The sequence below is a fragment of the Mustela erminea genome, chromosome 9, assembly GCF_009829155.1.
Source record: "Mustela erminea isolate mMusErm1 chromosome 9, mMusErm1.Pri, whole genome shotgun sequence".
Classification (NCBI taxonomy): domain Eukaryota; kingdom Metazoa; phylum Chordata; class Mammalia; order Carnivora; family Mustelidae; genus Mustela; species Mustela erminea.
In genome coordinates, this window is record NC_045622.1 from 54,671,392 (window position 1) to 54,794,205 (window position 122,814).

At 52.0% G+C, this 122,814-nt stretch overlaps 2 protein-coding genes across 11 annotated transcripts; one reads left to right on the forward strand and one right to left on the reverse strand.

Annotated features, from left to right (window-relative positions):
- The first annotated feature begins 5,738 nt into the window (after positions 1-5,738).
- Positions 5,739-80,761, forward strand: ARRB1 (arrestin beta 1). Of its 10 annotated transcripts, none has more exons than XM_032356414.1 (19): positions 6,333-6,436; positions 26,235-26,361; positions 29,827-30,047; positions 30,494-30,673; positions 54,266-54,296; positions 56,123-56,183; positions 59,279-59,323; positions 60,166-60,362; positions 61,616-61,675; positions 62,524-62,591; positions 64,781-64,916; positions 65,733-65,817; positions 66,257-66,329; positions 67,144-67,281; positions 68,398-68,481; positions 69,711-69,734; positions 71,976-72,046; positions 72,915-72,966; positions 74,347-80,761. In XM_032356414.1, exons 4-19 carry the CDS (start codon positions 30,603-30,605, stop codon positions 74,456-74,458), a joined length of 1,308 nt encoding a protein of 435 aa, XP_032212305.1. In that variant the 5' UTR covers positions 6,333-6,436; positions 26,235-26,361; positions 29,827-30,047; positions 30,494-30,602; the 3' UTR covers positions 74,459-80,761. The 10 variants fall into 10 exon arrangements, with proteins under 10 accessions (XP_032212298.1, XP_032212300.1, XP_032212301.1 ...); XM_032356412.1 differs by lacking the exon at positions 6,333-6,436 and adding an exon at positions 16,720-16,837; XM_032356413.1 differs by lacking the exon at positions 6,333-6,436 and adding an exon at positions 16,720-16,837 and having other exon boundaries at positions 29,827-30,010.
- Positions 80,762-89,254: 8,493 nt separating this feature from the next.
- On the reverse strand, positions 89,255-93,543 carry TPBGL (trophoblast glycoprotein like). The gene has a single exon (XM_032358262.1). The coding sequence runs from the start codon at positions 93,238-93,240 to the stop codon at positions 92,071-92,073; it is 1,170 nt and encodes a 389-aa protein (XP_032214153.1). The 5' UTR covers positions 93,241-93,543; the 3' UTR covers positions 89,255-92,070.
- Positions 93,544-122,814: the final 29,271 nt, after the last annotated feature.

The window sequence follows — 122,814 nt, forward strand, 5'->3', positions numbered from 1 at the left end:
TACCTCCCACCCCCACACATGCATCTCCTCCCCCACTATCAACATCCCCCACCAGAGTAGTACATTTGTTACAAGTAATGAGCCTACATTGACACCTTATAATCACAAGTCCACAGTTTATATTAGGATTCATTAGGAGTGTCTTACATTCTAAGAGTCTGGACAAATAAGTAATAACATGTATCCACCATTATAGTATCATACAGATTATTTCCTTTTTTTTTTTTTTTAAAGATTTTTATTTATTTGAGAGAGAGAGGGAGAGAGAGCACCAGCAGGGGGAGGGGGAGGGGCAGGAGGAGAGGGAGAAGGGAGCCTGATGAGGGGCTCCATCCCAGGACCCTGGGATCATGCATGACCTGAGCTGAAGGCAGAAGCTTAACCCACTCAGCCACCCAGGCGCCCCAGGAATATTTTCATTGCCCTAAAAATCATCTGTGCTCACCTATTCTTTCTTCCCTTCCCTCTCAATGCCTGGCAACCTCTGATCTTTTTATTGTCTCCACACTTTTGCCTTTTTCAGAAGGTCATATAGTTGGAATCATGTAGCATGTAGCCTTTTCAGATTGGCTTCTTTCACTTAGTAATATGCATTTAAGGTTTCTCCAGGCCTTTTCATGGCTTGGTAGCTCATTTGTCTTTAGCATTGAATAATATTTTATTGTACCCCAGTTTATTTATCCATCCATCCATCTACTGAAAGACATTTTGGTTGTTTCAAAATTTTGGCAATTATGAATAAAGCCACTGTAAACACCTATTCAGTTCTCACGCAGACATAAGTTTTCAGCTAATCTGGGTAAATCCCAAGAAGCCTGATTACTGGATTGTATGGTAAAGGTATGTTCGGTTTTGTAAGAAACCATCAAACTTGTCTTCCAAAGTTGCATTCCTATCAGCAATGGGTGAGAGTTCCTGTTTCCCTGCATCCTTGCCAGCATTTGACGTCTGTATTTCAAATTGTCCATCCTAAGGGGTGCCTAGGAGTATCTCATTGCTGTTTTAATTTACATTTCCCTAATGACAGAAGACATGGATCCTTTTTTCATTTGCTTATTTGTCACCCGCGTATTTGCCTTGGTGACATGTTACTTCTTTTTCTGGGGCTGAAACTACATGATTTTGTCCATGCCTCAGAGAGGACTTGAGGATAACCTATACAAAGATTTGGAGTCTTAGCCCCTCTACAGGGGGGCTCCCTCCCTCCCAGGACTTCCCCTGTCAATTTCTGGTCATTCTAGCATTCTCAAATTCCTTCTTCTGATATCTCAAACAGCTTTCATCTCCCTCAAGCTTTCTGCTTGAGTTCCAGCTTCCCTAGAGGGAAGGGCCCTCAGTAGAAGAGCATATAAAGGCAGATTTCCCCCAGTGCAGTTGGCTCCCATCTTTCAAGAGCAAAATCCCCTCCAGTTTTGGACTGTTTCTGTTTGTTCTCCAGTGCCTTCAAATTCTTGTTTTTATATTTTGTTCAAAGTTTATATTGCTATCTACAGGGGTTAGTCAGCTAGAAGATACTTCACTATTACTAGAATCCTATCTGCTGCCTCTCTTCTTTAGAAAGCTAACAATATCAGGCCAACCCAGCAAAGACCTCTCAGTTAGCAAGGGTAGCTGTCCCTTCCTGTCGTCTTCTGGCTCTGAGTGGTTACCAAAACTCATTCAGCTGCATTTCGTAGTAGAATGGGTATTTGTACTTTTTGGCAGCTCAGCCTCTAAATTCCCATCTTACGTTTGGGGAATCCTTTGCCATACAAGTCTTGGAGTAAGTCAAAGGCTGCCTCCCAGTATGGAAATCACAAATGCCAACAAGGCAGTTTCTCAGGGTCCTTGCCTGCAAACCTAGGATCACGTGACCAGGCTCAACCAACCATGGGGTATTTTGAAGAGTGGAGGGCTTTGCCTTAGGGAATGTAGAGCCGGTGAAGAATCCTTTCCTTTCCGGGGACAAAGATGTGGCAGTGGCCATACCTACTTTCTAGGGCTAGGCTTGAGGCTGGCAATAGCTGGGGGTATGAGTTGTGGTGTTCCTTCCTCAGCAGCAGCAGCTATCTGAATATCCTGCCAATAAGTTCTTCGGATATTCGAGTCAGCCAGAATTGGTTTTGTCAATTACAAATGAGAACCTTGAATCATCCACTGAGTGATAGTTAGATACCAACAATCCCACCAACAGCAATTTTGTTCAACAAGCTGGAGGTCTTGTTACACCCTGACAAATTGGGGAGCTGACCCAGCTATGAGCCTGCTTCCTCAAGATAACGGCCCCATCCTCCTTTCCAGTCCTGCTCCTCCCCTCTCTGTGCTCTGGCCGCAGATCCATCTGAATTCTTGCAAAGTGCTGTACCCTTTTCCTTCCTGCCTGGCTTTGCAGCTATTGAATGTCCTCTCCCTGGAATGTGGTTATGTCCTTTCCCTGAACTGCAAACAAGGTCCCTCCCTTCTGCATCCCCTCCCCTCCAGCCCACATCCAATCCATCCTTTACAACAGCCAGAGCCATTGTCTCAAAATACAGGTCCCAGCATGTCACCGCTCTGCTTAAAATCTTTCAAAGCTCAAAAATCTTCATTGATCTTTGGATAAAGACCAGATTCCTTAACATGACCCTCCAGGCCCAGTATGGTCTGGGTCCTGCCTATGTCTTCAGCTTTACTGGGAGACACTTAGGAGGTAGATGCCCAGGATGGCCCGATAGGGATTAAGCGAGGCAAAGGAGAAGTCAAAGATGACACCTAGATTTCTGGTTGGGGCAAAAGTAGAGAATCTCCCTAGTTTATCAATCTTTAACATCTCAAAGGCATGCATCAGTCAACCTCACATCCTTTGTTGAACAAGGAGCTAGAAACAACCCCCCTCCCTGCCCCCACTCACTCCTTTTTCAATCTGACATTCAACTACCTGACCAACTAAGCACAAACTTTAGGTTTCAACTACAGGTTTGAACTACCTTTTATTTGCTATGTCCTTGACTTAGGCACGTTCCCTCTTAGAGGTTTTGTTTTCTCATCTATAAAGCAGGAATAATGCTTCATATCTCTCTTTCTCTTTTGGTAAGAGGTTATTATTGTGAGTGGTGAACTTCAGGGCTATGACTGGCCCAGGCTGGGTCAGAGCTGGACGTGACCATCCCCTACGAACCTCAGGAGTAGAATCTATTTGCCTTTTAGAAAGACCAATCTGGTTTGCAGATGGAGGCTGAATAACAAATGGGTCAAGACCAGAAGGAGGGAGCCTCCAGGACTCTCAACCCTCAGTGCCCTTGAAGAAATGTGTGGGGGAGGTGGCCTGCATGAGGGGTGGAACAAATAGAACTGCCCCAAACCTCAGAGCAACCTTGGATCTCCTACTGTCCACAACTGGTCCCCGAGCAGGTGCTCTACCTCCAAATATACATGAACCCCTTTACTTCTCATTTCTGCTGCCACCACCATTGTCCAAACCATGATCCGCTCTCTCTTGCCTACTGTCCCTGCTTGTCTGGTCCAACACCTCTCCAGCCAATAGCCAGAGTGACCTTTCAAAATATAAGCATGTACTGTTTCTCATCTCTTGTGTCCTCCACTGACTCTCCAAACTCTTCAGCCCAACAACAAATGCTATAGGATCTGTATTCTGCTTCCCTGGCTCACCCAAACCCAGGCACCCTGACCTTATTCTTGGGCTTCAGAAGGGTCCAGCTCTGTATTTGCTCCTCCCTCTGCCTGGGCAGTTCTCCCCGCAGGCTTTCACCGCACACCACCCATCACTGGGTCCTTACCCGCAGGTTTTACCCAGAGGTCAAGAGCCCATTTCTGAGTATACTTGCCCCATCACTCTTTGCTTCTTCACTGTTTTATTTCCTTCCTAATACTTGGTATTGCTTGAAATTAGATCATTTATACTTACAGAGTTCTCCTCAACATACCACATTTACATCTTTGTTAATTTTAAGGATACTAAGAATATTTTATACTGTCTGAAGGTCCTGATAGGTAAAGCAAAAATACCTCTTAACTCCTCTTCCCCCACCCTAGATCCCTCACTGGAATGACAGCCCTGTTTGTCCTACAGATCACTGATTTGTAAGTTCCCAGAACAGCGCATGGCATATTTGACGAACAGTTTTTGAATGAAGAGTAAATCAAAGACCAGTTTCTGGCTCTTCCATATACTAGCTTCCCTTGGTGGTGCGGGTGGGGGTGGGAGGAGCTGGAGAAGGGGAGGTCAGAGGCCAAGGTCCCCGGGAAGGCTATGGATTTGGGCAAGCTACATAGCTTCTCCAAGCATCAGCTTGCTTATTTATAAAACAGGGAGAAGAGAATTTATCTCATAGAATTCTGAATATCAAGTAGTGTCAGGGACACCATTAACTCCCTCATGAAGTTTATGGGCTCATGGGGATGTACTTGACATCGTGCCTGTTAACTGCACAGCCTACCAATCTGTTCACTGTCCCCAGAGCATTAGAGCCATAGTTCCCTAAATGGGCAGGGAAGAGCTGTGTGGGGGCAAGAGTTACTTGAAACAATCTGATGCATCTTCCTGGACCATTCGTTTTCCTTGGAAGTAATGCACATTATGTCTTGTAGCAAACTAAACATAAGCATTTATTGAATCAAAGGGAGAATTAAGATGTAAAATCCAGGTGCTTTCGGCAACACCATGAGGAGAGCCATTGTAGATCATGTGGCTGGGTTAACCCCATTCTCCCAGGGGAAACTGATGCGGAGAGTGGCAGAAGCTGGTCTCTCCATCCCAGTTAGGGTCCTCTCAAGCTCACACAGTGAGCCTCCCCTCATCACACAGGACTCTGGTACACTCCTCTCAAGTCCCTGGGCTCAGCAGAAACAGCAGGTGGCTTCTCTCCTTTCCTTGAAGGAGTAAGGGTGAAGCCCAGAGGCCAAGGCCAAGATGAAAGTCCTGGGCTCTAATCCACACTCTCTTAATTCCCAACATTGCCCAGACCCTGGACCACCCTGTCTGCCTATCAGCACAGCCCTCCTTAACCACCTGCCTATCTGGACATAATTACAGTAATTTTATTGGGATATCCTTACCCAGCTATATATAACCAGCATAGGTAACTGCTTCTGAACATAATTACAGGAGATGTTTACAGACCCACAATCACATAAGAGTAAATGATAGCTTCCTTTCCTCCCATTAATATGCCAATATTAGGGAACTGTCTGGTCCAATTAGTCAAATCCCAGCAGTGAAGGGGTGGGAAGGACCTCATATTGTTCCACTACATGGACAGCAGGAAGGGGCAGCAGGGTCCCAAGCCAGGGTTTTACAGCACGCCAAGATGTCTGCAGAGGGATGGGCTAACATCTACTGGGCTCCTACCCCCTGCCAGGCACTCGGGGAGGCCAGCAAACACCTGTGAACAATTCTGCAAGCTATATTAAGTATCTCACTTTGTGTGTTTGGAGCCCTTTGGAGAGGGCTGGTGTCCAACGTCACCCGTAAAAAGCCATGAAGCTCGGTAGGGGCCTTTCCACGGTGCTACCCCACCAGGTCAGACTCCCAGGCCACAGGAGACCAGCTCTAAGCTTCTTCTTACCTCCTGTGCTCACTGCTTCCTCTTCTTAGGCAGCCACCTCCACCCGCCCCCTGCTGGTCTCCGGCCCACGCCCCCTCATGAGTTCCCCAGCGTTGATGGCTGCCTTCTCCAACCACCCCCCCCCCCCCCGCCCCTTCTTCCTGTCCCGGTAGGGTTGTTGGGTGTTATCTCTCCAGAAGGGCGAGGAGTTGGGGTGGGGGAGGGGGAGGCATGGGGCTAAGGCGGTGCCAGGCACCCGGGGTCTCCTACAGGCCCCCACCCGCCCCCTACCAGGGGCGCCGCTGGGAGGGAGCTAGGCCTTGGGGTGGGCCGACCTTGGGCTTCCACCCTCCCGCATACACAAAAGGCTGCCTCGCTAGGACCGGGAGCCCTCCTGCACACACGCACAACTGCACAAAGACGTGCATACCGTTCCACCGCACGAACACACTCCCGACTCGGCCGGAGCACACGGCCGTGCTCACGCACCGGCACACTCGCGTGCACACACGCGCACGTATAGACACCCCAGCGTGCGCCCTCACGTACACAGACACACAGCGGGGTGCATGGCGGTGTGGACCCCCAAATGCCGGCCTTGAGGCCCTGACGCGCCCGCCGCCCTGCCCTGGCGCGCACACGCAGGCACACTCGCAGGCACACGCACCCTCCCGCACTGCTCCACGCCCCTGGCCGCTGCCCCGGAGGGCGCTGTGCTGCGCGGCGGGCGGGCCCGGGGCGGGGGCGGCGGCGGCGGCGGCGGCGGCGGCGGCCGGGAGAGCGGAGGAGGCGGAGCAGGGAGCCGGGAGCCGGCTGGCCCGCGCTCCTCCTGCCGGCCGGGGATTTTCCAGCCTGGGCGCTGTCGCCTCGGACCTCCTGCGGCCGCGGCGGACCATGGGCGACAAAGGGACGCGGTGAGTGCCGGAGGCGGCCCAGCCGGGTGCCCTGGGGGCGACCTGGGCGAGGGCTCGGGCGGGGGTTCCAGTCGGTCACCCCGGGAGCGCCGACGCCTGGCTCCGCGGTACGCAGCTCTCCTGTGCCAGAGGTCTCCTCTGTGTGGTCGCTGGCGGGGCCGAGGAGACCCGGGGGTCCTGGGTGGGGGTACCTAGAGTGGGGACCTGGACGCCCCATCTGGCTCACAGCTCCTCGCCGCCACCGCCGCCGCCACACACACACACACACACACACACACAGACACACACACTCACACTCACTCGCTGCTGACACCCAGCACCTACCGGCCAGCAGACGCAGAGACGCAAGGGGGCAGGTTAACACACAATGGTACACACGCTCCTGGAGACACAGGGGCACACTCATCCCTGGGCACACTCCTGCTGGCATACACACGGACGTTCACTGCCACAAGCTTATCGTGTACAATGACACACCGTCACACACTCACTGGTACACATTCATGAACACATTCTTGCTGACAGTCATGTTGTCATACACATGTCACACTCTAACACACATCAGTTCTACCACACCTTCATGTTGGCACACTCATGGTGGCCTACACAGATACACACAGACACTGTCACTTGCACTCACTGTGACAAACACTCTGGGATATACCCTCACGCACTCATGTTGGCACCTATCTCCCCAACACCTTGTTTGTGAGACCCACCAACACTGACCCCCACAGACAGTCAGACTAAAGCCCACGCACTCTGGCGCCCCATGGTCACTAGCCAGCAGACCCTGGGGCCGCTGACCGCTGACACACTCACTCCAGTCCCTACATGGCACGAAGTGGAATGACACACATCACACAGGGTGGCAGGCCCCCACAGAGCCTGGGAAAAATGCATCCGATCCACTCTGTTTCCCTCCCTCTGACCTCCAGAGGCCTGGTGTGGCTGGCCACCATCTGAAGCTGGGGTGGGGAGAGGGGTTCCTATCTCCTTAGGAGCTTGGCATGGCTCAGAAAGGGAGAGGCTTTGCCTCTGAGATGGAAAACTGGTACAAAATGGGGGGGGGGGAGCTGGGGCAGGGCAGCCCCTGGGGATAGCCTCTGTAGACAAGACAAGCCCAGATCAGGCACTCTGGTTTGTCACCCTGGTTGTACCCCTTCCCTCTGCCTGCTCCTTTAAGTGCCACTAGACGCTTCCCTCTCTCCTCCCCCTACCACTTCTACAAGCCCTTCATTTTCATTTTTTTCTTTCTTTACCTTCTTCTATCCTTGTGCCCCACTTCTCTCTCCTCTCTTCCCTCTCTTCTTGCTGCCAATAATTATTTATTGAGTGCCTGCTGTGTACTAAGCATGGCGTGGGGATCAAAGACATGTAAGACCTATTCCTTCCCCAAAGGAGCAGCTAGACTAGGAAGACATGACCCCAGTGGTCATTACGTTTCGCGACCACGACAAAGCAAATTCACACAGCCTGCTGTCTGACACTCTTCCTCAACAGCGTTAGTGAGATCCTCTAGAGACTATTTTCTTCTCCTCAGAAGAAGAAACTGAGGCTTGAAGATAATTTAGAAACTGCTTCCCAACCGTCCCCCTGACATCTTTTTCAAGGAGGCTAATTTTCCTTTTCTGCTTTCCAGAAGAGGAACCAGAGTGTTAGAGGTTACCTGACTTTCTTAAGGTTAGGGGATATCAGAAGCTGGGCAGAGGCTGGACCCCGCTTAGTCCATTTCTCTGGGGCTTGCCCTTGGGCAGTGCCAAACCCTTCATGGGCCCTGAGGGTGCCCTGCTCTGTGTGTGGAGGCCCCGGGCTTGGAGGCGAGGCTGCAGAAGATCCTGAAGCTTCTGCATTCACCTTGATGACTAGTCCTCATTGCAGCTGGCTGGCCGGCACTGCGACCATGTCTTTGTCCTCACTAGGATGTGCGACTCTCTCTTCTGCTATGGCTAATGTCCCCCAAAGCCAAGATCCTCCTGACCATTGAGATGAGACTTTTCTCCCCGTGAGCGTTAGGAGCCTTTGCCCTTCTCATTTGTTCCTCCTGTGCTGCTCTACCATCAGGGTGACTCAGCCCCTCTTGGGCCTTGGTTTGCCTCTCTGTGACTTGAAGAGGTGGGTCATTGCTGCCCATGCTGGCATAGAGTGCCAGCAGGATGGGGACCTTGTGAGCAGCCCAGTACCTGTTGGAGACCTTGTCTTTGGGGTCAAGATCTTTCCCACGACCCCCCCCCCCCACTTGCCTCTAACTCACAGGGGGCCTTGGACATTTGTCCTTACCCTTCTGGACCTTAGTTTTCCTGTCTGTAAATTGGAGCTGTCAGTACTTAAGCATTTCAAGGCTCTGTTGTGTTTATTGAATTTGCTGAGCAGGGAAAGAGGTGCTGCCTGAAGCCTGGAGCCCAGGCTTGGCTAAAGTCCATTGGATGGATGGTGGCCCTGCTTTCCCCCCCACCCTCTCTCATAGCCCCAGGAGGCCAGGTTTCCTGAGGCATTTGGAAGAGAAGGACGAAATCAATAATGGGCTGTACCGTGCCTCACTTCGGAGGCCATGGGTTTCTTTCTCTGACCTGGAAGAGGAAACTGCAAATACCTCATACTGTAAGGCTCAGGAGTCATGGCATCCGTCTAAGCACTTGGACTCAGCCCCATGTGGAAGTGATAGTGAGAATTAGTCAGAAACTGTCACTGTCCTCTAGGAAGTCTTGGGGTCCAGGGGGAAGGCCGGGGAGACCAATGTCTGGATGGGATTAATTACGGGGCAGGTGTTATGATGACTGTTCTAGCAAGGTGCTCTGGGAGCAATCGTACACCCATTCAGCAAATGTTGACGGAGTGTCCGGGGCTGGGGCTTCTGAGAGGAAGGGTCCCACTCTGTCGCCGAAGGATTTAGAGCTGAGCAGGTGACTACACTGCAGGGTGACAGGTGCCATGGAAGGCCTAGGGAGGAGTCCCCACCCCAGTCCCAGGGGGGGACATGGTGAGGGACGCTTTCCTGGGACAGAGGTGGCTCTGGAGCCCCTGAGCTTCATCTGGAAAGACAAGGAGGCCAAGGTGGTGGCCGTGGGGATGGTGTTCCTGGCGGAGGGCGCAGAATGTGAAAAGGTCTGGGAGGCTCGAAGCACCCTGTGTGTGCGACCTGCGGGTGGGGCTGGTGATGATAGGTGAGCCTCAAGAGAAAAGCGCAGGCTAGTCAGCAACAGCCTGGAACGTCACTAAGGAGAGAGTCTGCGGTGGTTCAGGGGGGAGTGTGAGAGGAGAGACGAGAGCAGATTTCCCTTGCAGAGGGACGCCTTTGGCAGTGGCAGGGGTGCAGAGGGCAGAAGCAGGGAGACTGGGTGAGGAGGCTGAGGAGGAGCCTGGGAGAAAGCAGGGTCCAAGCTAGGCTTGGGGAGAGGATGCAAATGAGAAATATGAATGAGGAGGTGGTGTCCATTAGTCTGACTGCTCGGTGTCTGGTATGTGTCAGGAAACTGACATGCATGATCTCATTTGGTTCTCCCAGTGATCCTGTTAATGGAGGGATTGTTTCTCCCTTTTACAGCTGAAGAAACAGACTAAGAGAGATTAAGTAATTTGTCCCCTGCCATTCAGCGGAGAAGCCAGCCCGTGTGTTCACAAAGCCCTCTGCGGCACCGCGCTTCCACCCGGAGGGAGAGGGCTTAATGGCCCACACAGCCTCCCGCACCTCCCTGGCCAGTCCACTCTCTCTCGGGCTGTGCATCCCTTCTGGTTCTTGCTGTTCTTCCTAATTCAGCTGCCAACACTAACGATCAAAGTGAGATAACAGGAGGGACTTCCCGAGAGGTAACGGGAAGGAATGGAATTCTTGTTCCTACAGATGGTTATGAAGTTTTCTTTGTTGGAAGGGGAGGAAGGCGGGTGTGATAGACATGTCATCACCAGCTCTTCGAACCTTGGCTGTCATCTCTCTCTCAGCAGTCAAGCCCTCTGTGACCTGTCTTGGGTGGAATAGGGAGAAGTCTTGTGGCTTTGTCCAAGGATGCATCTGAGGTTGCTGAGAGCGGCAGTGTTGAACCTGACTTACCATCTCTGGTCCCCGGTCTAGGCTGGCTTCTGGGCTTCAGACTTGGCCACAGCTCTTTCCCTTCCAAGTTTGGGCATCCTTGCCTGAGGCTGAAGTTTTCCATTGGCATGGCTTCAGGGGGCTTGTCACACCTCGGAGCTGTGACAATGGAAAAACAACAGAGCGTCAACACCACCCAAGTGGCCCCTGGCGTCAGCCAGGCCACCCTTCACTGCTTCCGGAGTGACCATTCTGGCCATCTGTCTGTCTGAGGCCGGCAGGGAAGGGGCAGCTTGGCAGGGAGCCAGACTGGAAGTTGAGGAAGATGTAGGGAGACTTCTGTCTGCATAGATGGGTCAGGATCCTGGGGGTAGGGATGGTGGAGGGAGGTAGGGATTGGAAAGTCCCGTGTTTGGAAGTGGCAGTTGCCTCCAGGGGTGCGTGGGTCCTGTGGTGTAGGGAAGAGTTATGGTGTGTACAGAGAGGAGAGTTAGGGGCAGCTGGGGCCTTGGAGAGCTCAGGTGCCTGAGGGGGAAGAGGGGACCAGCTTGAGCTACGCACCTGGGAGTTGGCCAGAAGGCAGCGGCTGGTGACTTGGTGAGAGGGCTTTTGATGGGGTGGTGAGGGCAAAGCTGGGTCACAGGGGAGAGGGGAGGACCTGCTTTTCCCCCGTGCTTGGAGCTCAGGTAGGTCTCATGGAGGAAGGGTGTGAGGCCCTGGGCTCAGGTGGTGGGGACTGGGGGTGTGGGAACCTGGGGGGTCAGGCTCAGCTAGGGGTGGGAGGGACACGGTAGAAATGCAAGCTGGTCACAGGAGAGGGTGTCTCCTGAAAGAGGGGCCTCTGATTGTGGCCGGGGGTCTTGGGAAGCCTTTCATAAGGAAGTGCCTTCTGAGCTGGGTTCTGGAGCAAGGGGGAGGCCGAGTCGTCTAGACAGAAATTGCGGACAGCGGCTGCAGGCCCAGGAGTTTGGCTGCCGAGGGACGAGGCTGCCCTAGGAAGTAGGCCTTGGGTACTGGGTGGGTGAATTTCCTGGCAGTTTCTCACACATTTATCCATACCCCAGGTGTTTTTATTTCCCAGTTGGTGAGCTTCTTGTGGTTTGGGGGCTATTTCTGTTTTCTGTTTGCTGGTCTGTTATCCACCTCTGGGTCTGATTCATTGGAGATGCCTGGGAAGGGTAGTTGAGTGCACTGAATCCTTCCTCCCCTCTTGCCTCTGCTGTCAGCCCAGGGGCATCCTAAGGGCTAATATTAGGTCCTTCCCATTAGGGGATTCTAAGGATGAAAGCCCTGTTTCCCACATTAGACTAGGTTTGGTGGGTGGAGAGTGGGGAGTCCATTTCCTCCATCAGATTGTGAAGTCTTGAAGGAGAGGGAGGTCCCATCCCTATCAGAATGGGGTTCCTCAGAGTGAAGCTGGTTTCCCCCCCATCAGACAGGCATCCGAAAGAGGAAGGTCTGTCTGCCCCATCAGACTGAAGGCTGCTGAGGGTGGGGCATGTCTCAGTATGAGTAGGTATTATCTGGGATGGTTTCAGGCTCCCTCTCTGTCTTCTGTGTGCAGGATGGGTCCTGCCCCAGGAGTGGCTGGAGTCCTAATAGGGGGGGTGTCCAACCAACAGAGGGGGTGGGGTAGGACAGGGTGGCTGCTTTTGAGAGGGGAACAAAGGCGTCTGTTGTCCCAGCCCCAGCCCTCCCTCCCCAAGGGGCCCTGGCAGGGTCATCTCTCCGGAGACGCCTCCTCCTTCCTGGGACGGGCCCCATCTTTAGTCCACTTGAGAGGAACTGCCTGTTCCTTCCCAGGAGACCTGGTGCCAGATGAGGCTGGGCTTCGGGGACTGGACCAGACAGGTCCTGGAGTTCTGTATGGCTGAAGTCACCGCAGCCACTGAGTGGTTTTCCTCTGCCGAGGACGGGGCTGGGCCTGGCTGGGACCACAGCCGAATCCGTGGGGCCCCTTGTACTTGGAGAGGAATCCATCTATTGGTCTGAAGAGCCTGGAACAAGGGGGACACTCTGGCTAATGTCAGGCCGGCTAGAGACTTACTCCTCGCTCAAGGTCTGAGCATTCAGTGGCAACATGGCAGGCACCCACAGGTCCGGAAACGGAATGGGTATGGGCCTGGGTGAAGCCGAAGGGCCCTCCCATAGTGGTTGTGGGCCTCTGGCCCCACAGCTGGTCCTCCTGGTTCTTTTGCGGCTCTATCCTCTTGCCTTCTCCCATGCCATTAGTGGGCATGGGTGTGTTTTGACCAAGGGCAGGGGCGGGGCGGGGGGAGGAGTGGACAGCTGGGATGTACCATCACTGGAGGGTCCCAGAGGTATGCTCTAAAGCTTAATCATTACTGTGTGATCCAGGCACCACATACACCCTCTCTGGGTCTTGGTGTCCCTGTGGAAGTCAAATCCTCCATGCTGTGTAAGGAGGTAACTGTCCTTGAGATATCTCCTTTCCTGTGTTCTGCTAGTGGGCATGGGGGTGATCTTTCTTCCAGAGTGTGGCCAGAAGTGGGGGATAGGGCAAAGTTCAGGCCTCTGTCACAGACCAGTGGGACCGAGATTGCAGGGGAGCTGGGCCTGGGTGACTGTGGATTGTGCCCTCAGCCCACTCTGTGATCCGATTAGCATAGACTGATTAGTATAGTGGGTAGGCTTTACGAAGAACCAGATTTCCTGGTTTCATATGCCAGCTCTGCCACTTACCAGCTCTGTGACTTCTATTATTTAACCCTTCCTCTGCTGTAGCACTCTCATCCGGGAAGTGGGCCAGCAACTGTGCCTATACAGTAGGTTGCCTCAAGGAGTAACTAAGCTGAAATAGGTAAAGCGCAGGGACAAGTCCCTGGCCAAAGGGCGGTATTTACTTGAGGTCAGCTCCCTCAGCAGGCTGTGAGCTCCCACACAGAGTAACCATCTCTGATTCACTCCTGAGGCCTCAAAGTTCTTGGCACAAGCCTGTTTCATCATTGGCCCTTAGTACACAGGTGGTGACCTGACCCAACACAGTGCCCTTCCTGTCTGTCCTTCAAGGCCTGCATCATATATGGCCTCCTTCTTCAGGAAGCCCTCGCTGATCACCCTGATCACCAAGTACCTTGTGGGGTTTTTGTTTTGTTTCTTTTGTGTGTGTGTGTGTGTGTGTGTGTGTGTGTGTGTGTGTGTGTGTGTTTTGTTTTGTTTTGTTTTGCATTCTTTCTGTCTCTCTCTCTCTCTCAGTCTTGGCATTGATCCATTCCCCCACACCCCCAATGTGTCCTGGTTATTTACATAGTTGCAGTGTCCCCTGGGTGAGACCAAGGACACCTGTCCTGAGTCTTTTGTCCCTGTACCTGTGCAGACCTGGCATGGTGCACTGAACTACGTAAATATTTGTTCAGTGAAGGAGGCTGAATGTAGGTGTTTCACTGGGAGAAGAGATACTTGGCGGGGGAGGGGGATGGGCAGTATGGTTGGTGAGGACAATGGGATATCTTTGCGGGCTTTGAGACACCTACAATTGATTTTGTGTGTGTGTGTCACCCAAAGGGCGGAGGTCATTGGATGAGCGGCTTTACCTGGCTAGGAGCATGTGTTTTCTGATAACCAGAGCTAGCCGGCATGGGGTTTGGTGGCTCGTTCCAGCCTTCTTGCTTTTGCTTCTCCTGCTCCCCCCATTTAGGGTACCATCCTCGCTTCTTACCGCTTGTCCAAATCCTTCTCCCTAAGTAAATGTCCCAGCCGTGGAGCCATCCCTTGCTGGCCCCAAGAGTGTGGCTTCCATTCTTCATCCCCATCCTCAGACATTTCCTGAGCCTTCCTGGGTCTGGACTGTGGCGTACGTGATTGTAGAGTCTTTAGAATGGACATCTGGATCTGGCCCCAGTACACCCAGTGTGGTTTGACCTGGCCTGAGGAGGGGTCCGTGGCTTCCGATCAAGGAGCTCTTTATGCAGCTGGAGAGATCTCCCCCTTGGCTTCCCACTGGGCAAGTACTCAGGACCCACCTAATTACTGGGGACAACATTCTGGGCACTGGATCCAGCAGGCTGCGGTCGTGATCAGCTAATTAAACCACCCAAAAATTGCTCATTGGCTCTGAGGAGGGGAAGGAAGAACGTGGGGGGTGGTGGGGCTCAGAAGAATGTGAGAAGGCGAGCAAGTCTGTGAAGGAGGCTTCAGACATGGGGCCTGCAGGCAGAGCTAGGAAAAGAAAGCAGGAGGTGGGGAGAGAGAGTGGGGGAGCTGGGAGAGAGGCAGACAGACAGACGGATGAGCCAGAGTGCTATCTGGGGACAAGAGCCAAGTGAGATAAGTCAAGGAGAGGGGTGCTGACCTGGGAAACAGGGACCCCACTTCTTTGCTATCCCTCTGATACCCTGGATGAGCTGCTTTTCCTCTTTGGGCCTCAGTTTCTCTGTGTGTCAAGAAGGAAGGAGAAAGGGCTTTGGCCTACGAGGCCCTTAGTACTCTTTCCTTCTCAGTTCTACAGCTGGAAGGGGAGAGGGCAGAGACAGCAGGCTGTCAGGCTGTGCTCTGTGCTGGATAGCTTGGCCGCCAGCAGCCCTGTGTCTGGAAGGGGCAGGCAGTGGGTGGGTGTGATCCCGCCTGAGATGGAATGCCTCGAGTTGAATCAGAAGGGAAGAGTCTGGGTGGCAGGCAGCAGGCAAGACCTTGGCCTCTGTTGTGCCCTGTCCCTGTCTTCATGGCCATCCTCTGGCTCCCAAACTAGCTTCCTCAATGGGGACCAGTGTGGTGTCTGTGTGGTGTCTCCCAATAGTAGCACCCCCGGATGTATGTGGATCCCCAAAGCTAGAGCCATGAAGTCTGGAACAGGGATGGTAGAGTCCCGTAGACTTGGGCAGTTCTGCTGTCCAGCATATTGCACACCAGCTCCATGACTTCGGGGGAAGGCTCTCTGGGTGTCAGTTTGTGCGGTAGGCGTGATAACATCACCTAGTGCATATGGTTGCTGTGGCCCCGAGGGTAAGGATTTGCTGAAGCCCTCACTGTCATTCAAGAGCAGGAGTGGGTCTCAGCTCTTCTCTCTGCTTCCCTGTCTCCTGCATCCCCTCCCTCCTGCCCTGTCTGGTGCTGTGCACACAGATGAATATGCGGGGGTGGGGGTTGCACCAGGCTAGAGAAGAAGTTCAGATGGAGGCAGGAAAGGGAAGTGAGATTGCCCAGAGGCCAGGGAGGGGCAGTGCGGGGCAGCCTGAGCCCCCAGCCCTATGGCCCCTCACCTATGACAGATTGTCTAGGAGGCAGTGGGGAGAATCTGGGGGGCAAGAAGCTGGGGCAGGGGTGGACACTGTGGAGGGCCCCAGGCTTCTCTCCCGTAGCCCATACCCCCAGGTGCTGCGGTGGGGACTAGAGCCAGGTTTTCTGCCCGGGAAGCCAGCAGGCCACTGTTTCACACACTCCGATGACAACAGCCCTTCCTGGTTCCCACCCCTAGCAGGAGGGTGCCTGCTTGGAGCTGAGAGTCTTGGAGAGCAGCGCCAACCTCCGAGGTCTGCTGAGGTCTGGAGGAGAAGCAGCAAAGGAGGGAAGCAAGCCGCCTCGCCCTCCCCCAGCCTCTCCCTGCAGTGCTGGGCTGTGACATGCCAGGGCCTCTGACTCCAAGGAAGCTGGTTACATAACTCGGCCCAACTCCCTGGTTCCTTCTTCTCTTCCTCCCCAGAGGGGCCCAGGAGGAGGCCAGAACTGCTTCGCTGGGGATTTCTGGGCCTGAGATGTCAATGTGAGCAGTCCCCTGCCTGGGCTGGTGGTATGTGCTGCCCACACCATTTCCGGGGGAGAGCTGTAGCGCCGCTGAGGTTGGCTCCGGGCACTGCCCCCCTCCCACACTCCTGGGAGTAGAGCTGCAAGAGGGAGAAGCCCTCATTAGAGGAAACAGGCTGTGTCCTGAGATAATTTGCCCACGAAGTACCCCCAGCGGGGACCTGGCCTCTTTGCAGCCAGAGGAACAAATAGCCAGCATTTTTCAGTTTGTTCCACTAGATTCCACAAACATTTCTGAAGCACTCGCTGGGTGCCAGGCCCAGACCTCCATTCAACACATGTCTCCACGCTGCCTGGCTGACTTGCGGAGCAGCTCTGCTCCTGTCCCCTACCTGAAACCCTTCTCAGAGGCCTAGCCCTCGGGGTCTGGGGTAGCAGAGACCTCCATGATAGAGAACACCATGGGGGTTCCTCTGGGCTGGGCATTTACAGGCTTGGCTTATCCCTTTCTCTTCTGCCACCCCAGTCCTCCCAAGAAGGGACCTGTGAATGAACACTTCGGGGCTGGGCATCTGAAGCACGAAGAGGAGGAAACATGCAAGTCTCAGTCCTGGGGCTGCTCCTGTCTTTTGAGGGAGAGGAAATAGATCATCACAACACACTAGAAGAAGGGGGTAAGGTGGATTCGTTTATATGGGGGGGGGGGCAAAGCCCGCCAAGTGGCTCAGGGTCAGAGGCAGTTCCTTAGAAGTGGGAGACCCTGGAGCAGGCTTTGGCTGGTGGTGAGTCTGTGCCAGGCACAGTGTCAGACCCCTCAGCTGCTGTTAATTAGGGGTAGGCGGAGGCTGCAGATTGTTTTAAAAAAAAAAAAATTTTTTTTTAAAGATATTATTCATTTGAGAAAGAGACAGAGGGTACATGGGGGGTGGCACAGAGGGAGAGGGACAGAAGGCTACCCCTTGAGCTGGGAGCCCAATGAGGTTCTGGGCTTGATCCCAGGACCCCGACATCATGATCTGAGCGGAAGGTAGACGTTTAACTTACTGAGCCACCCAGGTGAGGCTGCAAAGTGTTGGGGGGCACAATATTTAGGGTGAAATTCAAGGTTCTGCCTCATGGCCTCACAGTGAATGTTGGGGCCTGGATGGAAGAAATGGGACGGATATAGGAGGAGACACCAGGTCCTGCAAACCCACTGTCGGAAATGAGGCAGTTTCGGGGGGGGGGGGTCTGTCCTGGTCTCTTCTGGTGGAGGGCCATCAGAGCAAAGACTTTCCCCGGTGGAGGAGATCTGTAGAAGGTCTGATGACTTCTAGATGAGCAATGGACATGAAATGGGAAACAATGTCTTTTGAGAAACAGTGCTAAGCTTTGGGGCTGTGGCGTGGCAGTGGAGGTGGGGGACACGTGGCTCTGAGGTCCGTCTCTGGAGGTGAGGGCCTGGGTGGCCAAGAGGAGCAGTGGGTTGGGGTTCTCACCTTCCTTCTAGCAGGATCTCCAGTATCCCTGGTAGCTTCCCGGGGTTTTTCAGCCTATGGGCATAAAGCTTCCGTTCTTTCTCTGTTGTATCTGTGCTAATGAAAGTGCCCAGCACATCAGCAGGATGATTTTATTATGGACCTTTATAGCCCCAGGGCAGTGGAAGAAACCAGGAAGCATTTTTAAAACTCAGTAAGGAGAACTTTTTCTTTGCAAGAGATTTTTTTTTTTAATATCCTAAAAATGACAAAGATGATCACATGGGATAATGGAATGGTTAATATGCTCGTATTCATTTCTCATTTAGAGGGCTGACTTTAGCAGCAAGGTCTCAGTGCGCAGACTTCAGACAATCTGATCAGCTCTGACGTTCACTTTTTTACAGTCAATTTTGCTAAAAAAAAAAAAAAAAAAGGTAAAAGTTTTTTTGGTAAGTAGAACTTTCAACCAAAGAACCGTGGCCCAGTCCCAGATCGAGTCCTGTCCCAGGCCACACACACAGCAACTTGGCTCCCTCCAGCCTCAGCTTCTGTTGGAGTGTTTGGGGGCAGGGATGTGCCAAGCTCCTGATCCTTACCTTTGGGGCACCCAGCCTCATGGTGATATATACATGTCCTTATCACCGAAGTGCTTTTCTTCTCCCTATTCTCCTGCGGCTGGCTCAGGCTAAGCACTGCTTCCGGCCTGGACTGTTACCAGAATCTTCTGGCTCCATCCTGGTCCCGCTGCTCAGTCTAGATGCCCCCCACACCGTCCTCTTATTCTGAAATTCACATCTGACTCCATTTTTCTCCTCTGTCTTAGAAACTGGCCGGTTGCTCCCCATTTCCTGTAGGACAGTCCACATTCTCCAGGGGGCATTGGAGGCCCTCCACCGTCTGTGCCAAACTTCCTTCCTGTGCTCCTTTCCCAGCTCTCCCCACCACCCGGCCCACACCCCAGCTGCGCTGATTTTTTTGGATATTCCTCTACAGTCTTCACATTTTCTCCGCACTGTGCCTTTGTTCAAGCCGGCCTCTCCGACTGGAATGCCTTCTTTCTCTGACTGGGCACAGCTCCCTTCTATTTGAAGGTTGAACTTCACCCCCGTGTGGTATAGTTGATCTGTTGTACTGAGCACCCCAGGTGTGACACCTTCCCTTGACTGGGCACCCTGCACCAAGGCCGTCAGTGCTCCTTCGCACCTCACAGTCTTGCGGGTGGGATGGCGCGTTCCGTCAGAGCTGGCTGCTGACACATCAGTTTCCTGTGCTTGCGGGCAGACCTGTGTCTGGTACCTCTTGGCCCCCCCCCAGCTCCTGATAGGGCTGGCCTGGCCCCGTGAGGTCTAGGTTTGCAGAAGTGAACTGAAGCAAGAGTACAAGCCCCACACACCCATGGGCGTGTGTGCAAACTCATACACTTCTGACACCCATGGCTGTTGTACTCACATACGTAGGGGCCAGAACTGGGTGGAGGTGTGAGTCAGGGAAGATTCCCTGGAGGAAGCGAGCCCTGAGCTGCTGACCCAAAGGAGAAGCACTCTTTCCCTCTTCTCACTTCCTTCCTGGCGCTAGCGCTTTAAGAAAACAGCTGACACTGGCTGTGGAAAGGGAAATGTCGGTATTGTGAGTTGGGGGTTGGGATCTCTGAGCCTGGAGGTGATTAAATTAGGCACGTGCCTCCCTCCCTCCCTCCCTTCCCCTCCCTCCCTTCCCTCCCCTCCCTCCCTAGTCCCTCCCTTTCCCTTCCTTCCTCCCTCCTTTCCCAGTCTCCTTTATCATCTCCCTTCCTCCTCCTCCCTTCCTCCCTCCCTCTTCCCTCCCCTCCCTGCCTCCTGCCTCCCCTCCCTCTCTCCTGCCCCCCCACCCCCCTCCTGCCCCCTCCTTTCCTCCCTCCTCCCCTCCCTGCCTCCTGCCTCCCCTCCCTCTCTCCTGCCCCCCCACCCCCCCTCCTGCCCCCTCCTTTCCTCCCTTCTCCCCTCCCTGCCTCCTGCCTCCCCTCCTTCCCTCCCCCCCACCTCCTGCCCCCTCCTTTCCTCCCCCCCACCTCTCTCTCTCCTGCCTCCCCTCCCTCTCTCCTGCCTCCCCTCCCTCTCTCCTGCCCCTCCTTCCCTCCCCCCACCTCCTGCCCCCTCCTTTCCTCCCTCCCCCCCTCCTGCCCCACCTCTCTCTCTCCTGCCTCCCCTCCCTCTCTCCTGCCCCTCCTTCCCTCCCCCCCACCTCCTGCCCCCTCCTTTCCTCCCCCCTCCCCCCGCCCCACCTCTCTCTCTCCTGCCTCCCCTCCCTCTCTCCTGCCCCTCCTTCCCTCCCCCCACCTCCTGCCCCCTCCTTTCCTCCCTCCCCCCCTCCTGCCCCACCTCTCTCTCTCCTGCCTCCCCTCCCTCTCTCCTGCCCCCCTCCTTCCCTCCCACCTCCCTCCCCTCCCTGCCTCCCTTCCACATATATTTCTGAACCTCTAGCACATGCCAAATATCTGGGGCTGATACACAAAACTAATCAGATAAAACATATCTTTATATTTTTCTGTCTTCAGAAAAATTCATGTTGGAACCTGCCCTTTCCTTTTTCTGTCTCAGGGGATCTGAGTTCAAGTGTTGGCATGTCACTGATAGCTCTGTGCCTCTGGGCCGGTGAAGTCACTTCTCTGAGCTTTAGTTTCCTGTGTATACCATGGAGATGATAATACCCTCCTCCTGAGACTCCAGTGGATCATATGTGTGAGATGCCCAGCAGGCACCTTTGATGGTAGTTCCTCACTGAGTGAGAGCCACTCTCCAGCTGGAAGCCAGATCCAGTGTGTCCTCCTTGACCAGCACAGGGCCAGGCACACAGTACAGCAGCGTGCTCAATCATTCCAGTTTTCCTGGGACTGTCTTGGTCCATCTAGCGATACTCCTTTGTCTTGGGTGACTGTGGACAGGACTACATTCTCCATAAGGGTTTGTAGAACAGACATATGAGTGGGTAAATCATAAGGGAAGGACAGAGCTGGGACTTGGGCAAGCAAAAGCAAGCACGGGGCAGCTGGCTTGTCAGGGGAGAGGTGGTCTCGTGAAGGGTCTGGGTAGTGGAGCAGGTGGAAGGTGGGGGGTGGGCTCGGGACCTTCTGCTGCTTGGCAGCATAGGGAAAGGTACAGGCCCTGAGTCTGCGAGGCTGTTGCTTTTAAGCAAGCTTCAGGCTTCCAAAGCATATGCACACGTTGTCTGATCCCCTTTTTCTAGGAAGGCCTGTAATAAGCCACTGGCTGCTCCTCTGCTTCAGAAGCTGGAGGCCTATTGTTCTTCATGGGACACACGGTGTTCCTCAGGACACATGGTGTTCCTCAGGAGCTGTGTACTCCAGACTGTGAAGAGACTATGCCGAGGTCCAGGCTGGGAGATGGGAGAGCAGAGCTCTAGCCCCATTCCCTGGTCCTGGCCCAGAGACCTAGCAAGGCCTCAGTTCCCTACCTGTTCCCTGAGGATCCAGCCCTTCCTGCCAGGGTGTCTGTGAGATATCACCTGCAAAGGTCCCTTGGCATGTCTCGCCCAGAGGAGGCATAAAATGCGTGTCCTCTGTTGTTCCTTTCTGTAAATGGGGACAATACAATCAGCTCTGCCTACCTTCCAGGGCTGATGTGTGGACCAGATGGGATGCGGGATGTGGGAACACTGGGTAAACAGTGTCATAGCCTTCAAATATTTGGGGCTGAGGTTCTTGGTGGGGCTGTTTCTGCTGGCCCAGGGGTCCAGGCACAGGTGGAGGCGACCCTGCCCACCCAGGCATGGAGGACCCTCCTGGAGGCGTGCTCCAGGATCACAGAGAAGTCCAGTGCTGCTGTCCATGGGAGCACGCACACTCCGTGGGCTGGTCCTGAGCTCAGATGAGCTCTGCTGCTTCTGAAACCGTGGCGAGAGGGAGACAGCCAGCCAGCCAGACTTGGTTCTGTGGCAGAGAGGGTTTAGTTGCAGCAGGACGCGTGACCAGAAGAAGGAATGTCCTCCGGAGCCTCCTCTGTCAGTTGGGCTGGAGGCAGGGCCTTTGTGAAGGCGGGTGGTGTTCGGATCGCCTCTGGGCCCTTCCTCCAGCCCAGGGGCGGACTCACCGTGAGGCTGGCGCAGCTTCAGCTTCAGGCCCTCTGTGCTCCAGGGCCCCTTCCAAGACCTAGCGCTGTGTCCACGGACTCAGAGGTTCTGTGAACGGTGCAAAAAGAAGATATTTTTGTACTCTTCTTTTTTCTTTTTTTAAAGAGGGCTTCCAAACTCTATGAACTCATTCAAGCCTCAATCCGCCCCTGCTCAGGCCAGGTGGTCCTTTGTGCCAGGATGTCAGCGCCATGTCCCTGCGTGTGCTCGGGGAGGTCTCACCCCACACACGCGGACCTGGTCATCAGTTACGGCCCTCCCTGCTGAGGCAGGACCCAAAAGCCATCTGGGTGAGCCACTTCCGGGCCAGGCCCAGCTGCCAAGCTCCCTGGCTGTGTAAAGGAAAGACTGGAGAAGTCCTTCGGCCCTCAGACTTACTCATCTGTAACGTGGACATCATCCCTACGTGAAAAGGCCTGGAAAGGTCTAAATAATATGCCGCAGGTGAAACCGCCTGGGACAGCCCCCGGCTTGTCGCGGGAGCTCAGTAAATGAGTGGAACCTGGATAGAGATGGGGAGGGGGTGGGGTAGGGAGATTTGGAGGCTTGGGGGAATGGGGTGGGAGGCACCCCTTCCATTGGGGTCTCTGTCAGATTCACCTATACTGTGCTGGGCCTGGTGCCAGCATTCAGACAGCTGGGGTGGGGTGCTGGTGGTCAGATGAGCTAAGAGGGGAAAAGGGTTTAATAGCTGTGGAGTACAGTTTCCTGGGAAAGGGCCATTGTAAACTGAGTGGCCCTTTGGTGGGGGAGGGCAGAGTGGAAATCTGGATCGAACTTTCCTGCTGCTGGGGGTGAGAGGTCACCAGCCTGACCTGTTTGGTTTGAGTGAAGCAGCCCAAGCAGGCAAGCCAGACCTTTCCTGCTTAGAAGGGAAACCAGGCCGGCAGGGTGCGCTGCTTCCCACGTCGTGCATGCCGGCGCTGAGCTGGGGAAAGGGGAAGGTAGCTTAATGACGGTGGTCCCGTCCCTCACAACTTCAGCGCCCCCTTCAGGGAGGGGAGGGAACGGCAGTGATGTGGGGACTGGGAGGAAGGAATAGAAACTTTGGTGTGAGGCTACCTTTCAAATCCAGCCACTATTGCTTATGTCTCTGACTTTGAAACAGTTACCTAATCTTTCTGAACCTCTGATTTCCTATCTTTAAAATGGGGGTGATAATATTCTCTCCCCACTGCCTGGGTTGTAGTAAGGCCTAAATGAGATGGTGTAGGGCTTAGCACTGGCACACATTAGGTGCTCAGTAAATACTGATTATCCCTCACTCCTCCCCCATGACCCTCATCCAGCTGTCTTGCATTCTACTCCATTATCCATATGCGTATACCCTTGGTTGGACTGGGATCCTCGAGGGCAAATGTTGTGTTGTATTCATCCATCACTACACCCCCAGCCCTGGCACAGTATCTTCTAGACACCTTGAACTGGTTGGTGAGAAGCTGCACTGGGTCAAAGAAAGGTGCGGGACGTTTAAGCCAGAAACTCACTTACTGCACACCTACTGTGCGCTCCTGCCAGAGGCCTAATGGGTGGTCTGTGCCCTGCCTGTCAGTAGTAACTTGAATGGCTACTGACTGTCAGTAGTAATTTGCTGTCACCCTCTGTACCAGCGACTTTCTTTTCTTTTCTTTTCTTCTGGTCCCAGTACCCGGCACAAGGGGTACCCATACATTTTTGGTGAATGAATGGCTGCCTTCCTCCCCTCTCTCCCCCGCCTTTCTGAAGTCAGGCTTTGTGTCCCTCCCAGCCCAGCCACTTTCCAGCTGTGGCAAGTCACCCTGCCTTGTTCAGCTTCAGCTTCCTCCTCTTTAAAACGGGGAAAATAGTGGTATCAGATGTCCAAGGGCCCAACTGTGCCAAAGAACAAGGTAAGCACCCCATAATGTCAGCTGCTGTTTTTTGCATGATCTCCAGGGGTCTTTGTCATCTGGCAGGGGGAACATTCCATTCCTGCAGACCCTCTCTGCTGGCCTCACAATGGATTTGGAGCTCAGTGCAAACTGTTTATGTTTCCCCGGCAGAGTTTATTACCCAGGCAGTCTTACTGCAATTAATTACTAGCAGAGCAAATAACTTGTCCCTGGGAGGCTGGGCTTGGCATAAACATTTACATCCAGCCAGGGGCCAGCCCAGGGGCTAGGCTTTTTCCTCCAGGCTCTGGAACAGAGGGAGATCAGAGGATCAGATTGAGAGGCGTAGGATGGGGTGGGGTGCCAAAGAGAAACAGTTTTCCTTCAATTGCTTTCCCTGGAGGACTCCTTAGCCCTTGAGGTGCTGGGCCTCTGCTTTCTCTTTTCATCTCCCTCGCTGCCCCACAAGGAGAGTCCTGTGTGCAGATGGGGAAATTGAGGCTCCGCTAAATTAAGCAGCCTGCTTAAAGCCACAGAACCTGCAGGAGGGGCAGGAGGTGAAGGTTCAAGTGGTAGCAATGTGGAAAAATAGACTGGGAAAGGGAGGCTAGAAGCTGGGAAATCATCGAGGGATTGCTTGTTGGTTCTCTTGTTCATTCGCCACATGTTTGTCCGGCCTATGTGAGGGGAGCCTGAGGAGGCGGTGCTGACTGTTAGTGACGACTGAGACTGACCAACTCCACACTGAGTTCCAGAAACTCCCTCAGGATGGTCCCATTAACAGTCAAACATGTGGCAGAGGTAGTTACTTGGAGGACAGGAAGGAGGTGGCCTCTGTGTGTCTCTAGAGCTCAGAGCCCCACTGTCTTACACAGAGAGGTGGCCTGAAGGGGAGTAGTCTTCAAAAAACAAAAAAACAGAAAAACCCAGAAGGGCCCCTGGATGGCTCAGTCAGTTAGGCATCTCCCTCTTGATTTGGGCTCAGGTCATGATCTCAGGGTCGTGAGATTGAGCCCCATGTCTGGGTCCATGGTGGCCACGGGCCTGCTTAAGATTCTTTCTCCCCACCTCCGCCGCCCGCCTTCCCGTACCTCTCTCTTTTTTTCTCCCCCTCATTATCAAAAACCCAAACACCAAACCAAACCAAAACAAAACAAAAAATACCAAAAGGAAGGGCCCTCTGAAGGCAGCTCACTCCTCTCAACCTAGAATCTAGAATTCTAGAGTCCCGCCTGAGCCCCAACTTTTGGGCAAAGAGAAGGTTCAGAGAAAGTTTAGCTCAAAGTTCCACAGCAGGAAGGCTTAGTGGACATTCCAGACAAAAGGCTTTATCTCGTGCATTTATGTCTTAGGGTTGAAATGACCGATCGTAGGGGAAACTCTCGTGGCTGTCCTGATCCCATGCCCCCTCTCCACTCCGTGGCTGTGAGTCCTGTGTTTTCTGGAGGCCCTTCCGGCTCAACATTCCTGCTCCACTTGCAGTCTTGCTGTGTAACTCTCTAGAGCCTCCTGCTGGGGCCATCTTCCCTCTATGCTGGAAGGAAAGCTAAGGCTTAGGGAGGAAAAGGAGCAGGGTCCTCCTGCCCCACTCATTCTGGATGTGGTGTGCCTGGATTCTGGAACCTCTGGGGGTGGGCAGGAGCGCATCTCTGCAGCTTCAGGTCCTGGGGCACCCTGGGGCCTCACCTAAGCCCTCCACTCTGTGTTGTCAGCACCTGGCCCAGAGCCTGGCTTGTGGTAACTGATGTCCAGGGAAGGCGTGGCTTGCAGGGTGGGTGACTGGCTGGTGGCAGACGAGGGTGGCAGGCAGGGGGCTCCACTCCGAGTCACCTCTGGACCACAGATGAATATCGGCGTTGCTTCCAGAAAGGAGACAGGACAATAGTCCTCACTCACAGGGTCACGGTGAGGATCAAAAGGCAGCCGAAAGTGGAAACAGATGGTCCAAATGTGCATCAGTGGATGGATGTCTAAACCGATTGTGGTCGGTCCAAACCATGGAGGAGTATTGAGTCATAATAAGGGATGACACAACGGTGCCTGCTGTGACAGGGATGAGCCTTGAAAACATTGCTCTAAGTGAAGGAAGCCAGTTGCCCAGGTCACACATTGTACGATTCCATTTATATGAAATGTCTAGAATAGATCCATCTGTAGCTGCCAGAGGCTGGGGGAAGGGGAGAATGGGGAGAAGAGACTTCCTATGGGTGAGGCATTTCACTGTGGAGCCATGGAAATGTTTTGGAAATGGAGGAGGTAGGTTTTTGGTTTTGTTGTTGGTGGTGTTTTTTTTTTTTTTTTTTGCACATCTTGAATGTACTAAATGCCACTAATTGTTCACTTTGAAATGCTAAGTTTTATGTTATTTGAATTTCACCTTAATACATTATTTTTTTTTAATGCCCCCTCCAAAGACACATCCGTAAGGAAAGGATGCTGGAGGTGGGACATGGGTGTTGGGGTGAGCCTCCTGGAGGAAGGTGGGGTGAGACTGAACAGCCGTGAAGTGTGCAGGTGTCAAGTGGAAGGCAGTTTGGCAGACTGGTAGGACCAAGGGTTCTAGAATAAGACTGAGGGGATTCAGAGCTCTGTGGCCTTGGGCAGGTTATTTAACCCTTCTGTTTCTGTTTTCTTAGGTGTGAGATGGGAGTAATGAAGTTTTTATTAGGGGACTCGTAATCTTTTATTATGGAAATTATAAGATGTTCCTGAGGATTAAATGCATTAATATTTGCGAAATGCTGAGAACGTGCTTGGCACAAAGTGGGTACCGCGTTGAGTGTTAGCTGCTGTTACTGTCGCTCATTCGTATTTTCATTTATTTGCTCACTTAGCACCAGGCCCAGGTTGTGCCCTGAGGGCGGGACTGGGAGAGCAGGGAGGTGGGGGTGGGAAGGGGGGGGCCGGGTCCTGTTCTCAGGGGCGCCCTCATATCTGGATGCAGAGTCAGGCCCTACTGTACCTCCTCCCCCACGCTGAGCCTGTAGATCCAGCTGTTAATGAAAATCTGCATCACCTCCCGGTTCTCGGAGCTTCCTGAGCAGGCACTGTCTCCCTTAGGACCTGGCAGTCCTCTTTCTTGGATTTTGAAAACACCTGGGTCTTGGGGGCTGGTGCCTTGGGCTTTCTGGAACATTAGTAAGTCCCTGGGCCTTGGTTTCCCTGCTTATCCTGGGAGAGGTCAGGCTGTGCTCTGGGGCTGTCAGTGTCTTTTAACCTCCAAACCTGAGCCCATGCGTGGGATGGGCCTGACATGTCACATCTGTGGAGATTTAATTTATAAAAAATGGATAGTATTTTTAGGGCTTGCGTTCTGGACAACTGAGGTAGGGGGTCAAAGAGGGAGTCAGGGGTCTCTCCTGAGCTCCCGCCTTCAAGCTTTTGCCTCCTTTTGGGCCTGGCCAGCCCCTGTCGGCCTCCCCGACTCTTCTAGCAGTCATTCAGGCTCAGAGTCTCATGGACTGAAACAGTTTGTTTCTGGCTGCCGCCCATCTCTGCTCTGTCAACCCATCCATGTCGGCACCCCTCCCACTGCCGTCCTCAGCCTGTCACTCCAGCACGGTCATATGCCCCATTCCCTCCCTGTGACATTCAGTACACACACAATCACCAGGTCCTGGTGACTCCCGTTCACCCCCAGGGGAGTCTTGCTCAGCTCCTGTACTCCCCTTCTTCCGCCTGCAGCCCTCAGCTCACCCCCAGCCACCTGCCCTCCTTCCACCTAGAGCTCTGGCTCCACCTGCTGGCTCCCCTGCCAGCTGCTTGTCATGGAGGTTGTCCCAGGGCAAAGGAGCAGAAAAGTCATTCCAGGAAGGAGCTTGCTTTCTCTCTTCTTGTAAAAACAAAGTTACGTCTTAAGTAGCTTGAGTCAGGCTTCCAGAACTCCTCCCTGGTGGTGGGAGGATGGATAAAACAGGCAGCGGCGCTGTGCTAGAGGGCCTCTGGAAGAAAGCAGAGCCAGAGTCAGGCCAGGCAGAGTTCTCTGGCTTCTCAGAAAGCCCTGATGTATTCATATCCCCTCCCCTCTCTCCCAGACACAGACAGCACACTCCTGCACATGTGGACACTGGCTCTCAAGGGTTTGGCACACTGGGTTCAGGGAAATTTTCTTGGGTAGAACACTCATTTATTCAGCCTTTCATTCATCCATGGGTCTTTGTTCAGTGCCAGGCCCTGTGCCGAATCCTGGGGATATGGAGCGGGGCCAGACCAGGTCCCCGTCTGAGGGCTGGTTCCGGAGGCTGTTGGGCACTCAGAAGCACACAGTGCGGTCTGATAAGTGCCATGCATTCGTTTGCTCATTCAACAAAGGCTTGCTAAGCACCTGCTGCGTACCAGGCCCCATTCTAGCACCGGGGCACCGGCCCAGAACAACAAAGGCAAGAACCCTTACCTTTACCAGGCTAGCCTTCTGGGACTGTGCCATCCCAGAGACACAGTGACGAGAGTTCTGAGGGCACATTTAAAAAGAACTAATATTTATCATTCAATAACTATTTTAAAAAACACAAAATCAGGGGCGCCTGGGTGGCTCAGTCATTATATGTCTGCCTTTGGCTCAGGTCATGATCCGGGGGTCCTGGGTTCGAGCCTGGCATCCTGGGATCTAGTCCCTCCCTGCTCAGCAGGAAGCCTGCTTTGCCCTCTCCCACTCCCCCTGCTTGTGTTCCTTCTCTCCCTGTGTCTCTCTCCATCTGATAAATAAATGATGAAGTAAAATTTAAAAAAAATAAAAACACAAAACCTTCAGTTTAGACAAGGAGAAGATAGCAATTGTCCATAATTTCATCGCTTTGGAAGAACATTAAAAATTTTTTTTCAGTGTTTGCCCTCTCTGCTATGCATATGTGTGTACGTGTATGTGTGCAGGTGCCTGTGTGTTCAGGCACAATGGTGCTTAAGCTGTCTGTGACATCTGGACGAGTGTCTTTTTTCCTCCAGCATTTCCCTGCCATTAACCCAGCATTAATAAATCCATATTTATTAATGACACACAGAGCTCCTCATGCAAATGCTCCTCAGTTTATCGAACTCTCCCCTTCTTTGGCATGGACATTATTTCTAGTTTTTTTGCTATTCCAAATAATGCTGAAACAATTAGTTTCGAAACCACCCAGTGACCCTCTGAGGGCAGGATCCTGGAAGTTGCAAAGGTCCCAGGTTCTGCAGCTGCCTGTCCTCCCTCTCCCCTGCAGGCCTTTCTCTCTCTGTGAAGGCTCAGTGCCTTGCCTGTGGGAGAGGAGGCGCCCGCCAGGTCAGTCTCAGTACAAGTTGTTGCATTTCTCCTTGGCTGCATAAACAATCAGCTGATAACTTAGTAGCTGGAAATAACAACGGTTCATTTTTTTTTTCTCTCCTGGTTTCTGCAGGTCAGGATGTGGGAAGGGCTCAGCTGGGCACGTCTGGCTCAGGGTCTTGCGCGGTCACAGCTGGCCCTGGGGCTGGAGCAGCTGCGTGCTTGAAGTGGGCTCTTGTTGCTATCACCGCTGGAGTCCGGCCCTGCCTCCCTTTGTCTCATGGCTCCCTCTCACATGAGGGCGGCCTCCATGTCCGTGTCTCCCCTGGACAAACCATGCCAGCTGAACACACAGGGCTGTCTGCAGGCCTGGGATTCTTGCCAGTTCTTGACGTACGTGAAGTTGCTCATTGTATCCTCACAGCAACCCAAGGAGGCAGGTGCTGTTGGGATCTTGCTTCCTGCTCAGAAAGTGCACATGTGGGATCTGAACCCAGAGCAGCCTTATTACTGAGCCTGCCTCCCTCCCCCAAACTGGTCTGCCAGGGTCTACTCCAGCCTCTCTGCCCTTCCATTCTCCGCCTAGTGGCCAAAGTGAGCACATTTAAGGGTCATTCCGTTGTTTGCATCCGTTCCTTGCTGAAACCCTGCCAATGTCTTATCAGGCTGACGATTAAAATCCTGACTGGTGACCAAGGCCACCTGGTGACTGGGTGCTGTTGGTCTTGTCCCCCGCACCGCATGCCTCTTCTCCCTCAGCACCTTCAATGAGGCTTGCCCCTGCCTCCGAGCCAATGTGTAATGGGCCACCCCTTGTCCCTTTCTGCTTTTACTGCTGCTGCTTCAGCTCCTAACTCAGACCTCCTTTCCTGAGGAAGCCTTCTCAACTTCCCAGGCTGGTCCATCACCTAACCTGGGCTCTTGGAGCCCTGTATTTGGCGGCCCTTACTGTAAGAGTCACCGTGTACTATTTTCGGATGTCTGTCTTGCAGGGCTGTGGAGCTGCACACTTGTGGGTGACGCTATTGGCATTGTGGCCTGTGCCACGGAACCCCCTGGTGTTGGGCAGTGTGGAGCCCTGCTGTCTTCTCTGCTAGAAGGGAAACGTTGGGTCCGTTGTACAAACCTGCCCTAGTCACCATTCGTCCCCGGTGGTCAGCAGTGTCTGACATGGAAGTAAATATTGGTGGAATATTATTCATAATAATAAGAGGTATATGTGTTACCAAGCATTAGGCATTATATTTGGTCAATCCTCAGAACAACCTTATAGGGTTGGCCCTCTTGTCATCGCCTCGTTTTAGATGAGGAAACAGGCTGAGGAAGGGGGAGTCACTTGACTTACGTCCTCTAGTGAGTGGAAGGTTCACCCGAGGCAGACTGGTTCACTATGATAAAAAAACAAACAAGAGAAGGATCCCTCAATTCTAGCAGCTTAGAGCTGGTCAGATGAGGGAGAGCCCAGACACACCCCATTGCAATAAAGCTTCTCACACAGTGGTGAGGACGTATGTGCGGGGAGGATTGTTTTCCTCCAGTAGGGAGAGAGGAAGGAGAGAAAGGGCCCCTGGACAGGAAGTGAATTTGCTTTGGGGCCACTCTCCCATTTGGATGCCAGACCTGGCCACATTCTCCTGACCACAGCCTCTGTCTCCCCAGCTCGCTATCCCAAAATGAAGGCCTGAGGAAAGAAGGTACCAGCCAGGACAGGGATGGGGTGGGACTCTCCTATGTGCCCAAGTCATACCAGAGGCCTCAGCTCTTACTTATGTGGAGACCTGTCCTTAACCTGGTGATTCTCCTGAGAGGAAAACAGATAGGAGAATTTCCATTATACAGGTGAGGGAATGGAATAACCCAGAAAAGTCAAGGGAATGATCTGAGTCCTAGAGCCAGGATGAGAACCCAGATCCCTGGAAGCCCCTCAGCCCCAGGACTCTCTCTGTGTTGCAAGAGAGAGTGTGTGTGGGAGTGTGTGTGTGTATGAGAGTATGAGTGTGGAGTAGGGGTGGGGGACAAAGAGGAGGACTCCCCCTTCCTCTCCCCTGGTTCCTCCTGACTCCTTATCCCAGCAGCCTGTCCCACCAGAGGAAAAGGCACCCATTAAGGCTCTATGGACTGTCCCACAGTGCTTGCCAGTCCTGTTTGTCTGGGAGTTCGGAGTTGCCTCAGTGCCTGCTCTCCATCCGTTGAATTCCTTGGCTTTCCCACCGGCCTGTGGGCTTTCTGAGGGCTAAGCCTTGACTATACCATCACGTCAATTTTGCTGCCCAGTATTTTCTGAGTTTGTGTTCAATCCTGTGTGGAGCCCAGCCCAGCCCAGAGGTTGGTTCAGGGGCTTTGGGAAAAGTCGGTCCTGAGTGGATCTTGAAGGAGCAGTAGGAGTGACCAGAGTCCTTGTCACCTTCCTCCCTGAGCCCCAGCCCCTGTGGGTACAGAGCTGGGCAGGCACTGGTGATTGATGCCCAACCCCCACCCCCCATGCCAGCTCCAGTCTCTAGCAGGGCTGCCCAGTCCCTGAAGATTCCAGAGACTCCAGCCCTGGGCGCCTGCCCAGACTCTGCCCCTCTGAGGCCCCGGCTTCTTTCCCTGTCTCCTTCCTCTCAGGTCTGTCTTCTGGAGATTCTGTTTTGGTTGGAAAGAGGAGGCGGAGGTGTTTGCGTGTCTGGCTCTTTCCTCCTTTCTCATTCCTCCTCCCTACCTCCCTCTTGCCTCTCAAGATGTTTCCTCTGCCAGTCTGGCCGCACTCCAGGCTCCCTGCTCCTCAGTAGCCGTCCTCTCCCGCCTGGGGCTTCTGCGGGCTGTGGCTTTCCCTTAATGCCTTCTGTCTCCAGACGAGGGGTCCACGGGACATATCCTTCAGGGTGGGGGCCCATTGCCTCCACCTTCCCCTCCTGTTTAAAACCCACGTCTCCTGGGAGAGGAGGCTGCAGGCCCATTTTAGCGCTGCCTCCTGCTCCAGGTGTCCCTTTTCCCCTCCAGACCTTGGTTCCCTGTGGAGCCCATGGCATAGGCAGCCCCTTGGTGTCAGGGCACATAACGTGCCTTGCGTTCATTTCATTGTAGTTTTGTGCTGCTTTGGCAAGGATCTGTGCTCCAGGCATGGGACACTGGGGAGCTGCTCCCTCCAGCTAGGCAGTGGCCTGGAGTACAGAATTTGCACTACCCACCCCCCAGCCCCAACCACCTTTTCATGTTCCTAGCTGAGGTCCCGTCATTCCCTGAGGACCCTCAAGGACCCCTTCTCCATCTGCCCCCCCTGGAGGAGGTTCACAGGGTGAAGGAGACCCATACCCGGGCCCAATGGAGCTCAGCCTGGGCTGTGTACCCTCAACACTTCGCACCGTGTCTGGAATAGGGCAGATAACTCGGTAAATATTTGTAGAATGACTTCTGGAGGAGCAGCCAGTGAACCAGAGTGTGGCACGTTAGAGGGGTGAGGACGGATAAGGTGCTGAAGGGGCACTTCCTAATAGAGGTGACATGTTTCAGAATGGGTCAGAGCTGGACAGAGAGCAGGGTAGGGAGGGCATTCCAGACAGAAGGAACAAAGGGTGTGTGATCTGGGGCTGAGAGTAGATGCGAGTAAGTGGAAAGAAGGGAGGCTGGAAAGAAGGACTGGGATGTGGGAGGAGCCTCTGTTCTGGGGATGGGTGCTCCGGCCTGTTGGAATGGTGCCAGCACTTAGCCCGCTCAGCAGGGTCCCAGGTCTCTGTGCTGTAGGCCTGGGTTTGCGGGGGCAGGCAGGTGGTGGAGGGGGAGGGCCCTCAGGGCTTTCGAGGCCTTGCTGGGGCATGGGACTTCGTGAACCCAAGGCCACTAGCTCTGTTCCCCTGGGCCGAGCAGGTCATGGGATTAGAACCTGTCAGGGCCAGCTGGATGAAGCAGGCTTGTGACAACACTTACGTTAGAACCAGGTTCAGCTGCGGTCTCCATAATTTCCTGGCTGGGACCCTGAGCAAATCACCAACTTCTGCATGAAAGATTTCCTCTTCAATAGAGGTAACACAAGCTGCCTCTCGAGACCGTGACAAAAATTAAGGTAACCTGTGTAAAGTTTTTCTTTTTCCTCCGTTTCTCTCCTTCCACTCCCACACTCCTTCTTGGCAGGGCTGGCCCTTTGCACTGGGGGCCTGGGTCCGCTGGCAAGGACGCAGGATATTCTCAGCGCTGATAGCCCATCTCTCCTTCCACAGCGTCCTGGATTCCGCATGCCTCTAAGTGTGCATTCCTCTGGGTAGCGGTTCTCAGCATCTCGGGGCCACTGTGTCTGCAGTACCTCTAAAAAGGCAACAGTTGGAAATGCATATTCCCAGGCCCACCTCTCACCCTCCCCACCGAATGTGAACTCAGAAGGTAGGGGCCAGCAAGCTGGGTTTTAACAAGTCTCCCACGTGATTCTGACCCATGCTCAGGTGCTCAGAACCTTTCCCAAAAGAGACTGATGCCCAAGGGCCTCTCAGCCAGAGGAGCCTGGGTTTGGGTCAGGAGTCAGAACATGGGAGTGCTTCCGGGTGGGTGACCTGTACGGTCACCTAGAGCCCCAAGCTCAGGAGGCCCTCTGGATTGGTTAAATGCTTTTCTGTTACTGTCTTGACATCTGAACAAGGGGCCCTGCATTTCCATTTGGCACTGGGTGCGCAGATGTCTTAGCTGGTTCTAGGAGCTGGTCCCAGCCACGGGCCAGGTTAACTGGGTGTCCTCAGGGAAGTCGCTATCTCTCTTGGTCTTACGTGCTCATCTATACAGGAGGATGAGAACCCCCACGTCCTAGTAAGTGCAGGATTCAGCATGAAGCTTGGGCTCAGCAGTCAGCCCAGTGCCGGGCCCAGGCCAGTGTAGAGTGGCCTGCCGAGGCCACGTGCCAATTCTAGGCACACCCCTGGGGAAACTAGGGCAGCACACAAACCCTGTCCTTGGCTTCATGGGGCTTTCAGTCTGGAGCAGAGAGATGGCAAGAGTTCCCACTGTGAGGGGTGCCCTGAGAATACCTGAGGGGGTGCTGACCTATTTGGGGGAGGTCACCAAAGGCTTTCTGAGGATGTACCCAATGAGCGAATATCTGAGATGGAGTGGATGTGAACTTGGCGTTGGGGGTGGACAGCCTTGTCCGGATGGAGGCAACAAAACGCCATGTGCTGTGTTCATAGTTACCAACAGCGGATCTCTGGGGAGGCCGAGGTAAGGGGAGAGGGCCTGGAGGGAGGTGATGGGCCCCAGGGGCCGCAGGCGGCTGGTCAGGAGGCTGGTGAGGAGGCTGGCTGCCTTGGGGCCAGATCATGGCTCTGGCTTCCTCCCCTGGACCCAAGGCTTTAGAATAGGAACAGCTCTTGCCCAGAGGCCTCCTGGAGCAGTAGGAATGTGGCCTTGCCAGCTCCCATGGCTGGCATGTTATTGACCCTCCGCAAACCTCAGCTTCCTCTTCATCAGAATGGACCTCCTAGTCCCCTCAGGTGGCTGTGGTGAATGAGGTGTGAGCAAAGTGACAGCCCAGAAGCCCAGCACAGTGCTGCCTGTGGGAAGCGGATTCTTCCCTCCAGGAGGGCAGTGCAGTGCCCTGATTTGGATCAGGAGCCCCTGTAGCCCAGGCTGACTCCCTTGGGGTAGTCCTTTCTTTAACGGGAAGGAAAATCAGGCTGGTAATCCCTTTCCTAGAGACGATCTGGTGGGATTAAGAACTAACCAGCTTTGGGGGCCCAGAAGCAGCGGCTTTGCAGACAGCTGAGTATCCTTCTGTCTGGGTGTCCCCCACCTCGGGGCCCAGCCCGGGGTTAAATGAAACCCACCGGCTATATCACAGAGAGGGATGAGCTCCCCCAGCCAGTGTCCTGAGTCTAGTCCCTGCTCTCTCAATGGCGAGAGTGGCTTTCACTTCACACAGGCCTCCCGGCACCAGGTCCTGTCCATGCGTTCATCAAGAAAGGCACTGTTATTTCCATTCTATCGATGAGGATCAGAATAACTCGTTCCTTGCCCAAGGTCACCCAGCTTGTGAGTGGCAGACCCAAACTCCCATAGTGACACAGTGTGGAGCCAGGGGCGAGTCCTGTCCTTCTCTGGGCCTCTGTGCCACTACGTGTGTCCTGAGGGGTGGGCCCTAAGGTTCTTAGAGACCCCATCAACCCCACTGCCCTGGGGTCTGCACTTCTGGGAGGGCCTGCTCCCCCGTGAAGATAACCCACCACACTCTGTGCCCCATCCAGGGTGCTGTTCCTTTACTATGTAGGAAATGACTGGCTCACTCGGGCCCTCTCCGCTCCAGTCTGCCAGGCCTCCTGCTGCCGAGGGCTGACCTCTGGCTTTGATCCCTCTCCCTTACCCACAAAGAGGAACGGGTGTGGCCAGGACCATGAGTGCGTGTGTACTGGGCTGATGAGGCAGGAGCCTCTCTCCTGTGGGAGAGTCCACAGAGTTGTACAGAATTTGGTGTCTTCAGGGAAGTAACCACGGTCAGTGTGGCTGGAGGGCGTGTGTATGGTGGAGGGACGGGAGTGGGTGGGTTCAGACTGTGAAAGGCTTGCAGGAAGCAGTGAAGGGGTTTGAGGCCCAGGAGAGACTCAACAGGTATGCATCAAGCCTGACAGAAAATGTCAGCAACAGCCATTGGTCATGGTTTCCTTACGTTGATGGTCACAAACACGCAGATTCCTCTTCTTACCAGCTATGAGAACTTGAGGCCACCACTAACCTCCAGGGCCTCATTTTCCCCACCAGTCCTGTGGGAAGAAGGATAAGGAGTCTTCCTTTCAGGGGTTTTATCAGGAGCAAAGAGAGATAATGGGGAGATTTCATCTAATCTTGGTTAATCCTGCAAATTCGTGGCCCACTCAGCCCAGCTGCGTAGCCAGGGCCCTTCCTCCCTGTCATAGGCCTCCTCCGCCTCACGGTTTGGGGCAGGGTAGTACTCAGTCACTGGCTCCAGGAGGCCCCAGCCATAATACAGTTCCTTGTAGGCACAGCTTTACCCTCCCCAGATCCCATCCTTCCTCTATCCTCAACCTTGACCCTGCAGTAGTAGACCCCTGCCTCCCTCTCAGACTTTCCCCTAGCCTTGAAGCCCTGGCCAAGGGGCTCCCAGCCTTCATAGCCCCTGGAGAGTCCCAGGGAGTCCTCCAGTGTGTTGTGGGAGGGAGCATGCAGGACCCAAGGAAGTGTGTTGTGGGAGGGAGCATGCAGGACCCAAGGAAGTCTCGTGCCTTCCCTGAGGCTGTGTCCCCATCTGCAAAATGGGAATGGGATGATTAGTCTCCTGTTGCTTCTATAACAAATTACCAGAGATTTAGTGGCCTAAAACAGCACATATTTCTTCTCTTACAGTTCTGGAGGTCAGAAGTTCTCAAGTAGGTTGGTAAGGTTGCGATCCTTCTGGAGGTTCGAGGGCAGAATCCGTTCCTTTGCCTTATCTAGCTTTTGCAAAGCTGCCTGCATTCTTTGGCTCCCGGTAAAGCCAGCAACATAGCATCTTCCAATTTCTCTCTCGATGCTTCCCTCTGCACAAATTTGCCTCTTCTCTCTCTGACCCTGCTGCCTCCCTCTTATAAGGAGCTTTGTGATGACACTGGGGCCATCTGGATAATGCAGGGGAGTGGCCCCATCTTGAGATCCTTAACTAAATCACACCTGCGAGGACCCTTTTACCATGTAAGCTACACTAGTCACAGTTCCAGGCATTCGGATGTGGGCATCTCAGGGGGCCATTCGTCAGCCTGCCACACATACTTTGCAGGGTGGTTGTGAGGATTAAGGAGACCAGAAATGTGAAAGCTTCCAACAATGCCTGGGACATGGCAATCAGTCTCCAGACCTGCTTCTTTGACCTCCTCTCTCTGGGCCTCTGTCTCCCCATCCATAAAAAGAGGCCCATTCCAGCCCCAGCAGTTAGATCCCACCTTCATCTAGAGCAAGTGGTAAGGACAGGCAGACTGTGCCCTTAGCCTAGCCTGGGCTTCAGCAGAAGCAGCAGAATGGAGCCCTGCCTCCAGGATGCCCCCAGTGGCCCTCAGAAAAGCCCAAAGCCTATTTTCTCCTCCTCCTCCCTCTCTGGGGCAGGCCTCTGCCGGTTCCTGGCCTTCTGTGCATTTCCCAGCATTCCCAGGGATGGCTGATGGGAAAGGCTGAGCTCACTGCTCCCTGGGGAGGGCGAGAGCTGGAGGGAGGAGAGGGAGCGGCTGGCGGCAGCTGTGGGAGCTGAGGAGAGGATAGGATATTTGCAGTATGAGAGGTCGAGGTTATCAGCGTTCGGGAGTGGGGGGTGGCGCCTCCAAACTGGGGCTCCCAGAAGCTCAGCTCTCCCTTGGCCTCCTCTGAAGGCTGCTCTGTCCCTCTGCCGGCCACCCTGCTGAGGGGCCTTGGGCTCTCTGGAGGAGAATGCACGTATGTAGGGGCTGGGAGGAGGGCATCACAGACCAGCAGGGTCGGGGAATGAGGGGCTATTGCCCAACAGGAATAAGAATACCACCCCCTTCATGGGGAGAGGCTATCTCGGCCAGCATCCCTCCTTTACTCGTACCCTCTCCCCCGGAAATTGGCCCCCATTTACCGTTGGGCTCATCATCTGTCTTCCTTGGACCTTATTTTCCTTATTTGCAGGTGCGTGAGGGGCAGTGAGAGAGGGCAGGTAAGAACACCACTATGGGATTTGAGAGAATTGAATGAGATCGTGATTTTGGAATGATCTGGAAGCATAAAGTCTGCTCTAGAAGGATATGTAATTCCACGCATACGCACATCACTTCAGTGTTCTCTCTTCACCTTGATGACCCGGCAAACTCTTAATCATTCTCCAAGTCCGATCACACATGTCGCCTGTTCTCTGTGACTTCCGAGCCACTTCCTGGAATTACTGTCACCTTCTTTACAACTCTCGCTCACAGTCCCTTTGCAGAGTTGTTTTTGGTTTGTGGCATCTACCTCCCCTATCACATGTGGGCCTTGTGTTCACCCCAGACCCCCTCTGCTTCTCAGGGTCCCCATAGTTGCAGTAGAATAGAGGCAGGATGGTGAAGGCTGGGCAAGCTGGCCTCCTGGGGTCTGGCTGGGGCAAGGTCCCCACGGGGCAGTCCGATCCTCAGAATGGAGCAGGTCCCCACAACCAGCTCCATTAGATTTACAAGCATCTGGGTTAGGCAGCCAGAGCTGGTTCTAAAGTTGCCACTCCAGATGGGTGGCTAACGAAGGAGCCCCACACTGTTCCTCCTGGCAGGCTTCTCACACTTCCCAGGACAAAGAAGGGAATCCTAAGGAGCAGGTGGAGGGTTTGGGTTGGGTATGGAGGTGTTGATTACTAAGCCCCAGGGTGTGATTCTGGGAGAGGTTTGGAGATGCCCTGAGGGCTCCTTCCTGCTTGTGGCCTCACTGAGGACAGCTACTCTCGGCTGGCCTTGCTGTGCCCACCTGATCTGTAGGCCTCTGTGTTCTTGAAAGTAATGAAAATGGATTTCTTACAAATGCTTGCTAATTCAGCCTTGTTCTCATAATAGGCCTCTGTCTCTGGCCTCCTAGGAACTCCTCATACCCATGACCTCCTCTCAGCTGCTGAGGCCCATCAAGGTAACGTGACCTGGATTGAGAGCTGGTGAGCCAGTGGAGGCCAACGTGGGCAGGAACCTGCCCAAGGCCACTCAGCGAGTTTGTTTATGGTGGTGGTGGTGGTTAGTATTTTCCCCACTTGCAGGGCTCTAGCTGAGTGCCAGGGCCTCATCTAACCCTGCAGACAGCTGAAGTCCGGGCTGATGAAGCCACCCGTCTTCTGCCTGACCTCAAGCCGCTAACCCCTTTGATGCACCTTCTCTGGACCAAGCGCAATCCCCTCCCCTGAGCAGCTCCCAGCCTGGGCGGGGTGGACATCAGTGGGTCACGCCCACCACCACGCCCACCAAGGTGCAGCAGATAGGCGCCCTCAAGGGACTAAGGGAATAATGGCTTCTCGATTTGCCTTCAAGATTAAACATGAGAAATATGCAAAGTACCTAGCATATAACAAATACATGAGAAATCTTAAACCGATTGCTATTGTGGATTTTTCTTATTTTCTAAATTTTAATAGAATTGCTCAGTGAGAAGTTTCAAAAGAAGGAGAAGTGTATAAATGTGCCTGGGTGGCTGCGTCCATTAAGCATCTGACTCCTGATTTCAGTTCAGGTCACGATCTTGTGGTTAGATCAATCCCTGCATCGGCGTCAGCTTGAAATGGTCTCTCTCTCTCTCGTTCTGCCCCTCCCCTGGCACACGGGCTCACTCTTGCTTGCTCTCTCAAAATGAATAAAATCTTTAAAAAAAAAAGAAAGGAGAACTGTATTTTGAGAGGACTGAGAAGCTTGTGCTTTACAAATCTGTAATATTCTTTGAGAAGACCTCTCACATCTTGAGAATACCACGGTATGTCCAATAATGAATGTATTTGGTTTGGAACACAGGATAAATTATATCTTTCAAAAGTATATAAGTCTTGGGGCGCTTGGGTGGCTCAGTGGGTTAAGCCGCTGCCTTCAGTTCGGGTCATGATCTCAGGGTCCTGGGATCGAGTCCCGCATCGGGCTCTCTGCTCAGCAGGGAGCCTGCTTCCCTCTCTCTCTGCCTGCCTCTCCATCTACTTGTGATTTCTCTCTGTCAAATAAATAAATAAAATATTTAAAAAAAAAAGTATATAAGTCTTTTAAAATTCAAAGCATTGTAATTATATTTTCACTTCTTAATTGATGAAGCAGATCATTTGAACTGTTTCTGTTTTTTCTCTTCTGCTCTGTGATGTTGGACAAGTTACTTAAACTATTTGTCTCTAATTTTCATCCTGTGTAGAGTGGGAATAATGAGAGTATCTACCTTACAGGGTTCTTGTGAGGTTTAAATGAGTTAATATAGTGTTTACAATAGCAGTGGGCTTGTATTAAATGCAATAAATAGAACTTATAGTAATAATAACAAAATATACCCAGGTTAAGTTACCAGATTAAGGTGGCTTTTCAGCGAATATGTATTCAGCTGACATTTGCTGGGTGCCGGCCCTGGACTTGTTTGGGCCTTGGCCTCGGGTCTTCACTGCTCTCTCCCTCTGCACAGTGGCCTGGGCCCCCTGGCTCCATTTCCACATCTTGCTCCTAACCCCCAGGGCCCCGGGTGAGGCTAAGCTCATAAAAAGTGTCAGCAAAGCACTTTGCGGATCGATGCTAACTAATAGCAGCTCCCCGAGCTGGCACATGTAGGGAAGAGGACCGTGAAGGCAGCTTGGACCAGGCTCAGGGATGGCACCTGGCCCTCGGGGAGGCCATTAATGTCCTCACAGCGGGACCTGTCCTTCCTCTCCTGTGCCTCCTGTCACTGTAGCCAGCAGTGGGTGCTGATTTGGGGGCTGGGGGAGGAACATTAGTGGCCCCAGGGGGAAGAGGTTTGCCCGCTGGCAGCAGAGGCAGGACCAGAAACCCAGGGAGCCCACGCATCTGGTGGCATCCAGGCCAGAGCTGGGTGCCCAGCTTGTCCTGGCCATCCTCCTGTCAGGGCTTTCCTCGTCACCCCCTCAAAATCGCTTGAGAAGTCAACATTCCTGGATTGGGACAGGCGGCCGCTGGCCTCCATCCAGATACATGGCTATCTTAAGTATGGCAAGGTTGCTTTGGGTCGGTTGAGGGCATGAATGGGAGGTGGCGTGAGACCCTGCACAAGGGACGATTGGGCAGAACTCCCCCTGGTTCTGCCCCCAGAGGGAAGCCCTTCTCCTCTTTGACTGAATGAAGTCTGTTTCGAGGACTGTTGTGGGGGCAAGCAGGTGGGGGGGGGTGTCCTCTGGGAGTTCCTAGTCTAATGGAGGAGGCATGGCCCCATCTTCCAGGAGAGAGACTCCTGTCTGATGGTGGGGGGGATGTGGCTTCTATTTCCTGGGGCTCCCCATTTAATGGAGGGGACGTAGCTCTCTTGTCCACCGGCAGCTTGTTGTTTAAGGAAGGAGGCATCATCTTTGTCCTGCAAGAACCTCTAATAATTGAAAGTCACAACCACTTCCCTCAGGGGAAATCTTTATTTGATAGAGGAGATCTGCCCTTTGCCCTCAAGAAGGTCTCCTGTCTGATGCGGGAGGCTCATCTTGTCACTCAGGAAGGCCCATTGATGGCCTCTGCCCTTGTCTCCCTCCTCTCCGCTTACCCGCCCTCCCCAGCATGATTTATGGGGCGCATAGATCTACAGGCAATAGCCACAGAAGGCTGTGCCATGTATGTTGGGGGGGGGTGGCTGCTATAGGGCAGGGAGGAAGGGAAGAAGAGGGACTGCAGAGGGACTTCATAGCAAGTGAGGGTGACATGGAAGGCTTCCCAGTAGAAGTGTCTTTATGGTACAGTCTGATGCACAAGAGGTGCCTGGCTGTGATGAGTATCCCCTGGGGGATAATGTGTAGAGGCTCCCCTGGGCTGAGAAGGAACACTTGAGAGGTCACTCCAGGGAGCCCCTGTTCATGCAGGCCCGACTGCTGGAGTGGACGGGCCCCAGGGAGACCCTCACCTTCTGTCTGTACACAGCTGAGTGTGGGCAGCCCAGAGACATCCGCCCTCCAAGGCCCGAGAAGCCCAGAGGAGGAGAGGAAACAGGACGCGTATCAGGAACGCCTTTTCCTTTTCTTTGTAACTAACCCCCTCACTCGGGGCTGGGGAGAGCTGAAGGGCCTGCCCTGGCCTGGCTGTTGCTGCCTCCAGCCCCCAGCTCTGGGTCCTACACACACAGCCTTACCCGCCCCCTTGGCTGCTGCTTCTGGGCTGGTCCCTCACTTCACCAAAACTCAGGACTCTCATCTGTAAAATGGGGTAAGACTTCCTATCTGCTTCACATGGAAGTTTATTTTTTTTTTCCTCTCTGTGTAGGATTTACATAACTTATTCCTTTATTCCTGAGATGGACATTGAGCACCTGGGAGCTTTGGGTTGGGCAGGGGCAAGGAACAGATGTGGACAGACAGGAAGTCCGTGTGGGACTTGTCTGAGGAGCTGGAGGACATCTGAGTGGAGATGTCACAAAGCTGGTGGGTGTGGGGTCAGAGAGGATCTGGCTGGAGATGGGGTTTGGACTCACCACCCTTGAGTGGCAGCCAAGTGGCTGGGTGGGTGGAGTCACCCAGGGAACTGCTTGTCATGCACCCTGGGAAGGAGTGGAGGTCCAGACTCCGGAGGCCACAGCCCTCAGGGCTCAGCGTACAGAGAGCTGGACACAGAGCAGGGACGGGGAACCATGCAGCCAGGGCTCCAGTGACCAAGAGGCTGGTGGGGAGGTGGTGTGTGGGGAAGGGTAGGCCACAGAGGATGAAGAAGGAGTAAAGGTAAAGGTACTGAGACACTGAAGAAGGCGGTCAGTCAGACTGGCATTCTTTCACTGTTTGCATGATTTCAGATACTGTTGGTCTCTGCCGACCAGAAGGCTCCTTATGTGTGTGTTTGTGTGGTGTGTGTACGGCCTGTGTGGGGGGATATTAGAGTGAGGTATGTGTTGCAGGCGTGAGTGGTGTGTGTGTCTGTGGAGTCCGTGTGCGTCTGAGGTGTGGCGCACATATGATGATGTGTGTGGTGTAGGTGGCAAGTGTGCACAGTGAGCGTGTGCTGTAGTGTGTGTGATACGTGGTTGCTTTCTGTATGTGTGGTGTGCGTGGTGTTTGTAGGTGTAGGTGAGGGATGTGCAGTGTTTGTGTGGTCTCTGTGGGTATGTGTGGGGTGTGTGTGTCTAAGCGTGTGTGTGTATGGTGTGCGTGGCACTTGTGTGTATGAGGGGTGTAGACTTCGTGCACATTTGGATCCTGGTTCCACACTGCAGAAAGCAGGCTGGTGCTGAGCCATTTACCTGGGCTGGAAACTGACCAGCATCTCTCAGGCTTGTGAATTCCCTTCTTTACTTAGGGTTACACCCAGTGGTGTACTGACAACAACTGGCTGTCCAGAAGACAACGGAGGTGATGTGGTGGTACTTGCCACCAAGTTCTCCCACCAAGGAGTTAGCACTACTAAAGTGATGTCATTGAACGTGGGGATGGGGAGAGATGCGCATTAGGACACCATCCGACAGCATTCCCACGGCGGCATAAGTAGCCTCAAGAGCATTGTAGGGAAATTTAGTGAAATTACAGTAATGATAAATTTGGAGTATGTATTCCCTTTGTTTTTAATACAATTTATTTAACTCTAAGTTTAGAGTAGGATTTCTCACTATCAGTACTTTGGGCTGCAGAATCTTGCTTGGCGGTGGGAACGGGGTTGACCTATGTCTTGTGCAGGCGGCATCCCTGACCTCCACCCACTGGATGCTGCTAGCACCCATCCTCCAGAATGTCTTCAGACGTTGCCAAATGTCCCCGGTGGGGGATAGGGGGGTGGCGCATTCACCCCGCCGTGGCGAGCCATGGCAATGGCTCTGTTCTTCCCATACGAGCCTCCTCCTGCCCGTCACAGGCACCTTGTCTGGCTAAATATGAGACATGGCTTTTTTCCCTTAGAATTCTTTCTCAGAGAAGAGCTGCCACCCGAGGCCATAGCTTTCAGTCTGGACAGAGCCCCTGACCACAGAAGACGTTCAGCCTCTGACCAGCCCCTGGGGAGGTCAACACAGAGTCCGAGATGCGCTCCATAGCGATCGGCTCTGCTGTTTTATGACCCACTAGAAGGAAAAAAGTATTGCTTCTGAATTACTGTCTCATTTTGATATGTTATTCTATGATCCTAAAACTTTGTATGTGCGAATTGGCAAAACAACAAAACAACCAAACCCAAACAAATGAAACTTCAAATAAAGTCTTCCTCTGGGGACATCTGACTGCCTTGTGTCTGGGGCCGCCCTGTGTGTCCCGGGCTCCCGCTGAGGCCCACGCGCCGCGTCTCCTCCTGCTGGCCAGGCTGCCCACCTCTGATTTGCCACTTGGCCCTGGTCTGTTTCTCCCCAGCTTCATGCTTGGGGGTTGGCTCTCTTTAATTCCTTTATTCATTCATACAGAATATTTATTTAGCACCAGCCATGTACCGAGGAAAGTAAATGATTGAGGGAAGAGGCTTCTGATCTCTGCAGTTTCTCAGTGTTGCATGGCTGTCTCCAAGGAGAGGTGGGATACAAGCCAGTGCGGATGCCGAGGGGACATGGGCGCTGGATGGGGGAGGGGAGGGACAGGTGCTAATGTGTGTGGGTGGCTGTTTTGTGCCTGGAACCGAGCTGAACATTATACATCCTCTCATTCCGCCCTCCCACTGTGCTTTTGAGGGAAGCTTTGTTTATTTGTGGAGCATCTGTCTTCCTGCTCCAGAGTGTAGGTACCCTGGGGACAGGGCGCAGGGGCCTAGATCTCCTGGAGGTAAGAACCGTGGCAGGCCCAGAGATTGGAAAATAAAAGGAAGAAAATAAAGGAAGGAAGGAAGATGGATAGAAAGAGGGGAGATGGGAAAGAGGCAGGAGAGAGGAGCCAGCACAGTCCCTCTGGAGATGAGAGCAGTCAGGGAAGGCTTCTCGGATGAAGTGACATCGGGAAGAAAGGATTGCAGTTGGGAGAACAGAAGGAAAGGCTAGTACAGAAAGAAGAAATAGGGCATGTCCCCAGAGATTTCTGAACTGTGAGGGTCTAAACTGGGAAGAGAACATTACAAACTATTATTTTCCATCTGAGACCAAGAGGAAGACAGACAACTAAAAAAACTTGCCTGGCCCAGCAAGGGTAACATAACTATCTCTTCCCACCCCAAGGCCTTCTCACTCAAAGGACATTTAGGCAAGAACTCTCCCCTGGGTGCTGGAGGGGGAGGGGAACAATGATAACAACAATCATCATATTACCAATCATGTTGGCTTCCTTTTATCAGTTCCCTTCTGTGTACCAAGTCCTTGTATGTGCCTTCATGCTGTGTGGTAGATAGCGCCCCATATTCCTGACAGGGGAAAGTATGCCTCAGAGAGGTGCTAAACTCACCCGAGGACACACAGGATTCCAGCCGGGTCTGCCTGCTTTTCCGCCAGCAGTCTTCCCTAAGCTGAAAGAAGCCTGGAGAGTATTCAGGTGCGGTCTGTGGGCTCTTTGGGATCCAGCTGCCAGCCCGCTTGTTGAAATTTTTATTAGCCTTTGATGTTCAGATCTCCAGTTTCTTAGGTTACCAGCAAATGCGCCACGCTTCTTTAAGAAACTCACCTCTCTCTTCAGGGCCACCTGGTGGGCCCCCTCCTTTCTGACTCTGCACCCTGTAGATCTGGCTCAAGGCCAGAAAAGGGAACCTGGGAATGCAAGCAGAAGGGGGAGGGGTTGCTGTCAGCTCAGAAGCCAATGGGAAGTCCAGAGGCTGGGAGCGTGACTTGGTCAGAGCCCCCCTCTACCACCCTTGCCCCGCAGCCCTGCCAGACACGCTGCCCTCTGGACACAGGAGCCTTGCCAGGTGTCGAGCTGCTGCGATAGGACAAGAACACCAGGAATCTGGGGCTCCCCTCCCTGTCTGGGACTCTGTGCACGTGGGCAAATCTCTCTGAGCCTATTTCCTGGCCTCCGCAGGGACCCTTCCCTCCCTTGGGTTGTGATTTCTCCATCTGTGGAATGAAGCAGGCTGTAGTGTGCTCCCTCAGGCTCCCCAGATCTGTGAAATGAGGGTGACATTTCCTGTCTTCCTGCCTTTTCCCCCTCCTGGACTGTCCTGAACTGCAGGTGCACTAATGGTAGGTAAACAGGCAGGCGATGTTCTGACACAGGGCGGGGTGTTCAATTTTGCCAGAGCGGACGAGCTTGTACATAAATAACTCTGCTACCAGGGAGCGTGTGATAAGGGCCCTAGAAACCTCTTTGCTGCCATAGCCACCTGCTCTTCATGCCTCCCTGCTCCCTGATGGCTGCTCTCACACCCAGAAAGTGGGTCAGAATGTAGGGCAGAAGGAATGCCCCCTTGTGTTGTCCCCACCCTGCCCAATTGAGTCCAGATTGCCTATCAGGCCAGGGATAGAGGAAATTTATGGGGTTGGGGGCATGTCTGTGTCCAAAATACAGTCCTGGCCCATCATTCTCCCTCCCCCAAAGGCCCAAGGCTCCCTATTGGCTTCTGGTTAGGGTTCACGTTCTTTAGCTTGGCATTCAAGGCCCTTCACACCTAGCCCAGGACCTGATGGACGGAGGTGCTCCATGACTCTGGGCTGTGAGTGGACCTTTTTCTGGTCTGTCCTCCTCCCTGGTGCTCCTCTCAGACCTGCAGGACAAACAGTAGCCACACCAGCCTGCCAACCACCTCCTGAGCATGGCGTGGACTCAGTCGCCCTCTCCAGACCTTGGCCTTCATCTCTGACTGTTCCTCAAGGTCTTCCTCATTGCCCCATCCTCCCTGGAAGCCTTTCCTGACTCGCCCGACAGAAACACACGATCCCACTTAGAAGGGAGTGTGAATGGTTAAAAGTGTGTGATCTCTGGAGCCCGACGGCCCTGGGCTCCAGCATGTAGCTACACCCCTTACTAGCTGTGTGAACTTGGGAAAATGAGACATCCTCTGTCTGTGTCTCAGTTTCTGCATCTCTGAAATGGAGATGGAGTCGTACCTCCTTATAATGTTGTTGGAGGAACACAAGAGCTGATACTTATGATGCACTTAGAGAAGTCCCTGGCACCTGGTTTCTCTCCAGGGTGAGTTTTCCGATGGTGATTGAAGACTGAGTAATATTTGAAGGTCTTCCCCCATTCACTGTATTTGTTGCATTTTTCTCCACCATGAATTTTCGGATGCTCATAAAGGAGTGAATTGTAACCAGCACTCTTCCAGTTCACTGGTAGTGAACCCACATTCGTGGGTAGTCCAGGATGAGGTTCCTGGACCTCAAGTTCTATCTGATATTGAGTAAGACAAGTTCTGTCTAAATGATTCCTTGTAAGTGGGGTTTCTCTCTGGTATAATTTTCTGATACTGATGTCATGACTTTGGATGTTATTTATTGGAGTCTTATGTTTCTCCTCTGGAAAAAATAGGAATGTTTAGATGGAATAACAAAATATATTTTTTTAAATAAAGATTTTATTTATTTAATTGACATACACAGAGAGAGGGCACAAGCAGGGGGAGCTGCAGGCAGAGGGAGAGGGAGAAGCAGGGAGCCCAATGCGGGGCTCGATCTCAGGACATGGGATCGTGACCTGAGCCGAAGGCAGACGCTTAACCGACTGAGTTACCCAGGTGCCCTGGAATGACATAGTATCTTAATGTGTGTAAAGTGTTCACCATAGCACCTGACTCCTAGGGAAAGCTTAATGCATGGTGGCCATCGTTTGTGGTTGGTTCCTCTAACTTGACTATGCCATGGTCATTAGTCAGCAGGGGCCACGAACTGCTTGCCTTAGTACCCCCAGAGCCTGGCAGTGACAGGGGCTGTGTGAAGGTGGGCAGGTGAGTGATAAACTTTATCAAAGCTGAGTAGAGGAGACCTGTTTGGGATACACCAGTTGTATTCTTGACTTAGCCTGATGGTGGCCGGGATCCTGCCCCTAGGAAGCATTTCCTAAGCTTGATTTTCATAGATCCTAACATCCAAAGAGAAGGATAGCTCCAAGAAGAAATCTCTGGAGTCTGCTAGCCAGAGAAGATCATCATCAACCCACCATCTTTTTAAACTTCATCCATCCTCACTTTTGACCATTCTCTCTTAAAGAGTTCATTCATTCATTCAACAACATTCACCCCCTTGTTATTTACTGAGCCCCTACTGTGCCCCAGGAACCATGCTATGCCCCAGGGATCGATAACACAAGTAAGATCTGTGCTCTCACTTATGTAAGTGAGGCAGAAAGTAAGTAAACAAACCACTGCCAAATGTGGGACATGCTGTGACTCCCTGCCGGGTGTGGGGCTTGGAAGAGTCAGGGAGGGCTTCCTGGAGAAAGAAATAGCTGAGCAGAAGACAGCACAGCAGTTCTCATAGCTGGCACAGCAGGCCCGGGAGGGATCTGAGCAATCACAGAGAAACAGACTCCACAGTGTAAAATCACAGAATCAGAGACTCTAACATCAAAGGATTCAGAGTAATAGGTTCCATATTTCTCTACTAACAATATTTTTTTTTCCAGGCTCTTCTTTCACCAAGACCTGAGACGTTTCTTGTTAGGGAAGCCCTGGCATCTTTACAAAGTGACTTACGCCTATTGTACAACACAGAAAAATAAGATCTATAAAGAAGTGGGTTTGTGGGTGGAGGGAGTCTCCTTCAAGCCCTGGTAATATTTGGGCATGTTTCCTTTCCTTTCACGTACTTTTTGGGGGTTTGTTTTTAGTCTTTTATTTTTTTTCAATTGATATAATTTACATGCTGTAATAATCAGAATTTTTCTGTAAAATGTAGTGGTTTTTAATATATTTGCAAGGTTGAATAACCATCACCACTGTCTAATTCCAGGACATTTTCATCTCCCCAAGGAGAAACCCCCTACCCGTTAGCAGTCACTCCTCATTGCCCATTCACGCCAGCTCCTGGTAGCTACTAACCTGCTTTCTGTCTCTATGTGCTTCCCTATTCTGGACATTTCATGTAAGTGGGATCAAACAGTAGGTGGTCTTTTGTGTCTGGCTTCTTTTCTATGACATGTTTTCAAGGTTCGTCCATGTGGTAGCAGGAATCAGTATGTCATCTCTTTTTATAACTAAATAATATTTCTTTAGATACCACATTTAAACAATACATTCATCAGTTGATGGGAATTTGTTTTTCTTTTTCACCCTTTATGACTATTATGAATAATGTGTGCTGTGGACATTTATGTACACATTTTTGGTGGGGATCTGTTTTCCATTCTCTAAGGTATGGACCTAGGGATAGAATTTCTGGGTCATACTTTCAGAGGAACAGCCAAACTGTTTTTCCAAGTGACCCCACCGCATTGCATTCCCACCAACAATGTATGAGGTGAGTTCTGATATGTATGCATCCTTGAGAACACTTGTTATTGTCTTTTTTTGGATTGTAGGTATCCTAGTGAGCATGAAGTATCTCATCATGCCTTTGATTTGAATTTCTCTGATGATTAATAATGTTGAACATCTTTTCATGTGCTTATTGGCCACTTGTGTATCTTCTTGGAGAAATATCTATTTGAATCCATCGCCCATTTTTAATTGGGTTAATTGCCTGTTTATTGTTGAATTGTAATAGGGTTTTTATATATCCTGGATACTAAACCCTTATCAGATACGTGATTTGAGAGTATTTTCTCTATTCTGTGGGTTGTCTTTTCACTTTCTTGATAGTGACCTTTGAAGCTCAAAAGTTTTTAATGCCACCCAGGCACTCCAATTTATCTCTTTAAAGTTGTCTATGCTTTTGGTATTATATGTAAGGTTACCATTGCCTGATCCAAGGTCATGTTGATTTACACTTAGGCTTTCTTCTAGGAGTTTTATAGTTATAACTCTTAGATTAAGGTCCTTGATCCATTTTGAGTTAAGTTTTCATATATGGTGTGACGTAGTAGGGAGTCTAATTTTTTGGGGGGTGGGGGCATGTGGATATCCCGTTGTCCCAACATCATTTGTTGAAAAGACTGTTTTGTGTTTCGTTCCCCCATTGACTTGCTTTGGCTCCTTTGTCAAAAATCAATTGACCATAAATATATGGGTTTATTTCTGGACTTTCAATTTTGTTCCATTGATCTTTGTGTCTATCTTTATGCCAGCCTCACACAGTCTTAATTATTGTAGCTTTGTAGTATGTTTTGAACTTGGGGGTATAAATCCTCCAAATTTATATTTTTTCAAGATTGTTTTGGCTATTCTGGACCTTTGCATTTCCATATGAATTTTAGGGCCACCTTTCTTTTTCTTTCTTTCTTTCTTTTATTTTATTTATTTATTTGAGGGAGAGAGAGTGAGTAAGCATGGACAAGCAGGGGGAGGGACAGAGGGATTAGAAGAAGCAGACTCCCCGCTGAGCAGGGAACCCACCCGCCTGAGTGGGGCTCTATCCCAGACCCCAAAACCATGACCTGAGCTGAAGGCAGACACTTAACCAACTGAGCCACCCAGGTGCCCCAGCCTGTTCATTTCTGGAAAACAACAACCACAACCACCACCACCACAACAACAACCAGCTGGGATTTTGATAGGGATTACACTAAATCTGTAGATCAATTTGGGAAGTATTGCCATCTTAACATTAAGTCTTCTCATTCTTTCTTTTGGTATTTTTGGATATAAAGTTGAGCTCATGCCAAATATGTTGTTTTGAATCCTAACTTACATTGCTTAATATTCTGTCATAGGCATTTCCTTGTGTTTAAAAGATGTAAGAATAATTTTAGTACTACGTAATATTCCATTGTTTAGCTGTACCACACAGAATCATAAACTTTTAGTTTTTGGCTAATCTGTCATGGGCCCCTCATGATGCAGGCACAAGGGGACACTGGGAGGCCAGGTGGCTCACAAAAAGCCAGCAGAATATTCAAGGTATCCCCTGCTACAGGTGGGGAATGGGGCTCACTGGAAAAGACAACGTTCTGGTTACTGGAGAGCTGACCTGTCTGCCCACCTTGGGAGCACCACCCTGAGGGAATCAAATCAGAATGTTGTTTTAAGCTACGAAGTTTGCAGTCATTTGTCACAAGCTTGGTAGGAGACAGAACGTGTAGTAGCCCTTATGTGCTTCTCCCCTGAAGTGATATGTGACACTTCTACTCCTTCCTTGTTGGCCAGAGCAAGCCACGTGGGCATGCCTAACTTCATAGGACTGGAGAAACGTGCCCAGCCTTACAGGGAAATGGCATATTGATGAATATAGTCATATCTGCTCTACCCCTGCTCTCTGTGTGTCTTGCTGATGTCTTCTATTCTAGTCCGTGGAAACAAAACAAAACAACAAAGTGCTGTTGGCAACCCCCCCCCCTTTTTAAAGATTTTATTTATTTATTTGACAGAGAGAGAGATCACAAGTAGGTAGAGAGGTAGGCAGAGAGAGAGGGGGAAGCAGGCTCCCCGCTGAGCAGAGAGCCCGACATGGGGCTCCATCCCAGGACCCTGAGATCATGACCCCAGCCGAAAGCAGAGGCCCCAACCCACTGAGCCATCCAGGCGCCCCTGGTGGCAACTCTTTTAAGTCGATTTTGTGATTCACTAATGGGCTGCGATGCCCTGATTAGTAAAACACTGCTCTATAGACCCTCCTCCGAGAACCCTCATGGAACACATGACACGCCCTCGATATAGCTGATTGGTTCAGGCAGGGGGGCACCTGACCAAAGCTGATCAATCAAATTCCTCTCCTGGGAATTTGGAATTGGGCCATTCAGCCAGTTAACAGTGTGAAGCTGAGTGAGAGGCTGAGTAGAAACAGGGTCGGAGTGAGCCGCATGCGAGCCAGAATGACGGAGGAGCAGAAAAGGCCTGAGTAAGCAGAGAGAGTTGGTCCCCAGAGACAATGGAGCAGCCGATCGGAGAACAGCACAGCCCCGAGAACATGCAGCCCCAGGGGGAGAGGCTGAGAGAGAGCTACCACCCGAGAGGCTGATGGCTTCCCCATTTGTGGCTCCAGCACTTCTGCGTCCTGCCTGCGCGTCCTTCCCGTGAGAGTTTTGTCTCCTTATTCTCCTCCCGCCTCCTTTCCTCTAGCCACCCTCGCTGGGTTTCTGTTCCTTGTCTCCAGGGAGCTTTAGTCTTCTAGAACCAACCCCTGGTGTTTCTCTTACACGGGACTCAGCTTTGACTCTTAGAATCAGGCTGGTGGGGCATGGATGGGTCTGAGGGGGTAGGGGGTGGTGGACCAAACCCAGCTAGCCCACAGTCTTGCACGTGTGTCCTTGCCCTTCACGGTGGACAGGCAGAAGCCATCTGCGTGGTGCTGCACAATCTCAGGGTCCAGGGAACTGGAACACCCGCCCCCACCCCCCACGGGGGGGGGGGGGTGGGGGGGGGTTTCCTGACAGTGTTGGGGTCAGGAAGCCAGTGGGGTTGTTTCAGGGAGGCCTTGGCTATGCAACAAAGCGGATAGGACATGGGCTCTGGAGACACACAACCAGAGTTCACCTTCCAGAGCCTCAGTTGCCTCATCTCTGAAATGGGGTTGTTGAAGGATCAGCAGTGTCCTGGGAAAATTACCGAGAGGCAGGACTAGGGCAGAATATGGACTTGGGGCATGGGAGGCTGCTGTTGTTGTTTGAGGAAGCTGTCAGAGTCCAGGCTTCCTGAGGAGGTGGCCCTGGGGGCTGATTGAGTTAGCTCAGGACGTTCCCCACCACTGGCCATGTTTCCTGCCCTCGTTGCCCTCACTCTCCTTCTCGCCCCATATGCACCTTTTTGTCCCTTTGCCCTCCCCTCCCCTCCCCAGACTCATTTCCCCTGTTTTCTGTGTTTCCCCAAAGCTGATAAAAGAAAATAAATAAATAAATAAATTTTAAAAACACCTGCTTTAGGAAAGCAGCAGAATTGGATATAAAGTACTCAGCCTCTGGAGGCAGACAGAATTGGGTCTGAACCCTGACTTAGACTCTTGGCTTGCTCTGTGTTCCTGGACAAATTGCTCCATCTCTCTGAAACTTAAGTTCATTATGTGTAAAATGGGAGTTACATTTTACAGTGTGTTAGGAGAAAGAACTAATTAGGCGCTCAACAAATGCTAGTTCTCTCTGTCTTACTGCCCTTCCTCCTTCCCCCCCTCTCTTCTCGACTATCGCTTATCCTGGCCTGGATCCCAGCCCCCACCTGTGGTAAGGATGCCCCTCGCTCCTCTCCAGGATCACCTCAGTGGCTTTCCCTGACTCGCTTAGAACTCAGGCATTTGTGTTCTCTCCTTTCAGTCAGGCCCCAGGCTCCCGAGAGGTGGGCTGAGGTTTCTGGAAGCAGCTGGGAATCCCTGTGACTTCTCTGGTCTCCTGGACACAGGTCCAGCCCGAGCTTGGGAGCTGCTGGCTCAAACTGTGTGATCTGTATTTTTTTTCTCACGTTAGTGATTATTACACCCCAGCTGACTGTGGCATTTTCACACTGCAAACACTGATAAATATTTATGAGGAGGAGAAAAGCCCAGAACTAGGCTTGGTGGAGGGGAGAGAAGTGCCAGTGCCTTCTTTGCAAGCCAAGCTCAGCCCTCTCAGTGGTCCCTTGAGCCCTAGATGTTAGGGTGGGAGTGGGGTGGTGGGGTCCAAGGAGGCAGAGCAGAGCCACCCCCCACCCCTTCAAGGAGGAGCGACTGTCCCCATGGCACTGTGGAGCTCACCCCACCTTGCCCTGGTGGCCTGCTGCACTTCCTGCTCCTGGGGGCCTGTTCCATGCTCCGGGTTTTTGGCTGGTTTGTTTCATCTCTCATTCCATCTGTTATGCTCACACCTGCAGGGCAGCTTCCCTCTCCTCTCCTCTCCCTCCGTCCCTCTTCCTCCAGTACATTCTCTGGTCTCTGCCTCCTTGCTTTTTCTTCTCTCTTCCCAACATTACTCTGAGCAATTCTGGGGCTAGATGATGGGATTAGGTGAGGGGGTCTCAGACTCCCAGACCAAGCTGGGGGAGAGGACAGGGCCTGGTGGAGACTGCAGTGTGCTCTAGAAGGCCCAGAGAGCACTTCGCAGGAGTTGGGGGCTGCGTGTCTGCCTGACTCGGTGTCCAGTGCCCTGCTCTGTGGCCAGGGGCACATCCCCTGTCTTTCCTGGGCCTCAGTCTCTCAGTTGATTCCTTCACTGATTCCTTTGGCGCCCACTCAACTAATATTTGTCAAGTGCTTGCTACCTGCCATGCATTAACACAGATCTATTAAACGCCTACTAGGGACACCATTCTAGGGACTCAGGACACATCGGTGGAGAAGAAAGTTCAGGCTGTCTGCCTCGTGGAGCTGGCATGTTAGCAGACCAGACAGGCATAAATTAGCAAGTCACTTGAGAGTAGGTTAGCAAGTGCTGAGTGCTGTGGGAAAGTAAATAGAGCCAGAGGAGGAGAGGGAGTGCAGGGCGTGGCCATGGTGAAGCCCCATCACAGAAGGCATGGGGCTGGGCCAGCAGATCTGTGATGGGGCAGGTACTGCTCGAGCAAAGGCCCTGAGGCAGGGCCAACTCACCCTGGTGAGTTGGAAGAACAGCAGGGAGGCACTGTGACTGGCAGGGTGCGAGAGAGTGGGAGCTGATGCGGACGGGTGAAGGAGGCAGAGAAGACCACTCTCACAGGGCTTTTCTTCTGCATGAGCTGGGAGGACTTTGAGCAAATGAGTGGCAAGGCCTGACATGTCTTTTGAGAGCCCCTCAGCCTGCTGTGTGAAGAGGAGGCTGAGGGGGCCACGGCAGATCCCACGAGAGCTACAATGGCCGTTAACAGAGGCTTGGGTGGGGTAGCACCGGAGATGGTAAGATCTGATGACTGCAGATGCTGTTTTGGCTCTCAAGGCTTGACAGTGACTGGAGATCACTCCAGGTGCTTGTTCTCTGTCCTGCTGAGGGATGGCGTGTGGAGATCTCCCACCCGGCAGGATGCACTAATCCTAGCTTCCTCTTTTTGTCCACAGGGTGTTCAAGAAGGCAAGCCCGAATGGAAAGGTGAGTCCACAACAACCGCACCCCAGTTCCTCCCTGGGCCCACATTCTTGTCTTCTCTTGGGCATTTCTATTGCCCATGCAGGACCCCCACACAGCCCCGTCAGTCCCTAGGAGCTGTCTGCCACAGGGGAGGGACTCTCAGGGAACTTTCTGTCTGAGGGGGGCAGTCTGACTCCTCTGGACTTCAGGGAGCCCCTACTCCAGGCTGAGGCACAGCCTCTCTTAGAGACACTTCAGTGCAAGTGTGGTCATTAGACTAAGTGCCAAGGGCCTCAGAAGCACTGGGTCCCCTGGTATGAGAGGCCACTAGAGCCTCTCCTCTGAACCATGGCTTCACCTAGTTTTCTGGAGCAGCTCCCAGGACCTGCCCTGCTTTCTCTCTTTCCACAGGCCCCAGGCTCCATCCTGCTTTCCTTTCAGTTCAGCAAATAGATATTACTGACATCATTCCCTGTCGGGTACAGGCCTGGCCAGCGGGGCCCGGGATAGGGTATACTGAGACAAATGAGGTACGGCTCAGGCCACTCCCAGCCAGATGGGGGAGGCAGACACAGACACCCATTACTTCAATGTGTGGCAGCAGGGGTGAGATCAAGGGATGCCTGGGGATGGCAGGACCCAGACTGGTCAGTCAGGGATGGCTTCTCTCCAAAGAGGCTGCGTATCCAGGCAAGGCAGGGTGAAGAAGAGCATTCTAGGCATGAACATAACTCACCGGGAGTGTGGAGGCATCAACAGCAGTTGAGTTGGAATGCCCAGAGGGAGGCTGGGGGATTGGGAGCTGAGGGGAGGCAGTTGCCGGGTACAGGAGCTTGGACTTATGGCCTGGGCTGGCAGATAGCACCGCGTTGCACCCAAGGAGATATCACGCATCCCTGTTTGCCCTTTCCTGCTGAGCCAGGATTCCATCTTAGATGCCTTCTCCGCCCAGAGTCCCTAGGCAGCCCCCCTGACCTATCAGAGCTGGCATTTGGAATGAAACCCTTTTTTCATCACCTCTGGGCACAGCAACCATTAGAGGGTTTTCAGACAGGAGTGACAGCACTGAATTTGCATTTTAGGAGAACCAGTTTGGCTAAGGAGGGGAGAAAGGCCTCCAGTCCAGAGCATGTGAGGCCTCCAGCTTCAGGCCATGGAGGGGGCTGGTGTGTCTGGTGCGTTGTCCAGGCAACGGAGGCTGTGGGGAGGAGGAGGGTTGGACTGAGACAGATGGGGGTGAGGGGGCACTCAGCACGATGCAGGGACTGTGCAGGAACACGAAGTGTCTGGCATGACACTCTGGATCCTAGCTCTGGAGGGTCTTCCCAGCAGGGCACTGGCTCCTCGTTCCTCATTTACCTCGAAAAACCAATCCTAGGATGAGTGGAGCCCGGCCAGACTGCACAGGGGCTAGGGGCAGTGAGGAGCACAGAGCTCAGGGTTGTGAGCCTTTGAGCCCACGCTGAGTTGCCCTTGCTGTCTCAGAGATGTGCCCAGCACCTCCCGGGCCGCAGACTTCTTTGCTGCTGCTGCTCGACGCTCAGCAGTCAATCTTGGTGTGAAGATCTCAGGCCTCAGTGTCCTCATCTGTAAAATGGGAACAGTAACAACTGCTTCGAAGGGGTTTAGGATAAATAGGCACTTTCAGAATTGTACAAAGGTTTGGTTTGTATTGGGGCTGGAACTCAGGTCCAAGTCCAGTGTGGACTTTAGTGTGGGCTTGGGTTGGGTTTAGTGGTTGCAGAAGCAGCTCCCAGGGTTTCCTCCCGAGCAAGGGCTGGGGGCTTTTCAGGGATGTGTCCTCCAGGTCCATAGCTGCTAATGTCCCCTGTGCCTCTCTTCCCCAGCTCACTGTCTATCTGGGAAAGCGGGACTTTGTGGACCACATTGACCTCGTGGACCCTGTGGGTGAGTGTCTGTAGGCTGTGGAGGAAGGTGGGGAAAGGTGGAGCTGACCTGGTCCCTTCTAGGGAAGGGAGTGTTAAAGCCACCTGGGAGTGGCCCTCAGGTCTCCAGACGGGCCTGGCACCAAGAACAGGAAGTGAGTGTCTTCCTGTGACCATTGGCAAGCATATACCATGTTTACTGAGCAGCTCCTTGTCCCTCAGCGAGGATTATGTGAGTGGAAAGTGCAGGTGGATTGGGGGGGGCGCCTGGAGCGTGGCCAGATGATCGTGAGGACGGTGAGCAGCCACCAGTGTGAGGCTCATTACACACAGACACTGGGGTAGCTCCATGATTATCCCTGCTTTGCTGCTGAGGAGAATGAGGCACAGAGAGGTCAAGTGACTTCCTCCAGGTCACAGAGCTAGTGGTTTGAGGAGCCTGGATTCAAACCTGGGCAGCCTGGGTCCACAGAACCTTTGTTCTTTTGCATCCTGATGGCAAAGGTGGGAAGAAAACCTTGGAGCCTATGAAATGGGGGCTGTACTCATGGGGGTCTCGGCATGCGCCAGATTGGGGCTAAAGTTACCTTTCAAAGTCTTACTCTAGCTCAAGTTTTCTCAGCCTCGGCACTCTGGACAGTTTGGGCTGGGTGATTCTTTGTCCTGTGCGTTGTAGGTTGGTTAGCAATATCCCGGGGCTCTAGCCATTAGACCTTAGGACTACCCTCTCCATCCCAGGAGGACAATCAAAAATGTTTTGGGACGTGGCCAGATCTCCTCTTAGGAGGTACAGTCAACCCTGGTTAGGATTCTAAGAACCATAGCTCTCGTTAGAAGAGCCTGACCTCACTCCCTTTTTTCCACAGCTATAGGAGGGAGGGAGGGAGGCCCAGAATTATCCCTGTTTCACATAGGGGGATGGTGAGGTCCAAAGCGGCTCTGATTTCAGAGGGACGAGACCAAACCAGAGTAAGGCCAAAGGAGGTGACCACTGGGGAGGATGGACACTGGAAACTGCCTGAGGCCAAGTCCAGGTGAAGAAACTAGATGTGTTACGTGGGGAACATTCACAGAGAATGTGGCCTCTGTTACATATCCCTGGAGTTGTCCTGGGGCCAGAGGGCAGAAGTGAGCATGCGGTTCCAGAGCCGAGGTGGGAGCAGAGAGAGCATAGCTGGCAGGTTTCGGTTCACTGGGAGGAATCCCTTTGTGACAGTGGGGGCAGGAGAACTGGGGAGTCCCTGGGGTCTCTCTGCTGAGGGGGTGTGTACAGGGCTGTGGCTCAGGGAGGTCAGCCCCCGTTAGGCCCTCCCTTCCTGGCCTGGAGTAGGATGACCCCACTTTTCCTCCCCTGTGCTGTGGGGACCCTGTCCCCTCTGCCATTTTCATCTCCTTCGTAAGCTGCCTCTTGGAGGGAGTGAGCAAGCATCCCAGTGTTTATCTATGGCTTGCTACAAAGCATAGTTTCCGGCAGGCTACCTGGGGCCAGGGCTGTCCCTACCCATTGGCCTATTAAGGACAGCAGCGGGATGGCACTGAGGCTGGGGGGCAGGGAAGGAGCAGGAGGGAACCAGCTTCTCCGGTGCACACAGGCACCCCGAGAACTATTTGGTCAGTGTTCTCAGAGCAGAGCAGCTACTTTGAGCCAGGCCCTGTGCTGGGCCCTGGGGATCCCAGAGAGCTCTGGGGCACTGTCCAGAGTTGATCAAATGATCCACAGAGAGAAAATATCAGCCATGACATTTGGCTGATTATGAATTCCCAATGCATAGCTATCCCCTAGGGTTCCCTGTTAGGCTCCGGCGCAAGTCTGAGACTCCCGTCACATGCGCCCACCCCACCCCCTGTCTTATAGACAGGATGCCGCTGGTCAGGCCTGGCCCTGCTTCCTCCAGCACCCCCAGGATCTTCTCTCTCAAGCCTCAGAGCCACACCCTTCCCTCTGTCCGCTTTGTTATGCCCCATGGTCATCTAACTGGTGACCCATACTGCCCTTTAAGACCTGGCTCCTGCTTCCCTCCTTCAGGAAGCCTTCCCTGATACCCCTGGTTGTGGGAGTGCCCTCTCCCCAGATTTTGTGCAGAGCCCCTGGTACTCGGGGACAGAGGCAGAAGGAGAGAAGATGGGCAGGTTTGGGGACAGGGTGGACAGTCCCCTGATCAGGTATCCCTTGGTCCCGCCCAGGGCTGGATAGGACCAGGAGCCCTCCAGCACTCTTTTCCAAATGTGGTACCCTGAGATTCCCTGAGAGATTGCTGTGTGGGCGGCTAGGGGGAGGGTAGTGGTGGATGAGAGCTGGGGAGAGAACATTTTGCTTATTCCATGGGTATGGCTGGGTGAGGTTCGGCCAGAGGTCACTGGGGATGTCAGGCAAGGAGGCAACCCCTGAGCCTGTGTTTCTGGTCTCCTGGGGTCCTGCGGGGAGAAGATGTCTTTTGTGTCCAGCTGGTCTTTACATGGCCTCGGTCAGGCCTGGGTACATTTTCTGGGATCGCATGAACGGGATACCGTCTCAGCCTTAGATGTATTAACTCCATCTTCACAGCAGCCCTGGGAGGTTGGTTCTATGGGATTGCAACTTCTGATTGCAAATCCCAAATCCAACAATCTCTAGAAGTCTGCACTCGTCCCTAAGTTTGACATGGGATTCATTTAGTGGCAAAACCTGACCTGAACTAACAGGAAGGTCTTTATACTTCAGCCTCTCGGTGAAAATATTCCTGTTTCCCTGCAGTGGTGTTAATGGGTTTGAGCCCAGATCCTGCAGAGGGTGTTACGGAGTATATGGACGATGTACGCTGTGGCCTTTCCACAGTTCAGAACCTCAAAATTCTAAAGTACACCTGATCATAGCAGTTTCGGGCCTGTATTGTTCTTATGAACAGGGAAGAAACAGAGCAGTCACCTGCCCTAAGTCACCTGCTGGGCCTATAAGTCCAGCCTGCAGGGAGGGGGTGGGGCACGGCAGCGCCCTCCCTTGGGTGATGGCCTCCCCATGTCTCTCCTGAGGTTTTCCGACAGAGGGATAGTTAGGTTCAGGTTTGGCTTGGTGTTTGGGGCTCAGGAATTTGAGAGGTCAAGCTGGGAGGGTGTGCTTACTCTCTGTCCTTCTTCTAGATGGCGTGGTCCTCGTGGATCCTGAGTATCTCAAGGAGAGGAGAGGTGAGGTGGTAGGCCCCACCTCCGGCCTGTGAGGGGGCATCCTATTCCCCACTGACCTCGAGCCCAGGGCCTCCCTGAGACCCTGTCCAGGCAGGACATTAACTAATTCTGCGGCCTTGACCCGCCCAGCCCCACTGGCTCTTCCCTTGGCAGCTTCAACAAACATCAGAGCAGGTGCCCTGGCCTCCTCTGGCCTGGGCAGTCCACCCTTGCCCATTTTAGAAGAACCTGGTCAGTGCCCCAAGCATGCTAACATCAATATATAGTGATTTTTGCAAGGCCAGAATGCCCAATAGGTCAAGAATAAGGGTCTCATTATAGATGAGAAAATTGAATCCCAGGGAGGTGAAGGGATTGTCCAGGGTCTGCAGGAAGACACAGGGTGGAGGTTGAGCTAGGACAAAACCCCGTGCCTCCTAGACACCACTCAGCACTTGTTTCCCCCTACCCTCCGCTCTCTCCAGCCACAACTCTTCCCCAGCCACCCCCACCCCAATCCTGCCAGCGTACTCCAGCCCTCACCAACCCTGTCAGACCATCTCCCGTGCTCCTGTGCACTCCACTGGCCAGAGTGGGTGGGGTTGGGGGGGGGAGGACAGAACCAATCCAGTAGTCAGACCTACCTCCCCGACCCCTGGGACCAGGCTTGAGTGGCTCCCCTGGGTACCTGGTTCCCCCATCCCCAGGGTAGCACAGCCTTTCCTACAGGAGCTCTGGGACAGACCTGGGAACTCCCACTGGGCCAGTCCCAGGGCTCAGCTGGTGCTCTGGAGTGCGGGGGTTGGGGGGGGGGCTTGTTTGCTGCCCTCTGGGCCCATCCTCAGCATCCCCTACTCCCACAGTCTATGTGACACTGACCTGCGCCTTTCGCTATGGCCGGGAGGACCTGGATGTCCTGGGCCTGACCTTTCGCAAGGATCTGTTTGTGGCCAACGTGCAGTCCTTCCCGCCGGCCCCTGAGGACAAGAAGGCCCTGACGCGGCTGCAGGAGCGCCTCATCAAGAAGCTGGGCGAACATGCCTATCCTTTCACCTTTGAGGTTAGGGCCGGCCGCGCCCCCCCTAGGAAGCCCTGTGGGCAGGCACATGAGGGCAGCCCTCAGTTTCTCAGTGTACATTGGGACCTGGGGCGCTGTCACTGATCCTGCCTGGTAAGTGTCTCTTCTCTGGCCACCGCCAGGGTGTGTCACCTTACCTCTGAGCTCCTCTTTGGAGCCTCCAGAGTCCAGCTCATCAGTGGGGGAGAGGCTGCGGAAAAAGAAGGGAGCCCTGTCTTGCCCCTGAGTCATTACGGGATTGCCTCCTCCTTCAGACCAGCCACACGCCTGGCTTCTCCAGCCCGGCTCATAAACGAGGCACGGCACGTAGCGAGTTCCCTGCTCTGCCCCTTTTCCGAATAGAAAGGCTCCCAGACTCTGGGTTTTAAAATTTCCTGTTTCTCAGACTCCGATTCTGTGATTCAGTGAAATCCGCCGGCTTTCTGGGAAGCTAGAGCGGGAGGGAGGATATAGTCATTCCATCCAGCGTGCATGTATTGGTTTCCTGTGGCTGCCGTAATGAGCCACCGCCAACCTGGGGGGAATGAAACATGACCGTGAAAACACGCGTGGATGAGCTTACTGTTTCAGAGGGTAGACGTCAAACACAGGTCGTGCTGGGCTAAAATCCAGGTGTCAGCCGGGCTGTATTCTTTCTGGAGGCTGTAGGTCCCGCCCTTTCCAACTTCTAGAGGCTGCTTGTGTTCCTTGGCTGGTCGTTGCCTACGCCTCTGTCTTCCAAGCCCGCAGTGGCTGGCCAGTCTATCTCTGAGCCCACACTCTGACACCGACACTTCTGTTTCTGGCTTTCCCTGCTAAGGTCCCTTGTGGTTACGTCAGGCACACCTGGATAACCCCGGATCCTTAATTTAATCCTTAACACCTGTAAAGTCCCCTTTGCCAGTCAGAGGTTCTGGGGATTAAGACGTAGGCATCATTGGCGAGGGCAGGGGGATGTAGGGGGGTGGCTCTTATTCTGTCTTTACCACAAGCTAGGGGTGACCTGTTAGACAAAGAAAAGCATTGACATCCTTGGCTTTGCCGAAGGGGCTTCTGGCCCAGTGTGGGGTGTCCTTGGGATGATCTGACAGGGGAGACATAGTCTGTCCTCTGGAGCCCCTAGTCTGATGGATGAGACATGGCCTGTTGCTAGGGGCCCCCTGGTGTGACGAACATGTATGGGGGTGGTGGGTGGGCAACATGGGGAGGTTAGGGTCAATATGACAGGAGACCTATTCTGTCTATCCTCTTAACAGATCCCTCCGAACCTCCCGTGCTCTGTGACATTGCAGCCAGGGCCTGAAGACACAGGGAAGGTGGGTCATGTCTTTGGATGCGTCTCTCTGGGCATAGGACATTTGTATCACCAGGGCCCTGGCTTGCTCTCTGAGAGGCGTGGACCCCTCTGTGTGGAAGCCTCTTTGTGTCTAGGCCACTTCAGTACCGCCTCAAATAAGCAGTCTCTTCTCATAAAAAGAGGGTGTCACTCCCCTGTCCCCCGCATTCAGTTACGTGTCGTCTCTCCTGGGCTGCTTTTTGGCTGCAGCAAAACCAATATGTTCTCTGAACTACCACCTGGCCTCACTACCTTGCATGGGGGTGCATTCGTTTTGGTTTCACAAGTGGGGAAACTGAGGTTCCAAAAGAGGTGACACCCCTTGTGTTGTAGGCCCTAGATCTAAGCCCCTGTTTCCTCATCTGAAAAATGGGCACAGTAGGATGTGCCGCCCCATGTGGTTGAGAGGGTGGAGTGAGGCCCTGAAGCGCCCGACGGTCTGCACACAGTATGTGCCTCCCCAAGCAGGGCTGTGGAGGCATCCGTTGTGATTTCCGGGTGGCTGCCTCCGTGAGGACAGCCAACCAGACCAGTCAGGTGTCTGAAGGTAGAGCCCAGTTAGGACAGTTTGGGATGTCCAGAGGTGGGGCGGGCGGGAATGGGCGGTGCTGGGAGAGCTCTGTGGATAGGTCAAGTGGGGGAGACAGCCACCCCCAGAGGAAGCACAGTGCTGGGGCTGACCCCGGGTCCTGAGTCAGGCTGTGCACCAGGCTGTGGGGTTGGGTGTTCCTATCCAGTGCCCTGGTTTGTAAAATGAGAGGGAGCTGGCTGTGATGTGGGGACCCTGCCCTGTCCAAGACCCTGTGGTCAGCAGCTGCTTCCCCTCAGGCCTGCGGTGTGGACTATGAAGTCAAAGCCTTCTGTGCCGAGAACCTGGAAGAGAAGATCCACAAACGGTGAGACGGGCACAGCTTCTGTGGGGTGTGGGCTGCCCGCTGGCAGTGGGAAGGAGACAGGGCCAGCAAAGCCTGAAGAGATAAGTAACAATACCGGGAAGTGTGCGAGGAGGGGCCACGCATTCCAGCCTCAGGAACCCCAAGACGGGTGCTCTGGAAGGCTGGCGAGTCATGGAACATTTCCTGGGGCAGGTGGTCCAAGGACTTGGGCTCAGGCCTCAGTATTTCTCCCTTTACACTGCCGAAACCCCCTCCTCCAGCTCCCTGCCTCTCGGTTTGCCCCACCAGACTGCATGGCTCTTTATTTTGTTTCATAAAGAAACAAAATTCGGATTGTTTTTAACAATGAGCAAGACTTTTCCCAGCCATCCTAGACCCCCACTTCTCACTTCTCCTCCTGGGGGGCCATTAGCAGCAGGTGATGGTTGGGTGGGTGGTGGGGACTGGTTATGGGGTCAGTGGAAACTTCTAAGCAAGGGAGGGAATTGTAGTCAGAGAAGCCCCTCTGGGGAGAGTGAGGGGGGAAAGTCAGCCCACATATCCGAGAAGGTAGCATTTTCCTGGAGAGGCACAGCCCTGGGCAGAGAGCCCAGGCTGGCAGCTGGAAAGATCTGGCCCTGACTTCTGAGATGGACTGCCCAGCCCCGCTCTCAGGCCTGCTCCTCCTCAAGGCAGGCCCTGCCCTGCTTCCTGGTGAGGCTGGCCTCAGCCCCCAGCTCTGGTGAACCCACTTCACCAGGCAGTCAGTGACCCTATGGGAGGAGGCTGGCTGAGGGTGGGCGCTGCAACTTCCTAGGAAGTGGGCTGAGCTTGCCACCTGGCGGCTGGAGAGTGTATTGCAGGCATCTCCCTTTCCAGCCTGGGCAACTCTGGGGTGTCGGGAGATGGGGCACTTTTTTCCCCTTGCTTTTCTGTCTTCCTTTTCCTCTTAAGACCCGAAACAGGGGAAAGAAGGGAGGGTGTGGTTTTTTTGAAGGGGGTCTGACTAGAGCAAGAAAGAGGAACAACACTGAGGGCTACTGTCTTCGGCTCACCGTAATGGCACATATTAAGTCCATACCAGAGTTAATACTAATGATGATATAGCAACTATCATTTATCAAGGGCCTATTAAGGACCAGACACTATTCAGAGTGACAAACATATACGAACTAATTTAATCCTTTCAGCAAACCTGGGAAAGAGGTGTTGCTATTATTACCATTTTACAGATGAGGAAACTGAGACCCAGAGGTGAATTGACTCAAGGGGGTATAGTTAGTAAGGGGAGAGCTAAGGCCATAAGCCTGGCTGTCCAGTTCCAGGGAGTGAAGGTGAGCAACAGGGATGCCGGGTCCCCTAGCACGCCACAGACACTCCCTCACCAGGTCCCCTCCCCTCCCAATCCTTGTGTCCTCGTTTCCTCCTTAAGCCCCTGTCACCATCCTTGAGACCCATCTCATCTCTGGACCTTCGTCTGTTCACTGGGTCTCTGTTCTCTTCACTGACCTGCATCCCCCTGACTGAATCCACACCCCTTCACTGAACACTTTCACCTCTCTGAGACCCCACTTCTTCACGGGGCCCCTCTGCATATTTTGATCAAATAGATATTTGGAAGGTGTTCATTATATGGGAGGTACTGTCAGAGGTGGTGAAAACCCAGCAGTGAACAATGTAGACAAAAATTTATCTCCTTCAGGAGCTTGTCACTATTAAGTAACCTAAAGGAGGCTGGAAGTGAAACGTAGTCCCTTTCTTGTCACCCTGAAGACTGGCCACAGGGGTTCAGCTCTGATGGGGTGGGAGTTCAGACAGGAGAAGATCAAGTGAGCTGATCCAGGAAGGCTTCCCAGAAGAGGAGGCATTTAGCTGGGCCTTGAAGAAGGAAGGCGCAGCTAAATGCCTAAATGAGGGCAGAAGTGGGAAGAAGGTATTGCAGGTGGGGGGCCAGTGGAGGCAAAGCTGCAGAGACAGGACTAGATAGACTAGGATGACAGAGAGGAAGTGGGGATGGCTGCAAACACAAGGCAGGAGGATGGAGTGGGACCAGGTGGTGACAAGGCCCCTGTGTCTGCCTCTGCAGTTTGGACTGGATTTGAAGGCCACGGGAGCCATGGCAGTCTCCTGAGCAGGGAAGGGAGGATTACAAGGGAAGGGGATGGAGGCACGTGACTCTGGCTATCTTCTGCTCTGCCCATGTCCATTAGGAATTCTGTGCGCCTGGTTATCAGGAAGGTTCAGTATGCCCCCGAGAGGCCTGGCCCCCAGCCCACAGCTGAGACCACCAGACAGTTCCTTATGTCGGACAAGCCCTTGCATCTTGAGGCTTCCCTGGACAAGGAGGTAGGAGGCTTGGACTTGGCAAGAGGTGGGGGCTGTTCAGTGGTGGTGGGGACCTCCAGCTCAGCTCTCTCCTGGTCACTAGAGCTCCTGGGTTCAGGGAATCGGAGACCTCCCTTGGGGGATGTAGGGAAGCCTTGGAGGCTGAAAGGAGGGGCAGAGTGGAGCATGAAGCTGAAGGATGGGGTCGACTTTGAAGTCAGGGTACCTCCTGAAAGGATATGGGTCCTGGCCATTTTCCTGCACCTCTCGCCCCCTTTTGCAGTGTGGGCATGCCTCTCTCTGTGGGGACAGTTGAGGGCAAGTGCTGGTGGCAAGATTTGAGCTGAGGTCCTTCGGTGAGAATTCCGACCCAGTTTCCTCAGTGAGCCAGCCTTTCTCCTGCTTCTTCCAGACCCACCTGAGTCTAGAATTCCTGGCCTCCAGCGCCAGCAGGGACTTGACACACCACCTAGTCCAAATCCTCCACTGAGCAGAGGGGGAAACTGAGGCTTAGGTAACTTTCCCAAGGTCACGCCGCTCTCATTCTCTTCATCATTGTTATTACTATTGTTCTCACTTTCTGGTGACCAGATCAGGACTGGAGCCCAGGAATATCACCTTCTAATCCAGTTATCTTTTCAAAACCCCATGAAAGCACTGGTCTAACCTGCCCAGTGCCTTAGCATCAGTGGGACATGGCTCAGGAACTTGAGACCAGTGTCAGAGTGGCCAGAGTCTGTGTGGTCAGGAGTTGTGTGGGGGGCCTCTTCTCCCTCCCTCTGTCTAGAGTTTTAGTACCCCCCCGGTGCAACCCTCCTGCCTTCTTCTGCCTCCCAGATCTATTACCATGGAGAACCCATCAGCGTTAACGTCCACGTCACCAACAACACCAACAAGACAGTAAAGAAGATTAAGATCTCGGGTATCCAGGGCAGAGGGCCAACCCAAGGGGCGGGCAAAAGGGACTCCTCCCAAGGGTTGGGGGTAGCTGAAGGCTCTCCCCTTGTTAACAGCCTTGTAGAGAACTACCAGCCTGAGGGGAAGCCCAGGGCCTCCTCTAAGCCAAAGGGGAAGGCTTTTAAGGCTAGTAATGCAGGCTGCTCATTGGCCAGGTAATAAGTTTACTGTGTAAGCTGCCTACTCTTAGGTTCCCTGGGTTCTCAGCAGAGCTGTCCCCGAGGGAGGGTTTTGATGATGGGATGGAAGGGTGCCTTTGGGCTATGCTTCGGGTGCAGACGGGGTGGTCTCTTGCAGGATCCCCTGGTGCACTCCAGGGATGAACATCCCCAAGTCGAGGGAGCCTGGGATGCCTGGGAGCGGCAGCCCTGGCTCACACCACCTTGTCTCCCTCTTCCTCCCAGTGCGCCAGTACGCGGACATCTGCCTTTTTAACACAGCCCAGTACAAGTGCCCCGTGGCCATGGAAGAGGCCGAGTAAGTGAGCACAAGCCCAGCCTTGGATGTGTGGGGCTGGGCAGGGAAGTGGGAAGCCCTGGCTGCAGGACAGGGGCACATGGTTTTTTCCCACCTGCCAGAGAGCTGGGCCTTGGACTTCCTAGCCACTCATGGTACATGATCCCAAACAGCCTTTTAGAAAACACTTACTTGATTTTAGCTACAAGAAAATGCATACTACAGTCAAGGGAAAGATCTGCTCAAACTAGAATGACAAAATGAGAGCTATTGAATTGAAGGGGACCGGTGCTGTAATTACACTGTGCCGGAAACCTAGATTAAAGGGCAGACTTTGCTCTGAGCTTCCTGGCAGCCAGGGCAAAGAGGGTAAGGCACTAGGTACATAGCTTTTCTTGTCTGATGAAAGATTAATCCAGCTCATTGGGTAAAATGGTTGTATGTGGGAAGGTCGAGAATAATTATATATAAAAAATTTAGGTTTGAGGGGCAGCTACTGTGGTTGGGCGTGGAGTTTTGTCTCAAGCTTGTTAGCAACTCAGGCAAGGGGAGAGCTCTCCAGTGAAACTTCTTTTCTCACCTGAAGGAAGCAGATGCTCCCGTTACAAGACACATCTGGTTTTTGGTTTTTCCTGGCCCTGCCTCCCTTTGGGAGGCAAGTGCATTACGTGTAATTTTTCGTGTACGTGTGTGTTTATGGACAAATCTAGCCCTCAGTATTTTGGAAAGTTACAAACGTGTTTTTAATGCTACTCTGTGATCTATGAGTTGTTATAACTGGGCTATGGGGGTAACGGATGGGGTGTGTTTCCATACCTGCCTCCCTTCTTCCCAGTGACACCGTGGCTCCCAGTTCAACCTTTTGCAAGGTCTACACACTGACCCCATTCCTGGCCAACAACCGAGAGAAGCGGGGCCTCGCTCTGGACGGGAAGCTCAAGCATGAAGACACGAACTTGGCCTCCAGCACCCTGTGAGGACCCACCTTCCCTCTTCCCTGCCCCCCTCCCCGGGGGTCCACAGCCTTCTTTCCCACCAGTGCCTGTCCATGCTGTGGTCATCCTTTCCCCAAGCATGGTCCCTGGCCTCATTCTCAGGAGCTTGTAGGGGAAACTGTCCCCTTACTCCCATCCCTATCCAGGGCTGCCCCAGAGAGCCAAATGGGCCCCTAGACCAAGCTCCCTCTGTCAGTGCTGGGATCTGCTGCCTTCCCAAAGGAGGGCAACCCAGAGAGGCTTCCTGCAGGAGGCAGCAGCTCCTGACCTAGTGTCTTGAGTCAGGTGGGGTATGTCCCTGAGGCAGAGCAAGGCTGGAAGGAAAGGAGTGGCTTCGGTGGGAGAGGATGGATCAGGAGGTGAGTGGGGAGTCTGGGGAGATGTGGGCAGCGAGCTAGGCTAAGGGATCCCTGGGCCACATGATCACTCTTGTCTCATGGGCATAACTGACTTGGAGGCTGCCCTGCTCTCATGGAGACCTGGGGTATAGGGAACTCTGCGGGCTCTGGCCTGCCTCTGCTGCACCCCTGCCCTGGACTCCCAACGTAGACCCTGTGCTCCAGCCACACAGCTGGTCACAGGCGTGCTAGCCGCTCACCTCCAAGCCTTTGCCCTCTTCTTCCACCCTGGCCCAAATCCTACCAGTCATCAAGACTCTGTGGAGGGACCACCTCCTGCTGGGTCTTCCCCAGTACCTCCTCCCCTGCCTTGCCAACCTCCCTCGCTCTCTCTGAACTCCCTGTCTAGCCCTTTGTGCCCCATGGGTTGCTCAGTAGTGGGAGAGAAACATCCATCCACCCAAGGGTAGTAGGAGCCCCCCCTCCGCATGCTGCTGGGACTCAGACTGAGGGAGGAATGGGGCTTATCAAGTGTGCCCGAGGAGTGAATTTCATGGCCAGATAGGGGGCCCAGGGATCCAGGTTCCCCCCAACTCAGGGCAAAGCTTCCCTTTCTTATATACTGGGCTCTGCACATGGTGGCTAAGTTACCCAAGAGAGGGACAGATGGCAACTGCCCCCACTGCACCCCACTCTTGCCATGTCTCTTCTACCCAGCGATCATCGGTGAACCTGTTTCCCTGTGTCACCTTGCAGGTTGAGGGAAGGAGCCAACCGGGAAATCCTGGGCATCATTGTTTCCTACAAAGTGAAAGTGAAGCTCGTGGTATCACGGGGCGGGTGAGTGTTCTAGCCCAGCCCAAGACTCCCTAAGTGTATAACGGGGTGTCCCAGATCACCCGCAGCTCACTGCCCCATCTGTCTGATAGCTGCATCCACCGAGAGGGTAAACCAAGCTTGAAGACTTCCTGTTCCTTCTCTTCCTCCTTCATGCCTCCCTTTTCCTCCTCCTCTCCCCCACATCAGAGGCTTTTGACCCTTTCCCTGCCCTTTCCATGTCTCTCTCTCCCTCTTCCCCCTCCTCTTCCTCCCTGTCCCTGTCTGGACACACAGGGTTGTTGTGGGGGAAGCTTCCTCAGAGTCTGTGCTGTGGGGTCTCCAGAGGGTTCTATTCCCTCACTATGTCTTGGGGCCCAGCACCCACCCCTGCTCATGCCCACGCTGATCTGCTAAGGAAATGGTTAAAGGGGCTCAGAACCCAGCACTGGATTAGGGATGTTCGGACTCTCCCATTTTACAGATGGGGAAGCAGAGGCTCAAACCATTCTCCAGACATTTCCTGAAATGTCCTCCCCAACCTTCAGGTCACAGGCTGGGCACTGGGGTCACTGCAGTGGGCCAGACATATTCCTGCCCTGGAGCATGGTCTGTGCCCCACCTCAGAAGGGGGGAGCTCAGATAGAACAACTTTTCCCCACAGATGGGGCCTGCATTGTCCTAAACCTAGAATTCTGAATCTGGGCTTTTCGTCTGACTCATAAATTTCTATGAAAAGATTTACAAGCTAATAGCATTAGACGTTAGAGTCATGCCCTGTGTAGATGGCTTTATCTAATACTGACCGCATGTTCTAGGACATCTCAGAATTGCAAATCCCAAATCCTGGGTTCTTTGACTCTCCACAAATTCTTGAGGAATCCTCGGTGAATCCCAAATTGATTTTTCCTGCTGTCAGAGAGGCCTCCGCAGGGCAGGCTGCACAGGGGTTGGCTATCATGTCTCCTTTGCCAAGGGGGATTCTGGGGACTCAGTGAGTCCTGGGATTTCGGTACGGCGCCCCGCCCCCCCCCCGTCCTCCACCCGCCCCCCCCCCACCCCGCAAGGCTAATGCCATTTCTGTATATCTCTGAATGAGAGGTCACAGCTGCAGAGCGGTGGGTGGGAGGGAGTGCGTCTCAGGGTCTACCCTACCCCGGAGGGCAGCAAAGTGGTGAATGAACGTGCTTTCTGTTTTCTTCCTCTCTGAACTCTCTCCTGAACACCTCTCCCGCCTCCTCTGACCCACCCAGCCTGTTGGGAGACCTTGCATCCAGGTAAAGCCCCTCCCTTCAACCTGACCCACGCACCTTCCTGGAGGATCCAGAGACCCCTGGGCTGACCATCCGGAACTGTAGGGCACTGGGTTGGGAGGAGTCTTAGCAGTCACTTTCGATGGCCAGGCTCGGGCAAAAGTGCTAGGACTAGAATCCTCTCCAGAGGGCCTAGGGAGATTCAGTTTCTGCTTTAAAACAACCTTGCCCTGTCTTCCATCCCTGCTAAGTGAAAGGAACCTTTGCAGATAGCAAAGTCAGCTTCCTGGATCTGGGGCAATAGACTCCCGGCCCCCATCACACAGTCTGATGTTTTGGAGAAATGCAGGCTTTATGGCTTCCAGACTTGTACCCTAATGAGAATTAACTGCTGGCCATGTGGAGAGGGAGACCTTGGGAGAGGTTCTGCGGTCCTGATCTTGTACACAAGGTTCGTTGTAGCACCTGGATTCTTGCACCTTCCAAAAAAGGCATGTGCCCCACATGCAGTGGCTTTGCCTCATCTTGTCACCAGATAGCAGTAGTGTTCACCCCAAGAAATCAGGCTCTTTGGAGAGGTGAAATTAATTCATTTGAGTTCAGTTCAATATAATTCAGTAAAGATTTCTGGAATCCAGATTTATGCCCAGCCTTGTGCTACAATTCTGGGGCCCCAGGGAAGAATCAGACCTACCCCGCCCTTGATCACTCATGGTGTGCTGGAAGGTTCATGTTCAGATTTTTCCATCCATATACTGTATGGCTTTCACAAAGGTTGGCAAAAAGCATTCTTCCCTTCTGTTAGTTCACTCTTCCAAGTGAACCTGGAAAAGCAATCTGCTTGGCAAGCAAAAAGAAAAAAAAAGGAACTAAATTGTTTCAATAATCTATGAATCCCCATGGCCCCATGGAGGGGAAGTAAAGCTTGAATCAGGCAGGTATAAGTTTCACAGTTCAATCAAACCTTTTACCTACATCATCTCCTAGAAGTTCTAGTGGTTCTAGAAGTTAAGCGTTGTTATTCCCATTTTCCAGATGAGCTCAGTGAGACCTGAAGATATAAAAGTGTCCCTCCAGACACTGCTGGGGGCCTGAGAATGGACCTTTCTGGTTGTACAGCCTCTGTCCCTTCCTGCTCTGTTCCCCTCTCCCTCCCTGCCACCTGGGCCCCAGGCAGAAAGGTCAGTAAGATGAGGTTGTGCCTGAACATGGTCACAGTTGACAGGGACTCCTAAGTGACACCAGCCTGCCTGAGCTGAGAGGAGGCACTTTTGTGGCTGCTTCTCTAGGAGTAGAGAGCAGAGGTTGGGTAAGAATGTGAATTATGGGGTCAGATTCTTCTCTCTCACTTCCAAAAAAAAAAGATAGAAAGAAAGAAGAGGAATCCTGTCTCTCATTTCCCATTAATAGCTGTGTGGTCTTGTGTGATATATTTTTTCCTCCTTGTGCCTCAGTTTCCTATTCTGTACCTATGGTACAATAATGGGACTGTTGTGGAGATTAAATGAGCTACTTAACATCCTTGGCACAAAGTCAGTACCATGTGTTTGCTCTTGTTATTATTTTGCTTGTCAGGGCCCAGCAGAGGGAAGTCTGGGTCAGAAGCACTGGCCTGTGCCAGCACATCCCCCGTTCTTCCACCCCCACCCCCCACCCAGACCCTCCATCCCTACAGGGCTTCAAGGAAGGCTCAGTGCACGATATCAGTAGCCCTGGGCCCAGACAACCTGAATTTGACTAAACTCACCTCAGCAGTACGTCATCCAGGTGGCAGGGGGCTAGGGCCCCCGGAGTACTTTTACTAGAGCCTCCTGGAAATGTTGGGAGGTGGGACTGAGTAGGGGGGAGAGGGAAGGGCAGGAGGGCAGTGTTAGGGAAGGCTGGGCTGGCCGCAGCAATCGGAGGCCTTCGGGGTCCTAGGGCACCTCTGGAGTCACCCAGGGACCAATGTGTACATGGCCCTGGGCAGTCCTTTCCCCACCCCCCTTGCCTCGTCTCAGCTCATGAGAACCCAGGGATCCTTATCAGGGAAAGGGAGGTTTCCATTTCTTTTGGGAGGCAGCAGAAAAGGTCTTCTAATTCAACTTCTAGAGGAAGTAAGCTTCAGAGAATGACAGAACTGGGGCCTGAGTCTGGATTCCCTGCCTCAACTGAGAGCTACCTCCTCCAACCATAAACCCCTCCCCAGGCCTCAGACTGGTAGGGCATTGAGTCTTCTAGCCTGAGACTGACCTTGAGGCTCACTGGGTCCGGGTCTTCTTTCAGTGACGTGGCCGTAGAACTGCCCTTCACCCTAATGCACCCCAAGCCCAAAGAGGAACCCCCACATCGTGAAGGTAAGCAGGATCTACGGGTCACTGGAATGGGGGTTTCCTGGTTGCCCAACCCATTCTCCACCAGCTACTGTCTCTCCCCATCACCCCATCTAACTGTGGGTTAGCCTGCAGGCCAGGGTCACCCTTTTTCCTCACCCTCCCCGGGATTTTTTGTGAGGCCTACACTCCTCTATTTGCATCTGACTCCCCTAAGAAGCAGGGGTCTGACTCCTTTCTCCATGGGGAGGGAGGCTGGGAGCTTTCTTGGAGCTCTTCAGGCCGTTTTTGGAGCTCTTATCTTGCATCCAGGCATTGGGAAGGGGCTGCGCAGATTAAGATGGTCCCTGAACATATCTTAGTGATTTTTCGAAGTGATACCAGATTGGTCATATTTCTGTAAATCTAAGACTGTTTAAGTTGAAAGAGGCAACACTATAGTCTGTACCACAAAGAAAGAAAAATGTTCCCACAATTAAACTGTGAAATGCCATTGGTTGTAAAATACACCCTGAGTTCAGAGATGTGCAGATGCGCAGGTGTGGGGGGAAAGTAATGGTTGTCTTAACACTAAATGCAAATCATGTATTTAAGAAAATAATCTAAGTCATGCAGAACACATGCGAAAGAGCAGGGTCCAGAGGTTTTTCTGTCCTGGAGCTGCTAGGGGCCTCTGGGGCCTCCTTGGACCCTCCCTGGACTCTCCTTCCTGCCATTAGGATGATTGGGAGGTGTTTTCCAGACCAGGGACCAACACTTCTTCCCCACCTCCCTTCTTTCTTAGCCCTCCCCACCTTAGCTTGGTTGCCTTAGGGTGGGGACTTGTGCCCGTTTGCCCCGTGCCCCCTGCCCTGCCCACTAACCCAAGGGCCTCTGCCCACCCTGTGTTTAGTTCCAGAGAACGAGGCGCCAGTAGATACCAATCTCATAGAACTTGACACAAAGTAAGCCAAACCCTGCCCGCAGACGTCGCAGGGGTGGGGGGGGCGTGCCTGGGGTGGAGGCGGGGCAATGGGGTTATTTGCATATATGCTTATTAACCCCTGAAGAACAGCCGGTCTAACCCCATGTGCTGAGAGCTGCCTCTGCTCGCCTCTTCAGCAACCCGCTTGCCTGCATGTGACTTGAAGGACCCTCCGTGCCTGTTCCTCTTCCTCCTGCCTTGGTGGGGTCTGTCTTCCTCCCTCATCCTTGCACGTCCGTCCGTCAATCCCATTCGTCCGTCCGCAGCACCTGCTCGGCTCTCACAGGGCTGATTGGGTTCGGGGGCCCTGGGTCCGGCTCTCCAGCCCTGCCCGCACCCAGCCAGTGGAATCAGGCTGCGGGGTGGGGAAGGTTCAGGGAGCTCTTGTTGCTTCTGACTCCTGAGGACAGATGCGGATTTCCCTGCTGTCAAAGGCCATCGCCTCACCGGACAGTGGCCAGAGGGGGAGGACCTGGGCGGACTTCCTGAACCACCTCCAGAGCCAAGCAGCTTTCTCTCCAGCTCCAAATCCACCCTTTCATTGTCTCCCAGGAGATATTTGGGGGTGTGGGGTCTCAAGTCATGCCTTGAGGATTTCTCACGGGGCTGGCTGAATTCTGTGGGGTGGGGGACTTGGTGGGCTTAACTCTACATGTTACGTGATAGAACAGAACTCACTGTTCTTAGAAGCAGCCTTCGTCCCCAAAGCCCACTCAGGTGCCCCCTTTCCCCACCTACCCTTCCTCTAACCCCACAATTTAGATTTGCTACCCCCAGACCCCCTCCTATCCAAGATCACTCAGGGTAGAGTGGGCTGACAGCTCCCTGGAGAAAGGGCGTTTGTGGTTTTCTCTTCCACCAAGCCAAGCCCACACGGTGCTGTGCAGAAACAAGATTTCTTCCTGAGGGTAGTTCTTTTGGTGGGTGGTATGGTTTCTTGGGCCGGTTCTGGGGGATTCGAAATATGCTGGTGGCCTGGTCTCTCTGGGTAGGACTAAGTTTTCCCTCTGGCCCCAGCCTAGCTACACCGCACCTTCATCCCTCTTTGATATCTCCCCCACTCCCAGATCCTTCAGAACCGGGTCGCTGTCCAGTCCTGGTCACTTTTCAGGCTGGTCACTTTCCAGCCCTTAGGCATGAGAATTGAACTCATGCATCCCTCTGGGATTTCCACAACTAGCTGGAGCCCAGATGCGACCAGTCCCACTGTCTCCAGAGGGCATCTAGACATGCCAGCCTGGAAGGCCTTTCTGTCCACAGGCTGCCCCAGGGACCGGCCTCTGAGTCCCCTCTGAGCCTCTGGGGTTGCCTGCTTCCCTGCCTGGCAAACAGGCCCCATTTTCCTTGTCTTTCCCACTAGCGATGATGACATCGTGTTTGAGGACTTTGCCCGCCAGAGACTGAAAGGCATGAAGGACGACAAGGAGGAGGAAGAGGATGGTACTGGCTCGCCACAGCTCAACGACAGATAGACTGGGGCCGGCCCTTCCTCCGGGCAGCTCCAGGTCCGCGTTCATGCACTAGGATGCTTATTCGTCTTCTTCCTGTCCTTGTTACCCCTCCCCCTTGTCCTTCTAGTTCCTTCCAGGGGACGGGGGTGCCCAGCGGTCTTCCAGGTGAACCTCTGGCCTCAGGATTGGCCCCACGCCAACAGGATCACGAGGACCACCTTCCCCCGTCACCCCACTCATGGGTCACCCCTCCAGCCTCTTCTCTTTTCCTGCTGACCCCCAGAAAGGCCATCCGGGCTCTGGCCTTGGGATTTTACTTGGGATGAGGAGCAGAACAGGGAGGGTGGGGCAGAGAGCTCGAGACACGGGAGAGGATGCCTGTGGCCCCAGGTGGCTGGCGCAGCTCTGGCAGCTAAAAGATGACCACGCTGAGGGCCACCCTCTTCTGGCCATGAGAGGCACACCTGTGGATTGATTCTCAATACTTTTTACAGTCCGGACCCACCAAACACCTCTCCCCTTCCACCCCTCCGTCCTCATCCTGTGTCCCTCTGTGTCTCACAGTGACATTGGTGAAGGTTCGCAGACCCCAGAAGCAGAGAAAAGCCACTGGACTGACTTTCTTACCAGCAGTTACCCAGTCTAAGGCAAGCTGTGTGAACTAGCCCAAGTCTAATTCAGTCCTCTCAGGATGTGACATCCTAGCTACCTTGTACCTTATACGTGTGTCATATCTATACACATGCACAGAGGGAGAAGGGAGGAGTCTTCGCAAAGCACCAACAGGCGGCATAGTGAGGCCAAGCTCCTGGGGGCTTTTCCAGAAGGATGGCTCCGAGAGATGGGGGTTAGGGGCAGAAGGATGAGTATCTGCTCAATTCCCTCCTTTGTAGACTTAAGAGCAATTAGTGATCCCACAGGAAGTAAGGCTGGAGGTCCAGATGGGGCTGGGGACACTGGTCCAGTCCCCTACTACCTCCCTTCATAGCCCTCCAGGGCTGAGCTGGGCTGGCCCTGCAGGGTGGGAGAGTGTGCTTGGGGGTCATCACGCCCACAGTCAATGGGCCTCCTGCCCCAGGAGGTGGCGTGGTCCATCAAGATGCCCTCCCCTAGAAGGAAGCGGGCTGCTGGGTAGCAAGGAACCCTTCATTTCCTTGGGGATTTAATGATCCCCCAGTAGGTCCTGGTGTCATGGATGCCTGGTACCCACTGGCTGGGGTTGATGTGATTGGGACTTGGGACAGGGCAAGGCAGATGATGAGGCAGAAAGTGATAAAAGGTATTCGTTCTTGTCTGGTCTTTGATGCCCACTTACTGTGTGACCTTGGACAAGTTTCTTTCTCTCTCTGGGCCTCAGTTCTTCACCTAGAAGACTGAAGGGTTTGACCAGACTCTGGTCTCCAAGGGAGACCCCAACTCTGGCCTCCAAGAATTTGTAAACTTTAGAGCTTCTGGTATGATGGGTGGAACCATCCAGACCACTGACTCTGGTCTCTCTGCCTCCAGAGATGATTCAGGGCCCCGGAATTGGCAGGGCCCTGGAGATCTCCTAGCCCATCCATTCCCATGCCCTTCTTGGGCCACTGGAGGGTCGTCTGATGTTAAGCTGTGGTCATAGCTAGCATGAGCTGCTCGGCCCTAAGACCCAGTATTAAAGAAGACAAAGCTTAGATTTGTTTATGATAGGGCCTTGGGTACCTCACAGCTCCCTGTGGCTGCAGACCCCCTAAGGCTCACTGTATACACAAGCAAATATATTTCTTAGCAGGGTGAGGGGAATGTCTCCTCCATCCCTGCTCCCTTTTATCTGTTCCCATGCTTGCCTGGAAAAGGAGACAACAAAAATGTTATTATGGGGCCTCCACCCTTTTCAGGGCAGCCCCTCCTGGGGTGGGCTGGGTAACCATTCTCCACGGCGAGAGTGCCCAGTTCACAAGCCCAGCTCAGCACCCTGGCCCTTACCCTTCTGAATCTCATGAAGTTGCAATTCTAGGGAGCCCTACCCCACGGCAGGCCAAGTCAGCTTGCAGCGGCCACGATCTTCTGGTCAGTTCTGGGGTCCTAGCTGTGGGAGCCCCAGGCATCCAGCCACTACCAGAACTTGCTGGCAGTTCGCACCTCCTTGGGCAGTTGAAGAGTTGATGAAGGGCTGGAACCCATGCCAAACATATGCTCTCCTGTGTCTTCCTCTGGGAACTTTGAGGCTGGTACGAGGATTTGAGGGGATCACTCCCCTACCGACTGGCCTCTTTCTCCATCCCTCAGCTGTGCACACAGATTTGTCACTCTGGTTTCTGGAGCTTCTTCACCTCAACATCCACACTCCCCCTTTCGGATTTGTCCATGTATGACTGATTCCCCCAGCTGCAGGAAGTATACTCCCATCTAGACCTTTACTCTTTGGGCCCAGGGCTGCAGAAGGGCGGCCCCTGTCCTCAGGAAGCTCATGGTCAGGTGAAAGTTCTAGGGGGAAGCAATGGGGGCCATTGGAGTCAGGGGTCCTTGGCTGCTGCTAGTCCATATAGTGCCTTGATGTGAAGTAGAAACAGTCCCCTTCGAGGTGGGTTCCGTCCATTTGAATGCTCAGCTTTGAGAATGGCGCATAGGCTGGAGTTCAGCCCCACTCGCCCCAGCTGGGTGCAACACAGGCTGGAGTGTTTCCTTGGGTCACTTCCTGAGAGAAAGACCCATATCATCTTTCAAAGCTTCTGGTTGGCTCCAGACCCCACAGTGTTGGCTCTGTGCTGACCCCAGGGCTCCGCACTGGTACCTCCCAGTGCCCCTTGTGGGTGGCATAGAGAGAGCAGTCTGGGCAGGAAGGAGAGGCCTGGCGCTGGGGGAAAATCTACAGGCGGAGGCAAGCTGGGCTCCCTCAGCTTTCCGAGCACGAGAAGGGTGAAGTCCTGTGAAGAGAAGGGCTGAATTATTCGGTCCGCCTCCATAGGCACACCAGGTGGGGGGTGGGGTTGCTTCAGCTGCTTGGCTTGTCCCTGACAAGCTGGTTCCCACATGGTGCCATGAAAAGCATGCTGGCCTGGAAGCCCACGGTGTCTCCAGCTCAGTTGTCACCAACCAGCTGAGTAGCCTTGAGCAAGTCTCTCACCCTCTTGGGCTCAGTTTCCCTAACTAGAAAATGAGACTGTAATCCCTTCCCCAGCTGATGCAAGGGATCTGAAGCCCAGAAGAGACAAGAGTCAGCTCTGTAGCTCCGAGTCACACAGGAAGATCGCTGCGGGCTGTGTCCTCCTCCCACCGGTCTTCATCTCTTGCCCCCTTCTCCCTTAGGCAGACATCAACCCGGAGGAGATGCAGTTAGCTTGGCTTTGGTGACCCAGCTGAGAGACAAATGTGGACACTGCTCAGGAATGCCTTGCCCACAGATAGTGGTCCCAGCAATCATGACAGAGAGACAAGCCATGGATATTGCGAGTGATTGGGCTTGGGCAGGGGGCATCCTGAACCCTTCCAGGCCTGGTGGACCCCCATCTCCCGTCTTTCAGATCCCACAGAGGACAGGAAGCCTTGGCTCTGATTCCAGATGAGGGAGAGCCACCCACTTCCAGGCCCAGGGAGGGCTGAACTATCATTCCATCAAAGAACCCCAAGGCTGAGGTGGAACAGAAATTGCCCTTCAAAGTAGAAGCCCTCCCCCACCCCCTCGCCCCGCAATCCAGGATCGAGCACAGCTGCTGAGGCTCCTTCATGATACCTGGAAGGGATTCGGGTCCAGGGGAAACCCAGGCCCATTCCTCTGAGAGCTGAGTCCCTGTGGACCCATTCACTCCCCATGGTTACAGCCTCTCACAAATGCAGCCTTTCCTGCCAGTGACTGGGGACTGGACATTCTCCATCCATCCCAGAGGCATTGGCCCCAATCTTGTATTATAGGGTCTCATGGGCACAGGCTTATGTTCTAATTTTTTTTTTCTTTTTAAAGTAAAAAAGGACCAAAATAGACCCTCCGACCCTCATGCATAAGGCTGTGTCGAGCAGTCTGATGGCATTTTGCCATCCTGGTCCAGGGAGGTCCATCACTTCTGTCCCCCATCCAAGGCTGAAATGGCCTACCTGTGGGGCAGGATCCCCACCTCTTCCACTCCCCTACACAGTGGCTTCAACGAGAGGCCCAACAAAGGGGGAGCACCCTCCCACCCCAGCACTCTCTCCAAAAGGGAAATCAAAGCACAGGTCCCCAGGACCCATGACCTATAGACACTCTGATGCAGTGGTTTTTCAAACCAGGTGCTGTGGAACCCCTGGAGTTCCACAGAGCTTCGCCAGGGGCTGCTAACGTGGGACAGTGGGGGTGGAGGCAAAGGCTCGGTCTCCAGCTCTCCCCAATCCCCACTTCCACCAGGACAACTGCTTTTATCTGTCTTGCCTCTTGAGGTTCCACCTTCAAACTTTTGAAGAAAAGCTTCTTCAAACCACCATTCTGAGGTTTGATCTTCAACCAGCAAGCACGGGTTCTCTTCCTGCTTTTCATGTTGGAATGGCTTTAGCATTCCAGTACAAAGTGGCTTGTACTGGAACTTGGGTTGCAGACCCAAGTCCAAGCATTTGCTTACACAAATACACGTACTTGTTTGATGGTTTTGTAGCTCACCCACCATGGAAGCTTCCCTGGCCTGGGTTTGATTTGGTCTTACCTTGGTATCAGACATGCAGAGTGGGGGACAACAGAGCAAGGAAATAGGCCCAGCCTCCACATCACGACTTCTGTCTGCACCCCACTTCCCTGGCCCAGGCCTATGGGACACATGATGGGAGAAGGAGAAACTAGTCTCAGGTTCCTCTTTATATACAGCCAGATGGATGGATGTCTGGGTTCTCACAAAAGAAAACTGAGGGAGGACATTATACAGAAGTCCCTTCATGAGGACACGACAGGGTCCCTCCAGAGACCTTTAAAGCAGCCAGTTTCCCTTGAGAAATTCTACTAGGCTTCCACTCCCACATCTGTGGACAAGCAAATATGTGGGCAACAGGAAGGTTCTGGAAGAGATGTTGGTCCTCCACCCACAGTCTCTGCCAACCTGTCCATCTGTCCAGGCCCCCCCACCAGGGCTAGCTGAGGGTTGGCACATTGGTGAGACCCGGACTAGCCCTTGACACAGAATCCTGCCTGGGGCTCTCACTGAGAGCATTCTAGGTGAAAATGCGGGTCTCAGGGCCCAGCAGATCATGTGGCATGGGACAAAGAGAGTTCTATGTTCAGTCTGAGTACGCTCTTAGGTATCCCACTGACCTCAGTTTCCCCAGTGTGTAAGATGGGGCTTGTGCCGGGCTCTGACCACCTCGCAGATTACTGAAAAGGAAGGTCATGGGGGGTATGATAGGTGATGTCCTATGAGAGGTGGGAGCCGCACAAACTCGGGGTGTGGTCATGGCCTGCACCGCAGAGCAGCAGAGCACTTGAGGGAATGAGTATGGGATAATGCCATCTTCCCAGACTCTTGCGCTTCCCAGACTCTACTCTGCTTCCCATCTCTGCTCAGCGCTAAGGTCCAGCCACAGATGCTATGGGAGATTCCTCCTCTTCCTACCGGATGGGAGCCAGCATTCAGCCTGGCACAGTGACTGTGGATCCTGGACGCAGGGAGTGACAGGTGGCTGGGACAGGTCTCCAGGTCTGTAGCCCTTCTGTTAAGTGATTATTTTGTGACACCCTCTTTCCTGGGCCACCTGCCAGGTTTATCTGTTGTACCTGTGGCATTCCTTGTTATGTCAGATAAGTTATTACAGTTTATTCAACTCTAACAGGACAAATGAACAAGAGAACCATAAATAGGAGACCATTAAAGGTCTATTGTGACAGATGCTCCACGTGCATTCATTTCTGTCTCATCAGCTTATGGCAAGACCTAGATCAGCAAATACTGTCCCTACTGCCTCGGAATGTTGGACAGCACCCATGACTGGGTCAGGTGTTGTCTTCCCTTCTTTGTGGCCCCAACTCCAATCTAGTCTCTGCACCCTCTCTGGAAACTAACAAAGAGATCCTCCCCTCCCCATCAGTTACCAGTCTTCTGGCCTTGGGGATGTTGCCAAAACTCTCAGACATCACTGGATCCCATGACCCCTGATTTGCTGCTCAGGTTAAAGCCATCCCATCTTCTCTTTGGCACCACCAACCACTCCAGCTGGAATCCTGCCCCAGTCTCAGCCCTGGGTCTTATTCAGTACTTAAGTACTGTTCCGCGGGTCTCCCCAAAGTCACTTTACTTTCCTATGACTTGCCCAATGCCTGTTCGAAAGAACATATGGGAAGTATGGGGATATATGTGAGGAAGATTAGAAGTTCTAAATGATAATGTGTAGCGTTAACACAAAAGGGGGATGCCAATGAATGTGAGATGGCTTTCCTGGAAAACTGATTATGTATGAAAAAGAATTTGTTTTTACATTCCTCTAATATATGTGTGACTTAGATCAAAGATTGCCCTCCTGGTTGACCAGAAGGTAGTCTCTTTCCTCTGATGCTCCCTTTGGACCAGAGAGGGTGGTGGGAGGATGCTGACATTTGAATCAGGAGGCTTCAGCTCGGGGCTCTCATTCAGCCTTCCCATATGGTCTGTATCCGTCTAGGTCCAGAGAAATAGCCTCCACCCGTATTTCAGTAGCAGGGATTTTACTGATGACACTGGCTATAATGTTGCAAGAGTTAAAATGCAAGTGAGGGAAGGGACGTGAGGCGACCCAGAGATTAGGTGTAAACTGGAAACCACTACTACCTGTGAAGTGGAAGGACAGGGTGAGGAGTGACAGCCCTGAGGAAACAGGAGCATTGAGGAAGGTATCTGAGGAATTCAGACCACAGGAGAAACACGTCTGTCGCTGGGGATGCTACCCAAAGCAGAGAGAGAGAGAATCACTCCTCTCTTTCTGCCCCCTTGATTTCAGGCCCATGCCTACTTTTGGCAGATCTGGGTGCCTCGCAATACAGAACAGAAAAGTCAGGAGATTAGATCTGAGACCCAATAGGCAAATCACCAGCTATTCCTCAATCTTCGCACCCCCAAAGTAGAAATAGTCATATTGGCCTGGATACCACAATTGAGAAGGAGTGTCCTGACATCCACACAGGACCATAAATATGGAAGAAGTATTTGTTTTTGAACCAAAACCTGATAGAACTAAATGGAGAAATACACAAATCCACAACACTCCCCTCTCAGTGATCAGTAGAGTAAGAAGACAGAAAATGAATAAAGATAGAGAAGACCTGAACATTATCAACTAACATGGCTTACTTTATCTTAATAAAATATTTCACCTTAAAATAATAAAATGTGTATCATTTTCAAGTGCACATGGAACATTCACCAAGAAAGATAATTTTGTGGGCCTAAAAATATCTTAACCAATTTAAAATAATTTAAATAATAGAAAATAGTTTTTCAGACTGTAACAGAATTGAATTAGAAATTAATAATAGAAAAGTATCTGGAAATTTTACAAATACTTGGAAATTAAGCAATCTCATTAATAAAGAAAAAATCACATGGAAAATTAGAAAATATTCTGAATTAAATAAAAATGAAAACGAAAATAAACAAATCTGGGAGGTGCTGCTAAATTATTTCGATAGATGCAGAAATGACTTTTGACAAAATTCAATATCCACTTTTTTTTTTAAAGATTTTATTTATTTATTTGACAGAGAGATATTACAAGTACACTGAGAGGCAGGCAGAGAGAGAGAGAAGGAAGCAGGCTCCCTGCTGAGCAGAGAGCCTGATGCGGGACTCGATCCCAGGACCCTGAGTTCATGACCTGAGCCGAAGGCAGCGGCTTAACCCACTGAGCCACCCAGGCGCCCCTCAATATCCACTCTTGATTAAAAAAAGCAACAACAACCTGAAGCCTTACTGAACTTCCTTAATCTAATAACAATCTAATAACCATACTTAGTGGTGAAGCGGTGTCGTGGTGGTGGCAAATGATTTTCTTTGAAGACTGGGAACAAAGCAAAGATGGTTTTTCCTAGCCCTCTTATTTAACATCCTACTAAAGGTCCTAGCCAATACAGGGAGGCAAGAAAAAGATATAAAAGGCCTACTGATTGTAAAGAAAAAAAATTAAATGTTCTCTATTCACAGACAACATGATTATTTATGTAGAAAAGCCCAAGAATTCTACCCCAAAAATGTTCTAGTACTAATGAATGAGGCTACATAGGTTACAGGATACATGATCAATACACAAAAATCAATTGTACTCCTGGATAGTAACATCTAAGCTTTGGAAATTGAAATTAAAAAGACAACACCAAATCAAAAGATAACACCATTTACAACAGCACCAACATGGAAATACTGAGGTACAAATGTGACAGAATATACACATAATCTCTACACACATCTTTAAAGCACAAAATGCTGGTGAAAGAAATCACCAAATTGAGACATTTACCATGTTCATGGATTGGAAGATTGAATATGTTAAGATATCGGTTCTCTCTGAACTGACTTTAGAATCAATGCAATCTGAATCAAGATTGCGTCAGGATTTTTTTTTTTTTTTTCAGATAGAGACAAGCTGATTCTAAAATTCATATGGAGAGGTAAAGGAACTAGAATAGCCAAGCAATTTTTTTAAAGATTTTAATTACTTTGAGAGAGAGCGAGAGCGAGCGAGCGAGCATGAGCAGGGGGAGGAGCAGAGAGAGAAAGAGAAGCAGATTCCCCTCTGAGCAGGGAGCCCAAGGCGGGGCTCAATCCCAGGACCCTCGGGATCATGACCTGAGTCGGAGACAGACACCTAACCGACAGCCACCCAGGCATCCCTAGCCAAGCAATCTTTAAAAGGAAAAACAAAAGTGGGATTCTCTGCTACCTGATCTCAGGAATTATCACAAGGCCATAATAGCCAAGATAGTGTGGTAGTATAAAAAAAAATAGAGATCGACATCAGATGGGACAAAATCAAGAAATAGACCTGTATATACACCACCAATCAATTTTCCAAAAAAGTGCAAAGGCAATCCAATTGCCTTTTCAGTGAACAGTGCTGGGAGGACGTAGAGAGTGAACAATCCACACTACCGGTGGGAATGGGAAGTGTGTGGACACTTGGAAGAACAGTCTGCCAGTTCCTTGCAGATTTAAACATACTTACATAAGACTTAGCAGTTCTATTCCCCAAAGAAATGAAAAGGTATTTTCTCACAAAAACCTGTATGTGAACCTTAAAAATGGCTTTATTGTCAACAACTGGAAACAACCCAAGCGTTCTTCAGCTGGAGTGGAGGGATGAGCTATTGTACCGCTGTACCAGGGAATCCTGCTCTGTAGTAAAAGTGAGCAAACTAGCAATGCTTGCAATGATCTGAATCATAAATACATGGCGCTAAGTGAAGGAAGACAGACTTGAAAGGACACATATGTGTGATTCTACTTATATGACATCTGGAAAAGGCAAAAGGATAAGGACAGAAAACAGACCACTAGCTGCCAGTGGCTGGGTTTGAGGGAGGGTCAGCTATAAAGGGACTAATGAGAGGGATTTTGGGGGAGAGGGCAATGGAACTGTTCTGTATCTTGACTGTCAAAATCATCTGTAAGCCCAAAAGAGTGGATTTTACTTTATGCAAATATGTGTCTCAATAAAAAAGCAAAAAGCAAAAAAAAAAAAAAAAAAAAAAGAAAAAGAAAAAGGAGGGGAGGACAAAAAAGTAAACAATTTATTATTATCATTATTATTTTTTAAATGTTATTTGGCAGAGAGAGAGAGAGAGAGATAGCATGAGTAGGGGGAATAGCAGGCAGAGGGAGAAGGAAGCAGGCTCCCCGCTGAACAAGAAGCCTGATGTGGGACTCGATGCCAGGACCCCTGGATCATGATCTGAGTCAAAGTCAGCCGCTTAACCAACTGAGCCACCCAGGCATTGTTGGGCCCCAAGAGGCTAAGATGGCGCCGGGTGGCCTTCTCTTCCGGATCGGGAACCCACATGGCCGACCACAAAGCGCCAAAGTGGCGGTTTCGGTTTCCCATCAGTTTCGTTTCCCGCGAGTCTCCACCCCCTGCAGGGCGTGTCTCTCCCAACTCCCGCCGACAGGGCACATCCCCATTGGCCCCCACTTTGCTGACCTCACTTCCCTTCCCTCACCCATAAGCCGCTGCCCTGCTCAATAAAGCGAGATCCTGCTTCGACAGACCTCCCGAGCCTGGTGTCTTCTGTGGGTGCGTTCCGGGTTCGCGACACTCGCCATCCCGCTCAGCCCCAAGGAGAGGCCTCCGGCTGGCCCGGGCGCCTCCTCCCCTCGGCGGGGAGCCCAACAAGGCATCCCCAAAGTAAACAGCTTATATCAGAGAATGCAAACAATATTTACTAGGCACGTGCCCTTTGCTGCAGTTTATGCTGGACCCTGAAAACATAAAGATAAATAAGATAATCTCTTTCAGGAGCTCACAGATTCACAGGAGGATAAGACATGACGACAAAGGTTTGGAATTGCTGCTGAGGGTTACTGGAGATAGGGTTGACATGTATTCACGGCATGCCATGAGAACACTAAGGAGGGGTCATCATGTTTAGCTGGGGTGAGTGAGATGGGGAATCAGGCAGCCTTCTTAGAGGAGGAATTGCTTCAACTGAGTTTTGAAGGCTGAGAAGGAGTTAGGCAGGTGAAGGGAGGCTATGGACATTGGCCAGAACTGACCTCCCATCCAATATTTGGATATTCAGTCTCAGCACTTTTGCACCCACTGTTTCTTCTGCGCAGCCTGATAGCTCCTATGGAGCTTCCCAGCCTACAGGGAAAGCCACTTTCTCAGAAGGGTCTGCCTGACTATCCTGGTATCAGGGTAGTCCTTGACTATCCTTCCCCATCGCTCTTCTATCACTCTGTTTATTTCCCTCATAAGAAGTGTCTTGCTTGCTTAAGCCCTTGCTGAGCACGTGGGCTCTGGATTCTAAATCCAATATGACCTTGAGCAAATCATTCGCATTTATGTGCCTTGACTTCTCCATTTCTAAGTAGGAATAATAACTACTTCGCAGAATTGTCATCAGGCTAAAATGGGTTAATATATCTAAAGTGCCTAGAACAACTCCCAGCTTCTTCCCAGTACAGTGCTTAGCACATAGTAGGAACTTTATAAAATACTTGTTGGACAGATTGTGGCTAAATGAAAGAAGGAACTTTCCCACGTTCACCAGCAAATGATGCATATATGCAAGAAAAATTAAAACTGGTTCTGCCCTGACACAAATTGGCCAACAGATGTCGCTGCGGCTCTCTGGGTAAAGGAACCAAGACCTGTGACAGGCTGAGATACGTTACCCGGATAGGATACCAGACAAGTATTTCAAATGGAGGGCCCAAAAGTTGTAACCACACTGAAAAGCCAAGGTTGAGAAGCTAAGGCTGAATTGTGTTGTACACGGTAACATATTCTATAGCTGCATTTTCTTTCTGTTTTCTCACTTTTATCAAATAGTGACAAGGAGCTGACCACGCAGGCATCTTATATAACCACAACCTCAGTTGGATGAGGTGGGAGATTATGAGTCAAAGGGAGTGAGCTCAGATCTGAGTGCAGCAGAGGGAGGCCACAAGCCCTGTGTGATGTGGATCTCTGTGGGGCAGGGACAGTGCTGGTAAATCTTCTGTGCCCCAGGACTGGGGGTCACCAAAAGGGAGCCCAGCCCCCAAGGGGAACTTCTCATCTGGTGTGGACAATGGGACAGAAAACTGATCTATACAAATAAAGGTCTGGGGGAGGGGGGACAGTGATTGGAAGAAAGGTGAGGTTAGGACAGCAGAGGGGACTCAAGTTGTCCTGAAGCTCTCTGCATAAGGAAGGCATAGTAGGCAGAGAGTGCTATGTGAGCAAAGGCACACAGGGCCTGGAATCACTGGGCTTGGGTACTTAAATCGGAGTCATTTGCTGTAGCTGGAGAACGGCATTCAAGAAGGTGTTCAGCATGGCTGGAGGATAAGGTCAAGGATTGGGAGTGTATTATTATTAGTGTTGGTAGACTAGCAAGTCTAGCAGTCTAGCACTTTCTCTTTTCCCCTCCAGTCTTGTCAAAAGTCACTGGAGTCCCAGGCCCACCAGCCTGGTACAGTCCTGAATTGTTCTTGTCCCAATTTAACTCTTAATAGTGGCCGCTTTCACTCCCTGAAGTTTCCTGGACTGTTTGGTCCCCTTATTTAGGGGCCACATGTGCTTCCATTATTATAGTGACCTCGTCTTTACTGGGGACAGCTGCAGGATCTGGCCCATCTCATCGGGTACTCAGCAGAAAGTAGAGGCTCAGGAAGAAGGAGTTTTATATCTGGGGACCATGGAGCTTGGGGTACCAGAGCAAAGGCCTCTCTCCTCTCAGGGAGGGATAGAGATGCCCCTACCCTGGGGAAGGATGCCCAGCAGGGTTTTTGCCCATAAGAGGTTGAGGGAGGTTTCCGAGGCCTGCTGGGAGCCACTGATGGAGGCTGAGAGTCCTCCACAGCCCTCTGTTAGCTGGCTTCCTCCTCCCACAGCCCCCTGTCTCCCGGCCGCCACAGGTGTGGGCCTGGCTGCAGGAGGCAATGACAGAGGGGTGGAGATGGAGGAGATCTTGATCTCGATCTCGAGGAGATCGAGAAGATAGGACAGCCCTGCCAGACACTCAGACCCAGAGCAGGACAGGGATGGCCCCGGGGCCATCCTGGGTTCTGGATCTGCTCTGATTCTGGATGGGCTCCTGCACTTCCTGTACCTCAATTTCCCCATGGGTACTATGAAGGGTTAGTTGGGGGTGCTCTGCAAGGAATTAGCCCACCCCAAGTGAACTGGTCTGAGGCAGCACTGAGGGAGGAGGGGGGTGGTGAGGAGGGGTGGGAGCGTGGAGGAGGGGACTCCAACGGCTGCCAAGCACGTTACCGCAGGAATATTAACTGTCCCATGGCTTCTCCCAGTCTGGCAAAGGTTGTGTCCATAAATTAGGGCCGTGAGTCTGCCAGACAGAGACTTAATGAAGAAGGAGGTGAACTTCAGTGAGAGCAGGCAGTCCCTCTGGAGGTCACAGGTCCAGTCCCAGCCTGGACAAAAGGAACCTGGAATCAGAGAGGGGCCTGGGGTGTGCATGAACACCCTGGCCTGGGCCAGGAAGGCAGGAGCGGCTCTGTTCACTGTTGAATCCCCAGCACCCAGCGCACAGTAGGGGCTCAACCAGTACTTCTGACTGAGGACCAAACGGTGTGCCAAGTCATGCAAAACTCAGACCCAAACCCAGTCCTCTGGTCTCTAGCTGGGCGCTTACCAGTTCCCACACCGGACCTGAGGGGTGTGGGGGAGGAAAGTGGTGGCAGAAGTAAAAGGCTTCTTGAGGAGATAGTGATCATGGCTTCCCTTTGTTTCTGAAAGGAAAGCTCAGCTTTTATAGGACCACAGACCCTGCAAAGTCTGACACGTTTCTCAAAGTGTGTAGTTTCCTGTCTATCACATTTCCGGCAGTTACACCCCTTTCTCCGCCCCTCTGCTGCTCTTCAAGGGGACATCCTTAAAGAGATGGAGTTCGTCCCCCCTTAGCACTTGGCCCTTGCACCGCCCTGCCCCCCTCAGACTTCCAGCAGCATTAGCAGCATTGGGGTAGATGGGGAGGCTGGTCATTCGGTGAGGCTTGGGTGTTGCTGAGAGTGGCTGGAGTGGTGGGTGACATCAGGGTATCAGGGCAGGGCCAGCCAGACCCCTCCATATCACCCTTTCCTTTCTCTTTTGGGGTCCTAAAATAGCCACTGCACTTGTCCCCCTCCCATCTGGGCTCCCATGGGCATGGCTTTGTCTGACTCCACTGTCTTCAGTGCCCAGCATGAGATCTGGCATAAAAAGGATGGACAGAAGGAAGCAAAAGTAAGAGGCACTGGGCAGCTCTCCTGCTTCTCATATTCCAAGTCTCCACTTCCCTGAGTTCTCCTCCAAGGGCAGAGGTCCCTCTAGAGCCTCCCAGTGAAGGTGGGGAGCACAGATCCATCTCAGGCACACACCTCCACCTACTGAACCCCAGCCACTGGTGGTCTTCCCCGTTCTCAGACTACCAAGGTCTTCCTGCCTCCAGGGCTTTGCATAGAGTGGATACTGCTGATCCTTCTGTTCAGAAGATGAGTAGGACTCATCTTTCAAAATTCTGCTCACAAGGAACTTCCTCTAAGTAGAAGTCTCTCTAGGCTGGGTGAGAGGCCCTTACTCTAAGCTCTGTTTCCCGGGATTCTTTCCTCTAGACTGTGATTAAATATGATTCTCCCATAAGATGGGACCGGGGAGGGAGACAAACCATAAGAGACTCTTAATCTCTGGAAACAAACTGAGGGTTGTGGGGGGTGGGGGGAGGGATGGGATGGCTCGGTGATGGACACTGGGGAGGATAGGTGCTATGGTGAGTGCTGTGAATTGTGTAAGACTGATAATTCACACACCTGTACCCCTGGGGCAAATAATACATTATATGTTAATTAAAAAATTTTAAAAGTAAATAAAAGTATATGATTCTCCCTGGGTCATCAGCTTCTCTAGAACTGACAAAGTTGTAGTCAGTAGAGGAGGAATGGCTGGCTGGATTTGCAAAGGAAGCAAGACTGGGGGCCCAAGGGCCCTACTGAGTCCCATCAGGCTAAAGTCACTGATGCATTTACAAAAAGGGTGGCACCCCAAAAAGGACATTTAATGGGAATTGGTGAATGGCACTAAGGTTAAATATCAACTGGCATACACTAGGCACTCAATTAGTTGATTTTTGACAACTATTGATTTGGTACTTAGCTTAGCAGCAGCCCTCCTATAAAACCCTCAAAAATTTTTGCTGACAACGAACCCACAGCGAACACCATGTTTTATTTGCCAAGACCTACTGTAGTCTCAGGCTACATTACGAGGGCATGTCTTTGGAACTGGGGAGGTGACCTGTTAGACACACAGGTCTCTAACCTGTGTTAGAGATAGCCTTCCATTTTGTCCTGGAGAACCCGGAGGTCATTCCGAAGGTCATTCACAGGTGGGATCGCCTCAAGGGAATTTGAGCCCTTCTCACGAGGAATGACTGGGAGTCTCCAACTCTGTGAGGAGCAGTGCTGGGTGAGGTATACTTCTGGGCCCAAGGCATAGCTGGGGCTGTCAGGGAATTCCAGGCAGACGCCCCTGGCAATGAAAGGGATGTTCCCAGGAGGGGAGGAAGTGTACCTCTCATCAAGAGAGGGTGCCCCTTGTTGAGAGGGTCTAGGAGGCTTCCCACATTATCTCTGAGGTCCTTTCCAGTGTCTAAAAGGCACAAATTCTAGCATTATGTGGCTCTAAGATGCACAAGTGCCAGAATACTAGCCTTCTGCCATGAGGTTCTAGGGGTCTGAGAAACTGAATGTGAGATGATCCAGTCTGGGGCCCCTGGGGCAGGAAATAAACCTCTTACCATGGCCCTGCTGGCCCAGAACTCACCTGTCTCCTCGATCCCCGTATCTCAAGGGGTCATTTTATCCATACCCACCCCCTCTCAGCCTCTCACATACCCAAGGTGCAGTCTGTAGTCCTCTCCCCAGGACAGCATAGCATGACACAAGTTATAAGGGAGTGTCAGATAATTCATCAGAGGGGATGACACCAAAGCACTAAATAATGATCCCTCCTTTCCTGCCTGAATTAACTGCCTCTGATTCTCTGTAGCTGGATTTCCTCCCTGATGGCCTCATCTGACGCTAATTAATGTTTCCAGTCCAACGGCACCTCCCCCGTGCCTCCAGTCCAACCTCACCTCCTCCACCCCCACCGCAGTGATGAGGAGTGACAGGGTGGAAGGATGTAGAGGAAGTGCAGGATGTCACCCTGGCTATGGATAGCCCCCTCTCAGAGGATAAAAGGCAGGCTGGTTTGGAGAGCGATGGAATCCCAGTGGGAAGTCCCTCTGTGAGTCTCACCTCAATCCTGCTACACGCAGTCAGAGCCTTTTTCTTCTCCCATACGCCAGGAGAAGATACCAAAAGGTGACTGCCTCACCTCAGGGAGGTCCCAAATGCTCTACCAAGTGTCCCCTCCCACCTCCTTCAACACCCCAAGATCAGCAGGAATGACATGGCACCACTTACAAGGGTAGAGTATCCGAGATTATTGTAGACTTTATAGAAAACTGCCCAAGGGAGATCCAGATGTCTTGGGAGGGGATGGGAAGGCAGGCCTCAAGCCAGTATATTGGGGAGGGGGAACTTCCTGTGTGCAGAGGCAGCACAGGCCAGCCATTCTGCCTGACCTAGGGGATGGGAGTCGGGGGGGGGCAGCCCCCTCCCCACTCACCAATTGTGCTTTGGGATCATGCAGAAGGCAGGGCACTGAGGCTCTGACCTTAAACAGGAGGACTTGTGCCTGAGACAAGAGATGAGGCCCCTCACCTCTTCTAAAAGGCATGGGGGGGGGCATGGCAGCAAGGGATCTCCACAGGAAGAGAATTACAGGGGTGGGAAAGAGCTTGCAGGCAGCAGCACCCAGCCCTTCAGAGCCTTCACCCTTACCCCTCTCTGAGGCCACGATATATGGGTGATCCTGGTTCTGAGGCCCAACCAACTGCTTTGAACCCCTAGGACTCTCAACTCCTCCAAGGGGATCTGCCAGTATGGTTGGGGGATGCTTGGCCTCGGGACCTGTCTTGCAGGCCTGGAGAGCTCCTCCCAGGAGGAAAGGGGAGGTGGGCACCCCAGGAATGGATTCCTCACTGGACCCTGCCCCAGTGAATGCAAGCAATGGGTGTGTGTAGGGGGGGGGTGGTTAGAGAGTCTAAGACTTGGGCAGGGGGATTAAACTCTGATCAAGGTGAAGAGCTGAGAGTCTTGAGATTAGGGACAAGCACTGAGTATTGGGGGATCAGAGCCCCAGTGAGAAAGGCTGAGAATCTGTTCCATACTAAGGCTATAATAGGGTGTGACTATCCCTGGGATGGGAGACAGATGGAGCTGAGCCCCAAGCCTGGGTCAAGAAAGGGAAGAGCCTGAGCCAGAGCTGCAGTGCTGGGGATAGTATGAAATATAACCCCAGACTGGGGGAGGGTGCCCGACCCTCAGAGCCCTGGGATGTGGGTGTCTGGACAATGGGAAGACTCAGAGCTCCGGGATGAGAAAAAAGGCTCAAAGCCCACAAAAGCCTTCAGAAGGGTGCTCTGCTTCCAAGACCAGAATGGGATGAGAGGGTCCCCAAGGCCTGGGAAGGGAACTGAGGTCTCCAAGCTGGAGATGGGTGTCAGTGATGTCTAAGGTGATGCTTCCCAGAGAGGTCAGGCCTCAAAGCATAGGGTGGTGGGAGGCAGTCCCGGGGCTTTCGGATGGTAGGACAAAGTTTCCTGGCCAAGTCTCTCGAGGGGGAGGGTGCTTTTGAGGGTTCGGGAAGGATGTGTCCGAGCCTGAGATGGGCAGATAGGGTTTCTGGAATCAGCAAGGGTGTCTCTTGATCCTTGATGGTGAGAGCTCTCAGAGGTTGGGGAGGAGGGATACAGCTTGGGGCCTCTGGATGGGGGTGGGGTGGGGGAATGCCATAATCCAAAGGTCTCAGGCTGGTCAGGAGCAAGTCTGAAAGCCCCCAACTCGCGGGTGTCTCACCCATGATTCAGGCCAGGCAATCCCAGTAAAGTCATCAGCTGGCAGGGACAGCCGTCAATCCCAGAGGGGCAACCCTCAGAGGCCCGAGCCCGGCGAGGTGGCGCGGGACCCAGCGGGGGCGGCCGGGGCGGGCGCTCGGCGCGGGTCCGCGTCCTGCTCATAGCGGTAGTGGTAGCCCTCCATCTGGTCCCGGCAGGCCTCGCGCAAGTTGCGCATCCAGCGCTGGATGCCGCGGCGGTTCAGGTAGAGCACCATGAGGAAGATGAGGCCGATGAGCGCCAGCACCAGCCCAAAGAAGACGTAGGAGGCTTCGAGCTCCGGGCCGGCGAGGTCCACTTCTTCCCCGCGACTGTCGGCGTCGCCGTCCGCGCAGCGCAGCCGCGCCTCGTCCAGGTCCAGGAAAAGCCGGTCCTGCAGCGCCCGCGGGGCGGCGCAACGGAGGCGCCGGGAGTCGGGTACGCGCTCCGTGGCGTTGCGCAGCCAGGCCAGCAGGGGGCGCGCGGAACAGCCGCAGCGCAAGGGGTTGTCCGCGAGCAGCAAGCGCGGCGCGGGGAGGCCGCCATCGCGCTCGAGCGCGCGCAGCTCGTCGGGGCCCAGGCCAGCCAGGGCGTTGAGGCGCGCGTCCAGCTGCTCCAGGCGCGGCAGACGCAACGCGGCGGCCGGCAGGCGGCCCAGCGCGTTGCCCGCCAGGCCCAGGAGGCGCAGCTCGTCCAGCGGAGCGAGCGCGGCGTCCAGCGCGGCTAGCAGCGTGGGGCCGCCTCGCGACAGCGCGTGGTTGAGCTGCAGGGAGCGCAGCGCGGGCAGCCCGCGGAAGGCGCCGCCGCCCAGAGCGCGCAGCGGGTTGTGGCTCAGATCGAGCGCCGTCAGGCTGGGCAGCCCGTCGAAGGCGCCGTCCTCCACCACCTCGATGTTGTTGTGCGTGAGGCGCAGCGCGCTCAGGAGCGGCAGGCGCACACCGCCCGCCGCCGCCTCCTCCCCATCAGCGTCCCCGCCGGCGAAGGCGGCCGCGCGCAGCACCGTCAGGTTGGCCCCTACGATGGTGAGGTTGCGCGCGTCGGGAGGCACGTCCCGCGGCGGCTGCCGGAGCTCCGCGCCCGACGCGCAGCGCAACAGCAGCTTGGGGCCGCCGAAGCAGTAGCACTGAAAGGGACAGGGTGCGGCGGGCCGGCTCAGCGCCGCCGCCACCAGCAGCAGCCCCGGCAGGAGCGGCCCCCTTTGCTCCGGCTGTCCCGCGCGCGGGGCCATCGCAGCTGCCCCCGCATCCAGCGCCCGGGCCGCCGCGCTCACCAGTGAGTTCGGAGCGCCTTGGGGGCGGGGAGGGGGGCGGGCGGGGCAAGTCCTTGACCCGGAGCGGCTGGCGGTCGCAGTCGGTCCGTCCGCTGGCTCTAAAGTCCGAGGAGCCTTCACTTTCCTGGCTGGGGCGAGAGGGGTCAGGCGGGGAGCGGAGCCCCCCGCCCCCGGTGCCCTCCTCGCCCTGTGCGCCGGCCTCCGACTTCCGCGGCCGTTCCGGGCTCCAAGCCGAATGGGCAGGGTTTGTCTCCCCCCCCAGCCCCCGCCCTCCCAACCTCCCAGCCTCCCGGCCTCCTCCTCCTCCCCTCAAAGGAGTCTCCGCGCCCTCCTCGCAGAGAGGCGGGGTGGGAGGCTCCCGAGAATCAGGGCCATCGGCCGCTGCGCTTTCTCTTCCCCCCTCTCCCGCTCCGGGGCTGCTGAGAAGTTTGGCGGTCCCAGGCTCTGACTTGCTTTTACCCTCATCTCCCCCATTCCGCCCCCCCCCAACGTTTAAGCTGGTTCCTTCCTCCTCCCTCAACCGCACGTGTGGGGCGGGGCCTAGCGGGGGAGAGCTGGCAGGTGGGTCAGCACCACAGAGCAAGAACTGGGGGGAGGACCTAAGGGTTCCCCCTACAAGCACAGGCAAGGATGAGGGGTGGGCTAAGAAAGTTATTCATCTTTCATCCTCTTCCTGATCTGTGTGACCAAGGAGAGGGCTGTGCTAGCAGAGACTGGAAAATCCCCAGCCCTGGTCCCCCCCTCAGCAACCCCAGTTACATTAGGCCTGGCTGGGTCACCACTCTTGCAAGTCCTGTGGGACCAGCTTTTTCTCGACCCCATCCGCCCATCACTCAGGGAAGAAAGCAACAACCCCTACCCGCGCCCTCCACTCCCCTCCAACTCACGGGCTGCTCTGCTGGGAGTTCTTCCATCTGGTTTCCTCCACCAGGCTGGACTCCTCCCCCAGGCACTCTCCTAGGCCCTAGGACCTGGTGGGTGTGGTGATTCAGCTCTTTGCTGTCCTCTCCCTACTCCAGCACCTGGGCACCCCATTAGCTTGTTCCACCCGGTATCAGGCCCCTGGGGTTGTTGGACTGCTCCTCCTCCTCTCCAGGGTATCCCACCTGTAAATGCTGAAAGGGTGGGAGGGTTTGGAGCTCTAGAGATTTGGAGAAGCTAACAGATTTTGCAGCATTGAGTTGGGGGGGGGGGTGGTCCCAGAGGGGGCCAGGGCCTGAGCTGTTTATAGGTTTGTTTTGTTCTGGATTTTTTTTTTCCAGAACTGGGAAGCTCCAGACTTGATTTAAAGAGATATGCTCCTGAGAAGGGAGCACTCCTGGTCTTGGCATGAATTATTCAGGCTGGAGAGGCTGACACTTGATCCACAGGCCATTCTGCTATCAGCAGAGCTGGTTGGGATAGAGGCTCCCCCCCTCACCGCCCCCCCCATAACAATCAGTCAGTCTTTCTCCTGAATTAGGGACAATTGTTGGGTTGACTTCTTCCCTGAGGTTATATTTAACAGATTGACCAAGAGATCAATACCACTTAAGGAGAAGAGGCAGACCCTGTGGTGGCCTGGGCCCCAGGCGAAGACCAACCTCACAGGCCAGATCTGTTGATGCTGGGGCGAGGGGTAGGGGCTCCTCTCCCCCTTCCTTCTCTCTCCCCATCCCTGTCATCACTCCCGGGTATTGGCAGATGAAAACTGTAATTTGCAGGATTGGATGTGTCTACAAAGGTGTACACGTAGGTTGTACACGCACACACGTGCCTGTATATGTGGAGGCATGTGTGACACATAAACAGTTCAAGATGCATCCACATATGAGGAAACACAGACTCCCGCTTCCTGGGATGTGCATACACGTGCATGGGCCGGTGGGTACAGGCCCACACAGGGTTGTAGGCAGGCTCAGATATGCTTCATACAGGTATATGCAGGCTCGTTCATAAAGGTGCACATGTTAACACAGATTTGAGTCCATCCTGGTATGTGTCTATACACTCTTAAGCACGTAAATACTTGAACATTTGTATTTCTGGGACCATGTAGGTTCCTGGGGACATTCCCAGAGCGGCAAGCTTACAGATGCATGCATGCAAGCATGTGCATCCAGGGACTAGACGACATACTCTGAGCCCATTCCTGACCTCCACTATGCTCTTGGTCTGTATAAGTAACAGGCTGAGCTACCTTTGCTCATATGGACCAGGTGCTCAGACAGCCCCTCGGGCTGTGCCCTCAGCTATTGTGCTCTCCTGAGCCCTGGCCCAAGTCAGCTCCAAGCCCCAGCTCTGACATCTCCCTGGTGAGAGGCACCGGCTCCTTTTCCCTGTTGTTTCCAGCAAAGGGACTAGCACGAGCGAGTGTGCAGTAAGTTCTTGTAGAAAGATGGATGGATGGATGGATGGACGGACGAATGAATGGAAAGGTCTCTGCTTTCCTCTGCCACTGCATAGAGCCCCTTCTGCTTTCAGCCTCCGGAGAATCAACAGACCAGCTGCCAAGGCCAGAGTCCCCTCTCCAGGGCCCCTTGTTGGCTGGTTCCTGGTGGGCTAATGGCCTGCTTGGGAAAGTGCCTCAGGACAGCAGGCAGCCTTGATTGGTGGGTACTAAATGAGATAAGGCATGTTCAGGGTGGTATGGCCATAAACTGACTGGGGGGTACTAGACATCTCAATTGGAGAAAGGAGGTGCAGAGAGAACCTAGAACCATCAGGTACCAGAGAATAAGGCAGGGACTGTGTTTTATAAGTGGGGAGTCTGAAGCCAGAGGGCCAGGGAATTGCCTCAAAGCCAGCGGCTATCAGGGCTTAGCCTAGCCCCAGGCTCCTTGCCCAAGGCGTTTTCCAAGAGAGTAGTTGCATCTGAGAAGGGCCAGTGCACCAGGAAATCTCATCCTGACCCCAGGAAGCTGAACCCAGCAACAGATGCCAGGGTGAATGTGATGTGACGTTGGACCTCTCTCCACCTCTGGGATGTTGACTTCTACTTCTGGAAAGTAGATGGGCTTCTGAAATCCTATCCTTCCTAATCTTCTCAAGGCCATCGTGACAAAGTGAATGGAAAGTGCTTTGAAACAAGAAAGGCCATATCATCTAGGGTCTGGGGGCCTCTACCATATGACTGGATGAGGCATTAAGCTTTTCTGGGACAAATTAGCTCCCATGTCATTTTGCCCGGTTCCGTCTTCCTCCCCCAGCATAGCAAGTTCATGGTAGATGGTACAAGGAATGAGTCTCTACTTGCTCTCCCTGTGAATGCCTCTTCCCAGCCTCCCTGCCCTCCCCTCTTCATGGAGCTGTTCCCCTAATCTGTTCAGGTTCCCCTGGAACGAAGTCTGCAAGCCATTTAGGGGTTTCTGTTCTCTGGAGAAACTTCCCTCAATCTTGTCAGTATTCTGTATGCAGTAGGTGTTCAATAAATGTACGTCTAATTCTGTGTGGGGCTGTGTTCATTCTCTGATGCATCCAGTGGAAGTATCTTTGCTCAGTTTGTTTGCCCCGCTTGGGGTTCTTTCTCCCCTTGACTGTTTCTTCAGCCCAGCCCACTGATCCTCAGGGCTTGGCTTGAGTTCTGTCCCTTTCAGGAAGCTTTCATGGCTCCTTCTTTCTCCTTTGAATTTCACTTAGCAACCAGAGGGCTGGAACTCCTCTGACCCCTCTAACTGTCAGCACCTGGGACTCAGGGCTGGCTGCTCTCCTGTGTCGTTAGCCCAGAGCTCAGCATGGAGAGGGTATCAGGGAACATTTATTGGATGAGATAACGTTTTAAAAATCTCTGGCTTGCTCCTCTCATCTCTATGACGCAGACTAGGTGAGGAGCTCCTGTCTATACTTTATACCAGGAAGCATGCTCCCAGAAAGGTGAAGTGCTTTCCTCAAGGTTGCACAACTGAGTGAGACTCAATCCTGACAGTAGCTCGGGTTTCCTGCTCATCTTCTATGCTGGAGCCCTCCCCATTCTAGGTTCTCTCTCTCTCTCTGGAGAGTGTGGCTGGGTCAGGCCCCAGGGGACCCTGTGCGCAAAGAGCTCAGGGCCTCAGGGCTGCCTTAGTACTCAGCAAACTAGTCACCCCAGCCCACCTAAGCAGAGTGATTGTCCTTTGCTGGGTTGAGAATCACCCCCATGTCAACTACACTAGACCCTGTTTTTCATTTGTTTGTTTGGTTTGTTTTGTTTTTCAGAGAGAGCACATGCTTACAAGCTGGGTGGGGGAGGGCAGAGAGAGAGAGAGAATCCTAAGCAGGCTCCATCCTCAGTGTGGACACAGGGCTCTGTCATGACCCTTAGATTGTGACCTGAGCTGAAATCAGCTTAACTGATTGAACCACCCAGATGCCCCTGAAGCCCAATTCTTGAATTTATTACCCTTCCTAGGATCTAGAGCCCCTCTCTGAGCTTTCCAAGGTACTGCCCCTCCCCTAACTCCAGCTCCTTTATTGGGGTCCTTTTTTCTCCACAAAGGCCCTGCTTTCCATAGGGTCCACTGAGCATTGATAGGGAGCCTGCAGAGGTCTGACAAGTTCCCTGGGGCCACCCACCAGGGATCCCCTTCCCTATCTGCCTCCAGCTCCAACTTGTCCATCAGAGGTGCCTCAGTGTTCCTCAAGTCCTTAAGCAAATCTGCTCTCCCAGATCTGTTTCCTGTCTGCAAAGACGTTAAACTGTGTAGACAGGATGATCTTGGAAGGCTTTTGGTCCTGTGCCCCTTGGCCTTTTAGGGATGGGGATCATGGAGGGGAAGGTAATACTGTGATTTGTTCCAATTGGTGCCCCCACCTCAATATACTATTACCTTGAACTTGGCCCCCCCACCCCAACTAAAGTGTTGGTAGCATAGTCTGGTGGGGGAGGAGGGTCCTTCTGTCAATAGCAGCCTGTGATATCCAGGGTCCCTTTATCTTGGCAGACTCCCTTTCCCTCTGACCCCCCCTTCCAATGAGGCAAGTGGAGGAGCAGCTGGACAGGGCTGACATGATGAAGCTCAGTCATTAGGTAGTGGGGGAGGCCCCAGGTTCTCTCCTCTAGTGTAGCTTCTGCACTGGCAGCGAGGGGAAGACTCCACCACAGGTGTTGCTGCTCCCATTTCTCACTTCCCCTTCCCCCCTGCTGCACCGAACATGAGACTCAGGAAAATCCATAGACCCAAGATTCATTTTCTCCATTGAGTCAGCAGAGGCCACACTCTGCTTCTGAGGGGCCAGCAACTGGCTTTTAAATAACTCTCTGATATTTAATACCCTCCTCCACTCTGCAGCCTGGGCCTCTGGGGGAAAGGCTAGAATAAATGAGCTGGATGAGTCCTCTGAAAGTCGTAAGTGCTCCTGCCTCCACTTCAACCCACCCTCCCCCACCCAGACTCCCAGGCCATTGGGAAAAACCTGATTGCTTATTAGTTTTGCACTGTGCCTTACGGTTTCTAAGTGGTGTCCCAGTCTGGGTCTCTCATCTCCCGGTTAGAATTGAAACCTGAAGTTTAGAGAAGGGAAGTGACCCCATCTCATTTTTGGTCTTGGTCTACTAGTTGCTGGCTCTGTGACTGTGAGCAGGTTCATGTCCTAGTCTGGGCTTCTAATTCCTTAACTGTGCTACAAGATGGTTCAGCTGGCGGGTTGTGGCTGGTTCCTCTAGCTATAAAGTTTTCATGGGTTGCTGCCCTGATCTAGGTCCTCTCTCATGCAGCTACTTTTCAACTCCACATTCCTCTTCTTGGGGAAGCTGAAGGCAGAGGAGATTGAGGCTCAAGGCCAGGCAGGGTTTGGCTCCAGGGTTCCAGTGTAAACTCAGTTGAGTCTGGGGCAAGAGTTGATGGGGGAAAAGGGAAGGAGCAGCATTGGGGAATTTTCCTCTCCTCCCCTTCCCTCCCTTCCAATCTCCTTCCTTTCCTTCTTCCTTTCTTCTGCAAGTAGAGAATTAGAGGTCAGGACAGATCAAGGGCAATAACCTATTTAAATTTTGGTTTCCTTGAAAGGGTCTCTGCAGCTGTAGATGCAGTTTGAGGAGGTGGGATTAAAACTCTAAGCTGCACCAGGTTCAGGGTCCTGATAATGGACGTTGGTGGGCCCCATTCTCCTGGCTTTACCACTGTTCTTGTCTTTCAGAAAATAGGAATTGATATCTCTGCTGGTTGTAAGAGAACATTGGGAGGTTAAGAGTGATGCTTGGGGCTACCCCAAATTCATGATGGAACAGGGCCTATATTTTAGGTTTTCTGATTCCCAATTTGGTGCTCATCCCACCATCCTGCTGCACGCAGGAATTTGGGGGCTGAGGGATGGGAACAGGAGAGGCAGGTGGGTTCTTGCTTAGGTCTGGGAGAAACCTTAAGATTTTTTTTTTAATTTGACAGAGATCACAAGTAGGCAGAGAGGCAGGCAGAGAGAGAGAGGAGGAAGCAGGCTCTACACTGAGCAGAGAGCCCCCGATGCAGGGCTCGATCCCAGGACCCTGAGATCATGACCTGAGCTGAAGGCAGAGGCTTTAACCCACTGAGCCACTCAAGTGCCCCAGATCTGGGAGTAACCTTAGTTTGCTTGACTTCCTTAGTATACTCTTGTTGAGTTTTCATGATCCTCCTCAGCCTTCTACTCCTAGAATTACAGAATCTTGGAATCTAAACATTGAATTATAAGAACCACAGAGTTGGAAGGCCATGGAACCATGGTCTGTTTGAATAAGAACGTAAGACTCTTAGAGTGGTAAATGAACCACTTAGAATTTGTGGAAGGTTGTTATATTAGCTCCCCCAATGAATCCTGTGTATTTGCATGTATACTTTTGGGTTGTTCCTTCCCATACTGACTGGTTTGGCCAAATGAATTCCTTTGGCTCATGAAACATCTGCAAATGTCATGCAAGCAAAGGATTTAAAAGTGCTTGTGCATTGGGGCTTCCCTCTTTTTGTTCCCCTGAGATCTCCATGTGTAGAAACCCAAACAAGCTTCTTAGAGGAAGAAACCAGAAGTGAGCCATCCCAGCTGAAACCCTCTAGATCAGCCAACTCTTAGGGGAACTTCTAGGTGATGTCAGCTGCCTGAGTGACCCCAGAAAAGATCAGGAGAACTATTCAGCTGACCCAAGCTCAAAATTGCTGACTCACAGAATTGTGAATAAAATGGTTGGTGTTTTAAGTCATTAAGTTTGGAGGGGATGTGATTTGTTAGACAGCAGTAGACTCAGAGGCTTAGAGTTAGAATTGTTCTAATTAGTCATAGTTTCCATATACCCTTATGAGCATGAATCTTGGTTCTTGGGACCAGAGACTGGAATCATTGATGTAGTTAGTACCTGAGGAATAGAGGGCCCTTACTTTTTTAACTCCCACTCAGTGCTACAAGCTCTTTTACAGACTGATTGCTAGACCAATTGATTCACTCACCTTCTTCCAACCTGGAGCCCTCCCCCACCCACAGCATCCTTTATTCTTTGGCATTTTGTCCATTCTGTCACAAGGTCATCTTGCCCCATTCCTCAGCTGGCTTTTCATTCCCTTCCTTCCACTTTAGGAAGGCTTCCCATGGTGATCTGCTTGTTTTGGTCTTGGGAGCTAAATGTTGATGTGGGGATAACTTGTCTTGGTATTAATCCCAGTTCCTGGTACGATACCTGGCACAGAGTGTGGGTTAATGAACATAAACTGAAGAAAACTACCACGACCATCAAACAACTAATTTTTTCCTGTAGGTACCACAGGTTCCTGGAAGTGTCCATGGTGCTGAATGTCTTTTTCCTTCTTGCCACGGTCTGCCTCAGAACGGCTACTTCCAAAAGGTAGGAATCATTTCTATGTCCTAGAATTAAACCTCTCAATCAATGCCTCAACTTATCCTTCCCTTCCTCTTCCTCATTCTGTCTTCCTCTCCTTCATTCCTCTCTCTGCATCTCCCATTTCTACCTTCCTGCAGCCCCCCTAATCACTTATACAGATCTTTAGCCTGGTACATTTAAAGAAAGCTAATATGTGGCTATATACACTAATTAGGATTAGGTTCAGGGGTATGCATCAGAATGCCTTGAACAACAGTCTCTTAAATGATAAAAAATAGAACTTCATTTTTTCATTAAAAAATCGAAATGTAGCAGTTTAGAATCTGAATGGTTTCTCCACAGTCATGAGAAACCAATACTCCTTCCCACCTCCTACTCTGCCTTCCCTAGAAACTTGCCTCTGGAGTGTGGTCCTCATTCTTTCGTACAGAATGGCTGCTAGAGCACCACCCATCACATCAGATTGCAGATGGAGACAAAAGATAAATAAGGGTTCTACTTTCCATAATTTTATTCAGTACTTTCACCTAACTAACTTCAAAGAACATGGTAAATAATAGTCTTTGAACTGGGAGGTGATGTGCCCAGCAAAAAGTTGTAGTCCTTATTATTAAGAAAGAAGGAGAAATAGCTACTGAAAAGTAACTAGAAATCTCTGATATTAGTAATAGAACAATGGCACTGATGGAGAGGGTGACTGTGGTGTACTAACTGTGGCGTTGATGGAACAGTAATGGTAATGGTGGTGTTGGTGGTATTAGAGGGGATAATAACAGTAGTGGTGGCGATGGTAGCCATGATGGTGATCAAGAAGACGGTGGTGAGAAGGGTGATGATAAAACTGGTGGTCCATGTAAGCTCTGGTCCAGGAACACAGATTCACTCCAGCATCAGCCTGGACCAAAATACCAGAAGATGGACTCAGTGACACAAGGTGTTTGGAGTTTGGGGCCTTCCCCAAGCCACAGGGGCACTGATGCTTTGCAGTTCATCAGCCTTGAGCCTCTTCCTGTCTTGGGTCCAAGTCACCCCCAGCAGAGCATGAATCAGATTCCTCCCATTTAGGCTGGAAATCACTCTGGAATGAAAACTTAAGGCCTGAGGGTGGTGAAGCAGCAAGGGAAGTCTTGAACTTCCATTTATTAGGCCGTAAACAGTGAGGGAATTTGTTGTTGCAGTCAAGGAGGGCTTTGCTATGAAATACACAGAGAAACACATGGACATGTAGTCTCAGAAATAAAGATAAATAGATTCAAAGACAGACATACAGAGAGAATTAGAGATATTAAGAAAGAAACAGCCCCATAGTCATGGAGACCCATAGACATACTTTGTCTCATAGGGAGGTACCAGGCCAACCCTTCTCCCCAGAAACACAGGACTTCCAGCCATCTTATTCCACAGGACAACTTTCATATTGTCCTGGCTCCCATGGCCTGAAGGTGCCAAGGACCAGAAATGCCACTGCTGAGGGGGCTTAGAGCTCAGTGTGACCTCTGATACTCCTCCCCGATGGACTGAGGTTGCACTAGTGCTTCGTGGCCCGCCCTAGGCCAGCCCAGGTTCTGCTGCTGAAGGTGACCAGAAGGGTGGGACTTAGGTTGGACAGGGTGTGTCCTCCAGGATGTCTCCCCCCAGGGGCCCAAGGACACACCTGGAAGCCATTAGCAGAGGAGCCATCAGGCAGCAGGCTCTGGCTCCAGGTGAGAAGGCGTGATGAGAACATGTGGCAGCCTCCCGCCCGCTGGAGCTGGAGGGTGGAGGACACCTTGGCCTGAGTAATTTCCAGCATCACTGCCCTGGCCCCCACCTGGTATGCAAAGGTAACCCAGACCTTGGCGCTCAAGACGGTTGACCTTCAGTTCATCTCCTGAACTTTTGAGGCCAGGTTTCTTGACCTTCACAGTGATACTTTTCTTCCAGGAAGCCTTCCTGATGACTTCTTTGCTCTCTGCTTTATTCTCTGCTTCTTCTCAAAGCTCCTATATTATATAACATCGCCCTGACATGCCTACCCTTTCCATGAATCTGTGCTTCTTTGTAAGGGGCAGCCCTGCCTGGCTTCAGCCACTGTGGTCCTCCTCTCTGTGCACCTAGAGCAGCTTTATTTCACTGTGGTTTCAGTCTGGTCTTAGTGATTGAAGATGTTTGGGTCCCACCTTGGGTCTCAGCCCCCTTGGCTGCTAATCCTTGGCCCTGGGACTCACACCTGACTCATTTCCCATCTCTGGAGTGCAGGAGCTCCCAGCCTATGAAGGAACATGCAGAGAGCCCTGCTCTTTGTACTTAGATCATCTTTTGCCACCAGACTAGACCTCAAGAACTGGAGGTTCTTGCTACCCAGGAGCTACTTCTTGCCTTTCTCACCTTACACTGGCCAGGATGATCAAGTGCTGGCTTCCCCCAGCAGGTCAGATTCTGAATTCCTAGATTTCCCCAGCTGTGTCCCAGAAAACATTCAGCTTCAGGTGCATTGGGGTAGCTCCCCCCAACACTAAGGGCAGAGTTCCCTGGGAATCTCTAGGGGCCCATCACTTTCTGGAAGACCCTGGGTGGGTAGGAAGATCTGGAAGGCTAGCCAGAACACTGATTATTGGATGTCCCACATATTCCAAGACTTAGGATAGGAACCTCAAGACAGATGTGTGGACAGCTGCCTAAGCAGTGCTGTGTTGGGCCAACCCGAGTCTGTGCCTCAGTAGTTCCCATGGCACAGCCGGCATACACTGCCCTCACCCCTCCTCAATGCACTGCCTGCTGTGGCAGGGGCTTCAGCTTGGCCTGCCAGTATGTCCCAGCCCTGCCCTGGGGAAGGAAAAAAGAAGCCAATTGGAGGTTCAGAAAAGGAAAGGCTAAAAAGGAGCCCACAATTGGCCCTAATTAGCCACTGAGAGAGAGAAAAGGAGGTCAGAGGCCTGAGTCTACTTCTGAAAGAAAGCACCTGGCAGGCAGAGCCATGGCTGCACCCCCCTACGACACAGCATGGCAGGCAGAGCCATGGCTGCACCCCCACATGACACAGAATGGGGCTTAGCCCCACACAAGCCCATCTGATCCTCAGCTCAGGGTGGGCTCTGCAGCTTCCCATAGACCTGTCATGGCTCTCTCCTCCAGAAGAGGCAGCTGGCTCTGGAGAAAGAGGAAAGGGTAGGGGGGAGGGAGGGAGGGAAGGCAGACAGACTCAAGTGAGCATCAACCGTACACAGTGTGCTAAGTTGAGAGGTTTACATACATGATTGTGTTTAATTTTCACAGTGGTCCTGAAATGGAGGTACTTTGGCCCCAGTTTTTAAATTAAGAAGTGGACACTCAGGTTAAGTAGTGGACCCAAGATCACACAGCTTAAAAGGGGCCGAGTGGAAAGTCCAGCTTAGGCTGTGTGCTTGGCAGCCTGGGCTCTTGGTGCTCAAAAATGAGCACTCAGAGGGCAGAGCCCTGGCCTGCATCATCGCCTGTGTCCCAGTACACAGCCCAGGGAGGGGCAGGGGTACGGTGAGTGCAGGGAAGAGCTGTTCCACTCAAGAGGCAGGACAGGCTGATCCAAGGAAGGACATAAAAAGAGGGGGACAGAGGGAAGATGGAGGCACAACAGAGATAGATCACTTCTATCCTCTGGGATGTCGTGCAGGGGACCCCTGGGGCAGCTTTGCTGGCTCTGAGGACAGTGCAGGCCAGAACACAGTTTGTGCCCGGCTGTGGGGGAGGCAGGGGAGGAAGACGTGCAGGAACAGTGCATTTCTTCTCTCCTTTTTGCCACTCCTCCTATCCTCCCACCCACCCCAGATGGTTAAGCCAAAGCAGAAAACAAAATGAAGAACCTTTAGCCTTTGCTGGAGTCAAGCCACCTCTGCTTAGCCTGGGCCGATCCCCAGCAGGCCAGCTGGGCCAGGGCCAGGCTGTGGTCCAGAGCAGGGCGGGGGGCACCGAGGAGGAGAGGATACACTGGGCCTCAGGGCAGGGCTGCTGTGGGCACAGCGCTCCCCCACACAGGCCAAGAGGCTGAGCATCCCTAGCAGAGGAGAGAGGCAGCAGGATGGGAGAGGGAAGTTGACCCCCCCGCCCCCACCAGCCCTGCTTATGATCAGCCCAGTAGCAACTGGGAAATAGGAGAGAAAACATTTTGGTCAGATAGACTTCACGTAGCCACTGTCTTTATAACCGCCAGCCTCAAAGGTAGTGATTCTCAGTCGTGATTTTATTTTATTTTTAAGAACTTTTAAAAGATTTTATTGATTCACTTGACAGCGAGAGAAAACACGAGGGGTAGCAGCAGAGGGAGAGGGAGAAACAGGCTCCCCACTGAGCAGGGAGCCCGATGTGGAACTCAATCCCAGGACCCCAAGATCATGACCTGAGCCAAAGGCAGACACTTAACTGATGGAGCCACCCCGGTGCCCATTAGTCCTGATTTTAAAGATGAGGAAACTGAAGCACAGATTGGCTAAGTAACTTGTTTAAGGCGTAGGAGGAGGGCTGGGATCCCACCCTTGGCTCTTTGGCTCCAGGCCTGCCCTTCGTCATCATCATCTCCTGAGAGCAGCAGCAGAAGCTTGCCTGTCTGCACCCACCAGCAATTAGGGGCCCCTCGGCATTGTGAAGAATGTCAGTGGAGTGTGTCTGATTAGGCTCATCAGTGCCCAGCATGGGACACATGTGTTTTTAAGAGGGATCACCATTATCCTTGGCTGAAGAATTGCGTGGGGTTTTCTAATTACAAATTATTCCTGCTGGATTTCATTATGCTCCCTCTTGTCTGGCTTTTTGTGTTCTCAATCTTACAAAACTTTGAAAATCACAGTTGGCCAAGCTTGTTTTCTTGGTCTTAAAATACACAGCTAAGCTTTTATTAAGATACAATGTTGTTATATTTTTAACGAGTGAATGTTTAGCTCAATAGTACAAGAAGACAGCCATTATTTGAATTTAACCATTCCACCTTTATAATGAGTCAGAAGAACAGGATGGACATTTACCTTCTTATAGAAAACCTTCATTCATTTGGAAAGCAGATTTCCTGTGGGAGCGGGAGGTTCTCATTTAAGTGTTTTGAACTGTTTGTTGTAGGCAAGTCTCCTGTGTTAATTCGATCACCTCTAAGTGAGACTTTTCACTGAAGACTAAAAATTCTGCAGATTTAACAGCACTAGCAAAGATGGTAGAAAGAGAATGATCTGTGTCCTTGAAAGTAGAAGAAAATGTAGGGCTTCCCAGGACCCAGCAGAGGTTGGTTTGCTTAAAGGAAGTCAGGCTAATTTCCCCTCTCTTCTCTGGGGAGAACCTGAGTGGTGGATTAGGGGTCTGTCAGAGTCCTGAGAATCTTGATTCCAAAAGGGCATTTGGAACACCTCCCAAAGTATTTTTATGGCAAGATGAGGGGCAGGATCAAATAGTGATACTCTAGGGGAATCCCTAGCTGCCTGGACAGCTGGTGGAGGAAAATTGATTGGTGGATCAATGGCAGTCTGGAGGGCAAACTACAACCCTGCTCAGGACTCAGTCTTCCGTGCTGATATGCTTGGTCTGATGTCTTTTTGAAGGACTTGGATGAAGCCAAATAAAAGATGGATATAGAATCTGTAGACTGTGTCAGGGGCAGGACTGGGATTCAAAATGATCTGTATTGACTTGATGTATCAGTGACGATCGTAGGTTCAAGTTCATGAAGTAAATGCCAACTTCCTTTTGGGGGCTCAAAGGCCGGGGTAGGGAGAAGGAAAGGGATTATTGAGCACATACTGTATGTTATAACTTTTGCATAAGAGGACTCACTTAGTTATGAAAACCCTCAGAGGAGGACATTGTTCTCATTTTATAAGGGAAAGACACCAAGGCCCTGAGAAGCTGAGCATTTGTTTGAAGTCACAGCTAGTAAAGGGGGAGCTTAGCTCAAAATTGAGGCTGATCAGACTCGTAGGTCCACCTTCTTGCATAATGTTCAAGACAAAGGAGACAGAGTTTAATGGCAGTTATGGGAAAAAACAAGAAAACATATATTTATTTGATGCTAATCCCAAATTGTAATGCCAAGTGTATTTTGAACCTCTCTTTTGGGACCACCCTGGAGCCAGGCTTGGGGTACAGAGATGAAATCATGTGGCCCCGAAGCAAGCTGAGTTGTTTGGGGAGAAAAACCCACACAACAGGCAAATTTGATAGTGCTGGGCACACAAATGCCACGGGAGCCCCGGGGAAAACTGGGCCTCCTTCTTCAGGGAGTCCTGGCACACTGCACGGAGGAGCCAGTGCCTGGCCTGAGGCCTGAGCCTGGCTGGCTTGTTGGGGAGCTCAGGGAGCACATGGCTCAAGAGTCCAGGTGGGGTGCAGCAGCCTGGACACTTGGTTTCTTTTACCCTTCAGCTCTGGGCCCCACTGGAAGGCCCATAGAGAAACCAGGCCGCGGTGACGGGGAGGTTGTCCATTCTCCACCACCCCACCCACCCCAGCTCACAGCTGAGGAATGGAAGAAGAGAGCAGCAGAGGAGTGGGAGATCTGGAAGGCATCTGGGAACTGGAGTCAGGGGTTTTCCTTTGGGAACGCTGGGAGGTTCTGGAACCTTGGGCTCCAAACCTGCCAGTTACTTTGTAACCACTGGCTGCGGCCACAGCTCTTCCTTTAGGGGCCTGAGATTGATGCTCAGGGCCGGGGTATATGCAAAGAAGAGATGTCCTGGGAGTCATTTGGAAGAGGGAAGGAGGGCAACCCAAATTTTTGAAGCCATGGGCCATCAGTGCCAATAGCACTTGCAGAAGTCTGAGCCCAGAGCACAGGCTTGGTGGGCCAGAGACAAGAGGTCTGGAGATGGGGGGGGGGGGTTGCTGGGATACAGTTGGAAAGGTCTGTAAAGGCCAGGCCGTGCAGGTCTTGTTCAAGATTTTAATCTTTATCCCAAAGGCAAGAAGAAGCCACCGAAGGCTTTTAAGCAGAGAGGTGACAATTTTCTTTGCTTTTCTGAGAGATTGCCATCACTATGTGATTGAAGTGGGCCCAAGTATGAGAAGACAAAGGAAGTGCTTGCGGTATAGGTGGGAGACAGTGGAGCTGGGGCTGGTGGTGGTGTGGAGATGGGAGGTGTGGGGGGCTTGTTGCTGGGGCCAAGGGAAGGATGGCTCTGGGATGTCTGGTTTGTGCATGGTGGCAGGAACAGGTTGGGCAGAGAGGGTGAACTCAGCCTTGGTGCTGCTGCATTAGAGACACAGAGGCATCCAAGTTGAATGGGCAGGTGGATATTTAAGGTTGGACTTCGCAGCCATGTCAGGGCTGGAGATGCAGAACTGGAGTTGACAGTATTTAGGGGCCAGTTGAAGCTGCCTGCTTACCGAGGCCCCCTTGGGTCCATTGCCTGCTCTGAGAGGCAGTACCTGACCCCCCAAAAGCCCCTTCTGGACTTCCAGAGCTTTTTCACTGCAGAGGGTGGTTGGCGTCTGCCTCCCCCTTTAATGGTAGGCTCCATGAGGTCAGGGACCACATGTATCTCTGCATCCCCAGAGGCCAGCACGGATCCTGGCACAGAGGAGGCGTTAGGGGTGGGGTGCAATTTGATAATTGTTGCGTGAATGGACTCTCAGAGGAAGGTACTGCCATAGAAGGGAATGAGCCTCCTATTCCAGAAGGCACAAGAGCAGGGGTTCTGTGGGCCCATGGGGGAGTAGGGAAGATTCCTGTTCCTAGCAGGTGTCCTCTGGGGACCCTCTCAACCCTGGATTCTAGCTTTCCAGGACCTGAGTCATTTCCCCTAGGGAGTCCAGTTTGGGCTGGGACTCTCTGTGGTTTCTTCCTCCTCTGGAGAGATTTCTGGAGGCTGTGCTGACCTCAGCAAGCGCTCCCCTCCCCCTCAAGCCTCTCCACTCTGGAGCTCCACCGAAGCGGAGATGCCTTGCTAGGGTTTGCAGAAGCTGCTGAGGTAGCTTTGGCTGGGGCTGTTGGGGTTGGCCGCCTGCCCTGCCCAGCTGCCTCGACCTCGGCCTTGGCCTGAGCCCTCCTCCCTCCCTGGCCACCTCTGCTCTACCCACTGCAACATTTACTGCAGCAGCTTGACCACTGCAAGAGCCAAAGAGGGTCTTAGCCTGGAGGTTCTGGGGGCTTTGCCGGAAGGGGACGTACCTGGAAGGAGGAAGAGTGGGAGCAGATTAGATAAGAAGCTGAGAAGGGAGAGAGAAGGTCTGGGAAGGGGCTAACAATGTCTCCACTGGGTTGGAGGATCTTTGAGAGTATCCAGCTCCCTCGCTTTGGCTGGGGAGAAACTGAGGAGCCAGGGTGGGGTAGGGGGGACTCTTCCAGGGTGGGGATTGGAGTGTGACTTGCTAGAGGATATACAGGGCATAAGAAACCTCCATGTGATTGGGGAGGTGGGGAAGGTGGGGGGATCAGAGGGCCATGGAGGCCAGGGAAGGCCATGGCAGTTGACTATCCCACCTGGAAGAGGGGTTGGAGAGGTGTGGGAGTCCTGGGACAGAAGGTTCTGGAGTCAAGGTTGGCTGAGACTGAATCAGCCCCACTCTCTCATCTCTTCTCTGCATCACACTGGAACTCCTGGAAAATAAGGACTGCTTCTTCCATCTGATTGAGATGTTCCTAAGTCAGGGAATAGTCTGGAATCTCCCTGAAATTAGAAGACTGACTCCCCCACCAGACTGAGGCCAGGCCAGGACTGAACCTCCATTCTCTGTCCATCCACGGCCCTGGGGGCTAAGGAAGAGAAGGGACTGGGGACTTGCCGTTCAGAGGGGCCTAAACTTTGACATGACTGACCAGCCCTGCCTCATTCCCAGAGGGGAAGGTGAACCTTGGAGCCTGTGAGGTGAGAGAGAAAACCAACAGAGAGGAGGACTCCAGCTTCAGGGGCCAAATCCTCACAGTGTAGCAGGGCCTGATCACTTACACATTGTTACAAGAGGTGGGAATGTTGGGTTATTCCCACCCTGGCTCAGAGCATCCCCCTGAGATAACCTGCGGTGGCCGCAGTCCAGGTTGACAGGGCCAGATGCTACAGGGACCGCCAGGCTGCCCTGGGAAACCTGGAACTGCCTTGACTTCCAAACCACTCTACACATGACTACGGGAACTTAAAAGGACCCAAACATGGCAGCACTGTCTCCTTAATATCAGTTCATGCTTGTTTTTAAAAAGTCATTTTGCTTTTTTTTTAGAGTGTGCTCACTGGAGAAATTTTGGAAAATGGAAGTTGAAAGAAACATAAACACCCCCATAATCACACTATGCAGAGAACTTTTGGACAGATTTCCTTCTAGTCTTTTTCCTATGCATAGTTTCTCCATCACTGTGTTAACACCGCTCTCCTCTTTAAAACTGTTTTATTACTTTCTTTCCCCCTTAGGATTTTTTAGGTAAAGCATGCTCTAAGTTTTATTTTGCCTTTTTTTTTTTAAAGAAAGTATAAGAGAACATTAAAAAGCTGGAAAAAATTACTCATAATCCCAATTTCCCATTGTTGTGTGAAGACATTGAAATATTTGCATCTAGTTATTTTTCTCTGCCCCACTTTTTTTTTTTTTAAACACGTTAGTAACCCTAAGTACAAGTGCTCTGTTTACAGTGTGGGAGACTGCATAAGGTATTTATAACAACAACAATGACAAAACCCACCTGAGGATGCACTGGTGGCTCAGTCAGTTAAGCTTCTGACTCTTGACCTCAGCTCAGGTCTTGATCTCAGGGTCATGAGTTCAAGCCCAGTTTTGGACTCCACACTGGGCGTGGAACCTACTTACACAAACAGACCTACCTGTTTTCAAATCCTGGCTCTATCTCTTAGTAGCTGAGTGACTTTGGGAAGGTTCCTTTCACCTCTAGAACCTCAATTTCCTTAACTAGATAACCATCACTCAGAGAATTGCTTCACAGATGTGTGTAAATAAAACATCTGGTAATGCATCTAGCACTTAGTCCTCTGTGAACATGTAGTAGACTGTTGTCACATTTTTTTTGCTGCCTAAAACAAATAAATTTTTATATTTTGAATGAATCTCCCAGGAGGTGAGTCCTTATGGAAGGTGGGACCCCACCTTCTACTTCTGCCCCCAAAGGGGGCCAGATACTCTCCCACTGCCACCCCGTAGCAATTTGGCCAGTCGTTTCTGGCTCAGGATTTTGATGCGACAGTTAGTGAAGCTGCAGGAAGATTCATTAGAATGTATTTGTGCTTGGGGCTCCTGGGTGGCTCGGCTGGTTATGCATCTGCCTTTGGCTCAGGTCATGATCCCAGCATCGGGGGTGGAGTCCTGTGTCAGGCTCTCTGCTCCTTCTCTGCAGGGAGTCTCCTTCTCCTTCAGCCCCTCCTCCCGCTGTTCCCTCAATCTCTGTCTCTCAAATAAATAAATAAACTCTAAAAGAGATCATTTATTTGCACTTATGTCATGCAACAGTGCCGTATCTGGGTGTGTAGTGCTGTGAAGAAATGCACAGGCCATACTGTTAGAGGCATCAGGACCAGCCCCTATGGTATGACCTTGGCTGTGAATTCAGGTGCCCACTCATCTGATTCTCCAGCTTTATCCTCCATTCTGAGCTGCCCAGTGGAACTGCTAGTAATTTCTTTTCTGTTTTGCTTAGTCTGAGTCAGTTTCTGTTGCTTGCAACCACAAAGGTTAGATCCTAAATATTTCAACAGTGAAATAAATTTTAGGCACTCGCTTTAATTACCAGCCAAAGTTTTAATGCAGAAGGTCCTGAATGTGCTAGACGTGTTGTGCTGACTGCTGGCCTTTTGGACAAAGAACAGGATGATCCTAGATCGTTGCCTCCCAGCTCAGCCCAGACAGAGCCAGCCTGGAGAGAGGACTTACTCAGAGCTGCTGAAAGAAAGAATTAAAGGAGATAGTGTGTAAGGGATGAATTTCTATGTTTGCTTCCTTTAGGCAACTTGTGTGTTGTTCACTGGAATTCCTCAGGCTCCTTGGACCTCCACCAGGTGAATCCTGTGACTTAAGCAGCCTGAGACCTTGGCAGCTCATTTTCTTCCCCTCCCGATCTGCGTTTCCCATAAGATGGCATGGCCCAAGAGAAAAACCCTGGTATGTCTCTCCAGTCCACCTTCTAAACATTTCTTCATCTATACCTTGCCTCCATCCCCAGAATATCTTAGACCATCACTGGTTCTCTTTTTCTGAATTTGCTTATGGGGACTTTGCTCATCATAGGACTGATCTTCAGGAGGCTAGTTAGGCGTCCAGGAATGGATCCCCAGCGGCCAGCTCAATTTTGGCCAGTAAGACTGCTTGCCTGGGTGTCTCAGGCAGGGGACTGAAGGTAGGACCAGCCAGCAAGTGGAACTCCAGGGAGACCATTCAGGCCTGAATCCCGTCTGGAGCCAAGCTGGGACTATATAAGGGGGAATATCTGTGTGTCCTTCTAGAACTTCTGAAGGGCAGTGCCCAAGTCTCGTTCATCTCTGTTTCCCCCACCCCCACCTGCTCCCAGTTCCAGAACAGGGCCTGGCATAATGTCAGTGCTTGGGAAGTGTGGATTGGTCAGAGACTCTGGGATTATTGCTTCAGTTCTTTCTTGGCATGCCATCAGAAGTGAGACCTGGACCTGGCTATGTCTCCTGCCTCATCTCCCCCATTCCTACCTCCTGTTGTAGGCTCCACCCACACCAACTAGTTCCCTGAATGTGTACCAGGCAGTCTCACTGCCACGCCTTTACACATGCTGTTCCCTCTGCTCAAGGCCCTCCCTCAACCAGGTCAGCCTGAAGAACTCCCACTAATCCATTCTTCTTTTAAGGCTCACTGAGTGCAAGTACTGCCTCCTCCAGGCAGCCTTCTGGCACTGGCCCTGGGAGGCCTCCCTCACTGTCTAGGTCCCCTCTGTACCCTGCCCATGCAGCCCTCTGTGATACCACTTGGCAGAGTGTTGCAGGTATGAGTCCTCCTACACGAGGCAACACTTCTCAGGGAACTGGACCTGTTTCACTCTGTACCTTCAGGGCCTAGCCAGGATCTGGCACAGAGGGAAAACCAGGACGTGTTGGTTTCCTCTTTACCCACCCCCACCTCTTGGAGGCAGGATATGTTGCAGGAGAGTTTTCAGGGCCTTAAATGCCAGGCTAAGGAGAGAGGCGTGGTCAGATTTTCATTGTTGAACAATCCTAGTGGCTAGGACCCCTCTCATTTGGGGTAAGAAGAGTGGTTTTTCACTTCGGCTCTCTCTTTCAGCCCAGGGAACAGGGGGTTAGTTCTCAGCAGGAAGATGGAAGATGGGCCTCTGCCTAGGGTTATCACTCCCCCTTCCCCTGGACTCCCTTTGCCCTTTCTGCATTCACTCCTAAATCCTGAAGTCTCATCTCAGAGGATTGGGGTCTAGGATCCACTCCCATTACTCAAGGGCCAAGTCCAAACCTCAATCCCCTGTTATGTAAGTGAATTATCCTCTGTTCCCAACCAGCGCCAGCCAGATCTCCTCCTCCTAATTGATTTAATCTTCTCATACCAGCGAGCTGGGCGGGGTTGGGGAGACAGCATTGATCAGAAGCCAACACGTCAGTGACGTAGGCTCATTAATTACAAGGAATCTAGGTCATGGGTTGGCTCTGAGTGGCTCTGATTCTCCCCCTCCTCAGTCCTCTGGGTCTCTGAAAGGACATTTTCATCTCCACCTCATTTCTCAAACCCCAGTCTTACATGAGGAGAAAGTTGAGGGTCCCATAAAACACTATCTCAAATTTCCCCCAGCCCTCAGCTCTGGACAGAAATTCCCTGCATTCCAATCTGAGCACAGGGTATATCAAAACATAATTTATTGAGAAATGAGGGATGAACAGATGATTTAATTTGGGGGTAGGAAGAGACATTGGAGTTGTCTTATTTACTTTCTACACCAAGCAAATCTTCACTTTGCAGCTTCTCTGATAAAGGATGTCCAGATCTTGCGTACCCACAGAGATGGGGAGCTCACTCCCTTAAGACAGCCCTTCCCTTGTATGATGGCCTTTCTTGCATGGGGCTGAGATATCAGTGTTGTGACTTATGCTGGGACCCAGTTTTCCCTCTGGGGCCACAGGCCATGCCCCAGGACAGCCAGTCAGATCCTGAGATATGATGGTTGTTCTTCAGGATGAACACCTGCCTCTTTCACCAGTTCCTCATTTGGTAGACCTTATATATTACTCCTCATTGTATCTCTTATGGGGACAAGTCATGGAGATCATCACCTCTCCAGATGCACGGAGCAGAATACAGACTCCAGGGCCGTGTGAACAGCTCAGGTCAGAGCAGGACTGTCACATTTTCTGATCTTGGTATTAGAGTTCCACTGATACAGCCTGATATTGCCTGAGATCTTTTGAGACTTTAGCACATTTTTGACTCAGCTTATGCACAGATTCAGCAAATACCCATTGTCATTTTTGTGACAATGGAGTCTCCATGAAAATGATCTTTGTGATATTAGGAACATCTCCATCTTTCTTCCCCGTAATTCTTTTTACCATCTACTCGAACATTTCTCTTCTTACACAGTCATGTAACTACTATGTAGTTATCCATCCACTCATTAACCCACACAACTATCCAACTATATGTTAATCCATCCATTCACCAACCCCACTATCTGCTTAAATACCATTCCATTCAGCCGCCCATAGATTCATTCAGGCACTCAATCATCTGTCCATCCATCTACCTGTCTACCAACCTATTTACCCATCTATACATTTCTCTCTCCCTATCTGAGCATGTACTTAACTGTCCATCCATCCATTCATCCACCATCTATCAATAGAACTACACACCCATACATACATACATACATGCATACATCTCTTCATCTGTTCCCTCTCCCAGTCATCCATACATCTATAGTCCTCCATCTAACCATCCATCCATGCATCAAGTACTTTCTGGGATTCTATTACATTTCAAGTCTATGTTGAGTATTCTGAGAGATTTAAAAGTGGGTAAAATATAGGTGCTCACTCTTTGGGAGCCTGCAAACCAAATGATGGTGAGTACTGTAAAACAGGGACAAAGAAAATGCTTTGGGGATTCAGAGGAGGGAGAAGTGGCATCTGGATATGGTTATGGAAGCCTTTCCCCCAGGATAAACTTTTGGTTTGGGTCTTAATAGAACAATGGTGTTTGGACATACATAAATGCATTATATATAATTCCGAGTAGAAGAAATAACATATCCTGCTAGAGGAGAGATGTCATATCTTATTCTTTATACCCCCACTAACGTACCTAATACAGAACTGGGCACACATTAGTAACTTAATATATACTTGGTGATTAATATTTTCCCTTCTCTTCTCTGACAGGGATACCCCCAACACTTAATCAGGATAAGAGTTCACTCTTTCTCTCTAGGAGGACTCTGCAGTTGCATTGCTGGATGGCCTTGGAGAAGTAACAAAACCTTTCTGGGGTTCTCTGAGTTTGGGGTTGAATTTCTGTCTCTATCAGGTGGTCCTTTTCCCCTAATTTTAATTATTTCTACTAAGTTCTCTGCTCTCTACAGAGACATCAACACTGCCACATATCTTAAATTTTATTTTCTTTTGTTGGCACCAATAAACTCAATCCCAGCTGTCTTCAACCTCCCAGCCTCATTCCCAGGCAATAAATTCTGTAATATGGATGAAGGGGAAGTTCTGTGCAAGGGGTAAGAGCACTGAAGTAGAAGTCAGGAGCCATGAATTCAAAACCAACTTTGCCATGAGCTTGCTATGCTCCCTGAGGCAGTCTCCTTCCCTCTCTCTCTTTTAAAGCTCCTTCCATCCCCACGTAGAATCTTAGCACTGAACACAGCATTTGAGATCCTCCAGCCCAATATCGTCATCTTATAAATGGAGAAATAGGCTCATAAATGGCATGTGACTTGTTCTAGATAATATCTAGATTAGCAGCAAAGCCAGAACGGATTTCCTGACTTTCAGCTCAAGGTTTTTTTACCCAACCATTTTTCAGTCTCCAGTCACAACCCCTATATATCTCAGAAAAAGCTTCCTCTCCCACCTCCATTCTCCAGGAAGGAACATGTGTCTTCCAAATGTTTTTGACTGTGTGTTACTGGGTGGGGGCTGGGCAGGCAGTATTTAAGAGCAAGTATTCCCAGCCTGACGGAGTTAATTATGTTCATCAGGAAGAGAGAAGAGAAAGGAACAAGGCGCTCTGGTTATCTACTGGGTTTAATCAAATTGAGAAACGAGGAAATCCATCACCCAGAGGCTAAGGGAGTTCGAGAGCTTGGCTTCCGCTGGCTCCAAGAACTGTAATGGGTTGGGCACTGTCCAAGGTGCTGACATCTTCACTTACTGCTCTGAGATGCTGGGAGACATGGGAGGGGTCCATTCTGGGCAGAGGGCCGGCAGCTAGCTTTTAGGAGATGGCCTGGGATACAGCAAGAAAAGGTCAGGACGTGTTGGGAAGAGGCTTGAGTTCCTATTCTGCCTTCTGAACCTTCCCTTTTCCATTAATTTGTTTATCATCTTTAGAGAAAATATCCTTTCTTATGGCCAGAGTCCTCAGCTAGGATTGAAAAAATAGGAGGTGAAGGGAAAGCCCTAGACCCTTTGCTTTCAGGGAGATGGACCCCAGTATGAGGGTGGAGGCCCAGTTCTTGGCCTTGGGGACTTCCCCATCTTAAAGGGAGATGTGACTTCCGCTTTTATAAAATCCTCAGTCCAATGATAGAGTCATGAACTGTCTTTGAGGATTTATTAATCTGGTGGAGGAATGTCATTCTGTCTTTAAATCTAACTCAAGTGTGATATAAGGGAGGCATGGCCCATGTCAAATGGAGCCTCTAGTCTTACAGGGAAGACATGGTCTTCCTCTGGAAAAATTTTTCTGGTTAAAGAGACATTTCTTGGTTTAGGGGGAAACCTCAATTATAATCAGGAAGACAGGATGGACAGATGAGTTAAAATGTGCACAATAACCAATGGAAGAGCTCAGATCTTCATGCCTGTGATTGAGGTTATTGGCACTAGATATTGTTAATCAAGGAAATTTTTCTGGTAGAGGTGAGCTTGAGCTGAGCTTAAAGGAAAACAAGAGGCTTGGATCTCTAGATCTTAGGCCTCCTGAGAATCATGACTGTACCTTCTCATTCCCTGTATCCCCTTTGGAGTAAACACAGACCTGGGCACAGAGAAGGTCCTTGTTCAATGAATAATCACCAGCAGATAGAGAGTGAATGTACCTACTTGGTGTTTGGAAAGATAGAGTGGGGGAGGTGTAGAGATCAAGGAGGAGGGTTCATTGGAATGGAGAGCCTGATGCTGGGATGGGGGGATAGCGATGGAGTGATAATATGGGCAGAGGGAGTAGCCTCAAGTATGTCCAGCCCACTGAAGCACAGAAGCACAGCATTTGGATCAACTCCTTTGTGTTTCTGAGGCGGGTGAGAGATTCTTTATTGAATCTGGGATTGTTAAAGCTAGAAACTATTAGGTTACAAACTCATAGACTTCTCAGCTTCTAGAGCCACACAACCATGGATAGTTAGACTATTAAAACCATAGCATCTTAGCAGGACAGAACACAGTGTGTTAAAATTGTAGAACTGTCAAATACTAGACCCAAAGAGCTAGAAGTCCTTATTAGAGATTCTTAAAATCCAAGAATCTGAGTGTCAAAAGGGAAAAGAAACCCCAGTTTATGGACTCCCACTATGTGTATCAATTATGGTGCTGGGAGTATCAAGCATATTATTCCATTTAATTTCCTCCATAAGGTTTAAGCCATTTAGTCCCAGCTCTACTCAGTGGAGTGCTTCTGTCAAAGGTTTATCAAACATAGGCTTGCACGAGCTTCATGACAGGAGAGTCATTACCTCTGGGCCTACCTCTACCCACTGCTGAATGGCAAATAGAAAGCTCTGTGTTATATAAGCTGCACTCTTTCCCTGTAGTGTCCCCACACTGGTCCAGTTCTTGTCCTCTGAGCTACACTGAGTAAGTCTAATCTCCCACTCACATGACAGCTTTTCAGTGGGCTAAAGACAGTCTTTATTTCTTTCTTCTCTAGGATAAGCTGGTTTGTTCATCATGTCGCTAGAAATGGGACAACAAATCAAAGAATATTTGAGCTGAAAGGCCCTTAGAGGTCATTTTGTCCAGAGAATTCCTTTTACTGCCAGGCAGTACAGCACTATGGTCAGGAGCCTGGGCTTTTAGAGAGAGAACGAGCCTCAGTGCAGAATCCAGAGATCCAGCACTAAGCACTAACTTCATATGTAACCTTGGACAAATTACCTAATATATTGGGCCTCAGTCTCTTTATCCATAAAATGAAGAGAATAATAGTCGATGTGAGGATTGAATGAGATAATGCAAGGGAAGCTCTTAGAGGAGTGCTTGGCACACAGTAAGCAGTCAATAAATATTAGCTATAATTATTGGAGGTCCAGAGGGGCAGGGAGTTGCTCAAAATCACAGAGCAACTCACAGGCAGAGCTGGGGTTAGACCAAGGACTCCTGCCTCCCAGGCCAAGTCACTTTCCTGTTTATATTTCCACTCTGTCTTCCTTGGGGGAAAAAATAAATAACTCCAGAGGGAAATGGAATACTTTACTCATTGAATCAGTTAGAATGCAAGTGAGAGAATACCTGATTAAGAGGCTTAATTAAACCTTTTGTTTCTTTAATAAGGAGACCAAAGGAAGGTAGATCCAGGTTTGTCTGGTGACTCAACCACGTCTAACGACCTAGGCTTTCCCCATTCTAAGCTTTGAGAGGGACTCCTCTGCCTCGCAAAATAGCTGATGCGGCACCAAGCACCATGTCTTCCCAAGCAATAAGAAAGGCCATGGGGACATAAAGGGTCTTCTCCTCTCATGCCCCTGTCTTATCCAGGAGGGGATCTTTGCAAGCAGACCATCCCCTTATATCTCATTGACCAAAATGAGGTCCCATGTCCACTCAGACTACTCACTGGTGAGAGGAAGGCATTTCCATGAATGGTTTGGTTATCCCTGTGGCTAGCACCTTGCTACTGGAACACAGAAGAGGGAATTGGCTGTGGGAAGGCAACCAGGACTGTCTCCTCTCTGGATTGGCTTCCCCTGTCCTCTTCACGTCTGCCAGGGAGCCTGACCTGGTCTCCACCCTTGTCCAGCACACCCTCTTCTACCATGTAATGGAGCATCACCCAATTCAAGTCTACTTTGCCGAGCTCTCTCATCTTTCCATGTTCAGATCTTGTCCCCTTCAGTTTAGAAGCGTTGGGGGAATAATAGCAGCTACTAGGGACTAAGTACCTATTGTGCGTCAGACACTGCTCTGGCCGCTTGTAACCAGCTTCCAGATGGCTTCCAATGATCCGTATCTCCTGGTATTCACACTATTTTGTGTTCCCCTCCCCCATTATACCGGGGCTAGTCTGTGTGACTGTAGCAAAAGTGATCGTCTCCCACTTCCAAGATTACATCATAAAAGACACCATGGCTTCCATCTTGGCAGTACACATTCTCTTTCTTAGATCATTCATTCGAGAGGAACTTAGCCACCGTGGCAAGAGTACCCTTCTGGAGAGGCTTGCCTAAAAATTAAACCCTTTGACCACCTTCCAGCTGTCAGGAGTCCTGACAGCAACCACAGAGTGAGCCCGGAAGTGGATCCCTGCTAAGCCTTCCAATGACTGCAGCCCTGGCTGACCCCTGACTGCAACCTCACGGGACGTCTTGACCCCACAGTCTCCCAGTTTATTCACTTCCGGGTTCTCGATCTTCAGAAATTGTGTGAGATGATGAACATGTGTTGTTTTAAGCTGCTGGGGTTTGGGGTAGTTTGTTCCTCTGTAACTACTGGAGTGCTATATTGTCATATTAAATCCTCGCAGCATTCCCGAAAGGTGGAGTTTGCTTTTCCCATTTTTAGGATGAGAAAACTGACGCTGAGATGAGGGCAGTGACTTTTCACACCTGGGCAGTGGCAGGGCTGGGATATGCCCTCATAGCCACTGGATTCCAGAACAGAAGGAACCTGGTTCTGTTTTCTCAGCTGGAATGTCTGCAGGGTGAGGTAGAGGAACTGGGAATGGGAGGAGGTGGTCTCTTTCTTTGATGTGTTTTTTCTCCTTTTTACTTTTCATTCCAACCATGTAGTTAGCAGCCGCTCTATTATCTAGTATGTATATGTGATTCCAGGACAAGAAGTTGTATCAGAAAAAACAGCAGAGTTTTGGAGGCTTTTGAGTGACCTTGAACAAGTTCCTGCACTTTTTTCGGGCTGTGGTTTCTTTGTCTGCTGTATGGGGAATATAATCCTCCTTCCACGTGTCTCACTAGGAAACCTCAAAGATCAGGCATGAGGGGATTTTGGAAAATGCCAAGGGTCCTGGTCATGGAAAGGTCTGCTTTGAGTATGGAGCACCCCTGACCCAGGGCTCTCACAGTCTAGAAGGGAGGCAGTCCCGCATAGCGATCTCTGCGTAAGTGGTAAGTGCTCCCTCTTCTCTACCACCCTAGTCTAGCTTCAAGAGACAGAGAACACAGAGAGAAATTGAAAGCCCCGACCCACTTTTTCAGCCTCATCCCTCACCATGACCTCTCTGTTAGGCCACACCACAGCCGGGCTGAACTAGTGGAAATTCCCCAAGCCTTCCGGGAACTTTCTGTATGCTGAGACTTTATCTGTGCCATTTCTTCTCCCTGGACACCCTTCCCAACTTCTCCACCTGGTGTGTTCCTACTCATCTTTCAAGATTCAGCTTAGATGCCCCCACTTCTAGGATGCCTCTTTTGACCCGGTTCAAGGCCTCCTACTTCTCCCCTTGATTAGTGCACCAGGCTCCTGCCTGAGCTCTTGGCCTCCAGCTTCCTTTTTCCACTCAAAGCCCCCATGGTGCAGCCGGCAGCCTTTCTAAAACACAAATCTTGTCCTGTCACTCCCTGCTTAAAATAACCAGTCAATGGAATAATCCATCAATCAATGCTTCAAGGGCTCCTCCTTGCCCTCAGGAAGATATCCAAAGCCTTCAGCGGGAACTCAAGGCTTGGTCCCCGCTGGTCTCCAGCCTCAGCTCTCCAGTCTCCCCCGATTGCCCTGCACACACGGTACACCCCTGCCACATTGCTCTCATATCATGCCTCAGATGCACCTTACTCTCTCGTGCCTCCCTGTCTTTGCTCATCCTGGTGTTTCTCATGCCCATTCCCATCTTCTCCACCTGCAGACTTCCTGCCTAATCTTCTACGTCAGCTCTGATTTAACTCTTCTGGAAGCCTTTCCTGGTGGCCCCAGGAAGAGTTCATAGCTTCCTCTTCTTCCTTCTCCTAAACGACGAGTCGTGCTTTTGTTACCATTCGTCATTTTATCTGCTTACCCTGGGAGTTTGCTGTATCCGACCCTGGCTGTGTCCCCAGCAGTGCCAGTGCGGGCGTGCAGAGCAGCCATGTAGGATTTGTTGGTTGGTTGGGTCGTTGAATGAATGAGTCAATGGTGGCTGAATCCAGCCTTGAACCATCACTTCTTGGCCAGCCCCAGACCTGCTGTTTCCCAGGGTAAGCCCATTTTACAGCCAAAGGGGAAGCAGAGGAAGGGACTGCTCTGGAAGGGAGAAAGAAAATCAATAAAAATGTAAATCTAGTTGGGAAGAGCTGTCCCAAGCTGGCTGTGGGGAGAGATAAGACTGGGCAGGCTGAGCCCTGGCTGACAGTGGAAGGGAGATTAGGGGACAAGCAGAGCTGCAGCCGGGGCAGCAAAGGGAGTGTGTCTCCCCTCAGTGGTGCCTCCTCCCTCTGTCTTCATCCCTGGTCCCGCCCCCATGCTCTCTGTGCTCCTTCAATTCTTTCAGGGACAGAGGAAGGAAACTTACAAATATCGGTCATTCGGTGCGCTGCCTCTGAGCGAGTGTGTTGTTACTCAGTCTTCACAACTTTTGGGAGACAGGAGATAGGAATGACCAGCCTTACTATATAAGTGGAGAAACAGAAGTTAAATCACTTATTCAGGGTTACGCTGTGAATAAGTGGCAGTCAGGATTTGAACCCAAATCTCTCTGACTCTAAACCTCTGTTCTTTTCACTCTGCTCCACTGGAGGTCTACAGCCAGGCTTCAGATGGTCTCCAACCTCTGAAATCAGAGGCTCAGGTGTTTATATGATTGTGTGTGATTTTTTTGAAGATTTTATTTATTTATTTGACAGACAGAGATCACAAGTAGGCAGAGAGGCAAGCAGAGAGAGAGGCGGAAGCAGGCGCCCTGCCAAGCAGAGACCCCGATGTGGGGCTCGATCCCAGGACCCTGAGATCATGACCTGAGCTGAAGGCAGAGGCCTTAACCCACTGAGCCACCCAGGCGCCCCTTGATTGTGTGTGATTTTAATGCAGATCCATCTTTCATCATTCTTTAAGCTGATTGTCATCCACTCTCCATTACCTGTACCAGGCTTTCTCCCTAGAGGTGGTGGCCTTTGAGTTGGGTCTGGAAGGTTGAGTAGGACTTCATGAAGTGGGATGAAGAGGCCAGCAGTGGGGTGGGATGAAGTCCCTTCAGGTAGAGGGAAGAACACATGCTGGGGCCTATTAGGGGGAAAGGATTCATTAGGGCCAAAGAATGGTGAAGGTGCTGGGTTCTTTCTCTTCGTTTATTTGCACTCCATGCATGGCGTCTGGCTCCAGGCTCTGGAGAGGCATATCCCTGCTGCAACTCTCTAGCATGGGTCTATGGGCCAAAGGGCCTCTGAGCCAGGCATCAGGATGTTCATTCTTTTTTTAAAAAAAAAAAAAAAATATTATTTATTTATTTGTTTGACAGAGAAAGAGAGATCACAAGTAGGCAGAGAGGAGGCAGGGAGCAGGCTCCCCGCTGAG

Excerpts from the sequence above, each read along its gene's own strand:
- ARRB1 (XM_032356407.1), top strand. The coding sequence starts at position 5,754 with ATGGGGCTAAGGCGGTGCCAGGCACCCGGGGTCTCCTACAGGCCCCCA. Across the intron at positions 54,297-56,122 it reads AGGCAAGCCCGAATGGAAAG|CTCACTGTCTATCTGGGAAA; the intron begins GTGAGTCCACAA and ends TCTCTTCCCCAG. Across the intron at positions 61,676-62,523 it reads GGCCTGAAGACACAGGGAAG|GCCTGCGGTGTGGACTATGA; the intron begins GTGGGTCATGTC and ends GCTTCCCCTCAG.
- TPBGL (XM_032358262.1), bottom strand. The coding sequence starts at position 93,240 with ATGGCCCCGCGCGCGGGACAGCCGGAGCAAAGGGGGCCGCTCCTGCCG.